At 34.2% G+C, this 144,179-nt stretch overlaps 4 protein-coding genes and 2 non-coding genes across 7 annotated transcripts; 3 read left to right on the top strand and 3 right to left on the bottom strand.

Annotated features, from left to right (window-relative positions):
* Positions 1-81,048: 81,048 nt before the first annotated feature.
* On the bottom strand, positions 81,049-82,806 carry LOC108455059 (uncharacterized). Its single transcript, XM_017753673.1, has 3 exons — positions 81,989-82,806; positions 81,775-81,907; positions 81,049-81,663 (listed from the first exon to the last, which is right to left on the bottom strand). The coding sequence occupies exons 1-3, from the start codon at positions 82,804-82,806 to the stop codon at positions 81,049-81,051; spliced, it is 1,566 nt and encodes a 521-aa protein (XP_017609162.1).
* A 17,620-nt stretch (positions 82,807-100,426) lies between these two features.
* LOC108454380 (histone deacetylase HDT1-like) lies at positions 100,427-102,928 on the top strand. Its single transcript, XM_017752824.2, has 10 exons — positions 100,427-100,587; positions 100,995-101,065; positions 101,144-101,355; positions 101,480-101,496; positions 101,578-101,631; positions 101,725-101,903; positions 102,099-102,149; positions 102,235-102,322; positions 102,455-102,566; positions 102,656-102,928. The coding sequence occupies exons 1-10, from the start codon at positions 100,575-100,577 to the stop codon at positions 102,714-102,716; spliced, it is 858 nt and encodes a 285-aa protein (XP_017608313.1). The 5' UTR covers positions 100,427-100,574; the 3' UTR covers positions 102,717-102,928.
* A 737-nt stretch (positions 102,929-103,665) lies between these two features.
* On the top strand, positions 103,666-103,748 carry TRNAL-UAA (transfer RNA leucine (anticodon UAA)). The gene has a single exon. It is a non-coding gene; the product is annotated as a tRNA-Leu (tRNA).
* Positions 103,749-103,828: 80 nt separating this feature from the next.
* On the top strand, positions 103,829-103,911 carry TRNAL-UAA (transfer RNA leucine (anticodon UAA)). Its single transcript has one exon. It is a non-coding gene; the product is annotated as a tRNA-Leu (tRNA).
* Positions 103,912-105,808: 1,897 nt separating this feature from the next.
* On the bottom strand, positions 105,809-109,888 carry LOC108457174 (splicing factor U2af small subunit B-like). 2 transcript variants are annotated; one of them, XM_017756075.2, is made up of 6 exons: positions 108,759-109,888; positions 108,524-108,610; positions 108,372-108,453; positions 107,541-107,667; positions 106,996-107,454; positions 105,809-106,195 (listed from the first exon to the last, which is right to left on the bottom strand). In XM_017756075.2, the coding sequence occupies exons 1-5, from the start codon at positions 108,993-108,995 to the stop codon at positions 107,043-107,045; spliced, it is 945 nt and encodes a 314-aa protein (XP_017611564.1). In that variant the 5' UTR covers positions 108,996-109,888; the 3' UTR covers positions 105,809-106,195; positions 106,996-107,042. The 2 variants fall into 2 exon arrangements, with proteins under 2 accessions (XP_017611564.1, XP_017611562.1); XM_017756073.2 differs by having other exon boundaries at positions 105,809-106,121.
* Positions 109,889-113,086: 3,198 nt separating this feature from the next.
* On the bottom strand, positions 113,087-117,526 carry LOC108457166 (glucomannan 4-beta-mannosyltransferase 2-like). The gene is made up of 8 exons (XM_017756062.2): positions 116,784-117,526; positions 116,603-116,701; positions 116,208-116,460; positions 114,927-115,037; positions 114,392-114,642; positions 114,099-114,298; positions 113,800-114,015; positions 113,087-113,702 (listed from the first exon to the last, which is right to left on the bottom strand). Exons 1-8 carry the CDS (start codon positions 117,111-117,113, stop codon positions 113,549-113,551), a joined length of 1,614 nt encoding a protein of 537 aa, XP_017611551.1. The 5' UTR covers positions 117,114-117,526; the 3' UTR covers positions 113,087-113,548.
* Positions 117,527-144,179: the final 26,653 nt, after the last annotated feature.

Below are 144,179 nucleotides of genomic sequence, written 5' to 3'. Positions count from 1 at the left end.
TTCAAAGTAAATTATCAAAAGAACAACAATGGCCATTAATTTGGGAATGTGTATCTTGAAAAATAAGGGATAATTCAAAGATAACCAATTTACTGAAAACGAAGACTAGGTACCCTTGTTATCGCAACCTGAGCTTCACTGTACTAACCTCTTGAAGACCATTTCAAACTCGATATGTGTTTAAGATATCAGAAGCACTTTTTTAACGCCCCAAGATGCAACATACCCCCTTCATGGTTAATTCAAGTATAGCGAGACCACTGCCTTCTCACTTTGGATCCTTATTTGAGCCACCCTTTTCGGGTTTTCAACTCAAATCCCCTTTGGTCACAAGGCGCCCTTTGCGGGTTTTCACCTTGGCCTCTCCTTTTTCTCTTTTTCTTTTTTTTTTTATTATTATTGAGTCTCAAAGTGCCCTTTGCGGGTTTTCACCTTGGCCCTTTTTATTTGGTCCTAAAGCGCCCTTTGCGGGTTTTCACTTTGGCCCCCTTTTTTTTGTTTTTTTTAAAGCCTCGAAGCGCCCTTTGCGGGTTTTCACCTTGGCTTCCTTCCCTTGTTAAGTGTAGTACTTTTTGACCTAATCTGAGTTTACCGGATTAGACAAATTTCTTCCATCCATTTTGGCCAGGATTAATGCACTACCGGAAAAAGCCTTCTTTACCACATAAGGCCCCTTCCAATTTGGCATTCATTTTCCTCTGAAATCTTTTTGTATGGAAAGAATCTTCTTCAAAACCAAATCTTCCTCATGAAACTCTCTTGGGCGAACCTTTTTGTCATAAGCCCGCATCATTCTTTTTTGATACATCTGTCCATGCTGAATAGCCTTTAGCCTCTTTTCCTCAATCAGATTCAACTGATCATATCGAGATTGTATCCATTCTGCTTCATCTAACTTCAATTTTGACAAAACTCGAAGAGAAGGTATCTCCACTTCAATGGGTAGAACTGCTTCCATTCCATATACCAATGAAAAAGGTGTTGCCCCAGTAGAAGTTTTGACAGATATTCGATAAGCATAGAGCGCAAATGGCAACTTTTCATGCCAATCTTTGTAAGTTTCGGTCATTTTCCCCACAATATTCTTAATATTTTTATTGGCTGCTTCCACTGCCTCATTCATCTTCGGGCGAGATGGTGATGAGTTATGATGTCTGATCTTAAACTGACTGCAGACCTCTGCTATTGTACTATTGCTCAAATTTAGCGCATTATCAGATATGATCCTCTCAGGCATTCCATACCGACATATAATTTCATTCTTTAAGAATCTGTTGACTGCCGATTTAGTTACATTAGCGTACGAAGCAGCTTCCACCCACTTGGTAAAAAATCAATAACCACAAAAATGAAACGATGCCCATTTGAATCCTTTGGTGAAATTGGCCCTATGACATCCATGCCCCACATGGAAATTGGCCATGGGGAAGTCATAACATGCAAAGGCGAGGGAGGCACGTGAATCTTATCACCATAAATTTGACATTTGTGATATTTCTTGGCATAATTGATGCAGTCTACTTCCATGGTTGACCAATAATATCCAAACCTCATAATTTGTCTGGCCATTGTAAACCCATTAGCATGTGTTCCACAAACACCTTCGTGCACCTCTTCCATGATTTTCTTATACTCCACGGCATCCACACATCTCAACAGTACCTGATCCTTCCTTCTTTTGTACAGGATCTCTCCATCTAAAACATAATCACAAGCGAGCCTTCTCAACGTTCTTTTGTCATTCTCCGTGGCTTGATCTGGATATTCACGATTTCTCACATATCGCAATATATCCTAATACCAAGGATGATCATCTCTTTTTTCCTCCTCTATATTATAACAATAGGACGGGGCCTCACAAATAGTCATCTAAATGGGCTTCACATCTTCTTGTCTGCTTACTTTGATCATGGAAGCCAAAGAAGCCAAAGTAGCCAAAGGATCTGCCATCTGGTTTTCATCACGAGGAAGATAATTGAAAGTAATATCATCAAACTCTTCAACTAACCCCAACACCAGCCTTCTATAATTGATTAGTTTAGCGTCTCTTGTCTCCCATTCACCTCGAAGCTGTTAAACTACTAGCGCAGAATCTCCATATACTTCCAATGCCTTGATCTTGCGCTCTATAACTTCCCTGAGCCCCATGATACATGCTTCATATTCTGCCATATTATTCGTACAATCAAAATCCAGTTTACATGTGAATGGATAATGATCTCCACCTGGGGATACTAGAACTGCCCCAACTCCATTACCCACAGCATTTGAGGCTCCATCAAAATTCAATTTCCAAAAGTGACCTTTTATAGTATCCTCTTCAACAGCTGCCACATATACTATCTCCTCATTGGGGAAGTCAAAATTCAAGGGTTCATAATATTCTAAAGCACGTCTGGCCAGAAAATCTGCTATTGCGCTTCCTTTCACAGCCTTCTGACTCATGTAAATTATGTCAAATTCAGAAAGAAAAATTTGCCACCTAGCCATCCTTCCATTCAAGGCATTTGACTCCATCATATACTTTAAAGGATCCAACTTTGAGATTAGCCAAGTTGTATGATACAACATATATTGCCTCAATCTTCGTGATGTCTAAACCAAAGCGCAACACAATTTTTCAATTGGCGAATATCTCAACTCACACTCAGTGAATTTTTTACTGAGGTAATATATCGCCCTTTCCTTTCTTCCTGATTCGTCATGTTGACCAAGCACACATCCCATTGAATTACCAAACATGGTTAAATTCAATATCAATGGCTTGTCTGAACTTGGGGGTGATAACACTGGAGGACTTGACAAATATTTTTTAACTTTATCAAAAGCCTTTTGACATTCCTCATCCCATTCTCTTGGGTTATGCTTTTTAAGAAGACGGAATATAGGGTCACACTTCTCTATTAATTGAGAAATAAACCGCGCAATGTAATTTAGTCTTCCAAGGAAACCCCAAACTTCTTTTTGAGTGCGCGGTGGAGACAACCCCTGTATAGCTCGGACTTTGTCTGAATCAATCTCAATTCCTTTCTCATTGACCACAAAGCCCAATAGCTTTCTGGATCTAGCGCCAAAGGTACATTTTGTTGGATTAAGCTTTAACTGAAACTTCCTTAGTCTCATGAATAGCTTTCTCAACACCTGGATGTGCTCCTTTTCTGTTCGAGTTTTGGCTATCATATCATCAACATACACTTCGATTAACTTGTGCATCATATCATGGAATAAAGTCACCATAGCTCTCTGATACGTTGCTCCAGCATTCTTCAATCCAAATGGCATCACCTTGTAACAGAATGTGCCCCACAAAGTTATAAAAGTAATCTTTCCCATGTATTTAGGATGCATCTTGATCTGATTATACCCTGAGAAGTCATCCATGAAAGAGAACAATGAGAATCCAGTCGTATTGTCCACTAGCGTATCAATATGAGGCAAAGGAAAATTGTCTTTTGGACTAGCCTTATTTAGATCTTTGTAATCCACACACATTCGCACCTTGCCATCTTTTTTGGGAACATGCACAACATTGGCTACCCATTCTGAGTATTTGATGACCTGAAAGAACCCCGCATCAAACTGTTTTTTGACTTCCTCCTTGATCTTTAAAACAATATCTAGCCTCATTCTTCAAAGTTTTTGCTGTACTGGCTTGCAATCTTCTCTTATGGGAAGGCAATATACCGCAATATCATGACTTAAACCAGGAATATCCTGGTATGACCATGCAAAAACATCTTTGAATTCCTAAAGTAACCCAAAAAGGTCTCGCTTTGTCTCTTCAGCTATGCATGTTCTAATTTTTACAACTTTCCCCTCTTCCAAAGTCACCATGTCTACGGTTTCTTTATGAGGCAGAATTTACTTTTCCTCTTATTCTACCATCCTTAACAAGTCCGGAGATAAATCATAATCTCTGTCATCTTCAAAGTCCTGAGATCCCTCTAAACACATGTCTTGCTCAAATAGTGATTCTGAGTTAGTAATAGCGTCGCTCATGACATTGATATCTAGGGACCTATTGTAGGTACAAAAATATACAAAGAATGAATGAATTTGGTAATTATTGTTTTGTATGATATGTTTATGAATAAAAGAATGATTGAAGAAAGAATCAAGATGATTATTTAGATAGAAAGAATAACACAAATGCTTGTGAAAAGAATAATATTTACTCAAAATGATAGCAAAAAAAAAAAGTACTTCATTGAAATAATGATGTTTGAACATGAGCCTATTTCACAAAGAAATCTTTATTGTTTCTAGGCTTAAAACAACAAGTTTTTTTTGAACATTACTCTGAGTAAGCTCTAAAAACTACAGGAAGATCTTCTATAGTCCAATTGTTTAGAACACTCCCAGGCTCATATGGACGAATATTTGATAAAATCCCCTCTTCAGTTGTCTCTTCAAAAATGGCATTGATGTACATATTTCCCAATGCTTCTCCTATGCTTTCTTTCTCTGGTACCCCTTGTCCAGGATAAATAATGCCCCCTAATACAAAAGACTTGAAGATATGAGGAATTATCATGGGCTCCCACTTGATTTCCCCACCACTCACTTGTGTTCTTCTTCTTTCTTGCCTTCTTTCTAATTTTTTTCCTTTGTCTTGAATCTGGCTTGAATCCCAAACCAAAGCGATCCTGTTTGTCTTTCAGCATTGGAACTTCAATCCTTCCTTGGAGACATCTTCTAAGTCCCTTTCCTGGTAAAGCTCCATGTCCTACCATCAATTCTAAACCCATCATCGGACATTTTTGGTTCTGGAATTCTACTTCCCTCAGTAATAAATGTTGCATTCACAAACTCCAAAGACCGAAAAGAACACTCAATGGCTTCCTCATCTGTCTCTACATACGGTGCATCACTGCTTACGACCGCAATAATATCTTCTTCAGCATTTATCGTTACCAACCGCCCTTCTGATACCAACTTCAGCTTTTGATGTAATGATGAAGGTACTGCCCCTGTAGAATGTATCCAAGGTCTTCCCAACAAACAATTGTAAGAAGGCTTGATATTCATTACTAAGAAATCTACCTCATACGTGGTTGGGCCAATTAACAAGGGCACTTCTATTCTCCCCATGACTCTCCTCTCTGTACCATCAAATGCTCATACTATGTTCTAACATCCTTTTATGTGGGAGCTATCCACAGGTAACTTGTTTAGTGTGGACAAAGGTAACACATTCAATGCCGAACCATTATCTACTAGAACCCCTTCTAAACACATAATTAACTATTCCTAAAAATTGTTGAAGTTGTTTTTGGTGTTTAATTTCTTTTGGAAATTCTTTTATTTTTACTATAATATGATCTTGTAGTTTAAGACCATCAGTAGATAGATTTAAACCTAAAAATTCTATTTCTGTTTTTTCTAATTCTATTTTCTTAGGGCTTAAAATAATTCCATGTTTTATGAATTCCTGAGAGATAATATTTAAATGTTTTCTATTAAATATATAATTTAATATATGAATTCCAAGTTTCCCACGTGTGCTTGATTTCTTCAATTATTTCTGAAGGGAAATCGTCTATTTCCATATCTGCTATTTTCTTTAGCAGTTGTATGGATTCTTCATCTCTTGATTTTTGAATCATGCTGTTTTTATCAGCTACTATTCTTCTTCCATCGGTAGATAGTTTGTATGTTTGATCTTGAAGTACATGTCGAGCTGTTGACATTAAATCAATTCCGGCTTGGATTTGAAAATATTTTGGATTATTGTAACACTTGTCAATGGTTTTGGTCAAGTGTTTTTATCTTCTTTATCACGATAAATAAGGACTATCAAACATTCGTTGAATAATCCATATTTGATATGGTTGATAGAATCGCTCTTTTTCAGCAATTCCAATAAGACTACTTATTTGGATATAAAAATAGTAATAAAAATCATCTTGATATACTAAAAGTGACAATATAGCTTTTATAATAGCAGGAAAATCTTTTAATAAGTGAAAAGAAAAGTTTTGTACTACAATTTCTCTAACGAAACCCCATTCAATACTGTTTATATCAAATGGTTCATGATCTAATCTGAATTTTATAGTAGGAATTTCTTCCCCTATATCATTTATATAAACATATGATTGTAAAAAGTATTCAGAAAAGACTTTTTTATATTGAGTCTGCTGGTTGCAGATAATTTTATTGATTTTTTCAAAAATTTCTGCTGGTAGTATTTTCCTAGCTTTATTATATAAACATATTCTAAACATTTTATTCATAATGGGACTATTTGTTCCTTTATGAATAAAGTATTGAAATATATCAATAAGATTATTTATCTCATTGATATTTGTATATTCTATTTCGAGTTCTTGCCAATCTCTGTATAAAACAACTTTTAATAATAATTCATGTGCTTCATTTTCTTTGGTTGTTTTTTCAACTAGAAATTGTGAAAACTTTGTAAGAGCTCATCTAAAATTTGCTCTTTGTTCTAAAATATGGGTTTTCCATATTTCATTAATATATTTATAAATTTCACTTGGTAATCCTGGATTATAAAAATCTTTTATTTCTGGAATTTGGTGTTGTTTCAACAAATTTTCTGCTCCTTTTATAACTTCAGAATAACTAGCTTGATATGCTGAATTCGGATCTTGAGACCAAGGAGATTGAATTATTCTTTTTGAAGGGTATTCGTTTACCATTCTTGATGCATATGATGAAGGAGATCCAGTTGGTTGTCTTACCATTGGATAAGGAACATAATATCCTTGATTAGGATAGAATCCTAATCAAACACATAAGTATACATGGGAGTAAATAATAGAAAAATATCTATTTTTAGAATATTACAGACCCTCTAATAGAAGATTTAAGAATTCACACAAAAAATTCTGAAATAAGTGATTTATTTCCTCTTCATAACAAATTTCTAAATCTTGTTCTTCAAGACTTTTAATCATCTTTTTAGCACTTTTTCCTTTATTAGGACAGTTTGGTGCTATATGGCCTTCTTCATCACAAATAAAACATTTACATATCTGTTTTTAGATTTTTAGAAGTTTTTTCTAACAAATTGTTTAAAATTCTAGAAAATAATTTTAGTGAAGAACCATTAAAATTATGGGAAAATAGTCCAAGATATTGTGAAATAAAATTAAAGAATCCTAATAAAATAATTAGAATCAAACCTATGATCTATACTAAACAAGATATAGATGAATTTGATATACCAATCAAAGAATTATTGGAAAAAGGATTAATAGAAAAAACTAATAGTCCACATTCAAGTCCAGCCTTTATGGTAAGAAACCATGCTGAAATAAAAAGAGGAAAAGCGAGGATGGTAATTAATTATAAAAGACTAAACCAAAACACTATTTTTGATGGATATTTTATTCCACGAAAAGATGTTTTGATTAATCAAGCTAAAAATGAAAAATACTTCAGTAAATTCGATTGTAAATCAGGATTTTGGCAAATAATGCTAACTGATGAATCTAAACCATTAACAGCCTTTAGTGCACCTAATGGTCATTATCAATGGAGAGTAATGCCATTTGGGTTATGTAATGCACCTCAAATCTTCCAAAGATGGATGGATTCTATATTTAATAAATATAAAAAATTTTGTGTAGTTTATATAGAGGATATATTAATATTTTCAGAAACACTGGAAAAATATAGAAAACATTTAAATATTATCTCTCAAGAATTCATAAAACATGGAATTATTTTAAGCCCTAAGAAAATAGAATTAGAAAAAACAGAAATAGAATTTTTAGGTTTAAATCTATCTGCTGATGGTCTTAAACTACAAGATCATATTATAGTAACTATATAGACATTAAATCAATTCCGGCTTGGATTTGAAAATATTTTGGATTATTGTAACACTTGTCAATGGTTTTGGTCAAGTGTTTTTTTATCTTCTTTGGCTGCTGATAAATAAGGACTATCAAACATTCGTTGAATAATCCATATTTGATATGGTTGATAGAATCGCTCTTTTTCAGCAATTCCAATAAGACTACTTATTTGGATATAAAAATAGTAATAAAAATTATCTTGATATACTAAAAGTGACAATATAGCTTTTACAATAGCAGGAAAATCTTTTAATAAGTGAAAAGAAAAGTTTTGTACTACAATTTCTCTAACGAAACCCCATTCAATACTGTTTATATCAAATGGTTCATAATCTAATCTGAATTTTATAGTAGGAATTTCTTCCCCTATATCATTTAGATAAACATATGATTGTAAAAGTATTCGAAAAAGACTTTTTATATTGAGTCTGCTTTGGTTGTAGATAATTTTATTGATTTTTCAAAAATTTCTCTGGTAATATTTTCCTAGCTTTATTATATAAACATATTCTAAACATTTTATTCATAATGAGACTATTTGTTCCTTTATGAATAAAGTATTGAAATATATCAATAAGATTATTTATCTCATTGATATTTGTATATTCTATTTCGAGTTCTTGCCAATCTCGTAAAACAAATATTCTTGGTACAAAGAATATAGTTATTATTATTCAGATTAGATCAAGATATATTTACAATAATCTTTAAGAGTGCTTCATTTTCTTTGGTTGTTTTTTCAACTAGAAATTGTGAAAACTTTGTAAGAGCTCGTCTAAAATTTGCTCTTTGTTCTAAAATATGGGTTTTCCATATTTCATTAATATATTTATAAATTTCACTTGGTAATCCTGGAATATAAAAATCTTTTATTTCTGGAATTTGTTGTTGTTTCAACAAATTTTCTGCTCCTTTTATAACTTCAGAATAACTGGCTTGATATGCTGAATTTGATCTTGAGACCAAGGAGATTGAATTATTCTTTTTGAAGGGTATTCGTTTACCATTCTTGATGCATATGATGAAGGAGATCCAGTTGATTGTCTTACCATTGGATAAGGAACATAATATCCTTGATTAGGATAGAATCCTGTTAATATAGGAGTAAATCCCTGATTGGGGGCCAATCCTTGATTGGGAGTAAATCCTTGATTAGGATTTATCTGCTTTCCTTTGTTGGGCTTTTTATGGACAGTAGTCCATTCCCCGACTTGTTCTAGAGGTTTTTTACCTCTTTCCATAAGGCCTGCTAAGATAATCAGCAATAATATTATTAGTACCTTTGACATATAAAACTTCAAAATTGAAACTACATAAATCATTGTACCATCTAATTCTTCTTGGTACACTTTCTAGACTATTATTAGTCGAATTGTTTGATTTGCTGGTTGGCGCTTTTATAATAAAATTTTCAGATGCTAAATATATGAGAAAGGTTTTTATTGCCTTTTTAATAGCTAATAATTCTTTTTCATATATAGCATAATTAACTTCATTTGATTTAAATTTTCCAGAACTATATCCACATATTAGTTCTTCGTTTTTTGTTGTTTTAGCTTTTAAAATAATCCCCAATATTTTTCTGATGCATCGATTTCTAAAATTAATCTATCACCTTGTTTTGGTAAATAGACTTTTGGGGTATAATTTATTTCTGATTTTATATTTTTAATAATTTCTGAGTCTTCTTTAGACTAGCTAAAAGTTTTATCCTTTTTTAGTTTTTCATATAAATCACCTATTTTTTGAGATAAGTTAGGAAAGAAGTTTCTTCCATAATTAACTATTCCTAAAAATTGTTGAAGTTGTTTTTGGTTTTTAATTTCTTCTGGAAATTCTTTTATTTTTACTATAATATGATCTTGTAGTTTAAGACCATCAGCAAATAGATTTAAACCTAAAAATTCTATTTCTGTTTTTTCTAATTCTATTTTCTTAGGGCTTAAAATAATTCCATGTTTTATGAATTTTGAGAGATAATATTTAAATGTTTTTTATGTTTTTCCAGTGTTTCTGAAAATATTAATATATCGCCTATATAGACTACACAAAATTTTTATATTTATTAAATATAGAATCCATCCATCTTTGGAAGATTTGAGGTGCATTACATAACCCAAATGGCATTACTCTCCATTGATAATGACCATTAGGTGCACCTTCAAAACCTGTAAGTACTATAGAATATATGTCATCTGGAGATAGACTATATTTTAAAAATAATGGTATAACAAATATAAATGATAATTTAGTTTTACCTTCTAATTCTCAAATAGAGGAAGAAGAAGATAATATTAGTACAAATTCGACAACACCAATAGGTATGAAAACAGTTCAAATACCTATTTTCCCTACTGAACCTAGTAGAAATTCTAGAAATACTAGAATGGAAGAAATACAATCTACTACTATTATTCAACAAATGAAAATAGGAAAAAATGATATTATTACATTTTCAAATTTCCAACCTAGGAAATATTATACATATATAGAAATTACACTTCAATTTAGAGACTATAAAACATATTCTTTGCATGCTTTATTAGATACTGGAGCTACCACAAGTAGTTGTAGAGAAAATGCCATTCCTGTAGAAAAATGGGAATTAATGAAAAACCCAATTAGAGCTATAGGAATTGATGGTAAAGAAACCATAATTCAATTTAAAGCTAGAAATATACCAATTTACATAAATAATGTAAGATTTGTAATTCCTAAAATATTGTGTTTTACTGAAATGCATGGAGACATATTATTAGGAAATAATTTTATATATCATCATCTACTGTTTTCTATAGATAGAAATTTAGTAATATTATCAACAGAAAAAACTTACGTAGAAATACCTTTAATAGAAAACCATAAAATTGTATGTGATAAAGGATTTAGACCAATAAGAAAAGAACAAATTAAACAACTAGAAACAAATCATTGGTTGTTTAAAATTCTAGAAAATAATTTTAGTGAAGAACCATTAAAATTATGAGAAAATAGTCCCAGATATTGTGAAATAAAATTAAAGAATCCTAATAAAATAATTAGAATCAAACCTATGATCTATACTAAACAAGATATAGATGAATTTGATATACAAATCAAAGATAGAAAAAACTAATAGTCCACACTCAAGTCCAGCCTTTATGGTAATAAACCATGCTGAAATAAAAAGAGAAAAAGCTAGGATGTTAATTAATTATAAAAGACTAAACCAAAACACTATTTTTGATGGATATTTTATTCCACGAAAAGATGTTTTGATTAATCAAGCTAAACATGCAAAATACTTTAGTAAATTCGATTGTAAATCAGGATTTTGGCAAATAATGCTAACTCTAATAAAGCATGCAAAGAATATGTTTTATAGTCTCTAAATTGAAGTGTAATTTCTATATATGTATAATATTTCCTAGGTTGGAAATTTGAAAATGTAATAATATCATTTTTCCTATTTTCATTTGTTGAATAATAGTAGTAGATTGTATTTATTCCATTCTAGTATTTCTAGAATTTCTACTAGGTTCAGTAGGGAAAATAGGTATTTGAACTGTTTTCATACCTATTGGTGTTGTCGAATTTGTACTAATATTATCTTCTTCTTCCTCTATTTGAGAATTAGAAGGTAAAACTAAATTATCATTTGTATTTGTTATAGCATTATTTTTAAAATATAGTCTATCTCCAGATGACATATATTCTATAGTACTTACAGGTTTTGAAGTACTAGTACCACTTATTCTATCAATCATCCAATCTTTTGGTATTGACAAATCTTTTAGATGTAGTAATTTTGGTTGTATCTCTATAGTAAATTTATTGGGTTCAAATAACTCAATTATTTTATTATTGATTTCTTTAATTTCTACTTCTGTCGTGTTGGTATATTCATTAATAGAAGTCCAACTTATTACTAGATCTTCTGCTAAATCACTTATTTCAGAATTTTTTGTCTGAATTCTTAAACATAAACACTCTTCTATTAGAGGGTCTGTAATAGATATAAAATAGTTTGGTTTAACCTTAAATCCTATTACACCAGTATGTAAATTAGACTGTATTCCTCCATTAAGTGCTTTTATTGGGTTTTCAAATCTTTTATCTAATAAAACTGCTATGATAGGTATATCATGTCCTTTTCTAAATAAAGCTCTAATTGTTATCATAATTATACCTAAATGTATATATCTAACTTGAGGGTATTTTTTTTTAATCCTCTTAATTTTTTCTTTAGTAAATAATGAAATTTCTGTTAATCCTCCTCTAGTATCCTTAGCGACTGTGTTACCATTAATCTTTTCTATATGTCTTTGACTCCATATTTTAAACTTAGATATTTTATATATTTCTTCTTTAGAAATGTGATTTTTATTTATTTTTTCTATCATTTCATCAGAAAAGTCTTTTTCTTCTCCAATCAAATTTCCTTGTGTATCCCTTACATCTAGTAGTTATGTGCAAAGCTTTGGTAGATCCCATTCCTCCTAAGGGTATCTTATCATCATTGAAAAAGATGAAATTGTTTGCACTTATGTTGTTAACCAATCGATCCAACTTATTGACAGAAATATCATTGGTTACATATGTCTCGTTTAGCACCTTCATCAATGCACTCTGATGCACCTCTGAACTCAAGAGTAAAGCTAATATAGATATACGGGCTGGCTGTTTACGCAATTGTTCCACCACACTATACTCACTATGTTTCAGAAATTTCAGGAATTACTTAACTTCTTCTTCTTTCACTGGTTCATTAACAGGCATATCAAATTCAACTATTTTTCCCTTCTCTTGCTCGACCAGCACATCTCTTCCTTTCATAGGCTCTATTCGGGTATCATATCATCTTCCACTGCGTGCGTGAGACACTGTGTCTTGGTCCGCCTTTAACGAGTTGATTGTACTCTCCTTTCCTGGGATCATCACTTTACAATCGTAGTTCCAGGGGACCCTTTTACTATCCTTGTAAGAAAAAACTGCCGACTTCTAAATTATGATCTTTGGCGTCACTTGAAGTCCTACTTTATTCTTAGGACACAAAATAATGACCATAGGATAGTTTACTTTCGGGACACTTGATATGGATTCTGATGCGCATATATACTCTTCTTCTGAAACCTCTTCATAAAATTCTATTTCTTTACTGTCCTTCAGGCTCTGAATAACAACTCTGAATCCTTCACAATCCTGAATTCTGTGTCTCTCTTTATGATGGAACTCACAATAATTCTCTATCCCATTATTATTTCCTTCCGTGTTTGAAGTAACTAATCCCCTTCTTGTCATCTCTTTCCAAACTCGTCTCAAAGGAGTCTTTACTTCTGAAACATCCTTCTTGGTCCTTTTTCCAATACCTCCATCTATTGTATTTACCCAGCTATCAGTATGATTAGGTAGCGGATTTTCAGTACTGGGCGCATTATCGAATTTCAAAATGCCCATCTAGATAAATCTCTTAACCAACTTCTTAAAAGTGGTGTAATTTTCTATCGACTGACCCACAATTCCTGTGTGATACTCACATGGAACATTAGCATCGTACCATTTAGGGAACGAAGGCTACAATGGCTTTAAGTAAAAAGGTGCCACCACATGTGCATCGAACAAACTTTGATATAACTCTTTGTATGTCATGGGAATTGGTGTAAATTGAATCTTCTCATTATTCTGCCTGGTTCCTGACTCTTGCCTTGATGATCCCTGACCGGTAGTTATCGCTTTTGCTTTACTTACAGTAACAGACTTTGAATATCCCACGTTCGTATTGTTCACCTCATTCACTTTTTTCTGTGACACAGACCTTTTAGCACTTTCTCCTGCGTCTATCCTTCCATTTCTTGTGGCATTCTCCATCATTTCTCCTGTCATGACCATGTCCGTAAAGCTCTTCGTGGCACTTCCTAGCATATGAGTTATAACGGAGCCTTTAAGGTGTTAATGAAGAGCATCGTAGTTTCGTTCTCCAAGAGCGGTGGTTGAACCTGAATGGCCATTTCCCTCCACCTCTGTGCATACTGCTTGAAACATTCATTTGGTTTCTTCTCCATATTCTGCAAAGTAATCCTATCAAGAGTTATATCTGTCACATGGCTATATTGCTTCATAAACGCCTGTGCTAAATCTCTCCATGAACTAATCCTATTTCGACTCAATTGATTGTACCATTTAGCAGCCACTCCTACCAAACTATCTTGGAAGCAATGAATCAACAATTGATTGTTATGAACATATCCCGTCATTCTTCTGCAAAACATAGTGACATGAGCTTTAGGACAGCTCGTTCCATTGTATTTCTCAATTTCTGGCATCCTGAACTTGTATGGCAGTACTAAGTCCGGGACCAAACTTAGATCTTTTGCATCAATTCTCGGGTGTCTATTAATACTCTTCATTGCTCTGACCTTTTCCTCCAGCCATTTACACCGTTCTTCTAATTGCTTTTGTGACTCCTCCTTTGCCCTTTCCTCTTTCGCAACCTCATCCAAATCAGGAACAATTGGATTATTAGAGTTGTTATCAGGATTATAACCTGAACCAGCTTGAAAATTCATTGGTACTGAAACCCTGGCCTGAAACTGTTGAGGCCTGATCGTAATAGATGGCTTCTGCAAATTAATCTCAGGTTGTGTCTGCACATGTATAGGAGTGAAGCCGGGAGGATATTGAGGGTCTTCATTATTTTCTCCCATATTATCCATAGGACCTTTTCCCTTATCCACTCTTCTCATCAACAATTGGGACAACTGACTCATCATCTCTCTTTGGGACTTCATCATCTGTTCTTTCATCTCTTGCTGAATGTTAACCAGCTGCTCTTGCATCTGTGACTGCATTTGCTCTTCCATATCCTTTTGCATTTGTTCTAACTTTTCCAGTCTTTTGTCCATTGACTTAGTCTTTTTCCTCGTACCATAGGGATACTTATTTGGTGTGTTTTTGTTGGTTTCCAGATTACTGAAATAAATTTTAATTAATTAGAATCTTATTATGAGCTTTAATGCATATGATGTAATGTAATGCAAATGCATGAATGCAAAGGAGGCATCAATTCTGATTCAATTCCTTTTATAAAACTTTACTAGAAAATAAAATTCTTTACATAAAACTGAGTTACAAATACGACTTCGCCCTAACACTCAGGGCTTTAATTTTCCTAAGCAATGAAGCTAGGTCTTGTCCCCTATCTGACTCCAACTCGTACTTCACGCTTAATACATCTGGTTGTACTACTAAAGATTGCAAATAATCAGCTACTTCTCAAATTTGCATTACAGCCTCGCCCATGAGGTAATCTCTGCTTCTAACCTGGTCTTGGGAGTGATGAAGCTGGCCCTTCCATTGTTCCTCATTTGCCTCCAAAAACTCCATCCTCATTTCACAACTTTGCAATGCCATTTCTAACTCTTCTATTTTCCCTTTCATCTCCTCGATCTTACCTAAGCTTACTTTAAACCTATCAAAGAATTGCGATTCCGGTATAAACACAGAGATCTCTCAAGTTTCGCTACTCTAGCTCTTAATTCATCTTTTTCATTCTTACTCTCCGACAGACTTCTTTCCAAGGCTTCATTCTGAGCTTGAGCTTCTTGGAACCTCTTTTCCCATTGATCTGCCTTAGCCCTTTCTTCTCGAACCTCTCGGCGCTATTGTTCTGAAGTCTTTCCTAATCCAGCAGTCATCATTGATAAGCGCAGCTTCTTATAATCTGTTTTCAAGCTTTCCAAATCTTCCTCAACTTCACTCTTCCTTTTCTGTAGCTTTTCTGCCTCTAACTTCTGAATCTCCACATCTAACTTTAAGTGCATCTTTTCCTCTTCCAACTACTCGATCTTCTTCCCAAACTCAGAACTCTTCTTCTCAAAATCTTGCTTTATAATTTCCAACTCTGACGGGGTAATTTGTAACTGTTCCTCTATTGGTCGGGCCCTTTCCAAACTTGGTCTAGGAATATTATCATTGACCCTTTTCCTAAACCATCTATTGTATTCGTGTGTTACCATGGAACCAACAGGCAGCCTCTTCATCCAGTGTGTTTGCCACCAGGCATCAGATAACTCCCGAACTTTCTTCCTATAGTGATCTCCTTTATATGGGAATTCACACTGAGCCAGCCTGTACGTCGTAAGTATGAACCACCTCGATTTATATTGCCTTAATGCAAGTAAAGGAGTATATCTAATAGCTCCCCAAATTTCTAACAATGGCACCCAATTATAGCTACCATATCAATACAAGATTTCATCAAGAACCATCCAGAAAGCTCTCCACTCTACATCATCCTCTTTGAGATTTTGGAGAATTTCCATCCATTTCTCTTCTGAATTATCATCTCTCCTTTGCATGGACATCTCTTCTTTTAATGGGGAGTAACCTTCGGAGAAGACCCGGTACGAAACCCTATTCACTTTCTAAAAATGCCCGTGAAACCATATCATCAACAACTGTACACATCCAATAAATCGACCTTCCCCTGTCCTTCGACACATGCTCAAAGATCTAAACGTCTCGGCTAGTATTGTAAGTACAGGTGTGACTCCCTTTTCGAGACAATCAAACAAATCAGTGACTGCCTCATCAACATGCCTTAAAGCCTTAGGAAAAATCACCAGTCTATAGATGCTTAAGGCAAAGATATCAACCCTTTTCTTTTCATCCAGATGCGTCAAAACCAAATCTCTCAAATTTTCCTAGGAAATACACTTACTATCCCCCTTCTATTGAATTCGAGTAGTAACCCAAGATTCACTCATCCCCGAAATATTCACCAACCTTTTTGCAAAAGTTTGACCATTAGAAACCTTAGCATAAATTTTTCTGACTTAAGCTTTTGGACTTCTCAACAAAGTAGTATATTCTTCCAAGGTATGAACCAAATCTACTTCCCCAAAAGTGAAACAATTATAAGCAGAATTCCAAAATTGAGCCATACCTTGTAACAAACGCTTATCCAACTTAACATCGAGCAAGTACGGTATATCACCATAACTCTGGTAGAACAACTGTTTAGTGCCCTCATCCTAATGAGACCATATGTCTTTCAACTCCTGCAGCTCATTCTGTGTTACATTGATGCGAGTAAAGTTTTGCAACTCTGATGTATATCCATCCGCCAGGCTATCCCCTTTCTCTGATTGTAACTTCTCTGACCTTGCGCGAACGGCCGCATTATCCTCAACTTTATTAAGAAATTCATTCTCCATGTTAAACTTTCTAACTTAGTAATCGAATACGAACCAACACCTCCTTTAGTATGCAATGTCATGTAAAACACAATCAAAACAAAACACAAGTTAGTATCAAATATAAGTGATAAAATAGAAGTATAACAACAAAGATAATCATAACACACATATGGGCAATGACTAAGGATTGACGCGGCTCTACCTAAGGATAGCTCTTAAGGTTCACTATATGTAGCTCGGTCCTAGAGTAAAGGTACCCGAACCAGCAGATTCCTCAATCCTCACCCATTATAGGCTCATATGAATCGAGTTCGGTTCAGGGGAACATATTTCCCTATGACCATGCCTAGATGAAAATCTCACGGAATCATAGGTACGGATGTATCCCGGAAGTAATCCACTAGCCCATACGGAGGTGAAAACCTCACGAAAGCATAGTTTCTTACTCCCACTTAATAGGTATAACCACAGCGGTCATGCAATGCAATGCCATATTATTCTACCAAACTCGTACCACTACAATCATGCCAACAAATGCAATTAAAAGAATCATAATTTTCAACACAAATTTTCAATTCTTTCACAAAAGGATAGCAAACAATCAAATTTATGGCCTGACTCTCTTTGTTCAATCCCCAGCGGAGTCGCCAAGCTGTCGAAACCCTTTTTTATTTGAAAACAATAGGGATCGACTTTTGAAAACAAAAATGTGGAGTCGCCACCAATCTTTTGATTTAGGTGTGATTGGGCCACCTACTAAATCGTTTTTTACAATAATTTTGGTTTACAGAAAATCAAAAATGGGTTCGGGAGTCGATTACGCATGAGGAAGGGTTAGCACCCTCATTACGCCTAAAAATTGGTACCAAATTGACTTGATGCTATCCTTATACTAGAAGGTTTTTTTTAAAAAAAGATTTTTCAAAGTATGATTCTTTTTTAAAATGTTTGAATAGTTCAAATTAGCGGCCAAAATTCTCTCGTTTCAAAGATATGCAGCATCATACCCAGCACGATTGGATACGATCCTTTATACCTTTAAAAATACGATTGATTTTTGACTTTTGAAAACTCGTACACTAAAATTATAAAAGGTTATCCAAATATTTAGTTCACCAAAAAAATCATACCCAGCACGATTGAGCACGATTTCCCGAATTCCCAAATATTGGATATTGCCTTATTTCAGAATTTTTGAATAATAAAGAAAATTGGAAATTCGCTCAAAACACGTTTAGTTGTTTTAAAATAGATGGAATACTTAATGCTTTGTATCGAAACATTTGCCTAGGAAAGGATTAATGAACATGAACTAATATGATACAACAAGTCACAATTAATAAATCCAACAATTATGTACAACTATTCTAAGTAAAATGTAACCAAATTCTTAACCATGGATGGTGAACAATCAATACAAAAATAACATACAACAATAACTAACATGACACCATATAAAACGATCCACAAAATATGTACAAAATAAAATGGAATTAGAAGTCAATATAGTATAGGACATTTTCAAAATAATGATGAATTAATGGACACATAATATAAGTTGACAAATTTGTATAAAAACTAGGGTTATATTATCATTTGAAATAAATATTGTAAAATACAGACCTTTGAATTGAATAATATGCATAATATTTTAAGTACAAATCCATTTGAAAAATTGACAACATGCATGATAGCTTAAATAACATATAAAATATAAAATAAAAATAAAACACATGATAAAATATAATGTACATAATAAATTCATAGAACATGTATATAAATAAATTTAGAAATAATTATTTGTAAAAAAATAGCATGAAATTAATAATGTATGAAAAAATTAAGTAAATATATAAATTATACATGTAACAAATTTTAGAAAATATAATCATATACACAAAAGATAAAAATTATATTTACAAAAATACATAAATTTAGTGGTGTATATTTATAAAACTATATTATAAAGGAATTTTAAAACAAATAATATATAACATAATTTTACATGTAACAAATTGGTTTGAATTGATGGCACATATAAATAATACATATATAAGGATAATAAAATATGAGAGTGTATACAATAAATAAATGGCATGACTTAAAATTATAGTTCTTAAAAGAACGCATTATACGCATGCATAATTTTAAAGAGAAAAATATATACATACAAGAAATATTAATATGAAATCAATAATGTAGACTATAGTAAAATAATTTAATATGGGTTACGTATAATAGTAATTAAGGAAAAAAACACAAAATATGTAGGATTTTCCTTTAAACAACATAGATATATAATAAGATATAGGAATAAATTTAAAATAAATTATGTGTATAAAATAATATAAGATTAATAATATACATGGAATAATTATATATATATAATAATGCATAAAACATTCATATAAAATATTATACACAAGTAAAAATGATATGATAAAATAAATTTACAAGATCTTGACTTTAAAACAAAACACAATCATCAAAGGAGCTCCAAATATAAAAAAAAAGAACCTAAAAAGAAAAATGAATGTGAAACGAATTTAAAAAATAATAAAAAACTAATTGAAATAAAATTATAAAATAAAGGGATAATTTATAAATAAAACAAACTACTACTATTCAAATAAGGACCCCATGCAATGCGTAAAGCGTATATGGGTTAAAATGAAATACTCGGATCTCCAAAACATTCAATGAAGCATGGATCCAATTGCAAATGCACTCAAATTACCAAGCCAAATTAAAAAAGAAATAAGCAAATAGCTTGTAATTGAATAGTAGCGCAAAAGAATAAGGATCAATTGCGCAATTATCCCTCTCCACGAAAATACGCGGATCCCAGGGGTAAAGGAATCGGATCGGGTCGGGCAAGCTTAAACGGCGTCATTTCAAGGCTACAAATCCATGCCTTAAACGTCGTCGTCTCACGGTGCCAATTAAAAGAAAAAAAAAACAGCTTCTAAGAGCTTATTTCAGCAGTGCAGATTGAAAAGGGGGGAAAAAAACCCTAAGTGTTTGCTCATATTCGGCTGCCGCTTTCAACATTACAATTGATGGATGGCGCCGTTTGATTCCCCTTTTAACACCAACGCCGATCTTCCCTTAAAAACAACAACCGACAAATGTGGCCTTTTGATGATATTTTCGACCTTAAGACCTCTTTTTCCACTTCAAGTCTGACGAAGCAAAGAGAGATCAATGGCCGATCCATAAGGTGAGATTTCTTCTCTCTTTCTTTCTATTATTTTTTTGATACAATAATGAAAGATAAAAATGAAGTCATTCAGCCGAAATTTAAAAGCAACTATTAAACAGAAAATCACCTCTAAAAAAATGCTTGTGAAATGCTCTATTTTTTATATTTGGTGTGCGTAGTATATTTGTAATCCCTTTTGCAGGTACAATCATTGGCTTTTATATCCAAATTTATAGAGTAAAATAAATAATAAATAAAAATACATTTTTATTGCTGTCATTTGTTGTATTCTGTTAGCTGGCCTCTTCTCGTGTATTCTAACGCAGGGATGGCCGTACGGAGGAGAAAGGAGGCGCGCAAAGGAGGCCATGCGAGGAGCCTCTCATTGGAGCCCAACTCTCTTACATTCCAGAAGCTTCTGGTACTCTCTACTGCTGTATTTCCTTTTGGGTGTATTGGGCCTCGGGTTTGGGCTGTTCGAACTAAGGATTGGGTTAAGTCTATATTAAAGGATTTTGGGTTTAAGTTATTTTTGGCCCTAATATTTGTAACCGGACATTGGACTTCTGAATTTGGATTCTTTATTTGTGTGTGTTCAATTTACCTGGACTTATTTGTTTGGCTTATTTTAATACTTTAAAAGGGCCCGGGCAAAATTAGTTGACTACAAAGATGATATTTTTTTTTTAATTTGTTTATTTAGTAATTTTATAGAGCTTGAGAGAAGGAAATATGATGGCTATTTCTAGAAATGGCTTTGACTATTATTTTAGCTTTTATTTTTATAGAGTTTTCCTATAGCTTTATTTAAGGTAGTGTTCATAATATATTTAGATAGTATTTAAAAAGTCACTTAATAATTGGATCTGTTTGTAATTAATTGTAATTACATAATAGTGGTATGTTTTGTTAACCATTGTGACCGGTGTATCTCACTAAATTAGGCGTATCTAATTATACTTTTCAATTCTTAAGTGACGAGGTGAGAATTGGAGTAATTATGAATGTAATTACAACCAAATCTAATTTTAAAATTCTTATATTATAAATCCTAAAATTTATATTATAAAAATAATGTGTATTTTATAAAATTCTAGCAATAAATTATATCATTTAAATCCTAAAAGTTTCTAAAATTATAGCAAAAATAATTATTGTAAAAAATAATTCCAATGTTGTAAAAATGTTATAATATATTTATTTATAAAAGTTATGACCAAGAAGTATGGATATAACTTATTTATTTGTCCATGCTATATATTATAAAGTTAATATATTTATATATATTTAAAAATGTTACAGTTTTTTCTTATCATAACTTATTTAAAAAGAAATTTTTTAAAGTTATGGAAAAAATTATATTATTTATAAGAAGTGTTATGAAATTTTGAACAATTTTTATAATTTTTTAAAATGTTATACATTATAAATTTTATATTATTTTTACTTAAGTTTTATTTAAAAGGGATATAATCTAACATAAGTCTTTCTCCAAATTAAGTTTACATAAGCTTTTATAATTAAAGCTACAAACTATTTGGATTATAAACCCAAATATTATAAGGTTGATGCTAATTATGCAAATAGAAAATATTTTTTTGCACCATATCGTGGTGTATGATACTATTTAAGAGAATTGTGACGGACACAATCATCATAGAAAACTTGCAAACTCTTTAATTTAAGACATTCAAGGGTTTAAAATATGGTTGAGAAGACATTTATTATTCTAAAAATATATTTTTCATATTAACAATATCACCTTAGTATAGCATAAAAAAAGGGGTTGGATCGTATTAGCATGTTACATATTTCATGGAATTGAGATGATTCATACTTCGAAGAATATATAGAAGAAGGAGATCTTAATAATCTTAATGATGCAGATTTGAATCCAGATGACGATGAACTCGATCAAGGATCAATGGATGATGATAAGGAGAATATATTAAATATTAAAGAGGAAATAATCTAACAAATATGCACTAGAACAATTAAATAAATTTGTATATATATGATCTTTATTTTTCTTACTATTTCTATTAGTAATCATATTACCAACTGCTTTTGTTTTAATTAACATAATACTTATGACGATTTGATTTTAATTTTTGTTGCTTGTTTAGAAACTATTTTGATCAGATTAATAATTTTTTATAATAATTAATATTTTAAAAATAAAAATATACGTAAATGTGTTATTACAATTTATACTATCAAACATGACATAGGTAATTACGTTGTAATTACACTTTGTCTACCAAACACGTCTAGAAAATTACAATTTTTGGGTAGTCACTATAATTAGTGAGCCTCATTCAATTGAATGTAACCCTCTTTAATTCTTAAGAGAATGATGAGAATTTAAGTAATTATGCCACTAATTACAAATAAATACACTCAAATTTTATTTTCTCTGACTTTCCAAATAGACTCCACATTATTTAAATTTAAAATATTAATTTTATACAATAATTATAGTATGTTAATTTATTTACATATATTTTATTTTAAAATATAATTATATATTTATTTTACCAATATCTTATTTTAAATAATCTAAAATTTTTATTGAAGAGTGATAAATATTTATATATTTTCACATACTAAATAATTAATTAAATTAATTAATATTTATCAGAAATTAATTCTACTAAATTTAACTAAATTACATATTATTTATTGTAAATTGATTTATACTTGGTCAATAATCAATGAGTGTATGTTTAATATTAGATAGTGAATAATGCAAAGAATGTTAGAATAATCGAGATAAAATTGCATAGGGTGTTTATTTTTTCTATTGTGGAATTCTTTCTATCACATATAATGGTTTGATTTCAAGTATCATTGATAATTTTAAAATAATTAAGATTTTTTAAATTTAAAATTATTTAATTATGTAATTACAATTTAACTATCAAATATGATGTAGGAAATGACGATATAATCACATTTTATCAATCAAACACTTCAAAAAGTATGTAATTACAAGAGTGTATAATTATTACCTTAATAATTTTACTTTTATCCAATTACTATTTAATCTTCAAAGAGGCCTTTAATGATTTTTTATTTAATTAAATTATAAAATGTGAAAATCTTATAATATCTTTTTAATTTTTTTCTCACATATATTGTTGCTTCACACAACAACACTATCTTTATTGTTGAATTTAAATTCTTTCCCAAAAATACATCATATTCTATTACTACACTCAACATATATTAAAAATATTTAATATTATTTTAAGCATAGACTTATCATATGATATGGTCCCAACCCAATTTAAATTTAATTATAAAATATTTCGAGTCACACCCAGCCGAGCCGACCATCAACATTTCTAATGGCTGTAAGGTGGAAACTATATATATATATATATATGTTTGTCGTTGGAAATGAAAGGCTGAAAGATTCGTAACCCCAAATGCCTCATCTTTGCCGACTGTAACCTCCACTGTATGACGTATCCTTCCATACCTTTTCTACAATAATTAATTAATTGCCTTACCAAATATCTTCCCAATTTTTATTCTTTTAAATTTTAGCCATATGCATGTGATCGGGCAATCATAATTGAAAAACAAAGATAATTATTCAAAACATGGCTCCTGACGTCTGGTTTTTGCCTCAATCCTATCTTCCCTGAATGCAAACCTTTTTAAGACGGAAACAACTCATCAATAGTTGAAGTCGCATTACAGCCTATAAGCTAGTGGGTGATAATCAATATGTAAGTTCAGTTTAGTGCAAATAGGAAAATATATCAAATTAAAGAAAATCAAAATAGAAATGATATTGGAAATCGTTGGTTCTTATAGTTCTAACAGTTTCATGATGTATTTATCATGAAAAATCTAATCGAAGAGAAATATAAATGAAAAACTGATAGTACTAAAAAAGTACTTATCGTGATCAATCACTAATAACATCATTCTAGTACTGCCACAATTAAGTTGTGCTATCAATTATAATGACAATATCAGAGGTCCCCAAAATTTTTTTAAAATCGGTGATACACCAAACTAGTCATAACTGAAAACAAAAAAACTAAAACTACAACTTCTAACACCGTCACGACTTTTACAAAAACAAAACAAACTATTTTTCTTATCACGACTTTTGGAGAAAACGAAATGAACTTTATTTATAAACATGCTTTTGCTCGATAGCACTTAGCAGAACTCATTTGCTAGAAAAATCACCTTGAAACCAAAAGAATTTGCTGGAGAGAACTGCTGTTTTCATGTCAAATATTTGGTAAAAAAACCTTTTCAGTCCCTCTCATTTTCGAATTGAGCAAAATGATCACTTTTAAAAAAATAAAGAAATTTAGTCCCTCTCAATTTCTAGAGTTAGCAACTAAGGATAATACTTCTTTCATCAATTTACCCTATTTTTGATTGATATAATCGCCCTTAATGTTTACACATTCTATCACTTTTGTTCTAATTCTAAAAAATTCAACAAATTTAGCCCTTAACATTTACACATTTTGTAAATTTGATCTTTATTTTAAATTTGTTGATATCCAATGAGGGCTAAATGTGTTGAATTTTGTCAAAACGAAACCGTTGCTAAGAAACAAGCCAAGTGCTAGGGGACAATGAGTGATAAGGAAGTGGGGACTCTTTCAAGCACTGCTGCCGAAACCTTTTCTTGAAATCGACCTTTTATTTTAAAATGGACATGGGAGTCGCCACTAATCATTTTTATGAGATGTATCGGATCACCTCGTAATTTGATTGTTTTAATAAAATGTTTGATTTATTAAAACGATGATATTTGGTCTATAAAATCAAAAAAATGGGTTCGGGAGTCGATTACGCACGAGGAAGGATTAGCACCCTCATGATGCCCAAAATTGGTACCTAGTTGATTACTTAATATCTTAGGGTCGAAAATTGAAAATTCGAAAGGAGTTTAAAACACAATCCCTTTTTTTGTATTGAGGCATTACCTAACTAAAGTAATTCTCATAAAAAGAGCTTATTTCAAGTTAATCAAGAAAAAGGATCATGTCCCGTAAGTTAGGACACAAATGCCTTAAATCCTCGAAATCAAGAATAAATGTCATTTGATCGTTATTTAAATCTCGTTTTTATATTTTTGAAATGAATATTCAATTATTTCGGTTTAAAAAAAAAAAAGAAGTCATATCCCGTAAGTTAGGGACACAATTTTTCTAATTCCAAAATAATGAATATTGCCACGATTTAAAAATTTTACATTTTTTTATGCATCGTGCCAAAAATAATAAAGGATTAATAAAATAACAAGAATAAAAATTAAGGATAAAATAATAATGAAAATAATAATAAATGAACAAAGAAATGTACAAATAAAAGGATATATACAATATGATTTTTTCTAAAAAATAAATAAATAAATAATTAAGAAATAGATAAATAAACGAACAAATAAATAAATAAAACAATTTGTAAAGAGGGTTGAAATTAAATAAGCAAAGGATAAAATTAAAATTTAAATGAAATACTAGGGTAAATCGAATAAAAGAAATAATAAATGGCTAACTTGTAATAAAATAAAAAAGATTAAGTTGAAATTTAAATGAAATTATAGGGCGTAAATTGTAAAAATAAAAAAACAGAATAGGGGATCAAAATGAAACACGCTAAAAGGGACAGGGACCAAGCAGGAAAATATCCCAAACTTCCCTATACGCCTAGTTTAAAAGACCCAAAATAAAATAAAATAAAATAAAATTAAACGGGATAAATTTAAAAAGAAGAAAAAATTAGAAATAATACTATATTGAAAATTGCTTAAAAAGCGAAAAGACCAAAAACGTAATTATCCCCCCCTTTTGAAAAACACGCGAATCATGATGTGGGTCGGGTCAGACCACGGGTCTCGTTAAAATGATGTCATTTTGGACGTCTGAGTTCACCCCAAAAATGACATCGTTTTGTAGGCCTATAAAAACAAAAAAATTTAGAAAAAAAATCATTTCCTCTCTGCCCTTAAAAAAACCCTCTCTGCTTTCCCTTTTCTCTAAAATAGACCCCATATTCGGCCAAGAGTACCGCCGAGCTCCGCCGCGACGGCCGTCGGTAACTGGCGAAAGCTTCGCCATCCATAGTGGCCAAAAAATGAAAAAAGTTTCCTTTTTTTTCCTTTTGACTTCCAAAGCTCGGATCTGAGGGCTAAAACCCTAAAAAGGTAAAAAAAAAGTTTCGATCTTTTTCGATTCGCCCCTCTTTTTTTATATATATATTTGATTTTTTTTTGCTTTCGAAAAAATAAATGAACACAAAAAAAACTTTGAAGTTTTTTTTTGTATTTTGATTGCTTTTTTTTAAATCCCCCCTTACAATCGGTTTTTGTAGGCTCTTTTATAGCCGAATTACAACATTTCTTTTTCTATTTTTCAACTGTTCTTTGGTGTTGCTTCTTCTTTGCAGGTGGTGGTTGAGTCAACAGTGGCAAAGGCATTAACGGTGGTAGACCTCGGGGCGTGAGCGTACTGATGTGGCACAAGGAACGGTGCAAGGAGCACTAGGGTTTTTGTTTTTTTTTAAAACAGTTTAGGTTATGGGCCACTAGGCTATTAGGTTTTTTTTGGGCCATTTGGGTTTGTAAGTTTAGGCCTGATTTGATTTTTTTTTTTTTTGTAAATGGTCTTGGACTCTTATTATTTGTTTTTTTTATATTTGGTTTGATTTTTTTTGTTGGGCTCGAGCAAAATTGGGCTTCTACAACTGCCCATCTTTGTTCGTTGTCGTGTAATGAGAATGGAGCAAAGACTTTAAAAAAGACCAATTTTGTCTGGTCTTGCCGAATCTTAACTTTTTTTGGTAATTCTCTTTTTCAAGTGGCCTAATCCTATCCCACCTCAACTTCAGGGGTATAGGAATTGTAGTTTCAATCTACTCCGTTGCAACTTCGGGGAGATAAGATTTGTAGCTTGTAGCTTGTAGCTTTGGTCTATTCCACTGCAACTTCAGGGCGATGAGACTCGTATCTTCAATCTACTCTACTGCAACTTCAAGGAGATAAGATTTGCTATCTTCAATCTACTCCACTACAACTTCAGGGAGATAAGACTTGCTATGGTAGATTTAATCCAACCTACTGCAACTTCAGAGGTATAGGACTTATCGTTTCAATCTGCTCCACTACAACTTTAGGGAGATAAGATTTGTAGCTTGTAACTTTAGTATATTCCACTGCAACTTCAGGGAGATAAGACGTTATGGTAGATTTAATCTGACTTACCATAACTTCAGAGGTATAGGACTTATTGTTTCAACCTGCTCCACTGCAACTTCAGGGAGATAAGATTTGTAACTTGTACCTTTAGTCTATTCCACTGCAACTTCAGGGAGATAAGACTTGCTATGGTAGATTTAATCTGACCTACTACAACCTCAGAGGTATAGGACTTATCGTTTCAATCTACTCCACTGCAAATTCAAGGAGATAAGATTTGTAATTTGTACCTTTAATCTATTCCACTGCAACTTCAGGGAAATAAAATTCGTATCTTCAATCTGCTCCACTGTAACTTTATGGAGACAAGATTTGTATCTTCAATCTACTCCACTGTAACTTTAGGGAGATGAGATTTGTGGTTTCATTGATCTGTTACACCATTTTCTAGGGAACGTGACCTGTAGAATCCATTTCATGGGCCTATATTTATACCAAGAAATTAGAATGTTATGATCAGAATGAATCAAATGCTCCTAACTAGATGTGTATGAATGATATTTGCATGAATGCAGAATGTCATTTTTTTGAGAATGATCCCCTTTTAATGCTTAGGTTGACGTTGCTCATTGTTCACCAAGGTTCTATCATTGACGTATTACCCTGCCCTCTTATTTAGCTAGTATCTTTGACAGAAAACCCGAAGAAATAATTACAATTTAGATTATTCTGTCCCAGATATTTCCAACTCTTAAATTTGGTTAGTTTTGACTAGTAGTCCTATTTCAGATCCTTATACAATTTAGAAAACCTTTCAGAGCAATATGCAGAACTCTTTTTACTTGAATATTATTAGTCCATTAATCATTATTTCAATGAAAAATGCTTGAAAAAGATTGTAACAATAGAAAAGGTTGAAATTTATTAGGAGCAAAGCTCGAAATGAATAGATTAATCAAAATAGCAAACATTACTAAAATACAAAATGAATAAGATGAAACCAGGTGCCCCAAATATCGTAGCATATGCTTCTTCGCACTAACTACTCGAGGACCCTTTTGAGCCTGATATATGTTTAGGAGATCCAGAGTACTTCATTGATACGCCAAGACGTAACGTTCTTCCTTTTGAGAAGACCCTACCATCACCTGGTCAATCTTCAATCAAAATTTGAGCTGCCTTTTTCTGAGTTTTCAACTCAAAACCTCTTCGGTTTCAAGGTGCCCTTTGTAGGTTTTCGCCTTAGCCTCTCCCTCTTTTTTTTTTTTAGGTGAAGTATTTCTTGACCGAATCTGAATTCACAAGATTAGGGAAGTTTTTGCCATCCATCTCGGTCAAAATCAAAGTTTTTTCCAGAAAAGGCCTTTTTTACCGCTTAAGGTCTCTCCCAGTTTGGCATCCACTTCCCTCTAAAGTCCTTTTATATGGGAAGGATCTTTTCAATACTAGGTCCCTCTCATGGAATTCTCTAGGGCGAACATTTTTGTCACAAGCTCACATCATTCGTTTTTAGTATATCTGACCATGACGGATAGCCTTTAGTCTCTTTTCTTTGATCAAGTTCAACTGATCATATCAAGACTGGATCCATTCTGCTTCATCTAACTTTAGTTCTAACAAAACTCGGAGGGAAGGAATCTCGACTTCAATGGGCAAAATCACTTCCATTCCATAAACCAAAGAGAAAGGCGTTGCCCTGGTGGAGGTTCTGACAGACGTTCGATAGGCATAGAAGGCAAATGGTAACTTCTCATGCCAATCTTTATAAGTCTTAGTCATTTTCCCCATGAACTTCTTAATGTTCTTATTGGCTGCTCCACCGCACCATTCATTTTTTGGCGATATGGTGACGAGTTGTGGTGTTTAATCTTGAATTGACTATAGATCTCTACTATCGTATTGTTGTTCAAGTTTAATGCATTGTTAGATATAATCCTTTCTGGCATCCTATACCGACATATGATCTCGTTCTTCAAGAATTTGCTGGCTGCCGACTTTGTGACATTGGCATATGAAGTGGCTTCTACGCACTTGGTGAAGTAATCGATGACCACGGAGATGAATCGATACCCACTAGAAGCTTTTGGTGATATCAGCCTAATAACATATATACCCCCTATAGAGAAAAGCCATGGAGAAGTCATGACATGAAGAGGTGAGGGAGGCACATGAATTTTGTCTCTAAAAATTTGGCACTTATGACATCTCTTGGCATAACTGATACAATCCCTTTCCATGGTAGACCAATAATATCTAAATTTCATGATTTTCCTGGCCATTGTAAAACCATTAGCATGTGTTCCGCAGACATCCTCATGAGCTTCTTCCAATATTTTTTTAGCCTCAACTGCGTCCACACATCTTAGTAGCATCTGATCTTTTCTTCTTTTGTATAAGATCTTTCCATCTAAGACATAGTCACTGGCCAGTCTTCTCAACGTCCTTTTATCATTCTCAGTTATTTGGTCATGGTATTCACGATTCTTCACATATCGCAGTATATCATGGTACCAAAGGTGATTGTCATTTTCTTCCTCCTCGATATTGTAACAATAGGCCTGAGCCTCATAAATACTCATCTGGATAAGCTTTACATCTTCTTGTTTGTTCACTCTGATCATGAAAGCTAAAGTGGCCAAGGCATCAACCATCTGATTTTCATCTCGCGGGAGGTAATAAAAGGTGATGTCATCAAACTCCTCAATTAACTCAAGTACCAGCCTTCGATAATTGATCAATTTGGGGTCTCTTGTCTCCCATTCACCTTTGAGTTGATAGATTACTAATGCAGAATCCCCATATACTTCTAGTAATTTGATCTTGTGTTCTATGGCTGCACGGATACCCATGATGCATGCTTCATATTCTGCCATATTGTTTGTGCAATCGAAATCCAATTTACTAGTAAAAGGATAATGATTTCTGTTTAGAGATACCAAGATTGCCCCGATTTCGTTACCCACGGTGTTTGAAGCTATGTCAAAATTTAACTTCCAAGGATGACCTTCTTGAGAGTCTTCTTCAGTGGTTGCAACATACATTAGATCTTCATTCGGAAAATCAAAGTTCAAAGGCTCATAATCTTCTAGAGCTCTACTAGCCAGAAAATCTACTATTGTACTCCCTTTTATAGCCTTCTGATTCACATAGACTATATCAAATTCAGAAAGTAGAATTTGCCACCGGGTCATCCTTCTATTCAAAGCAATTGACTCCATCATTTACTTTAAAGGGTCCAGTTTTGAGATGAGCCAAGTTATATGGTACAACATATACTGTCTCAATCTTCGAATTATCTAAATCAAAGCGCAACACAACTTCTCAATTGGCAAATATCTTGTATTATATTCAGTGAATTTCTTATTGAGATAGTATATTGCTCTTTCTTTTCTTCTTGACTTATCATATTGACCAAGCACGCATCCCATAAAATTCTCGAGTACTGCCAGATACAGTATCAGTGACTTATCTCCCTGGGGCATTGGATAAGTAATCTTTGTCAAAAGTTTTCTGGAACTCCTCATCTCATACACCTAGATTGTGTTTCTTAAGGAGACGGAATATGGGGTCACATTTCTCTGTTAGTTGTGAAATGAAACAAGCAATGTAATTTAATCTCCCTAAGAAACCTCGAACTTCTTTTTGGGTACGCGGCGGAGGTAGCTCCTGTATAGCCTTGACTTTATCTGAGTCGATCTCAATCCCCTTTTCACTGACCATGAATCCTAGTAATTTTCCCGACCTAGCCCCGAAGGTACATTTTGCTAGATTGAACTTTAGCTGGAGTTTTCTTGACCTTAAGAACAATTTCCTTAACCTTAAGAACAATTTCCTTAAGACTTGCACATGCTCCTTTTCCGTTCTGGATTTTGCAATCATGTCATCGACATAAATTTCAATTTCTTTGTACATCATGTCATGAAACAAGGTTACCATGGCTCTTTGATACGCTGCTCCGACATCTTTCAGTCCAAATGGTATCACTTTAGAGCAAAATGTTCCCTACATGGTTACGAATGTGGTCTTCTCTATGTCTTAAGGATGCATCTTTATCTGGCTGTATCCTGAGAAACCATCCATGAAGGAGAACAGTGAGTAACCTGTCGTGTTGTCCACTAAGGTGTCGATATAAAGCAATAGGAAATTATCTTTCGAGCTAGCTTTGTTCAAATCCTTGTAGCCTATGCACATTCGTACTTTTCCATCTTTTTTAGGGATGGGGGCGATATTGGTTACCCATTCTGAGTATTTAACCACTTGCAAGAAACAATCATCGAATTGCTTCTTGACCTCCTCTTTTATTTTCAGCAAAACATTGGGTCTCATCCTTTAGAGCTTTTGTTGAACTGGCTTACACTCTTCCTTTATAGGGAGTTGGTGTACCACAAAATCAGTACTTAACCTAGGCTTGTCTTGATATGACCATGTGAAGACATCCTTGAATTCTTGGAGTAACTCAATGAGGTCTCATTTTGTCTCTGCGACAATGCAAGCTCTAATCTTCACCTCTTTTTCCTCTCCTAAGCTCACAATTTCCACTAACTCTTTGCAATGTAGGATTTGTTTCTCATCTTGTTCTACCATCCTCAACAAATTAGGAGATAGATTACAATCTCGATCATCTTTAAAATCCTGCAGTTCCTCTAAACACCTACCTTACTCAAAAGGAGATTCTGATTCAGTAGCAGCATCGTTCATTTTGAAAGTTTCACATACATTATCAATTAGTTCAAATTTATTTCAATTAAGCCTATTCATATAATATATCATTACCAAGCTTAATTCTACTTATTTCATCATTATAATTATGGTACTAAATGATACATATAAACATCTTAGGTACATGCCATTACCAACAATTAACATATTTCACCTTATTGAGTTCGAGATCGGCCTGGGATACTAATTGACGATGCATCTTTAACCTAACTCATGACGGAAACAAATCATGCACTGAGTGTGAACTCAGTGGTATCTCTATAATCCGAACACTTAATAATATGAAAATACAACATTTACATAAAAATCATATATCCGTCACATTTATATAATTATTCAATACACAGATAAGTTCCTTGTAACTAATTCAATTCTTATTATCTATTAATCCGAAATAGCTTTTCACAATAAATTCTCAAACCATTGAACAATAATACTCTTCATTCATATTCAATTCAGAGATACTTAACTCATGTGTCTTTTTCATACTTCAGTTCACTGTTCAATATCAATAAATATTTTTCAATGATTTAATTATCAATCAATATTATGTGTTTATCTATTCTAGTAACGATCGAGTCTCAATTCGATGATGCTTAGTTATTCATGATCGATCAATTATTCAAGAATCGCAAGATCATTCAATTGTTCAGTACAGTAATTTACCCCCAATTAACATACTCGGACCTAGATGGATACACGAATCCAATCCACACACCGGGATAGCATATAGTGTTTCATCGGCCGGAGCTGGAATACACCGTAACGGTAACAGTAGCGTAACAGTAGCGGTACACAGAGTACCTCATCGGAATGAATCCGGAACAATAACAGTAGTCAACACTTATAGTGTCTCATTGGAACAAAGTTAGAATATCCCTTAACACTTCCAATCCTATTGCATGCCAACTATATCTAACTTAGCCCGATACTGTTAATAGAGTATTTAACCAATTTTCGGTTTTCAATCAATATGCATATATTTCAATTAATTACATAATTTAATAAATCAATACAATTCAATATAATTCAATTCACTTTTCATTAACATATAATCAAATTCCACAATTAACACATATTCATAATTATTTCACCACATTTTCAAGTCAATTCATTTCAATAATAAACACAATACCAATAATTCACACTTTAATTATTTACCATAACATTCATTCAAAATATAACAATTAATAATAAAATTCACTCTTTAATTCCAATCAATATTTATTCCTACTCAAATATTTACCTTTAAATACTTACTATACTTATCAAGTAATAAATTCAACATTTAAGTATTAAGTTCGGATTATAGAAATACAAACCGTAATTTCTGAGCTATCCCTCGTCAGTTTTGTCATTTCCTAGCCTAGCCTAGATTTTCCGGCACAACGCTAGCTACAGAAATCAATTAAATATTATTAATACATTACCATTCAATTTTCATATTAAATATTTCAATTTTTATTCAACTTTCGTCTAAATTCCAATATAGTCCCTAAACCGAGACTAACTTTTATTCTTCACATTTAACTCAATATTTCCATTCAATTACCACTTTAAACTAATTTCACCATAAAATCATAATTTCACAATTCTTTCAATTTAGTCCCTACTATTCAAAACTTATGATTTACTTTACAATTCAATCCTTATTTCACTTTTAACTTGAAATTCTATCAATTTAACCCCTAATTCTTCAATTTATTCAACATGAACAATATCTAGAAATCTAATAACTTTCAAAATATCAACTTAATTTCATCAAAACCTTATTCCAAAGCTTCTAAAACATCAAAATTAAGTAAAAATAGCTTGATTGACTTACCTATTAAAGTTTAAAGCTTCAAAATCCTAATTTTCCTTTTATTTTTCTTTCTTTCCTTCCTTTCCCCTGTTTAGTCACATATTTTGTTTCTTTTTCTTTGTTTCCTTCTTTTTCTTTCTTTTATTTACTTTAAATATATATAATATAATAATAACAATAATAAATATCTATAATAAAAATCTATTTAATAACAAATACTTATTTTACATTTGTACACACATATAATTTACATTTTCTATCATCATCACCACACACTTGTCCTTATTTTATTTATTTTCTTTATTTAATTAATAGACAAAATAGTATTTACTTAAATAATAGGTAAATACATACATGTATTACAAATGTATGTACAATATTTATTGCACATGTATTTTATTTTTATCACACACTTGGCATTCACTTTAGCTTATTTACTTATTTAGTCCCTTCAATTTTCTTTATTCTATAATTAAACTTTCACACTATATTCAATTTAATCCTTTTATCCAATTATCCTTAATTTAAGCTAATTCACTTCATTAGACTTTAACTAACCACTCATTTAACTTCATAAATATTTTTAATAAATAATTACGAATCCATTTTTCAGAAACGGAGACTCGAAAATGCACTTTTTCGATAACAGTAAAATTTGGGTCATTACATAAAAACTACAGGGATCCCCTCCACAGTCCAGTTGTTCAGAACACTTCCAGAGATGTAGGAACAAATTCTTGATAGGTTTTTTTAGTTTCTTCTTCAAAGGCACAAGCATCTTTCCCTTCCGAACCCTCGATATCTTTAAAGAAATTTAACCTTTATTATCCATCAGGCTCTGCACACGAGTTCTGAACTCGACGCATTTTTGGATTTTATGAAATTTATTGCATGCAATGAAATGTAATGTTAATGAATGGAAAAGATGCATGCAAAAAGGCGTTGATTCTAGTTCAATTCCATTAGAACAACTTTATTAGAAAACAAGTTTATTTACATAAAGCGAATACATATACGACTTCACTTTCATACTCAAAACCTTAACTTTTCCAAGAAACAAAGCTAATTCTAGGCTCCGATCCAACTCTGATTCAAATTTCAGACTTTGAACAGCTGGGGTTTGCAAGTGGTCAGCCACTTCTCGTACTCAGACCAAAGTTTCACTCATAACGTGGTCTATATCTTTGACCTGCCCCACTCACAGGCTGTCTCATTTCTCTTGTTGCCTTTTCTCGGACTATATCCGTGCAGCCGTGTTGTCTTTTAGTTTATCAATAAACCCATTTTCCATGACAAGCTTTCTATTTAGCAATCAAACGTGAATCAACACCCTTTCCTATAATGAAAATGCAATGCAATCACAGTAAAAAAAAAAACGAAACAAGTCAGCATACTTCATACATAGCTAGAATTTAAAGCAAGTAAGAATAATAAATAGAGTACCTATTTGGGTGACCACTTGGGGTTTGGTGCGGTTCTACCTAGGGTAGGTTCCTAGGACTTATTATATGCGGTTCGGCTCTAAAGTAAGGGTACTTGAACCGGCAGATTCCTCGATCCTCACCCATTATAGGCTTATACGGACTGAGTTCGGTTCAGGGGAATACATTTCCCTATGGCTATACGGAGATGAAGATCTCACGAAGACATAGGTACAGATGTATCCTGAAAGCGATTCACTATCCTATATGGAGGTGAAGACCTCACGAAGGAATAGTTTCTCACTCCTACTTAAGAAGGGAAAAATCGAATGATTATATGCAATATGCGGAAATATACCAAGTGACTCAAAATAAAAAAATAAACATATTATTATGTAACAAAATGATGAAGATCACAAAAACGAAGGATGAAATGCAATGAAGGAATCGTAAATTTAAACCAAATTATCAATTTTCGACAAAAAGACCAAAAGTAATCAACTCGCAGCTTGACTCTCTTATTTTTTCCCCAGTGGAGTTGCCAAGTTGTCAGAACCTTTTTTTGAAATCGACTTTTTATTTTAAAATGAACATGAAAGTCGCCACCAATCATTTTTATGAGGTGTATCGGATCACCTCGTAATTTGATCATTTTAATAAAAGGTTTGATTTATTAAAACAATGATATTTGGTCTATAAAATCCAGAAAATGGGTTCAGGAGTCGATTATGCATGAGGAAGGATTAGCACCCTCATGATGCCCAAAATTGGTACCTAATTGATTACTAATATCTTAGTGTTGAGAATTGAAAATTCGAAAGGAGTTTAAAACACAATCCCTTTTTTGTATTAAGGCACTACCTAATTAAAGTAATTCTCATAAAAAAGACTTATTTCAAGTTAATCGAGAAAAAAGGATCATGTCTCGTAAGTTAGAACACAAATGCCTTAAATCCTCGAAATCAAGAATAATTGCCATTTGATCGTTATTTAAATCTCGTTTTTATATTTTTGAAATAAATATTCAATTATTTCGGTTTTTAAAAAAAGAAGTCATATCCCGTAAGTTAGGGACACGACTTTTCTAATTCCGAAAATAGTGAATATTGCCACGATTTGAAAATTTTACATTTTTTATGCATCGTGCCAAAAATAATAAAGGAATATTAAAATAACAAGAATAAAAATTAAAGATAAAATAATAATGAAAATAATAATAAATGAACAAAGAAATGCACAAATAAAAGGATATATACAATATGATTTTTCTAAAAAATAAAAAATAAAGAAAGAAATAATAAATAAATAGATAAATAAACAAACAAACAAACAAACAAATAAAACAATTTGTAAGGAGGGTTGAAATTAAATAAGCAAAGGATAAAATTAAAATTTAAATGAAATATTAGGGTAAATCAAAATAAAATAAATAATAAAGGGATAACTTGTAATAAAATAAATAAGGATTAAATCAAAATTTAAATGAAATTATAGGGCGTAAATTGTAAAAACAAAAAAATAGAATAGAGGATCAAAATGAAACATGCTAAAAGGGACAGGACCAAACAGGAAAATATCCTAAACTTCCCTATGCGCCTAGTTTAAAAGAACCAAAATTAAAAAATTAAAATTAATCGGTATAAATTTAAAAAGAAAAAAATAGAAATAGGACTATATTAAAAATTGCTTAAAAAGTGGAAGGACCAAAAACATAATTATCCCCCTTTTGAAAAATACGCGGATCCTGAGACGGGTCGGGTCGAACCACGGGTCGTGTCAAAACGATATCGTTTTGGACGTCTGAGGTTACCCCCAAAACGGCGTCGTTTTAGAGGCCTATAAAAACAAAAAAAAATTATAAAAAAAATCATTTCCTCTCTGCCCTTAAGAAAAATCCTATCTTCTTTCCCTTTTCTCTGAAATAGACCCCAAATCAAGCCAAGGGAACCGCCGAGCTCTGGCGCGACGGCTGCCGATCACCAATGATGGCTCCGCCTTCCATAGTGGCAAGAAAAGGGAAAAAGTTCCCTTTTTTTCTGCCTTTTAGCTTCCAAAGCTCAGATCTGAGGGCTAAAAGCCTAAAAAGATTAAAAAAAAAAAGCTTCGATCTTTTTCAATTCGGACCCTCTTTTTATATATATATTTGATTTTTTTGGCTTTCGAAAAATAAATAAACACAAAAAAAACTTTGAAGTGTTTTTTTTTTTGTATTTCGATTGCTTTTTTTTTAAATCCCCCTTACAATCAGTTTTTGTAGGCTTTTTTATAGCCAAATTACAACATTTCGTTTTCTATTTTTCTACTGTTCTTTGCGTGTTGCTTCTTCTTTGCAAGTGGTGGTTGAGTCAACGGTGGCAGACCTAGGAGCGTAAGCGTGCTGATGTGGCACAAGGAGCGGCGTAAAGGGCACTAGGGTTTTTGTTTTTTTTTTAAAAAAACATTTTAGGTTGTGGGCCACTGGGCCAGTAGGGTTTTTTTTTTGCCCATTTGGGTTTGTAAGTTTGGGCCTGATTTGATTTTTTTTGTAAATGAATTTGGACTCTTATTATTTGTTTTTTTTATATTTAGTTTTATTTTTTTGTTGTGCTCGGGCAAAATTGCGCTTTTACAACTGCAATGCAAACAAAAAATAAATAGGAGGCACAAAGCTTGTTTACACAATTTGGTTTTCCTACTTTTTGGAAACCTAGTTTAGTGAGAAGTATCCACTATATTCAAACTCTTGCATAACGATCCTAAACATATCACACACCCCGTAATAATTTTCTCACTTGTATCTTTGAATACTAGAATCCTTACCACTAAATTCAGACAGTAAAACCACAATACAACAGGTTTTATAATCACAATGCACTTCACAAAAATATAGTTCCTTAGTGCTCTCAATTCTAGGTGTAGAAGGCCCAAATTGCCCAGGCCTATTTTACAAACCTAAACCAACTAAAACAAACCCAAATAGCCCAATAAAAAAAACTAAGCCCAATTTAAGCCCAAACTAACCCTAGCCCAAACAGAAAACAAAAAAAAAAAAAGGAAAAATCATATCTTTCAAACCCTAGGTGAGCCGCACCTAGGGCATTCGGCCAACTGCTCTCTGTCCCATCGCCCATACCACCTGCTTCACCACCACTGTGCCACCCCTCAAGTTGCACCTGCAAGAATTAAAAAGAAATGACAAGTAGTTGAACAAAAACACATTGTAAACGGCTATATAAAACCTTTTAATCTTCGTAGGTTTTTTTAGAGACATTGAATAAAAAAAATAGTGATTCAAAGCAAATAATAACAAATCAGGAGAAAAGCACTAAATCGGAAGAACCTAAAATACCAGAAATCAAACCCGAAAACCTAAGGTGATTTTATTTTATTTTTTTTATATTTTCGAATCTATTGACTCGCATGTATACATATATTAAAAACACATAAAAAAATACAAAAAAATAAAAAAAAGAGTACCTTTCGAAGTTCCAGCCACAACGCGCGGTTGCCGGCGGCGACCTTACGGCGGTCCGGCGACTTGAGACCTGGCCTAGTCCCGGATGCTTTGAGAGAGGGGAGGGGAACCTTTTTGTTTGTTTTTTTTTAAGAAGGGTGAAAATGAAGATTTATGAATTTTTTTTGGCTTTTATAGCCTAGTGAAACGGCGCCGTTTCACTCACCTCCCCCGACATCCAAAACGACGTCGTTTTGAGGGAGGAACCCGAAGACCCGACCAGCCTGTGCCTAGGATCCGCGTGTTTTTGGACTGAGGGTCCATTTGCGCCCTCAGTCCTTCCACTTTTGAGGCCGTTTTCAATCGGGTTCTTTTACCTTTTTTTACTCTCGTAGATTTGGCATTCCAATTTTATTTCATTTTTTTTAATCTAGTCCATAGCTGGCCAAACAAAATGCTACGTGTGAGGGCCAGGGTTAATTTTCAAGTCAATCCCCAGTCGTATTCGCGCGTTTCAATTCGGTCCCTCCCCCTTTCTATTATTCCCGATTTGCCCCAAAACTTCGTTTTTAGATTCAATTTAGTCCTTTTCGTTACTCTTGATTTTTATTATCAATTAAATATATTATTAATATTAGTATTATATTTGTATTTATATTTATTTTATTCAAACACTATTATTATTTCTATTATTGTCATTATTACTATTATTATTATTATTATTATTATTATTATTATTATTATTATTATTATTATTATTATTATTATTATTATTATTATTATTATTATTATTATTATTATTATCATCTTAGCATTAAACCCATAAATTTCATATCGTTATTATTATATTATATATATATAATTTTCTTTTATGTATATATTATTATTTACATCATTGTTATTATTATAATTTTTATTTTCTTTATTTTATTACTATTAACATTAGTACTATTTTTATTACTATTACTTTATTACTATTACTACTACTATTACTATATTGTTATTATTACTAACATATTATCATTATTATACTATTCTTACCTATTATTCTTTAACTACACTAATTTATTTTTATTCCTCACTCACAATATATGTTATTCACTTATATATACATATATACATACATTTTATATATCTTCCCAAACTTTAAGATATTTATTACGTATATTATTATCATTAATATTATTATTATCATTACTATCACTATCATTTTTTTAAAATAGTTTTACATGATGTTTATTTATTTACTTTTAATTTCAAATGTTTCTTAGCTTATTTATTGTTTCCTTTTATTTTAGCTTATTTGTTTTATTCATTTATTTTATTTTATTTTATTTTATTTTATTTTTGCTCTTATCATCATTATCAGTCACTTTTGCATCTATGTTCACTCTGCTATGCCTGTTAATATCGAAAATTGTATTCGTTTATGCATTCTTCATTATCTAGTTTTATTATGAACTTGTGTTTTACTCAACCCGAAATTAATTCTTTTATAAAGGCAATGTTCCGTATTTAGAAATTTGAGAAAATTGTGCACTAACTTATTGGGTTTCGATTTTTCTCATTTAACCCAAATTACGGGATATTCTTTTAAATTGTAATACGGGTTTTGAATAAAAGTGCTTATTCTCAGAGATACGAAGTGTTGTGCCCTAACTCACTGGATATGACATCTTGTTACCTCGAAATAAGTTTTTTTTTGTAAATAAAGGCAATGTTCGGTATTTGGAAGTTCGAGAAAACATGCCCTAACTTACCGAGTTTCGACTTTTCTCGTTTACCCAAGATAACCGAACATCCTTTTAAAAAGTTAAAATACATGAATTTTAAATAAAGGCAAGCTCATTCTCAAAGTTCGAGATGTCGTGTCCTCACTTACTGGATGTGACATTTTATTACTTTAAGACGAGAAGATCTTTAACATTCGAGTGTTTTTACAAAAAGAGGGATAGTATTTTAAAGTCTTTCAAGTTTTCAAATTTTTGACACTAAGACACCAATTAATCAACTAGGTACCAATTTTGGGCGTTACGAGAGTGCTAATCCTTCCTCATGCGTAACTGACTCCTGGACCCGTCTTTCTAAATTTCGTGGACCAAAATCGTGGTTTAAATAAATCAAATCATTTATTAAAAACAACCACTTTTACAAGGTGACCTGATCACACCTCATCAAAAAGGATTGGTGGCGACTCCCGTTTTTTCATTTTTGTTTCCAATATAAAGTCGACCAATTTTTTCAAAAAAAAAGGTTTCGACAGCTTGGCGACTCCACTAGGGACCCAAATAAGAGAGTCAAGCCACAAGTTGATTAACTTTTATCTTTTTGTCAAAAATTAAAATTTTGGTTTTGATATACGATCTTTTCATTGCATTTCATCCGTTTTGTATTACGATCTTTATCATTTTATTCATATTTTCTTTCTTTGCTTCGAGCTTTTTTGTATATCCCTGCACATTGCATTGCATGACCACACGGTTACACCCTTTTAAGTGGGAGTGAGAAACTATTCCTTCATGAGGTCTTCACCTCCGTGTAGGATAGTGGATCGCTTTCGGGATACATTCGTACCTATGTCTTCGTGAGATTTTCATCTCCGTACAGCCATAGGGAAATGTATTCCCTTGAACTGAACTAGGTCTGTATGAGCCTATAATGGGTGAAGATCGAGGAATCTGTTGGTTCAGGTACCTTTACTCTAGAACCGAGCCGCATATAGCAAACCATAGGAACCCGCTTTAGGTAGAGCTGCATCAAACCCTAGCGGTTACCTGAGCAAGTGTTATATTTATTATTCTTTGCTTGTTTTAAATTCTGTATGAAATACTGACTTGCTTCGTTTTACTTTGATTGTATTTGCATGGAATTTTCATCACAAAAGGTGTTGATTCGCATTCGGTTGCTAAATAGATAACTTATCATGGAAAAGGGGTTTTTTGATAAAGTAGAAGACAATGCAGCTGTCAGAATATGGGCTGAGACAACACAGCAAGAGAAAGGTGATAGTCTTACCGAATGGTACGTGTCAAAATTGTGGAATTTTACTCGGATCAGTGTAACCCAAAATAACCTTCAAGAGATGAAAGAAATTTGGGGTCAGTGGGATGACGAGATCAAACAGCTATTCTACTGTCATTATAGTGATTTACCCTATCTGCTCGATATCAAGGTAGACGAGCACCTATTTCGAGCCCTCGCCTAGAATCCTGCTTACAATTGCTTCACTTTCGGGAAGGTAGATTTGGTACCTACTATAGAAGAGTACATTGCTTTGCTCCATTGCCCGAAGATTCAGGTTGACAGAATTTATTCCAGAGTCACCAACATCCCAGCGTTCTCAAAAAGGTTGATGAACATCACAGGGATAAGCGAACAGTGGGTTACAACCCAGATCAAACAAAAAGGAGATTGTAAGTGCATTCCTTGGAGGAATTTGAGGGAATTAATCTTAGCGCATCCCGATGTGAAGAAGAGGGTAGATGTCTTCACTTTGAGCATTTATGGACTGGTTATCTTCCCTAAAGCTTTGAGGTATGTGGACGAGGCGATTTTTGATCTTTTTGACAGACTTAGTAAAGGGGCCACACCTGTACCCGCGATCTTGGCTGAAACTTTCAGATCATTAAATGCTTGTCGAAGAGCGGGTGAAGGGAGATTTATTGGATGTGCATAGCTCTTGCTATCTTGGTTTTACAGCCATTTTTGGAAAGTGGAAAAGGTCTCGTATCACATCTTCTCTGAAAACTACTCTCCACTGAAAGAGTTAATGGCTACGCCGAGATGAGATGATATTATAGAGGAAAATTGGATGACGGTTCTTCAGAATTTGCAAGAGGAAGATGTTGAATAGAGAGCCCCGTGAATGGTTCCTAACGAAATATTATATCGATGTGGAGATTTCGATTGGGTTCCCTTGTTAGGAATATGGGAAGTCGTCGGGTCTGCTTCTCTGCTTGCGTTAAGACAGTACAGAGCCAGACAGTTCACACCACCAATATACGGGTTAGCTCAGTGCGAGTTCATATGCATGGGGAATAATTACGAAAAGAAAGTTTGTGAGATATCGAATACCTGGAACTAGACTCGTAAAATAAAAAGGTTTGCAGCCAATCCTATGACTACTCCTGAGTATGACCGGTGGTGGGATCAGAGGATCAACGACAACATCCCTATGTCAGATCAAGAGAACACCCAATCAATGGAAGAACACTTGAAAGTGATCCCATCTGAGCCAGAGATCATCAGATAAAATTTCAAGAGAAAGAGCCTGGAACTAGAAAAAAGGATCGAGCAATTGGAAGAAGAAAAAATGCAGCTAGGGTTAGATGTCGATGTCCAGAAACTAGAAGCTGAATGACTCAAAAAAGGGAAAAACAAGGTTGAAGAGGATTTGGACAGTTTGAAAATAGACTACAAGAAGCTGCGAAGGTCAATGAGAACCGCTGGGTTAGGAAAAACGTCTGAACAGTGGCTGCAGAAAGTTAAAGAAGAGAAAAATAAAGCAAGCCAATAGGAAGAAAAATTTAGAGATGCTCAAGATTGAGAAGGTACTCTAAAAAAAGTTTGGTTGAAAGCCAAAACGAGAAGGAGGGATTAAAGATTCAGGTGTCAGAGTTAGAAAAGTCATTGTATCAGTATCGTACTTGTAACTCTTTAATCGAGTTGAAAGCTAGTCAGAGCAGAATTGAAGAGTTAAAATAGAAGATAGAAGAACTTAAAACAACACTACAAAATCATGAACTCCAGATTGAACTCTTTGAGGTAAATAACGAGCGATGGAATGAGCAACTTCATCAATCTCAAGATTAGGTCCGGAACAGGGATTACATCATGGGCGAAGCTTTGACTCAAGTGCGAGAAGTGGCTGATCACTTACAAACATTAGTAGTCCAGGCCGATGTGCTAATTTTAAAATACGAGTCAGAATCGGACCGAGGCCGAGAGCTGGCTTGGCTTCTTAGGCAAGTCAAGGCCTTAAGTATCAAGGCCAAGCCTTATATGTAACCTGTTTTATGTAAAGAAACTTGTTTTCTAGAAAAGTTACTCTAATGAAATCGAATCATAATCAATACCTTTTTACATTCGTTGCATTCATGCATCCACATTGCATCATACCACTAAAACTCACAAAAAACCCTAAAAATCATGACAGCTACCCTGGAACATCGTTACGGTACAAGAGGAAAAAAAAAAGCAATGGACCAAAGGTTAGAGAGATTGGAACAAATGTAAAAAGAGATGCAGGATCAATTACAAACACACATGCAAGAACAGCTGGCCAAAATCTATCAAGATATAAGAGACCAGATGCTGGAGTCCCAGAGAAGTATGATGGATCAATTGACACGGCTACTGGCAGGCAGATTAGAAAAAGGGAAAAGCCCCATGATCAATGCAAGAGAGGATAACGAAGATCCTATCTACCATCCGGGTTTTGCCCCAACGAATGTTCATCGGTCACAATTAGGCCCCAGCCGTTTCAGGCTAGTGTTTCAGTGCTGATAACCTATCAAGCCGGCTCGGGCTCCAATCTGGGGGATAACCAGACAACCCTGTTGTTTTTTATCTCGATGAAGTGATGGAAACAGAAAGACAATGGAGGAGGTCCCGAAAGAACTCGAAGAGCGGTGTAGATGGTTAGAAGAAAATTTTAAAGAAATAGAAAATGCTGGCTATCGTGGTGGAATCGATGCTAAGGAATTAAGTTTGCTTTCGGACTTGGTGCTTCCTCCCAAGTTCAAAACTCCGAAATTTGAAAAGTACAATAGGACTAGCTGTCCTGAAGCTCACATCACTATGTTCTGCAGACGAATGGCAGGCCATGTCAATAATGACCAACTATTGATTCACTGTTGTTGCGACGAAAAAAAATTTTACACTTGGTCGCTAATTATGGTGATTTATTAAACATTTGAAAACCAACTTCCGATTTTATTAACAAATGGAGTCGCCACCGATCCTTTTTATAGGTGTGATCGGACACCTAATAAAATTATTTTAAAACAAAAAGAAGGTCAAATTTAGGTATACGTGAAAGTTCAGAGAAAAATTGGGGTTCGGGAGTCAGTTACGCGCGAGGAAGGTATTAGCACCCTCACGACGCCCAAAATTGGTATCTCGTAAACATGTATTGACTTGATTTTCAAAAATACGAGTTCAATATAATATTTAATCGTGATCCGATTGAAAAATAGGAATTTTAGTTTTCGATTTTTTTTAGAAAGGGTGTCCTGCTTTAACAAGCCGATTTAATTTCACCCAACATAGCGATGAAATCGATAGCTTAATATTAAATCGGTACATTGCCTTATTTTTGAAATTAATTAAAACATGAGAAAAATATTCCTAAAGTGAGAAATTAAAATAGATAAAGAACGGAAAAAAAATGATATCATTAATGAAAAATATTAACATGGAATACTAGAATATTAAAATAACAATAATAATGATATTTACAAAATAGAAACAAGTCATGTACTAATAATAAAATAGGAAAAATGATATATTTGGTAATAATAATATAAAATAATAATATGTACATAAAAATACATATATATGTATATATATATAATAAAAGTATGTAATAATAATAATAATAATATCTACAATAAAAGAAAATATTGGGAAACGTACATAAAAATATATACATAAAAATTTACAACAATAATATAAAATAATGATATGTGCAAAATATATATATATATACATATGTATATAAAATATACACTAATATAATAATAGTTATAATAATACTAGCAATAGTAATAATTTGTAATAATAATATATACACAATATGGAATTTAAAATATACATATATATATATATATATATATATATATAATAGTATTTAAGAATATATACATAAGAAATATATAACTAATGGCATATATACATAATATATATATATAATACACATAATATATATATATATATACATATTAGAAATGATAAAAAATATTAACACACTACATAAGTGAATAAAATATAATAATAATACTAAAATAATTGATTTAAATAGTAAAATAACTAAAAAGGATTAAGTTGAGCTAAAAACAAAATATTTGGGGCAAATTTGAAATAAAATAAAAGGAAAGGACTATATTAAACACACGCGGAAACATCAGGGGACCAAAACAGCAAATATTCCTTCCCATAAAATGCAGCACATCATTGTGGACTAAATTGAAAATCGCGACAAATTTCGGGGCCAAATTAAAAAAACAAAAAATGACTTAATTGTAAAGTAATAAAAAGCGGAAGGGCTAAAAGCGCAATTTGCCCTTCCTTTAAAAAACTGCGGATCCTAGGCGGGTCGGGTCGGTCGAACCGGTCCAAGTCAAAACGACGTCGTTTGGGGTTAATGACAACCCCAAAACGATGTCGTTTGGAAGAACTATATAAGGCCAAAAATAACCCAAAAAATCATTTGGAGGAAGGAAAGAAAAAAAGGAAGAGAGAGGAAGAGAGAGGGAGAGAGAAGGAGGGGAAGGAAATTGATTGGGCGACCGGTCACTCGGAGGCTCATGGCGTGGCCGGCCACCGCATACACCTGCTGTTCTTAAAGGTAAAAAAAAATTTTGTTTTTATTTTATTTTATTTATATTTTATGTTTTAATATATATAGGTTAAAAACTTAAAATCGGATTAAAATAAAATATAAAAAAAATCACCTTAGATTTTTTTGTTTCTTCAATCTCTAATTTGAATTTGTTTTGGGTCGTTCTATTGTTTTTTTTTTGGTTTTTTTTTGCTGGAAATTTTTTTCTGGAAATTTTTTTTTGGTGCTGGAATTTTTTGCTGGATTTTTTTTTTGCTTCCCCTCTTTTATCTCTTCCTCCTTTCTTCAGTTAAGGTTTCAACACCCATCATCACCGCGATTCACCGTGTTAGAACGGAAAGGGAGCGCCCACGTGGTAGATCCGTAATACTCTTTTCTTCCTTGATTCTTTTTCGTTTTAAAGTAAGTTAAAGAAAAAAATAAAACAAAGCAAAGATAAACAAAAGATTGAGATAACAGAGAAAAATTGAAGTTCACCTTCCGAGCTTTCCTTTTTTGTGTTCTTGATACAAACTTTTTTTCCTTTTTCCCTTTTTTGTTGTTTGGGTGGCTTTATATAGCCTAATTTTTACATACTTTATTATTATTCTCTATTCTTGCTTCATTTTGCTTGTTTGCGGGGCATGGGCATGGACAATGGGGTGTGTGATGGTGTTGGTGGCGAGCAAAGATCGGAGAATGGGAATGGTCTTGGTGGCGAGAAAGATAGGAGAGTGGGAAGAGGCAAGTGGGAGTCTAGGGTTTTGGGATTGGGCTTGGATGTTGGGCTAGGTTAATTTTAGGTTTTGGGTTTGAGGATGGGTTAAATGGTTTAATGGGCACGGTATTTTGTAAGCGGGCCAAAATTGGCTCTAACAGTGCCCTCTTTGCTTATTGTCGTAACAGAAATAGAGCAAAGATACAAAGAAAGGCCAATTTTGCCCTGGTCTCGCTAAGTTTTGAATTCTTTTGGTGATCTTCTCATCCGGTGGTCTATTTTAGTTCCGTATCTTGTAGCTTTAGTTCAATCCATTGCATCTTCTGATATATGCTTTGTGGCTTCAATCCACTTTAATGTAACTTCAAGGATATAAGATTTGTAGCTTCGATCTGCTTTACTGTGACTTCAGAAATATAAGATTAACAGCTTCAATTTGCTCTTCTGTTGCTTTAGTCAGATAAGGCTTGTGGTCTTCTCTTCTGTAACTTTAGAAGGACATCATCTAATATCCTTGATCAGCTCCACTGCAACTTCAAGGAAACAAAATTTGGTGTCTTCAATCAGTCCCAATCTTATTCTTTACTCGATATGTGATCCTGAGCTCAACTCACTCAGCGTGTCCCAAAGCTCAACTCACTTCTCGCAATATGAGTTGATTTTGAACAACAAAAATAAAAAGGCTTAACTCACCTCTCGCAATGTAAATTGAAAAAATACCACAGTGTGTGATCTGAAGCTCAATTCACCTCTCGCAATATGAGTTGATTTTTTTTGAAAGACGAAATTGAGAATACCTCAAGATGTGAACCGAGGCTCCACTCACCTCTCGCAATATAAGTTGATTTTTGAAAGCAAATTGAAAATACCTCAACGTGTCTTGAGGCTCAACTCATTTCTCAATATGAGTTGAATTTTGAAAACAGAAATTGAAATTACCTCAACGTGTCTTGAGGCTCAACTCACCTCTCGCAATATGAGTTGATTTTGAAAGCAGAAATTGAAATTACCTCAACGTGTCTTGAGGCTCAACTCACCTCTCGCAATATGAGTTGATTTTGACGAATGAAATTGAAAAGCAGAATTGAAAATACCTCGGCGTGTGAGTGAGACTCAACTCACCTCTCGCAATATGAGTTGATTTTTTGATGAATGTAAATTGGAAAGTAGAGGCTGAAAATACCTCGGCGTGCCCGAGGCTCAACTCACCTATGAGTTGATTTTTGAAACATAAATTGAAATTACCTCAACGTGTCTTGAGGCTCAACTCACCTCTCGCCATATGAGTTGATTTTGAAACATAAATTGAAAATTGAATTTACCTCAACGTGTTTTGAGGCTCAACTCACCTCTCGCAATATGAGTTGATTTTGAAACATAAATTGAAATTACCTCAACGTGTCTTGAGGCTTAACTCACCTCTCGCAATATGAGTTGATTTTGAAACATAAATTGAAATTACCTCAACGTGTCTTGAGGCTCAACTCACCTCTCGCCATATAAGTTGATTTTGAAACATAAATTGAAAATTGAAATTACCTCAACGTGTTTTGAGGCTCAACTCACCTCTCGCAATATGAGTTGATTTTGAAACATAAATTGAAATTACCTCAACGTGTCTTGAGGCTTAACTCACCTCTCGCAATATGAGTTGATTTTGAAACATAAATTGAAATTACCTCAACGTGTCTCGAGGCTCAACTCACCTCTCATAATATGAGTTGATTTTGAAACATAAATTGAAATTACCTCAACGTGTCTTGAGGCTCAACTCACCTCTCGCAATGTGAGTTGATTTTCTGTCACTTGGTAGAACTCAGGTGTCTTTTCCTTTGATTCAGTGCAGCTATCATCACGTCCTCTTGCTTTACTGGATTACCTGTATATGCCATGCATGATGTCATTATAATATGCACATGTTTGTCTTAAATGCCTTTATGCCTACGTGATTATGCAGTGCTCTTTAAGCATATCTGTCGTATGTCATTTTTGCCCTGATTGTTGAGGATCTGCGTTCATTGCTTTGATTCTCGACTTCCTCTTCGAGCCTCGTGCCTTCTTGAGTGATCGGCGTTTCTCGATATCACTCTTCCGCCTCCGATTGAACTTTGTTCTTACTTTGAGACTCTTGTGCTTATCAAATTTTCATCCAGGTAATGTTTAACATTTCTTTTGTTTAGAGTATGTCATTTCACTATTTATCATGTAAATAAACACATAATGAGATGCATGAAAAGGTCAAGTAGGAACAAAAATAATGTCTCATATTCATTGACTTCAAATGTGGCAAACAAAACAAGTTAACCAACAAGAGTAAAAATGTCAAAAGAAAGAAAGGATCGTATTCAACAAATGCTCTAGATATTCAACACATGAACTCTTCCACGTTCCTCAATCAAGAATCTTTCGAGTATGGCTTCTTGCGTAGAAAATTTCGAGCTTTCAGAAGTGCTTCAAATACTGTAGTCTCATTGTTTGACCCATTGTTCGAAATGCCACGCTCTTGGGCGAGTTTACTTCATTAGGGCGCCTCTCGGTTTTCATCCTAATCTTTTGTGTTAATCAAGACGCCTTTTTCGGGTTTTCACCTTGATTTTTTTTTTAAGATGCCCTTTTTCGGGTTTTCATCTTGATTTTTTTAGGCATAATATTTCTTCACAGCATCTGAGTTCACTGGATTCGGTAACTCTTTCCCATCCATTTCAGTGAGAATCAAAGCTCCACCCGAGAATGCCTTCTTTACGATGTATGGTCCTTCCCAATTTGGTGTCCATTTCCCTCGCAAGTCTCTTTGTATTGGGAGAATATTTCTCAACACAAGTTCTCCTTCGTGGAATTCTCTTGGCCGTACCTTCTTATCATGAGCCGCGATCATTCTCTTCTGGTACATCTGCCTGTGACAAATTGCCCTTAGATGTTTTTCTTCAATGAGGTTCAGCTAATCGTATCGAGCTCGAACCCATTCTGTTTCTTCTAACTTTGATTCCATTAAGACTCTCAGCGAGGGGATTTCAACCTCAATAGGTAGCACAGCTTCCATTCCATAGACCAGAGAGAAAGGAGTTGCTCCCGTAGATGTTCGCACAAATGTGCGATATGCATACAAAGCAAGCGGTAGCTTCGTGCCAATCTTTATATGTCTCAGTCATTTTCCCAATGATCCTCTTGATATTTTTGTTGGCTGCTTCAATAGCCCCGTTCATCTTTGGGCGATAGGGCGAGGAGTTATGATGCTTTATTTGGAACTGCTCGCATACTTCTTTCATCATCTTATTGTTCAGATTCGTGGCGTTATCTGAAATGATTCTTTCAGGCAAACCATATCGGCAAATGATTTCCTTTTTCAAAAACTTGCAAACTGTAGTCCTCGTCACATTGGCAAACGAAGCGGCTTCTATCCATTTTGTAAAGTAATCGATAACCACAAAAATGAATCGATGTCCATTTGATGCTTTTGGAGAAATTGGCCCTATAACATCCATGCCCCACATAGAAAAAGGCCACGGAGAAGTCATGACATGAAGGGGTGAAGGGGCTACATGAATTTTATCGCCGTAGATTTGACATTTGTGGCATTTTACGCAAAATTGATGCGATCACTTTCCATTGTCGACCAATAATAACCGAGTCTCATGATCTTTCCGCCATATTGAAACCATTGGCATGCGTTCCGCAAATTCCCTCATGGACCTCTTCAAGTATTTTTACGCTTCAACATCATCCACACATCTCAAAAGCGTCGATCCTTTCCTCTTTTATACAGATATCCCCATCAAGAACAAATCCACCGCATTCTTCTAATTGTTCTTTTATCGTTCTCATTCGCTTGTTCGGGATACTTTTGATTCTTGATATATTCTAAGATATCATGGAACCAAGGCCGTCTGTCTACTTCTTTCTCAATGTTACAACAATTATGCGGGGACCTCGTATATGCTCATTTTGAGGGCATTATTTACGCTTCTCTACTTGCTTTGAACATTGAAGCCAAAGTGGCTGAGGCATCGACCATTGGTTCTCTTCTCGTGGGAAGTAATGAAAAGTTATTTCTTTGAATTCCTTGATCAATCCAACCACTAAATCGTTGTACTTAATCAATTTTGAGTCCTCACTTCCCACTCTCCACGGTTTGGTAAATCACTAGGGTTGAGTCCCGTACACCTCCAAGATTTCGATGTTTCATTTGATAGTCGCACGAAGCCCCATGATCTGAGCCTCATATTCTGCGATATTATTGGTGCGTAAGAAGTTCGGTCTTGCGGTGAATGGATAATGATTCCGTCTGGTGATACCGAGATTGCGCCAATTCCATGCCCTAAAGCATTTGGCGACCATCAAAGCACATCTTCCATGACTTCTCTTCGATGATTCGGACTCTATTTACGTGATGCACATTAAGTCTTCGTCGAGAAATCGAATCTTAAAGGCTCATATTCCTTTGTCGTTCGAGTTGCTAAGAAGTCGACTATTGCGCTCCCTTTTATCGACTTCGACTTACATAGGCAATGTCATATTCCGAAAGGAGGATCTGCCATCGCGCCATTCTTCCTGATAGTGCCGGCAATTCCATCATGTATTTTATCGGGTCCAGCTTTGAAATCAGCCATATCGTATGGTACAACATGTATTGTCTAAGTCTCCGAGCTACCCAACGAGAGCACAACATTATTTCTCAATGGACGAATATTTTGCCTCATATTCGATGAACTTTTTCTTTGAGGTAGTAGATCGCTTTTCTTTCTTTCTGACTCGTCGTGTTGCCCCAATATGCAACCCATTGAACTTTCGAACACGATCAAATACAATATCAATGGTATTCCAGAGTTGGCGGTACTAATCTTTGGAGGACTAGACAAATATTGTTTTATCTTATCAAAGGCCACCGGCATTCCTCATTCCATTCTCCGGGTTATGTTTTCAAGAAGTTTGAAAGATTGGGTCACATTGGTTGGTAAGTTGAAGCGATAAATCGGGCGATGTAGTTTAATCTCCTAAAAATCCTCTAACTTCCTTTTGCGTGCGCGGAGGTGGTAATTCTTGGATGGCTTTTATTTTATCTCGGATCGACTTGATACCTCTTTCATCGACAATGAAGCCTAGCGACTTTCCGAGGTAGCCCGAATGTACATTTGGTTGGATTAAGCTTTAGTGAAACTTTCTCGACCTCTCGAACAACTTCTTGAGGTTCACTACATGCTCTTCTTCCCTCGAGATTTAGCAATCATGTCGCCGACGTAGACCTCTATTTCTTTGTGCATCATGTCATGGAATAACGTTACCATAGCCCTCGATATGTTGCCCCAAAGATTCTTTAACCCGAATGGCATCACCTTGTAGCAGAACGTTCCCCACATTGTTATGAAGGTAGTTTTCTCCATATCCTCAGGGGCCATCTTGATCTGATTATACCCCGAGAATCCGTCCATGAAAGAAAACAATGAATGTTTTGCTGTGTTGTCCACCAACGTGTCAATATGTGGCAAGGGAAAATTATCTTTTGGGCTTGCTCGATTCAGGTCGCGGTAATCCACGCACATTCGTACTTTTCCATCTTTCTTTGGTACCGGGACTATGTTAGCCACCCATTCTGGATATTTGGAGGCTTGTAGGAAGCCAGCGTCAAACTGCTTCTTGACTTCCTCTTTTATTTTCAACAGCATTTCGGGTCTCATTCGTCTTAATTTTTGCTGGATGGGCTTGCATTCTGGCTTTAATGGGAGCTTATGGACCACTAAATCTTCATCTAGCCCTGGCATGTCCTGGTATGACCATGCGAAAACATCTTTGTATTCATGAGTAAAGTGATCAAACTATGCAGGTACTCTCAAATAGAAGTCCCAATCTTCACTTCTTGTTTCCTCTCTTCAGTGCCCAAATTTATTGTTTCCACAGATTCTTCATGAGGCAGAATCTGTTTATCCTCTTGTTCCACCATCTTTAACAATTCAGGAGGCGAGACATAATCTTGACATTTTCTTGACTTCAAATTCTCTAAGCAAATAGCCTTCTCAAAATCAATTTCAAGATTCAGAAGCGGGCTTATTCATGTCGTCAATATCGAGCACCGAAAGTTGAATGGAAAAGGAAGCTATAGGGGACATCCAAGTATTGGAAACAACAAACAAAATGTTATGTCATGGCAATGAGGCAAATGTAAGGATAGGCTATGAAATGAGAAAATGATTATGAAATTAGTGATAACGCGAAAAATCGTGACAACATGCATCTTCAATGATATTCATTTAAATGATAAAGAGCGAATGCAAGCTCTTACAAAAGAATTCTATTATATCTAAGGACACAATAGAAGGTTAATGTTTAGCATTACTCAAGACTTATGAACTACAAGAAGCTCCTCGGCGGTCAATTGTTCAACATAAAACCGGGAGGGCAAAGGCGTATCCTCGAGACATCTTTACTTGCACCAGCTTCTTTGTCAATGACACTTATCTTGACATTCGAAAACCCTTTCAATTAACTTGACATGTTTCGTGGATCATCTTGTCCAGGGTACAATATTCTCGCAGATGTAAATATTTTTGACAAATGAGGGTACTCTATCGGTCCCCATCTGGTTCTCGGCCCAAAGTTCTTGCAATTCTTCACTCTTGATCCTTCTTCCACTGTCTTCTTCTTTGACGCATGTCAGGCTGGAACCCCAAACCGTATTGGGCCTTGTGGTGCACTGGCTTTAAAGCCCTAACTATTCCTTGCAGATGTCTCCCTAAACCTCTTCTCGCACGAGCTCCTCTTCCTACAGTCAACTTGACACCCATTCTGGTATTTCTCGACAGTTTTGGCATTGGAATTCTGTTTCCCTCGGCGACGAAAGTGGCATTGGCGAATTCAAGGGATCGAAGGAACATTCCACTGCGTCCTTGCTTACTTCCGTATGGCGCGCCAGCGAGATAGATGCGACAATATCTTCTTCGCCTCGACCGTGACCAAACGACCATCCATGATAAATTTCACCTTTTGATGGAGGGATGATGGGACTGCTCCAGCAGAATGGATCCAAGGTCTTCCTAGAAGGCAATTATAAGAAGGTGTAATGTACATGACTTGGAACTCGACATCATAAATGTAAGGGCCCACTTCCAAAGGGATTTCGATCTTTCCCATGACTTCGCGCCTCGTCCCGTCGAATGCCCTTACCGTGGAATGACAGGGCCTTAAGTAGGACAAATCCATCGGTATTCTAGAAAGCGTGGCCAATGGCATAACATTTAACGCTGACCCATTATCGATGAGTACGTTTGGTATTATGTATCCCTTACAACGAGTCGTGATATGCAGCGCTTTCACCAAGCCTCTACCATTTGGCGGTATCTCATCGTCACTAAAAGAGATGAAATTGTCCGCATTCAGGTTGTTTACCCACCTATCAAGCTTCTCGACAGATATGTTGTTGGCCACATAAGCTTGATTTAACACCTTCAATAAAGCATTCCGATGTGGTTCTGAATTTAACAGTAGAGATAGAACTGAGATTCGTGCTGGCTGCTTACTCAATTGTTCCACCACACTATACTCACTGTGCTTAATAAATTTCAAGAATTCTTGAGCTTCTTCCTCATTCACAGGCTTTTTAGTTTCTTGCACGGGTGGAATTTCTTGCTCGACCTCGACTTCGTGCATCACTGCTTTCCCTTTTTGTTTTGAGTCGCTACTTTTCTTTGCCGGCTCAACTTCTTTAGAATAGCATCGTCTACTTCGAGTAAAATGCCCTACCTCCCCAACATCTTCAGTTATGGCTTTCGACTTTTCAACTTCCGGTGTAACGATATTAACATCATATCTCCATGGTACTGCTTTGTTGTCCTTATACGGGAAAGGAGACGGTACTTCAATTACCATCTGTGGTTTCAACGGCTCTCTCATCGCGTCGTAATAAATTATCAGCGATCGATCAAGACTATAAGGAGGCCACGATGATTGGCTATCGAGACGCATACTTCTCTTTCATTGGCATATTCCTCTTATTAAGGACCTTGATCTCCTTATTATCCATCCGATCTTGAAGTAACCTTTTAAAGTCCTCACATGGTGAATGTCATGTCCAACAATCCATGAAAATTGCAAAAACTTTGACCTTCTTCTCCAAAAATTCTATCGAGTGGTGAGCAATCCTTTCTTAACCAATACCTCCCAGATTTTACGTAGGCGTCCTTATTTCAAACACATCTCCGTCCTTCCATTCATCCTCTTTCCCCACTGTGTTCACATTCCTTTCGGTATGGTTAGGAAACGGGTTCCCCGTGGCGTTACTGACACTATTGAATCGTAGGATACCCGCGTCAATGAGTCCTTGAACTCTTCTTTTGAAAGCAAGACAGTTCTCAGTAGAGTGCCCCTGGTTTCCTGCGTGATATGCACAACTAGCGTTTGGATCGTACCATTTCGGGTATGGAGGTTTAAGGGGTGCCATGTAATAGGGTGATATTAATTGCTTCTCCAAAAGTTTTGGGTACAATTCCCCATATGATACAGGAATAGGGGTGAATTGCTGTCTCTCGGGATTGGGCCTTGTTGGTCTTGGTTCATTTCTGGGTTGGCTTTGAGTGGGTAGAGTGTTTTGTAGGAATGTGGTGACGAGTCTTTGGTTGTTGGTGGCGTATACGGGGTAGGACGGATGTGGTGCTTGGTAGTAAGGGGTTTGAGGGGGATAATAGAAATTTAGGGGTGGATAATTTCGAGGTCGGGGTTGGTTAGGATACGAATTGGGAATGTAACGACTCTCAGTTCCCACCATGTGGGCTTCAGTTCTTTCTTCCTTCTGATTCTTTGCTTTCTTTGAGCCTTGATCCTTCCATTCTACCACTTTTGATGGCATTCTCTATGAGTTCACCGGATATTACGATATCCGAAAAATCCTTCGTAGCACTTCCCACCACTTGTCATAGAATGGTGCTTTCGAGTATTTGATGAAAAGGACCGTTATCTCAGTCTTAGTCGATGGAGGCTCCAGTTGGGCCGAGATATCTCTCCATCTTTGCGCGTACTATCTAAAAGATTCTACTGGTTTCTTCTCCATCATCTGCAAGGTCATACGGTGCGGCACCATATCCGATACATGCTTGTCTTTGCCGCAAAATCTTGGCCAAGTCCTTCCAAGATCGAATCTTTTCTCTACTAAGTTGATTGTACCACCAAGAGTCGACCTGTTAGACTATCTTGAAAGCAATGTATGAGTAGTTTATCCTCATTCACATAACCACCATTTTTCGACAAAACATGACCAGATCGCCTTTGGACATCTTGTCCCATCATACTTCTCAAAATCGGGCACTTTGAACTTGGGGCAAAATCGGATCGGTACCAAAGCGAGTTCTTTGGCACCTAGTGCGGAGAAGACTTGATGCCTTCTATTGCTTTGAGTCTTTCCTCTAGACCCCTATATTTTGCGTCATGGTTATCCGATTTCAACTTGGCTACCTCTCTTTGGGTCATCCAGATCCGGGACTAGTGGATTAGCGGGACTAGCCCCGGTTTGACGCGAATATTCCTTGCCCCAAATTAGTGGGTGGAAGCGGTGGCATAGGTCGATGTTCCAATCCAAAGGGTTCCCTTGAGTATACCCTCTCGTGTTGTATATGCGAGCGGTGGAGTGAATCTTGGGGATAGAGTGGATCCCGATCGTGGTGAATTCTTGATCGAGACTCCTCGATGTCGTGGGCTCGCATGGGTCCTTTTCCTTTAACTAGAGTGACATCATCTCCATCATCTTGGCCATTTGATCTCTTTGCTCGAATGATTCCTCTCGAGATCTCACCATTAGGTCTCTCGTCTCTTGTTGTGATTTGGCGATTGCTCTTGCAATTCTCTTTGAGCCTTTTCCATCCTTTCAATTCTCTCATTGAATTCACTTCCATCACTCTAGCTTGTCGGTAGCGTTTTATCTTGATGACGTGGTTCCAGATCTTGTGGTATTACAACTGTGAATTATATATTTTGTCTTGACGACCGAGTATGGGATATGCAATGTATGGATGAATGCATGAATGAATGCACGAATGTCAAAATGTTAATATGTTAATTATGCAAGGAATGCAAAAATTGGTGTTAATTTCAAGGTAGCCCCATATTTAGGCATTTCATTTATCAACATAGTCTATTACACAAAGTTTCCATTTTTCCAACGGTTACACAAATTTCCTAGCCACATTGCCTTGTTTCTTCACTTGCTCTAAAAACTCGATATGCTCGATCTTGACTTGGAGGAATTGGCAACCGAGAGCTTGGCTTCATCGATAATTGAACAACTTGTATAGCCGCTTTGCAATTTCATTGATCAAGAAGTCGAGTTGCATTTCTTTTTCTTTGAGAGTTTCTTCATACGCGTGAATGTCCCTATCGTCTTGCTCACTCTTTTCTTCTAGAGTCTTGAGGAGGTTATCTAATTGTTGTTGACGAGATTGCGATATTTTCTAGATCTCGTGTTTTCCTTTTAATTCTTGATGTTGGATGACTATTCGCCAATTCTGCGATCACTATTTCATACTCGGCGTTTTCCTTCTTAACTCCATCACACGGCAGCATGCTTTTCTTCCTCTTTCTTTGCTTTTCCTTCCAAAACTCCATTCCTTCTTTGATATTGCTAATTTCTTCCTTCCATTCTCATTGTCGACTTGCCCAACCCGCTATTCTTTATAGTGCTTCTTAATTTCTTTTTTCCAAATGAAGGTCCTTAAGTCGTTTCTCACAATCTTGGCTTCTTTTGTACTTTTTCGATTCTGGACCTTTCAACTTTGAACTTCAATCTTGATTGATAGTTTTCTTCTTGAAGGGCACTAAGGTCCCGAGACATCTTGGCCTTTTCTTGTTCGAATTCTTGTCTTGCCACTTTTAGCTCGAACGGCGTTTCCTTGAGAAAGGATTACGGATGGGGTGGTTTGTTGACAAGATTTGTTGACTATTTACCGTTGCTTCCTCCATACGCCGTAATCTTGGGTAAGGGTATCAGATACAAAGCTAATTCCATGAAATGAATTTCCTTCCAAGACTTTGCGGTGTCTCGGACTCTCTTCATATATCCTTCACCCGCGAAAGCGAACTCGAACTGTGCTAATCCTCCAGTTGCGGGGAGGAATTGTCGTGAAGAAAATTGCCTTTGGACCAATAGCGGAGCATATCCAACTCCTCCCCATAACCCAAGTAAAGGTACCCAATCTTGGCTTCCACATTTGTATAGCAGAACTGAAGGACGAATCCAGGGTGCTCTCCATGTTATATCCTCGTGAAGATTACGAAGATCGATACCCAATGTTGCTCGGTGACTTCCTTGACCATTCTTTCTTGAGGAAAGCTTCTAGCGAGGAGAATGTTTTAGAAAACATATGGAATGGAGTGCGCTCTACCTTCCAGAAGTGACTCAAAATCCAAACATTGAGCAACTGCGCGCATCCGATAAATCGTCCCTCCCCTTTTCTTCGACAACTACTCAGGGACCTGAAGGTTTCTGCTAGGATGGTTGGGACAGGGTTGACTCCTTGTTTTAACCTTTCGAAGAAATCAACTCTCGCCACTTCGAGATGTCCGAGAACCTTTGGGAAAATAACCAAACCATAAATGGCCAGCGAATAGATTTACCCTTTTCAACATGTCGGGATGGTTCGAGTCAAATCTCGTAGGAGGACCATGGAATGCAAATGGTTTCGTTCTTCTTCTTTATCATCTTTTCAGCCCATGCATCGGTCATGTCATCGGTCTCACTAACTTTTCTTGAAGGTCATCGGCTTAGGCTCCTTCACATATATTTTGCCAATTGTACATTGTCGATGCGAGTAAAGCAGCATACTCTTCTATAGTTGGAGTCATGTCTTCTTGATTGAAGGTGAAACACTGATAAGCTGGGTCCCAAAACCGAACCATGGCTTGAATCAACTGTTCATCTACACAGATGGTGATCAGGTGAGCTATATCTCCATACCTCTCAGTGAAAATGTCTCTAATGTCTGAATCCCACTGATTCCAAATTTGAACCAAATCTTCGAGGTTATTTCGGCGAACATTCACAATTATTTGTTCGGGCAAATTGGTAGCACACCTTTCCACAAGACTATCCCCTTGTCCCTCCGAGTTTTTAGAGACCGATCCGAACCACGGCATTCTTCTCGATCATTTGTGTAATTGACTCCTCCATCGAAACCCGTTTTTTGGCAACCAACCTTTAATCAACACCTTCCTAATATGATGCCTACGATGCATGATGAAAATAAAAATAAAACAAACAAACTCGGTTAGTAAACACAACAATTATAATTTGAAAAACAAATTAAACTACCCAATCTAATTCTCTTGAAAGGTAAAAGGCATTTTCCCGTGTACTTATTTTGGTGACTATAAGCGACAGAGGTTCGTCATGGCTCTAATTGGATAGCTCGTATGGTTCATTATATGCGTCTCGATTCTAGGCAATTTTCGAATTGCTCGTACTATCATCTACTAAGATTAGCACGAAGCCTCGGTCATAACCCATCACAGCTCACGAGTTCAATTCGAGGATTACATTTACTTATGCGTATGCGGAGGAACAAGTTAACTCACGAAAGCATAAGTCATATGTAACCCAAAGTATTCACTAGCTTTGTCTTGGAGGGACGAGTTAACTCACGAAGGCATAGCGTTTACTTTCACTTAAGCAGACGAGCCGGGTAGAGAGCTTTATGTTATGCAAAATGCAAGTGCACGTGTGTGGGAGAAAACTCATAAACCTTTGTGTTTTACTTAAAGGAACTAAACCAAAACCATAAAAGTTGAAAACCGAAAAACAAACAAATAAGCAAGTTAGAAGAGATACAAATGCAGTGAATTTTGAAAGCGAGATTTTCGGATCACAACCAAATATTTACTTTGAACAAGGAAATTTGAAAATTTTAACAACACATGCTTAACTCGACTCGACTCTCAAAAACGCGTCCCCAAAGGAGTCGCCAAATGCTATGACGAAAAAAATTTTACGCTTGGTCGCTAATTATGATGATTTATTAAACATTTGAAAACCAACTTCCGATTTTATTAACAAAGGAGTCGCCATCGATCCTTTTTATAGGTGTGATCGGACACCTAATAAAATTATTTTAAAACAAAAAGAAGGCCAAATTTAGGTCTCGTGAAAGTTCGAGAGAAAAATTGGGGTTCGGAGTCGATTCTGTGAGGAAGGTATTAGCACCCTCACGACGCCCAAAATTGGTATCTCATAAACATGTATTGACTTGATTTTCAAAATACGAGTTCAATATAATATTTAATCGTGATCCGATTGAAAAATAGGAATTTTAGTTTTCGATTTTTTTTTAGAAAGGGTGTCCTGCTTCACAAGTTCTACTTAATTTCACCCAACATAGCGATGAAATCGATAGCTTAATATTAAATCGGTACATTGCCTTATTTTTGAAATTAATTAAAACATGAGAAAATATTCCTAAAGTGAGAAATTAAAATAGATAAAGAACGAAAAAAATGATATCATTAATGAAAAATATTAACATGGAATACTAGAATATTAAAATAACAATAATAATGATATTTACAAAATAGAAACAAGTCATGTACTAATAATAAAATAGGAAAAATGATATATTTGGTAATAATAATATAAAATAATAATATGTACATAAAATACATATATATGTATATATATATAATAAAAGTATGTAATAATAATAATAATATCTACAATAAAAGAAAATATTGGGAAACGCATACATAAAAAATATATACATAAAAATTTACAACAATAATATAAAATAATGATATGTGTAAATATATATATATATATATATATATATATATATACATATGTATATAAAATATACACTAATATAATAATAGTTATAATAATACTAGCAATAGTAATAATTTGTAATAATAATATATACACAATATGGAATTTAAAATATACATATATATATATATGTATATAATAGTATTAAGAATATATACATAAGAAATATATAACTAATGGCATATATACATAATATATATATATAATACACATAATATATATATATATATATATATACATATTAGAAATGATAAAAAATATTAACACACTATATAAGTGAATAAAATATAATAATAATACTAAAATAATTGATTTAAATAGTAAAATAACTAAAAGGATTAAGTTGAGCTAAAAACAAAATATTTGGGGCAAAATTGAAATAAAAATAAAAGGAAAGGACTATATTAAACACACGCGAAACATCAAGGGACCAAAACAGCAAATATTCCTTCCCATAAAATGCAAAGACATCATTGTGGACTAAATTGAAAATCGCGACAAATTCGGGCCAAATTAAAAAACAAAAATGACTTAATTGTAAAGTAATAAAAAGCGGAAGGGCTAAAAGCGCAATTTGCCCTTCCTTTAAAAAACACGCGATCCTAGGCGGGTCGGGTCGGTCGAACCGGTCCAAGTCAAAACGACGTCGTTTTGGGGTTAAATGACAACCCCAAAACGACGTTTTTTATGGGCTATATAAGGCCAAAATAACCCAAAAAATCATTTGGAGGAGGAAAGAAAAAAAAGGAAGAGAGAGGAAGAGAAGGGAGAGAGAAGGAGGGGAAGGAAACCTGGTCAGGGCGACCGGTCACGGAGGCTCGCGCGCCGGCAAGGCCAACCGTCTGCTTTTGGGAAAGGTAAAAAAAAAATCTTTTTTTTTTTTTATTTTATTTTATTTATATTTTATGTTTTAATATATATAGGTTAAAAACTTAAAATCGGATTAAAATAAAATATAAAAAAATCACGTTAGATTTTTTGTTTCTTCAATCTCTAATTTGAATTTGTTTTGGGTCGTTCTATTGTTTTTTTTTGGTTTTTTTTTGGAAATTTTTTCGAAATTTTTTTTGGTGCTGGAATTTTTTGCTGGATTTTTTTTTGCTTCCCTCTTTATCTCTTCCTCCTTTCTTGATTAAGGTTTCAACACCCATCATCATCAAGCGATTCACCGTGCTTAACGAAAAGGGAGCGCCACGTGGTAGATCCGTAATACTCTTTTCTTCCTTGATTCTTTTTCGTTTTAAAGTAAGTTAAAGAAAAAAATAAAACAAAGCAAAGATAAATGAAAGATTGAGATAACAGAGAAAAATTGAAGTTCACCTTCCGAGCTTTCCTTTTTTGTGTTCTTGATACAAACTTTTTTCCTTTTTCCTTTTTTTGTTGTTTGGGTGGCTTTATATAGCCTAATTTTTACATACTTTATTATTATTCTCTATTCTTGCTTCATTTTGCTTGTTTGCGGGGCATGGGCATGGACAATGGGGTGTGTGATGGTGTTGGTGGCGAGACGGCATGGGAGAATGGGAATGGTCTTTGGTGGCGAACAGCATGGGAGAGTGGGAAGAGGCAAGTGGGAGTCTAGGGTTTTGGGATTGGGCTTGGATGTTGGGCTAGGTTAATTTTAGGTTTTGGGTTTGAGGATGGGTTAAATGGTTTAATGGGCCTGGGTATTTTGTAAACGGGCCAAAATTGGCCTACAACAACTGTTTCCAAGAAAGTCTGGTTGGAGCAGCTTCTAAATGGTACAACCAACTGAGTCTTACCCAGATCAATTCATGGAAGGATCTAGCACAAGCTTTCATAAAGCAGTACAGTCATGTGGCGGACATAGCCCCTGATAGTATCACTTTACAGAACATAGAGAAAAAGCATAATGAAAGCTTTAGGCAAGAGAGAGGTGACCACACAAGTCCAACCACCTCTGCTAGAAAAGGAAACCACTATGCTCTTCATTAATACCCTGAAGGCACCTTTCATTAATCACATGCTGGGTAGGTCAACCAAGAGTTTTTCAGACATAGTGATGTCTGGAGAAATGATAGAAAATGCGATAAGGTGTGGGAAAATAGAGGCTAGAGAAAATGCCAAAAGGTCAGCACCGAGAAAGAAAGAGCATGAGGTAAATAAGGTGAGCACATATTCGAAATCGATCACCGTAAGCCAACCAAGGTCGACAACCACAGGTCAGCAGGGCCCACTCAACCAAGAGCCCAACACAAAGCAAAGTAGGGAGAAACTCCAATTTACGCCTATCCCAATGACGTATAAGGAGTTATATCAAAGTTTATTTGATGCACATGTCGTGTCCCCCTTCTTTCTAAAACCAATGCAACCCCCATATCCCAAATGGTATGAGGTAAACGCCCAATGCGAATACCATGCGGGAGCTACAGGACACTCAATAGAAAACTGCACCACTTTCAAGAAATTGGTCGAAAGACTCATTAACATGGGCATCGTAAAATTCGATGATACATCTAGTGCAGAGAATCTGTTACCTAACCATGGGGATAAGGGGATAAATACGATAATTGAGAATTCGGGGAAAGAAATTAATATGAATATCGCGGAAGTGGATACCCCGCTGAAAGAAGTATGGAAGAAAATAGTGGAAAGAGGGTTGACAACACAGAATTCAAGGGACAGACCCCGAGAAGCAAGGAATTATTGCGAATTCCATAATCAAGAGGATCATGAAATTAAAAAATGCAGCGAATTCAGGGCTCTAGTACAAAGATTGAGGGATAATAAGGAGATAGAATTCTTCAAGTATGTCGAGAGCCCAAAAGGAGCAGATGTGTGTGCCTCAGAAGGAGGGTTGACAAAGAATATTTACAAAGTCAACCACCCAGTGGTTATCATATCACATCCGAGAATTAATGAAGCCGGAGCATAAGTTGTACCGAAGTCGTAATCCAAAAGCCCGTTACTTTTCCTTATAAAGATAGCAAAAGGGTACTGTGGAACTATAATTGTAATGTGACGATCCCGGGAGAGGAAATCCCTGCTAATGCATCAGAGGAAGGTCAAGACGTAGGTTTCTATATGCGCAGCGAAAGGCGTTATGATACCCCAAATGCAAAAGTTGGGGATGTTAAAGGAAAATCATTGGCGATTGAGCAAAAGAAAGATAAGCTGGCGAGACTTGAACCGAATGTTAATGAATCAGTGACAGAAAAAAAAGCCAATGAATTCTTAAAATTTTTAAAACACAGCGTGTATAGTGTCGTGGAACAGTTGCACAAATAGCCAGCTCGTATATCGGTACTAGCCTTACTCTTAAGCTTAGAAACATATCGTCACACATTGATGAAGGTGCTGAATGAAACTTATGTCGCTAATGATATTTCGGTAAACAAGTTTGACCGCCTAGTCAACAATATAAGTGCCGACAACTTCATATTCTTCAATGATGATGAAGTACCGCCAGGAGGCAGGGGATCGACTAAGGCTTTGCACATCACGACTCGCTGTAAGAGGTATACATTACCGGGGATATTGATTGACAACGGATTGGCCTTAAATATTCTACCATTATCTATGTTGAATAGACTGCCAGTAGATAGTTTTCACATGAAAATCTGCCAAAACGTAATGAGGGCATTCGATGGAATAGAAAGGAAGGTAATGGGCAGAATCGAAATACCCCTTCTAATGGGGCCGAGAACGTACGAGCTAGATTTTCTAGTCATGGACATCAAGCCTTCGTATAATTTCCTATTGGGGAGGCCATGGATACACTCAGTAGGGGCAGTCCCTTCATCGCTACACCAAAAATTGAAATTAGTAACCGAAGGTCGGTTGGTAACGATAAATGCTGAAAAAGACATTATCGCAGTGGTGACCAGTGATGCGCCATATCTAGAGGCAAACGATAAAGCAATTGAATGTTCCTTTCGCTCTTTAGAGTTTGTGAATGAGATATTTATCATTGAAGGAAATAGGATTCCAATGCCCAGGTTATCTAAAACTACAAGAATGAGCCTACGGCTAACTGTTGGAAAAGGGTCCCTACCGGGAAGAGGACTCGGGAGATACCTCCAAGGAAGGATTAAGGCACCCATAATGAAGGACAAACAAGACTAATTCGACTTAAGATTTAAGCCAGATGAGAAACAAAGAAAGAAGGAACTAGAGAAGAAGCAAGAAAGAAGGAGAGCGCGATTGAGCAGGAATGAGATCGAATGGGAACCGATTATCTTTCCCCATATATCGAAGACTTTTGTGTCGATAGGAGTCATTCACCCTGAGCAGGGGACGTTAGGAAAAGAAATCGTAGAAGGAATTTTGGGAAATTTGGACATCAACGCCACATACGAAGAAGGAATTAGAGTAGAAGATTTGTCAGGCATTCACCCTTATGAGCCGAGAAGTGTTCTGAATAATTGGACTACGAAGGAGATTCCTGTAGTCTTTAGAACTAACACAGAGTAATGTTCAAGACACACTTATTGCTCTAGGCCTAGGAGTAATAAGAGTCCTTTTTGTGAAATAGGCTTGTGTTCAAAATCGTTATTTCAATGAAATGCATCCTTTTGTCTTATTCTGTGCAGATATTCTTTCGTTCTTTCATTCATAATCATACCATACATTTCATTATTCTTAGATTCTTTCATATTTTCCTTCATACCTACAACAGGTCTCCAGATATCAATGATATGAGCGACGATGCTACCAACTCAGAATTCCCTTTTGAGCGGGATATGTGTCTAGAGGGATTTGAGGACTTTGAAGATGACAGAGATTGTAACTTATCCCCTGACTTGTTAAGGATGGTAGAATAAGAGGAGAAACAGGTTTTACCTCACAAAGAGTCAGTAGAAAATGTGAACTTGGGAGATGAACAAGAAAAGAAAGAAGTAAATATCGGAGCTTGCATTACCAAAGACACCAAGCGAGACCTCATTGAGTTACTCCAAGAGTTCAAAGATGTATTTGCATGGTAATGTCAAGATATGCCTGGGCTAAGTACTGATATCGTGGTACACCGGCTCCCCATAAAAGAAGAGTGCAAGCCAGTTCAACAGAAGCTCCGAAGGATGAGGCCTGATGTTTTGTTGAAAATAAAAGAAGAGGTCAGGAAGCAATTCGATGCTGGTTTCTTGCAAGTAGTCAAGTACTCAGTATGGGTAGCTAATATCGTCCCCATCCCTAAAAAAGATGGAAAAGTACGGATATGTGTAGACTACAGGGATTTGAACAAAACCAACCCGAAGGATAATTTTTCACTGCCTCATATCGACACCTTAGTAGACAACACAGCAGGTTACTCACTGTTCTCCTTTATGGATGGTTTCTCAGGGTACAATCATATAAAGATGCATCCTAAAGACATGAATAAGACTACATTTGTAACTATGTGGGGAACCTTTTGCTATAAGGTGATGCCGTTTGGACTGAAAAATGTGGGAGAACATATTAGAGAGCCATGGTAACCCTGATTCATGATATGATACATAAAGAAATTGTAGTTTATGTCGACGACATGATCGCCAAATCCCAGACAGAAGAGGAGCATGTGCAAGTCTTAAGGAAATTATTTTTGAGATTGAGGAAATTCCAGCTGAAACTCAATCCAATAAAATGCACCTTCGGGGCCAGGTCAGGAAAATTGCTAGGATTCGTAGTCAGTGAAAAAGGGATTGAGATTGACCCAGATAAAGTCAAAGCCATACAAAAGTTACCTCCAACGCATACTCAAAAAGAAGTTTGAGGATTCCTAGGAAGACTAAATTACATCGCTCGGTTCATCTCACAACTAACCGAGAAGTGTGACCCCATATTTCGTCTCCTTAAGAAATATAACCTTGGTGTTTAAGACGAAGAATGCCAGATGACTTTTGACAAGGTTAAACAATATTTGTCTAATGCCCTAGTGTTGACACTACCTAGTCCAAATAAGCCGTTAATACTGTACTTAGCAGTATTTGAAAATTCTATGGGATGTATGCTGGGATAACACGATGAGTCAGAAAGGAAAGAAAAAGGGATATATTACCTCAGTAAGAAGTTCACTGAGTGTGAAACGAGATACTCGCCAATTGAAAAGTTGTGTTGTGCCCTAATCTGGACAACCCGAAGACAGAGACAATACATGTTGTACCACACAACTTGGATGATTTCTAAAATGGATCCTCTGAAGTACTTGATGGAGTCGATTGCTTTGAATGGGAGAATGGCCCGATGGCAAATTCTACTTTCCAAATTCGATATAGTCTATGTGAACCAAAAAGCTATAAAATGGAGTGCAATAGCAGATTTTCTAGCTAGTAGAGCTCTAGAAGACTACGAGCCTTTAAACTTTGATTTCCCAAATTAAGATCTAATGTACGTGGCAACTACTGAAGAAGACCCTCAAGAAGGTCATCCTTGAAAGCTAAACTTTGACGGAGCATCAAACGCTGTTGGTAACAGAATCGGGCCAATCCTGATATCCCCAAACAGAGATCATTATCCCTTCACTAGTAAATTGGATTTCGACTGCACGAACAATATGGCAGAATACGAAGCATGCTTCATGAGAATTCACGCAGCCATAGAATGTAAAATTAAGGTGTTAGAGGTATATGAAGATTTTGCACTAATGATTTATCAACTCAAAGGTGAATGGGAGACGAGAGAACCCAAGTTGATCAATTATTGGAGTTTGATCCTTGAATTAATTAAAGAGTTTGATGATATTGTCTTCTACTACCTCTCGTAAAAAAAAAAATCAGATTGCTGACGCCCTAACAACTTTAGCTTCCATGATCAGGGTGAACAAACAAGAGGATGTGAAACCGATCCAAATGAGTATTTACGAGGCTCCGGCTCATTGTTATAACATCAAAGAAGAAAAAGAAAAGGATGATCATCCCTGGTACCACGATATACTACGATATGTGAAGAATCGTGAGTACTCTGACCAAGCTACTGAGAATGAAAAAAGGACGTTGAGAAGACTGGCTAGTGATTACGTCTTAAATGGGGAGATCCTATACAAAAGTGGGAATGATCAAGTGCTATTAAGATGTGTAGATGTTATAAAGGCTAATAAGATCTTGGAAGAAGTCCATGGGGGCGTCTGCGAGACACACGCTAATGGCTTTACAATGGCCAGGAAAATTATGAGGTTTGGTTATTATTGGTCTACCATGAAAGGAGACTGTATTAACTACGCCAAAAGATGTCATAAGTGCCAAATCTATAGAGACAAGATTCATGTGCCTTATTCACCTCTGCATGTTATGACTTCTCCATTGCCTTTCTCGATGTAGGGCATAGATGTGATTGGACCAATTTCGCCAAAAGCTTCAAATGGGCATTGATTCATTTTTGTGGTCATTGATTACTTCACTAAGTGGGTAGAGGCTGCTTCATACGCCAACGTTACAAAATCGGTAGTTAGCAAGTTCTTGAAAAAAGAAATCAACTGTCGATATGGAATGCCAGAAAAGATCGTATCTGACAATGCATTGAATTTGAACAACAGTACGATAGCAGATGTCTGCAGTCAGTTCAAGATCAGACACCATAACTCGTCACCGTATCACCCAAAAATGAACGATGCAGTTGAGGCAGCCAATAAAAACATTAAGAAAATTTTGGGGAAGATGACTGAAACTTATAAAGATTGGCATGAAAAGTTGTCATTCGCTCTTTATGCTTATCAAACGTCTATCAAAACCTCTACCGAAGCAACGCCTTTCTCATTGGTTTATGGAATGGAGGTGGTCTTACCCATTGAGGTCGAAATTCCTTCCCTCAAAGTTTTGGCAGAAGTAAAGTTGGATGAAGTAGAATGGATCCAGTCCCGATACGATCAATTGAATTTGATTGAAGAAAAAAGGCTAAGGGCTATCCGTCATGGTCAAATGTACCAAAAACGGATGATGCGAGCTTACAACAAAAAGGTTCGTCCCAGAGAATTCCATGAAGGAGACCTAGTGTTAAAAAAGATCCTGCCTATACAAAAGGATTTCAGAGAAAAATGGATGCCGAATTGAGAAGGACCTTATGTGGTAAAGAAGGCCTTTTCTCGAGGAGCATTGATATTAACCGAAATGGATAGTAAAACTTTACCCAATCCTGTGAATTCAGATTCGGTTACGAAATACTTCGCCTAAAAAAAAAGAGAGGCCAAGATGAAAACTCACAAAGGGCACCTTGAGACCAAAGGGATTTTAAATTGAAAACTCGTAAAGGGTGATTCAAGCTTTGATCAAAAGTGGGGCATGCGGTACTCTTGTGATATCTGAATTAGAAAAGAGGAGAGATGTTACATCTTGGGGCATCAATAAGAATACTCTAGGTCCTCTAAACACATATTGGGCTCAAAAAGGGGGTCCTCAAGAAGTTCGTACAGAGAAGCTCATGCTGCAATATCTGGGGCACCTATTTTCCCTTTTATTCATTTTGTATTCCAGCAATGTTTGCTTTCTGTGATTAATCCATTCCTTTCAAATTTTGTTTCTGATAAATTTTAGTTCTGTCCATTGTTACGATCTTTCTCAAGTATTCTGCATTGAAATAATGATTAATGGACTAATGACACTTTCGTAAAAGGAGTTCTGCATATTACTCCGAAAGTTTCTAAATAGTACAGGAACCTGAAACAGGACATTATTTAGAACTAATCAAACCTAAGGGTTGGAAATATTTAAGAAATAAAAGTTTAAATTGTGGCTACCTTTTCGGGTTTTCTGTCCAAGATCTAAGCTGAACAAGAAGACAGGATATTGTTTCAGTGATAGAACCTTGATGAACAAAGAGCAATGGCAACCCAATATTAAAAAGGACCGTTCTCATGACATTTTACATTGCGTGCAAATATCATTCATACACACCTAGTTAGGAGCATTCTGATTCATTTTGATCATAGCATCCTAATTATTTGGCATAAGCATAGATACATGGAACCGATTCTATAGGTCATGTCCCTAGATCGGTGAATTCATAAGTCTTAACCCCCTGAGCAGTAGGGTAACAGGTTAGAAATTTACAGATCTTATCACCCTAAGTAGTAGGGGAATAGAGCGAAGATGATAAGCCTTAACCCCATGAGCAGTAGGGTAACATGCTAAAGATTATAGATCTTGTCTCCCTAAGCAGTAGCGGAGCAGATCGAAGATGATAAGCCTTAACCCCCTAAGTAGTAGGGTAACAGGCTGAAGATTATAGATCTTGTCTCCCTAAGCAGTAGTGGAGCAGATCCAAGACGATGAGCCTTAACCCCATAAGAAGTAGGGTAACAAGCTGAATTTACAGATCTTACCACCCTAAGCAGTAGGGGAATAGATCGAAGATGATAAGCCTTAACCCCCTAAGCAGTAGGGTAACAGGCTGAAGATTATAGACCTTGTCTCCCTAAGCAGTAGTGGAGCAGATCAAAGACGATGGGCCTTAACCCCCTAAACAGTAGGGTAACAGGCTGAATTTATAGATCTTATCACCCTAAGCAGTAGGGGAATAGATCGAAGATGATAAGCCTTAACCCCCTAAGCAGTAGGGTAACAGGCTGAAGATTATAGATCTTGTCTCCCTAAGCAGTAGTGGAGCAGATCAAAGACAGTGAGCCTTAACCCCCTAATCAATAGGGAAACAGGTTGGGGATTACAGATCTTATCTCTCTAAGCAGTAGTGGAGCATATCGAAGTTATAGACCTTATCTCCCTGAAGTCGTAGTGGAACAAGTTGAAGTTATAACTCTTATCCCCCTGAAGTTCAGTAGGAATAGACCGAAGACAATAAATCCCATCCCCCTGAAGTAGTAGTGGAGCAGATTGAAGTTGAAGATCTTATCTCCTTAAAGTGCAATAGATTGGAACGAGGCAACCTAAAGAAGAAGAGCGCTAAACAAGTCAAGACTCAATAAGACCGGGCAAAATTGGCCCTTCTTTATGTCTTTTCTCTATTCTCATTACATGACAACGAGTAAAGAGGGGCAGCTGTAGAAGGCCCAAATTACCCAAGCCCATTTTACAAACCTAAACCAACTAAAACAAACCCAAATGGCCCAATAAAAAAAACTAAGCCCAAAATAACCCTAGCCCAAACAGAAAACAAAAAAAAGGAAGAATCAGATCTTTCAAACCCTAGGTGCGGCATTCGGCCAACTGCTCTCTGTCCCATCGCCCATACCACCCGCTTCACCTCCACTGTGCCACCGCTCAAGTTACACCTGCAAGAATTAAAAAGAAATGACAAGTAGTTGAACAAAAATACTTTGTAAACGGTTATATAAAGCCTTTTAATCTTTGTCGAAACCACCCTTTGTGAAAATTTAAAAATTTAAATTGAATGGAAAATGGGGAATCGACTTTTGAAAAACTGAAATATGGAGTTGCCACCGATCTTTGGTTTTGCTGTGATCGGGTCACCTAAGAATTTGGTTATTTCAATAAAACATTTTGGTTTACTAAAATAACGATCCTGGTCTATGAAAATACGAGAGAACGGGCTCGGAAGTCGATTACGTATGAGGAAGGATTAGCACCCTTACTACGCCCAAAATTGGTACCAAATTGATTAGATACTGTCCTTATGTCTAAAATAAAAAATGTTTTTGAAATGTGGTTCTTTTTTAATAACATTTGAGTAACCCGAGTTGGTTGCCAAAATCTTCTTGTTTCGACGTCCGAAAGTTTATAACTTGAAAATTACAAAAGGATGCCCAACTATTTGGTCCAACAAAAAACCGAAACCCAGCACAGTAGGGCACGATTCCTTGAAGTTCCAAACATTGAACATTGCCTCACCTTAGGAAATACGAGTGAAATTCTGAAGAGATATTCGATTATTTTGAACAAACGGGAAATTGTAATCCAGCACGAGAGGGTACTATTCCCCAAATTGTCAAACATCGAACATTTCTTTCGTTTAAAGGGTTTTTAGAAAACGTGAATGAAATTCCGAAGGGATCTTCGATCGTTTAGAACAAATGAAAAAGCGCAACCCAGCACGATAGGGCACGATTCTCAAATCGCCAAACCTCAAACATCCTTTGTTTTGAAAGGTTTTTAACAAACATGAGTGAAAACCTAAAGGAATATTCTATTGTTTTGAGCAAACGAGAAATCACAACCCAGCGCGATAGGGCATGATTCTCGAATTGTCAAACACCGAATATTGCCTTCGTTTTAAAGGATTTTTAGAAGACATGAATGAAATTTTGAAGGGATATTTGATTATTTTAAGCAAATGAGAAATTGCAACCCAGCACGTTAGGGCACGATTCCATGCATTGCCAAATATCATATATCACCTTCGCTTAAGGGATTTTTAAAAGACATGGGCAAAATTCAAAAGGGACCTTCGATTACTTTGAGCAAATGAGAAATTGCAACCCAACACGTTAGGGCACGATTCCACGAATTACCAAGTATCGAATATCGCCTTCGTTTTAAAGAATTCTTAATAGTTGTGAAACTAGTTTAAAACGCATCAATTTGATTTGAAATAAGACGAAATTAATCATAAAATTTGGATTTTATAAAACCACATTTCAAAAATCAAGTGGAAAACGATGAATGGGGTAATATGTGTACGCATAAAAACACGACAATGGAAAAATGAAGATAATACAATTTATTTAATCAACTACAAGAACTTAAATGACTAAGCATAACTAGTTTGGAAATGTAACTGAATTTCAACCATGCATGGAGAATAATTAACATGACAATATGAAACAATGAATAAAATATGCAACGACAATACGCATGACATGATATGATATGACTACTATTAGATACACAAAACAGAATGCAAATTAAAGACGTAATAAGGTATAAAATTATTTTAAGGACGACGAATAAATGGGCACATGAAATGTAGGTTGACAAATTTGTAAATATATAAAAAAGAACTAAGGCTAGATATATAGTTTCTTGAAATAGACATTATAGAATGAAAGTTTGAATCGACTTGCATGTAAATTATTTTAAACACAAGTACATTTAAAAGTTGATACTACATGATGATTTAAATAATATATATAATATAAAAGAATAATAATGAAGATATATGACAAGACATAACACACAAAATAGATGCATAAAACATATGTACATGTAAGTTTATTGTAAAAAAATGTGAAATTAATAACAAGATATATATATAATTTCTTAAAATAGTCTAAAATTATGCATAGTCTTATATCAAAAGGTTTAAAATAATAGACTATATATACACAAAAGCAATATAATGTAACGATATACTCAAACAATACGAATTTTATAATTACAAAAAGAAACAATGACATTTCCAAAATTATTTCATATATATATAGAGAGAAAATACTTGATAAATCACAAAATAAAAAGTGTTTTAAATAAAAAATATTAAAGCAATAAGTGTATTAATATATATACATATAGGTGTAAAAACAAATGCATGTAAAATAACATAGATGTGATAATATATATAGGGCTAGATTAGTCTTATTATCTATTATATACTAATAGATTTAAAAACATGCTTATATATAAGAGAACTACATGTATAAAATACATGGATTTAGTAACATATATATATAAATTAAGAAATGAGTATCAATAAATATGTACATATGTATGATAATAATTTAAGAGATATATTACGTTGGACTACATAATAAAATATAAGAATAAACTTAGAAAAAATCATATGTATAAAAATATAAGGTTAATAATAATATATATGAAATAAAGAAAAAATAACTTTAATATAAAGTATATATGTATATACAGAGTGTATGTGAGAAACATTATAAAAGGGATTAAAAAAAACGAAATCAAATCATTAAAATATATAAAGAACAATAAGTAAACAAGGATAAAAACAATTGAATGCATCTAAAAAATTGATAATAAGCCAAAAAATGAATAAATAAAAAGAAGGGACTTAATTAAAAGGGAATTAAAATAAGGGGGACAAAGTATAAATGGAAACAAATGCCAAAATGAAAAAAGGGGAAGCATGTAACAAGTGCGAATGCGCAGGGACTAAATGTGAAAATGATCCGCACCTCAAGACGCCTTAATCATCATCTCGGACTAAAGTGCAAACAAATGCAAATTAATGAGCTAATTTAAGAAAACAAAATGGAACAGCCAAGGCGTGATTGAATATACACGCAAAAAAAAGGGGACTCAGCTCACAAATAACCCATTTGCTGCGTATAGGCACGGGTTCGGGTCCTGAAACGGGTCGACGCGCGGACCCTCCCCCTTGAAATGGCGCCGTTTCGTCTTTTCTTAAGACTTAAAGAAAATGAATGGCATTTGCCATTTTTCCCGATTCTGAGCCAAATACCCAATCATTAGGTTTTCAAGCAAACTTTCATCCCCTAGGGCCGACTCTTGGGTTTCACCAGCACATAATGTGCCTCCGCCACCGCCGAGACCTAAAGCCCCCTTTTTTGGTTCCGTTTCCATGCCCGAGGGACCCCGACGATGGAACCGAAGATGTAATTAGGTAAACTCTTCCCTTTTCTTATTTTCTTCTGTTAAAACACATGCAAACCTCGAAGAAAAGGATCTATTCGAAAAAGAAAAGGAAAATGGAACCCCAAATCACCTCTCGAAAATTCCGGCTTGATTTTTTTGTATTTTGTATTTCCGTGTGCTTAATATGCATTCGTTTGTACTGCTCGTGTCCAAAAAAAAGAGAGATTTACAGTCGAAAATCATCGGCTTTATAGCTGAATAATCAAAAAATAAAGAAAAATACAATTTTTTCTTTGCTTTCGTATTGGCTACTGCTCTGTTTGTCTTCTTGCAGGTATGGGTGTGCGTTGGTGTGTGTACGGGGGCATGGCGTGGCTGCTGAAATGTTGGGGCGTACGGAGGCATAGAGCTACTGTTCGGTTACTGTTGCGGCGCAGGAGAAAGGGGATGACTTAGGGTTTGCCGAAACTTGGCTCAATTTTCGGGTCGGTTGGGCCTGTTCCAGTTATTTGGCCTTTGTATTTGGGCTATGGAATATTGTAACGATTTGGACTGTAATAGGACATTAAATTTTTATTTGGGTTTTGTACTTATTTTTTTTGTTTATTTTGTTTATTTTGTTTTGTTTTGTGTTTGCAATGGGTCGGGCAAATTGGCCTGCTTACAGCTGCCCCTCTTTGCTCATTGTCGTGTAACGAGAATAGAGCAAATACTTCAAAGAGGGCCAATTTTGCCCTGTTTCACTGAATCATGACTTTTTCGGTGCTTCTTTTCTTCAAGTAACTTCAATATGTCCCACTGCAACTTCAGGGAGACCCGGTTCACGTGTTTTTATCCTGCTCTACTGCAACTTCAGAGAGATAAGGATTGTGACTTCAATTTTGCTCCACTGCAACTTCAGGGAGACAAGATCTTGTAATCTTTGGCTTGTTGCCCTGCTACTTAGGGGGTTCAGGCTCGTTTTCTTCGATCTGCTCCACTGGAGACGAGATCTGCAATCTTCAGCCTACTCCGTTACAACTTTAGAGAGCTAGGTTGGTGGTGCAAGTCTGCTTCACTGCAACTTCAGGAAGTCAAGATTTGTCGTTGTCGATCCGCTCCACTGCAACTTCAGGGAAACGAGATCTACAATCCTCAGCCTACTCCACTACAGCTTTAGGGAGCTAGGTTGGTAGCTTAAATCTGCTTCACTGCAACTTCAGGAAGACTAGATTCACCGTCTTTGATCTGCTCCACTGCAACTTCAGGGAAACAAGATCTGTAGGATTCGCCAATGTCACTACACTGTCTTCTAAAGACATGATTTGTAGAATTGGTTTCCTGTATCTGTGTATGTCAAATAATTAGGATGTCATGATCTAGATTAATCAAATGTCCCTAACTAGATGTGGTGTTTATGTCAAATAATTAGAATGCTATGATCAAAATGAATCAGGTGCTCCTAACTAAATGAATAATTATGAATGTAGAAATGTCATGAGAGTAATTCTTTTTTAAACGCTTAAGGTATCATTGCTCATAGTTCGTCCGGGTTCTATCATTGATGTGCTATCACGTCTTCTTGTTTAGTCGTTATCTTCAATAGAAAATTTGAAGAAATGGTCACAATTAGGACTATTATTTTTTGAATGTTTCCAACTTTTGAACCTGGTTAGTCCTGACTAGTGGCCCTGTTTTAGGTCCTTGTACTATTTAGAGACTTTCCAGAGTAATATGCATAACATCTTTTGTGTGAATATTACATGCCCAAAAATTACGATTTCAACAAAAATGCTCAAAGAGATTATCATAATGGACAAAATGGAATTTTATTAAGTAAAACTCGAAGTGAATACATTAAACAGGATAGCAAATCTGTTTAGGCACCAAAATAAAATGAGAAAAGAGGTGCCCCAGATATCGCAGCACGAGTTCCACTATTCCGATTTCTCAAAGACTCTTTCGAACTAAATGTGTGTTCAGGAGATCCATCGTATTTTGTTGATGTTCCAAGATGTACCGTTCTTCTCTCCTGTTAATTTTGGGAGGACAAGACTACCGCATGCCCTATGCTCAAAATTTGAGCTGCCCATTTTTTCGGGTTTTCAACTCAAAACTCCCTTTGGTCTCAAAGTGCCCTTTGCGGGTTTTCACCTTAGCCTCTCCATCTTCTTCTTCTTCTTCTTCTTCTTCTTCTTCTTCTTCTTCTTCTTCTTCTTCTTCTTCTTCTTCTTCTTCTTCTTCTTCTTCTTCTTCTTCTTCTTCTTCTTCTTCTTCTTCTTCTTCTTCTTCTTCTTCTTCTTCTTCTTCTTCAGATTTCAGAGCGCCCTTTGCGGGTTTTCACTCTGGCCTCTCTTTCTTCAGGTAAAATACTTCTTGGCCGAATCCGAGTTTACAGGATTGGGCAAGTTTCTACCATCCATTTCGACTAGAATCAATGCTCCTCCGGAGAAAGCTTCCTTCACCACGTAAGGCCCCTCCCAATTAGGCATCCATTTTCCTCGAAAATCCTACTGTATAGGAATGATCTTTTTCAAAACTAGGTCTCCCTCGTGGAATTCTCTAGGACGAACCTTTTTTTCATATGCTCGCATCATTCGTTTTTGGTATATTTGACCATGACAAATAACTCTTAGCCTCTTTTCTTCAATCAAGTTCAATTGATCATATCGAGACTGGATCCATTCTGCTTCATCCAACTTTATCTGCGACAACACTCAAAGAGACGGGATCTCGACTTCAATCGGCAAAACCACCTCTATTCCGTAGACCAAAAAGAAAGGCGTTGCCCCAGTTGAGGATCTGACTGATGTTTGATAAGCAAATAGGGCAAATGGTAACTTCTCATGCCAGTCTCTGTAGGTTTCGGTCATCTTCCCCACAATCTTCTTGATGTTTTTATTGGCCGTTTCTACTGCTCCATTCATTTTCGGACGGTATGGTGACGAGTTGTGGTGTCTGATCTTAAATTGACTGCAGACTTCCGCTATAGTACTATTGTTCAAGTTTAATGCATTGTCAGATATGATCCTGTCCGACATTCCATATCGACATATGATCTCCTTTTTCAAAAATTTGCTCACTACCGACTTTATAACACTAGCATACGAAGTGGCTTCTACCCATTTGGTGAAGTAGTCGATAACCACGAAGATGAACCGATGCCCATTGGAAGCCTTAGGCGATATCGATCCAATCACATCCATACCCCACATAGAGAAAGGCCATGGAGAAGTCATGGCATGCAGCGGTGAAAGAGGCACATGAATTTTGTCTCTATAAATTTGGCATTTATGACATCTCTTGGCGTAATTGACACAGTCTCCTTCCATAGTGGACCAATAATACCCGAATCTCATAATTTGCCTGGCCATTGTAAAGCCATTAGCGTGTGTCCCACAGACGCCTTCATGGACTTCTTCCTAGATTTTTTTAGCCTCTACAGCGTCTACGTATCTTAGTAACACTTGATCTTTCCTTCTTTTGTATAGGATCTCCCCATCTAAGACATAGTCGATGACCAACCTTCTTAGCATCTTTTGTCATTCTCGCTTGCCTAGTCCAGGTATTCACGATTCTTCACGTATTGCAGTATATCGTGATACCAAGGGTGGTCATCTTTTTCTTCGTCTTCTTCAATATTGTAACAGTGGGCCGGAGTTTCATAAATGCTCATCCGGATGGGTTTGACATCTTCTTGTTTGTTCACCTTGATCATGGAGGCTAAGGTAGCCAAAGTATCGGCCATCTGATTTTCCTCCCGTGGAAGGTAGTAGAAAGTAATGTCATCGAACTCTTTAATCAATTCATGGATCAGCTTTTGATATTCGATCAACTTGGGGTCCCTGGTCTCCCATTCTCCCTTGAGTTGATAAATCACTAGCGCAGAATCCCCATACACCTCTAGCACTTTAATCTTGCGGTCTATGGCCGCGCAGATACCCATGATGCACGCTTCGTATTCCGCCATGTTATTCGTACAATCAAAATTCAATTTACTAGTGAATGGATAATGATCTCCATTTGGGGATACCAAGACTGCCCCGATTCCATTACCCACAGCATTTGATGCCCCATCGAAGTTAGTTTCCAGGGAAGTTCTTCCGGATCACTTTTTTCAACGGTCGCAACACACATCAGGTCTTCATTCGGGAAATTGAAGTTCAAAGGCTCGTAGTCTTCCCAAGCTCTACTGGCCAGGAAATCTGCTATTGCACTCCCTTTTATTGTTTTCTGGTTCACATAAACTATGTCGAATTCAGAGAGCAGAATCTGCCATCTGGCCATCCTTCCATTTAAAGCTGTTGACTCCATCATGTACTTTAAAGGGTCCAGTTTCAAGATGAGCCAAGTAGTATGATACAACATGTACTGCCTTAGCTTTCGGGTTGTCCAAATTAGGGCACAACACAACTTTTCTATCGACGAGTACCTTGTCTCACATTCCGTGAACTTTTTACTAAGATAGTAAATAGTCTTTTCTTTCCTTCCTGACTCATCATGCTGACCCAGTACACATCCCATAGAATTCTCAAATACTGCCAGATACAGTATCAATGATTTATCGGGGTTAAGTGGCATCAGCATCGGAGCGTTGGACAAGTACTGTTTGACCTTGTTGAAAGTCCTTTGGCGTTCTTCATTCCATTCACCTAGATTATGTTTCTTGAGGAGGCGAAAGACAGGGTCACATTTCTCGGTCAGTTGTGAAATGAATCGAGCAATGTAATTTAATCTTCTTAAAAAGCCTCGAACCTCTTTCTGGGTACGCGGCGGAGATAGCTCTTGTATGGCTTTGACTTTGTCTGGATCAACCTTAATCCCCTTTTCGCTAACCACGAATCCGACAATCTTTCCAGACTTGGTTCCGAAGGTACATTTAGCTGGGTTGAGTTTTAGCTGAAACTTCCTCAACCTCAAGAACAATTTTCTCAGGACTTGTATGTGCTCCTTCTCTGTTCGAGACTTTGCGATCATATCATCAACATAAACCTCGATTTTTTTATACATTATGTCGTGAAATAGGGTTACCATGGCTCTTTGATAAGTTACCCCCGCATTCTTCAGTCCAAACGGCATCACCTTGTAGCAGAACGTCCCCCACATGGTTACAAATGTGGTCTTCTCCATGTCTTCTGATGCACTTTGATCTGGTAATATCCAGAGAAACCGTCCATAAATGAAAATAGTGAGTGTCCTGCCGTGTTGTCCACTAGGGTGTCAATATGAGGCAGTGGGAAATTATCCTTCGGGCTAGTTTTGTTCAAATCCCTGTAGTCCACACACATTCTCACCTTTCCATCTTTTATTTTTAGCAAGACGTCGGGCCTCATTCTTCGGAGTTTTTGCTGAATTGGCTTACATTCTTCCTTTATGGGGAGCCGGTGCACCACGATATCAGTGTCCAAACCAGGCATATCTTGGTACGACCATGCGAAGACATCTTTAAATTCTTGAAATAATTTGACAAGGTCTCGCTTCATCTCCATGATGATACAAGTTCCGATCTTTACCTCTTGTGCTTCTCCTAAGCTCACAATTTCTACTAATTCTTTGTAAGGCAGGATTTGTTTCTCGTCTTGTTCTACCATTCTCAACAAATCAGGAGATATGTTACAGCCTTGGTCATCCTCAAAATCCTAAGAATCCTCCATACACACATCTCGCTCAAAAGGAAATTCTAAGTCACTAGCAGTGTCACTCGTATCATTGATATCTGGGGACCTGTTATGAAGATGAAGGCAGATACAAAGAATCAAAAGAATTCAAAACATTTATCTGTATGGTATGATTATGAATGACGAATGAAAGAATATTTAGAATGTTTAATAAATAAAAGAATCCGAAAGTAAACGTTTGTATAATATGAATGAAATTGAAAGAATGAGAGAACATTTGCTCAAAAACGATAATAACCCTGCATTTCATTAAAATAACGTTTTTAAACATCAGTCTATTTCAAAAAAGATTCTTATTACTCCTAGGCCTAGAGCAATAAGTGTGTTTTGGACATTACTTTGAATCAGTTCTAAAAACTACAGGAATCTCTTCCACAGTCCAGTTATCCAGAACACTTCCAGGTGTGTAGGGGCAAATGCCCGACAAATTTTCTCCTCCAGCCTCTTCGTCATATGTGGCATTGATATCCAAGCTTTTTAGCCTTTCTTCTATGGCTCCCTTCATTGTCGTACCTCTCTCAGGATGAATGATTCCTCCGGACACAAAGGTTTTCGATATGTGGGGGAATATCATTGGTTCCCATTTGATTTCCTCCCCCGTTAACCGTACTCTCCTTCTCTCTTGCTTTTTTTCCAGCTCTTTTCTCCATTGCCTTGCATCTGGCTTAAATCCTAAGCCGAAGTGGTCTCTCTTCTCCTTCAACGCTGGCGTTTCAACCCTTCCTTGTAGATGTCTCTCAAGTCCTTTTCCGAGTAGGGCCCCATTTCCAACTGTCAACTGTAGGCTCATCCTCGTGGTTTTGGACAATTTTGGCACCAAAATCTTACTTCCTTCGGTGATGAATGTTGTATTAACAAATTTCAAAGATCGAAATGAGCATTCGATTGCTTCGTCATCTGTCTCCAAATAGGGCGCATTATTGCTCACAGTTGCAATGATATCCTCTTCAGCATTGATCGTTATCAGCCACCCCTCTGATACCAACTTCAACTTTTGGTACAACGACGAAGGCAGTGCTCCGGCTGAATGTATCCAGGGCCTCCCCAATAAGTAATTATATGAGGGCTTGATATCCATTACTAGGAAATCCACCTCATATGTGTGTGGCCCGATCTAAAGAGGTACCTCGATTCTGCCAATCACCTTTCTCTCCGTGCCGTCAAATGCTTTCACTATAATCTAGTACTCCTTCATGTGAGAGCTGTCTACAGGTAATCTGTTAAGTGTAGTCAAGGGCAAGACGTTCAAGGCCGAACCATTGTCAATTAGTACACCTGGCAGCGTATACCCTTTACAACGCGTGGTGATATGCAAAGCTTTAGTCGACCCCATGCCCCTGGGTGGTATCTCATCATCATTGAAGAAAATATAATTGTCAGCACTGATGTTACTAACTAAATAGTCTAGTTTGTTAACGGAGATATCGTTGGCAACGTATGTTTCATTCAAGACCTTCATCAATTCGCTGCGATGAACTTCCGAGCTTAGAAGTAAGGCTAGCATCGAGATACGAGCCGACTGTTTACATAGCTGTTCCACCATACTGTATTCACTATGCTTTAGGAATTTTAAAAACTCCTTGGCCTCCTCTTCGTTAACTGGCTCGTTAACAGATTTGGTTACTTTTTCCTTTATTTTTTCGACCACTGGGGCTTTTCCTTTTACGGGTTGTACCTCCTCATTTGTTGTATCGTAACGTCTCCCGCTACGTGTATAGGAGCCCCTGTCTTGACCCTCTTTTAAAGCATCCACCAGGCTTTCTTTTCCCGGAATCGTCACGTTACAATCATAATTCTATGGGACCTTTTTGCTGTCTTTATAGGGGAAGACTGCAGGTCTTTGGATTATGACCCTCGGTGGCATTTGTACTCTAGCTTCATTATTTTTAGGTCTCGATATGATAACCACGGGATAGTTAGCTGTTTGATTCTGTGTCGTCGATTCTCCCTCCGACGCACATATATCTCCCTCTACGGGGTCTTCGATCTCTTCATAGAATTCCATTTCCTTATTATCCATCATGTTCTGTACTAGGGCCCTGAATCCCACACACTCTTGGATTTCATGCCCCACCTCATTGTGAAACTCGCAGTAGTTACTCTCTTCTTTAGATTCTTACCTCGAATCCAACGCGATAAATCCTCGCTTGGCCATCTCCTTCCACACCCGTCTCAATGGGGTCCTGACTTCTCTAACCTCACTTTTGACCTTCTTGTTCTTGCCTTCGCTTATCCCATTCACTCCTTGGTCGGTATGATTGGGGAGTGGGTTTCCTGCTACGTTGGATACTGCTGGTTTGTCAAACCTTATGATCCCCATCTTAATGAGTCTTTCGACTACTTTCTTGAACGCAGTGCAGTTTTTGATTGAGTACCCGGTGATTCCCGCGTGGTATTCACATTGGGAGTTTGTGTCATACCATTTGGGATACGGGGGCTGTAGAAGCTTTAGGTAAAAAGGGGACACTACACGAGCGTTGAACAGGTTCTGGTACAACTCCCTATACGTCATGGGTATAGGGGTGAACTGTGGCCTCTCTGTGTTCTCTCTCGTGTTGGATTCTTGTCTTACAGAGCTTTGCTGATTGGTGGTCACCATCTTGGGTTGATTTACGGTGAATGACTTGGATTGACCCTTGTTGAATGTGCTCGTGTTGTTCACTTTGTTATCTCTTTTCCTCGAGGCCGACTTCCTAACACTCTCTCCCGATTCTATCTTACCACTCCTCACAGCATTTTCGATCATTTCCCCCATCATCACTATGTCAGAGAAGCTTTTGGTGGCGCTTCCCAACATATGAGTGATAAAAGGGGCCTTCAATGTGTTGATAAAGAGCATCGTTGTCTCCTTTTCTAGAAGTGGCGGCTGAACTTGTATGGCCACCTCTCTCCACCTTTGTGCATACTGTCTGAAACTTTCATTGGATTTCTTTTCCATGTTCTAGAGAGTGATTCTGTCTGGGGTCATGTCCGTCACATAATTGTATTGTTTCATAAAGGCCTGAGCCAGGTCCTTTCACGAGTTAATTTTAGAGCGGCTTAATTGGTTATACCACTTAGATGCAGCCCCGACCAGACTATCTTGAAAGCAGTGGATTAATAGCTAGTCATTGTTAACGTATCCCATCATTCGCCTGCAGAACATAGTGATGTGGGCTTCAGGGCAGCTTGTTCCATTGTATTTCTCGAATTCAGGCATTTTGAATTTAGGGGGAATGACTAAATCTGGGACCAACTCAGGTCCTTGGCATCAATCCTTTAATGATGATCCGTGCTTTCCATGGCTTTGAATTTTTCCTCAAGCTATCTACACCTTTCTTCCAATTGTTTTTGCAAATCTATCCTCGCCTTTTCTTCATCAGCAACTTCATCCAAATCGAGAACGGGTGGATGGTTCGGGTTGGTTCAAGTTGTTGACAAAGTTAGAGCCTGAGCCGGTTTGGAAGTTCATTGGTATTGAAGGTCCGGCCTGAACCGACTGAGGCATGATCGTGACAGATGGTTTTAGTAGATTAATCTCGGGCTTCATCGGTACATGTGTCAGAGTGAAGCCAAGGGGTACTGAAGATCTTCTTTAGTTTCCTCAACTTTGTCCATGGGGCCCCTTCCCTTATCCGTTTCTCCCAATAGAAATTGGGATAACTGGGTCATCATTTCTTTCTGGGACTCCATCATTTGCTCCTTCATCTCTCGTTGAATCTTGGCTAGCTACTCTTGCATCTGAGACTGCATTTGTTCCTGCATGTCCTTTTGCATTTGCTCCAATTTCTCAAGTCTTTTATCCATTGACTTTTTTCTTGTACCGTAGGGGTGCGTGTTTGGTTGGTTTTCGTTGGTTTCTAGGTTACTGAAATGATTTTTAATTAATTAATTAGAAACCTCTTATGACCTTTAATACATAATGATATGATGTAATGCAAATGCATGAATGCAAAAGAGGTATCAATTTTGATTCAATTGCCTTTAGAAAATTTCACTTGAAAATAAAATCTTTTACATAAAGTTGAGTTACAGATAAAATTTCGCTCTAACACTCAAAGTCTTAACTTTTCTAAGCAACGAGGCCAGCTCCTGTCCGCGATCCGATTCCAACTCATACTTCACGCTCAGTGTGTCTGCCTGTACCGCTAAAGCTTGCAAGTAGTCAGCTACCTCCCGAATCTAAGTTATGGCTTCTTCCATAAGGTAATATCTGTTTCTGACCTGGTCTTACGCATGGTGAAGCTGCTCTTTCCAATGGTCCTCATTTGCCTCGAAAAACTAGATCCGCATCTCACAGTTTTACAGTGACGCCTCTAATTCTTCTATTCTTCCTTTCATTTCTTCTATCTTGCTCAAGCTTGCCCTCAATTCCATTGCGGTGTTGCAGTTTCAGTACTGATGTAGAGACTTCTCGAGTTCTGCCACTCTAGCCCTTAATTCATCTCGCTCATTTCTACTTTCCGACAGACTCTTCTTTAAATCTTCGTTTCGTGCCTAAGCTTCTCGATATTTCCTTTCCCACTAGTCGGCATTGGTCTTTTCTTCTCGAATTTCATGGCGCCATTGTTCGGAAGTCTTACCTAACCCGCAGTCCTCAAAGACAGACGTAATTTCTTATAGTCAGTCTTCAAGCTGTCTAGATCTTCTTCGGCCTTAGTTTTCCCTTTTCTCCACTTTTCAGCCTCTGACCTCTGGACATCAGCGTCTAATCTTAGGTGCATCTTCTCTTCCTCCAATTGTTCGATCTTCTTCCCAAGCTCCGAACTCTTCTTCTCGAAATCTTACCTTATAATTTCCAATTCTGATGGGGCGACTTGTAATTGTTCTCCCATAGGTCAAGCATTCTCTAAACTTGGCCTAGGAACGTTATCATTAACCCTATTCTTAAACCATCCGTCATACTCGGGTGTTACCATGGAACCGACAACCAACCTCTTCATCCAACAAGTTTGCTTCCAAGCATCTGATAGCTCCTGAACTTTCTTCTTATAGTGAGCACCTTTAAAAGAGAATTCACTCTGAGCAAGTCCGTAAGTCGTGGGTACAAACTACCTCGACTTATATTGCCTCAACGCAAGTACTGGAGTATACCTGGTAGCTCCCCAAATTCCTAACAAAGGAACCCAATCAAAGTTACCACATTGGTACATGATCTCATCAGGAACCATCCAATAAGCTCTCCACTCGATATCCCCCTCCTTGAGGTTTTGAAGAATTTTCATCCACTTCTCCTCCGAGATATCCTCTCTTCTTTGTATAGCTGCCTCCTTTTTCAGCGGGGAGTAACCTTCGAAAAAGACCCGATAAGAAACCTTGTCTACCTTCTAAAAGTTCCCATGAAACCATACCATCAATAATTGTACACAACCAATAAACTGCCCCTCGCCTGTCTTCCGGCATGAGCTCAAAGATCTGAACGTTTCGGCCAATATCGTCGGTACCGGTGTGATTCCCTTCTCAAGGCGATTGAATAAGTCAATGACTGCCTCGTCCATGTGCCTCAAAGCCTTAGGAAAAATTACCAATCCGTAGATGCTTAAGGTGAAGATGTCGACCCTCTTTCTTTCGTCTGGATGCGTCAAGATCAAATCTCGCAAATTCTCCTAAGGGATACATTTACTATCTCTTTTTTGTTGAATTCGAGCAGTGACCCAAGGCTCGTTCATCCCGGAAATACTCATCAATTTCTTCACAAAAGTCTGACCACTAAAAGCCCGGGCATAAGTTTTTCTGACTTGAATTTTCGGACACTTGAGCAGAGTAGTGTATTCCTCCATGGTAGGTACTAAATCCACTTCTCCAAAAGTGAAACACTTGTAAGCAGAATTCCAAAACTGCGCCATAACTCAGAACAGATGTTTATCCACTCTAATGTCTAGCAAGTAGGATATATCACCGTAGCTTTGATAAAACAACTGCTTGGTCCCTTCATCCCAACTAGTCCAAATATCCCTCAACTCTTGCAGCTCATTCTGTGCTACATTGACGCGAGTGAAATCTTGCAACTCTGATATATATCCTTCTGCCAATCTATCCCCTTTTTCTGATTGTAGCTTCTCTGACCATGCATGAACGACCGCGTTATCCTCGACTTTACTAAGAAATTCATTCTCCATGCCAAACTTTCTAATTTAGTAATTGAATACGAATCAACACCTCCTTTAGTATACAATGTCATGCAAAAAAAATAATCAAAACAAGACACTGGTTAGTATCACATAATAATGATAAAATGCAAGCACATAAACGATAATTACAACGGGTAAGTACTAAGGCTCGACGCGGTTCCACCCATGGATAGCTCCTAAGGTTCATTATATGTGGTTCGGTTCTAGAGATAAGGTACCCAAACCAGCAGATTCCTCAATCCTCACCCATTATAGGCTCATATAGATCGAGTTCGATTCGGGGGATACATTTCCCTATGACCATGCGGAGATGAAAATCTCACGAAATCATAGGTACGAATGTACCCCGAAAGCAATCCACTAGCCCATGTGGAGGTGAAAATCTCACGAAAGCGTAGTTTCTTACTCCCACCTAGAAGGCGTGACCACAGCGGTCACGCAATGAAATGCAATACTATTCTACGAGATCCGAACCATAACACTCATACAAACGAATGCAATCATGGTTTTCAAAACAAGTTTTTGATTTTTGACAGAAGGACAGCAAATAATCGATTTTATGGCTAGACTCTCTTAAAGGTCCCCAGCGGAGTCGCCATGCTGTCGAAACCACCCTTTGTGAAAATTTAAAAATTTAAATTTAATGGAAAATGGGGAATCGACTTTTGAAAAACTGAAATATGGTGTCGCCACCGATCTTTTGTTTGTGTGCTCGGGTCACCTAAGAATTTGGTTATTGCAATAAAACATTTTGGTTTACTAAAATAACGATCCTGGTCTATGAAAATACGAGAGAACGGGCTCGGGATTCGGTTACGTATGAGGAAGGATTAGCACCCTCACTACGCCCAAAATTGGTACCAAATTGATTAGATACTGTCCTTATGTCTAAAATAAAAAATGTTTTTGAAATGTGGTTCTTTTTTAAGAACATTTAAGTAACCCGAGTTGGTTGCCAAAATCTTCTTGCTTCGACGTCCGAAAGTTTATAACTTGAAAATTACAAAAGGATGTCCAACTATTTGGTCCAACAAAAAACCGAAACCCAACACAGTAGGGCACGATTCCTCGAATTTCCAAACATTGAACATTGCCTCACCTTAGGAAATATGAGTGAAATTCTGAAGAGATATTCGATTATTTTGAACAAACGGGAAATTGTAACCCAGTACGATAGGGTACTATTCCCCGAATTGTCAAACATCGAACATTTCTTTCGTTTTAAAGGGTTTTTAGAAAACGTGAGTGAAATTCCAAAGGGATCTTCGATCGTTTAGAACAAATAAAAAAGCGCAACCTAGCATGATAGGGCACGATTCTCAAATCACTAAACCTCGAACATCCTTTATTTTGGAAGGTTTTTAACAAACATGAGTGAAAACCTAAAGGAATATTCGATTGTTTTGAGCAAACGAGAAATCACAACCCAGCGCGATAGGGCATGATTCTCGAATTGTCAAACACCGAATATTGCCTTCGTTTTAATGGATTTTTAGAAGACATGAATGAAATTTTGAAGGGATATTTGATTATTTTAAGCAAATGAGAAATTGCAACCCAGCACGTTAGGGCACGATTCCATGAATTGCCAAATATCATATATCACATTCGCTTAAGGGATTTTTAAAAGACATGGGCAAAATTCAAAAGGGACCTTCGATTACTTTGAGAAAACGAGAAATTGCTACCCAACATGTTAGGGCACGATTCCACGAATTACCAAGTATCGAATATCGCCTTCGTTTTAAAGAATTCTTAATAGTTGTGAAACTAGTTTAAAACGCATCAATTTGATTTGAAACAAGACGAAATTAATCATAAAATTTGGATTTTATAAAACCACATTTCAAAAATCAAGTGAAAAACGATGAATGGGGTAATATGTGTACGCATAAAAATACGACAATAGAAAAATGAAGATAATACAATTTATTTAATCAACTACAAGAACTTAAATGACTAAGCATAACTAGTTTGGAAATGTAACTGAATTTCAACCATGCATGGAGAATAATTAACATGACAATATGAAACAATGAATAAAATATGCAACGACAATATGCATGACATGATATGATATGACTACTATTAGATACACAAAACAAAATGCAAATTAAAGATGTAATAAGGTATAAAATTATTTTAAGGACGACGAATAAATGGGCACATGAAATGTAGGTTGACAAATTTGTAAATATATAAAAAAGAACTAAGGCTAGATATATAGTTTCTTGAAATAGACATTATAGAATGAAAGTTTGAATCGACTTGCATGTAAAGTATTTTAAACACAAGTACATTTAAAAAGTTGATACTACATGATGATTTAAATAATATATATAATATAAAAGAATAATAATAAAGATATATGACAAGACATAACACACAAAATAGATTTATAAAACATATGTACATATAAGTTTATTGTAAAAAAACGTGAAATTAATAACAAGATATATATATAATTTCTTAAAATAGTCTAAAAATTATGCATAGTCTTATATCAAAACGTTTAAAATAATAGACTATATATACACAAAAGCAATATAATGTAATGATATACTCAAACAATACAATTTTATAATTACAAAAGAAACAATAACTTTTCAAAATTATTTCATATATATATAGAGAGAAAATACTTGATAAATCACAAAGCAAAAAGTGTTTTAAATAAAAACTATTAAAGCAATAAGTGTATTAATATATATACATATAGGTGTAAAAAACAAATGCATGTAAAATAACATAGATGTGATAATATATATAGGGCTAGATTAGTCTTATTATATATTATATACATAATAGATTTAAAAAACATGCTTATATATAAGAAGAACTACATGTATAAATACATGGATTTAGTAACATATGTATGATAATAATTTAAGAGATATATTACATTGGACTACATAATAAAATATAAGAATAAACTTAAAAAACCATCTCATATAAAAAATATAAGGTTAATAATAATATATATGAAATAAAGAAAAAATCACTTTAATATAAAGTATATATGTATATACAGTAGTGTATGTAAGAAGCATTATAAAAGGGATTAAAAAACGAAATCAAATCATTAAAATATATAAAGAATAATAAGTAAACAAGGATAAAAACAATTGAATGCGTCTAAAAAATTGATAATAAGCCATAAAATGAATAAATAAAGAGAAGGGACTTAATTAAAAGGGAATTAAAATAAGGGGGACAAAGTATAAATGGAAACAAATGTCAAAATGACAAAGGGGGAAGCATGTAACAAGTGCGAATGCGCAGGGACTAAATGTGAAAATGATCCAGACCCTCAATACGCAATACTGTACTGCGGACTAAAGTGCAAACGCATGCAAATTAATGAGCTAATTTAAGAAAACAAAACGGAACAGCCAAGGCGTGATTGAATATACACGCAAAAAAAAGGAGCGACTCAGCTCGTAAATAACCCATTTGCTGCGTATAGGCACGAGTTCGGTTCCTGGAGCGGGTCGACCCTCGGACCCTCCCCTTGAAACGGCGCCGTTTCGTCTTTTGCTTAAGACTTAAAGAAAATGAATGGCATTTTGCCATTTTTCCCAGTTGCAGGGCAAATACCCAATCATTAGGGTTTCAGCGCTGCAACTTTCATCCCCTAGGGCCGACTCTTGGGTTTCACCAGCACATAATGTGCCTCCGCCACCGTCGAGACCCAAAGCCCCCTTTTTTGGTTCCGTTTCCATGCCCAAGGGACCCCGATGACGGAACCGAAGATGTAATCAGGTAAACTCTTCCCTTTTCTTATTTTCTTCTGCTAAAACACATTCAAACCTCGAAGAAGAGGATCTATTCAAAAAAAGAAAAGGAAAATGGAACTCGAAATCACCTCTCGAAAATTTCGGCTTGATTTTTTTGTATTTTGTATTTCCGTGTGCTTAATATGCATTCGTTTGTATTGCTTGTGTCCAAAAAAAGAGAGATTTACAGTCGAAAATCATCAGCTTTATAGCCGAATAATCAAAAAATAAAGAAAAATATAATTTTTTCTTTGCTTTCAGATTAGCTCTTGCTCTGTTTGTCTTCTTGCAGGTACGGGTGTGTGTTGGTGTGTGTACGGGGGCGTGGTGTGGCTGCTGAAACGTAGGGGCGTACGGAGGCATAAAGCTACTGTCCGGCTGCTGTTGCGACGCAAGAGAAAGAGGGTGACTTTGGGTTTGCCGAAACTTGGCTCAATTTTCGAGCCGTTTGGGCCTGTTCCAGTTATTGGGCCCTTGTATTTGGGCTACGGAATATTGTAACGATTTCGACTGTAATAGGACATTAAATTTTTATTTGGGTTTTATACTTTTTTTTTTTTGTTTTTTTTGTTCATTTTGTTTTGTTTTCTGTTTGCAATGGGCCGGGCAAATTGGCCTGCTTACAATCTTTGTAGGTTTTTTTAGAGACATTGAATAAAAAAAACAGTGATTCAAAGCAAATAATAACAAATCAGGAGAAAAGCACCAAATCGGAAGAACTCAAAATACCAGAAATCAAACCCGAAAACCTAAGGTGATTTTATTTTATTTTTTTATTTTTTATTTTCTATTTTCGAATCTATTTACTCGCATGTATACATATATTACAAACACATAAAAAATACAAAAAAATAAAAGAAAGAGTACCTTTCGAGTTTCCACCACCACTTCGGTGGTGCCAACGACTAGTCGAGGCAACCTTATGGCGGTCCGGCGACCTAAGACATGGCCTGGCCCCGGATGCTTTGAGAGAGGGGAGGGGAACCTTTTTTTTTTTGTTTTTGAAGAAAAAGAAGAGTGAAAATGAAAATTTTTGAAATTTTTTTAGCTTTTATAGCCTAGTGGTCAAGGAGAGGGCACTCCATCAGGCTATCAATCATCTTTTTATTTATATATATATATATATATATATATATATATATATTTTCAATAATTTTTTAGAATCAAGGCTGAAATGATAGAATATATAATAATTAAAGGTTAAATTTGTTATATATCAATCAAAAATAGGATAATTTGGTGAAAAAGTAAATGTTGAGATTAATTTGCTCAACATCAAAATTGAGAGGAACCAAAGAGAATTTTTAACCCAAATATTTTTATATGTTAGATCAACTATAAAGTTAGAAATTTTGTGTTAAACGGCTTAAATGGAATATCGATGGGGGAATTATAAATTTTCATGTAATCAAAAGACTAAAAAAAACTTAGAATTGAATTATCAATTTTTAAAAAGAGCTAAATAACAATTTTCGATCTAGGGGCTAAAAGGGCATAAATTCAATTGTCTTTTGTTTAAAGTGACTAAACTGGAAATTTTCTATAGATTAAGAGGTGCCAAAACCTCCTGCGTCAAATGTATATGTGCAGAATATAAATAATAATAATAAAATTATCATCTTCGTCTACCAGACTAAATTTTGATGATCTCTTTTAGTATTATAAATTTAATAGTTAAATTTTGTTTTTAGTTTTATATTTTGTAAAAGTTTTGATTTAATTCTTGCATTTTAATTTGGTCATTTTAGTTTTTACTTTTCAAATTTTAAATTTTAATTCTCTCCAAATGATAACTGTTAAATTAATTAAATTAAGCTCTGCTATTTTTAAAATTTGATGTGCCAAACATATTATCGTATGTGTAATGCTATGTTGCTTGTTTTTTTCCACATATTACTTATTAAAAATCTAGTTAATGGGTTAATGACTGTCATTTACGTGAAGACAAAAAATTTAAAATTAGAAAAATATAGGGACTTAGAATGATTTAATTGGAGAATATGAATCAAATCTACAATTGTACTCATAATACATGATTGGTAATTGAATTTAACCAAATATTTTTAAATGTTACCGTTTGGGCCAGGACTAAAATTGACCAACTCAAAAGTATAGTAACTACAATTAAATTGATCAAATTGAGTATAAAGACTAAATCCACAACTTCTACAACATATAGGGACTAATAGCAAAATTTAACCTAAATTTAATTAATAATCTTTTCTGATATTATAAACTTAACTTTAGTTTTGCCTCTCTTATCGGACAATCCTCGTCTATTTAACTCAAATATTCAATTTCGCATATGATGAAGTAATAAGCAATTTAAAGATGTTCCTGACTCAGCGGAAAAAAACACTCCTTCCAATTTTGGTTAATATATTGTTTGTTGATTCAAAATTATTTAGTTGATAATTAAACTTTTTTTTAGTTAATCCTTGAATTTGTATTTCGCTACTCATGTTAATATCTCCACACTAATATCATTAGTTTATGGTAGTGGTGATGCGTGATAGTTTCTCAAGATGTCACATAATAAACATAAATTAAAAATCTTTAAAAATACATAAATTAATTTTTATATTATTTATTTACTCATATATTTATTTATTTTTTAATTCTATATATTTTAATTTCAAAATGACAATGATAACATGATATTTTATAGAAATAAAAATAAAAATATATAAACTTACTAAAAATATATCTAATTAAGATAACAATTTGTCGATTCATTTCGATGCGAAACTTATAATTTTTTTATTAATTTATATATTTTAAAAGATTTTTATTTTTAATTTATGTTTATCACATGTCACCATCAGATTAGCTATTAGTGTCACGACAACACAAATTAATGGTGTTAGTGCGAAGGTATTAACCTTAGTGACAGAATATAAGTTCATGTACAAAATATGTCCAAAAAACAAATTTAAATACTAATTAAATACTTTTAGATAAATTGGGGCAAACTAAATATGTAACGCCCCAATTTTCGGGAATTCTGTGAATGTTGGCAAAATTTCATGCTTTAATTTTGTCATTTGTGAGTGAAATTATGAAATAGGACCTATGTGAAAATGTTTGAAAATGCTATAGGCTAAATTGAAGTGGCCAAATAAATAGGAGTGCAAAATAGGAGGATTTGCATGACAAACCTCCCATTTTACATGAAGTGGCCAGCCATCATGTTGTTGTAGACAAAATGTGCACTTGATATCCATAATTTATGGTACAAATTGATACAAATTGATAATGGGTTAGGTAAATATTCCATGATAATGGATTAGGTAAATGTTTCATGATAATGGGTTAGGTAAATGTTCCATAATTGGAATTTCATGTCTTTTGTATTAAAGAATTAAATGGACGAAATATGAAATTTTATTAAAAGAAAAAGGGGTGAAAAGAACAAAGTTTTGTCCATCTTTGTTCATCATAGCCTAAAGTTAGAGAAGAGAAAGGAGAGGAGAAAGCTCTTGAATTTTCGGTCACTTGGGGAAGAAAATTGAAGGTAAGTTCATGGTAGTTTGCTTCTATCTTGATGTTCATGAGTTCTTCTTGATTCTACCTTAACTCTTGAAGCATATTTTGGTTTTTGGTTGTGTTGTGAGCATTTGGTCATGAATTAAAATGAAGGAAATGGTTGTTGTTTCATGTTCTTTTGATGAAAAATGGAAGATATGTGAAGTTGAGCCAAACAAATGAGCATGCATGTGCTTAGATGCTAAGGGGAAAAATTGGCTAATATGTTGTGCTTTAAAATGATGAAATGGAGATTATACTTAAGTAAAATCATAGATATGTGATGATTGATTGGTGATATACATGTTTAAAAAAAAACATGCATGCAAGTTATGTGTGAAAGAGTGATTTGGTAATAAATCTGCTTGGAACAGCAGCAGTAACGTGACTTTGGAAAATCACCATAAATTGTGGGAGATGAGTTAGAAGCTGCATAAATTATGTAATTAAAGCTTAATGAGTCTAGTTTCAAATGGAATAAACGAGAACATATTTTGAATTCTATACAATGAGAAATTTGATTCGTAATGAAGAGTGGTCAGATTAGTCAAACAGTGAAACATGCGAAATTTTGAAAAAAATCTGGTATTGATTGGCCAAACCAAAAATTCTGAAAATTTTATGGATATAAGATATATGAGTCTATTTTCAGGGAAAATTAACGGCACTTGATTTGGTGTTTCGTAGCTCCAGTTATAAATGATTTAGTGAATGTTGCTCAGGAAGACAGCTAGCAGTGAAATTATGATTATGTGGTAAACATTGACAAAAATTTGTTAATGAGTTGCTTATTGATTTCTTATAAGCTTACTATGATCTGTAGGTGTGGTTGGCCGAATATTGTAAGGGGTTAATACGTAGTTTGTATTTGAATAGTTAGATTAACGTGTTAGTAATCCAATTGTAGGCGGTTCGTGTGTGGATCTCGTCAAGATATCGTCATAAATGATGTGTAACTAACACCCTCTTTCTTAGTCTGGATCGGCAAAAGTCGAAATGCCGAAATGCCGAAAATCGGTATTTTGTAGATTTGCGAGTGTGCGAATGCTCGTGAGGTAAATCGATTAATGTTTTTGGTAAACTGCAAAATTTGGACTGCAAAGTGCATGATTTCTATGCCCTCGATATTTTTGGGCTTAATGGGCCAAAATTGGAATGATGGGCCAACGGGCCCAATTCGGTAAGAACCCTCGGTACGTGATTCTGTTAGTACGTGAAAAGTAGGAATATGCATGAAAAACCCTAAAATAGATAAATTACTGAAATACCTTTAAAAGTTGAAAATTTACAGTTTTACCCCTAGTAGATAAATTACTGAAATACCCCTAGGGTTAAATTGACCTAAATGCATGTTTGATTGTTGTTATTTACTGCATGCCATATTGTTATTATCTGATGCATGGGATTGGGATATTGACGGAGGAAGTACTGAAAGTGGCTTGTCCACGTACTGGAGGCTTTGCCTCAATTTATCGATAATCGAGCAAGCAAGGTCAAGAATCTGTGAGTGTTAAATGGGTGGGTTGAGCTATTCCTCACATGGAGTGTATGTCTGGTACGAGTGGAGTGTAGTGGTTGGTGGGTTGAGTAGTCTCCCCAAATGGGCTTGCATATGTTTATTGATGTTGCATGTATTTTGAAATGGGCCTATGGGCCATATTGTTATCTGAATAAGGGCTAAGGCCCGTTTATTGTAATCTGAAAAGGGCTCTGGCCCAGTATCACTGTTACCTGAATGGCCTTAGGCCCAATGGGCTTGAGCTAACTTGGGCTTTGAATGGGTTTTCCTTACACACTGAGTTTCCCCAAATTCACCCCTTTTATTTTCATCCACGCAGTAATCCCCAACCACAGTGGGCTTGGAGTCATGAAGGAATTGAGTGTCCACCGCTTCGAAAGTTTGATTTTCTTCCGTGAACTGGACATCCTTTTATTTACGTTTGAAGTTTTGGGTTTTTAAATGTAATAAGGCTGCTTAATTATTTTTGATGGTTTTAATATGTATTACTAAGATAGGTATTATTTATTTTAACTGTTGAAATTGGATAGCTTTAAGGCGCGTTTTCAAAAACAACAATTGATTTCAAAATAACATGACAACAAACAAAGCTTCCGCAATGAAAGTATTTTCCAAAATTAATCACTTTTCCTAAAAATGACTTAATCAAAATCGGTTTCCTAGAAATATCCATGACGTTAAGGTGTGGCAATGGCGGTATGCATGTCTAGGATTGGATCCAAAGAGAGCTTGGTACCTAAGCAGTCCGATGGACTCACCACCTCTTTTCCGGTTTCCTACCTGGTGCACAGCTTCCATTCACTTTAACCTATAATGAAATTATCTTTTAAAACACTAAGTAAGTTTTTTCTGGATCAACAATATAAAATGTTTTGAACGCTTCGATGTGGCATGTCGGATCCGGTCATAACGTCTGGACCGGATTTGGGGTGCTACAAAATATTAACCTTTCAAATTTCGAAAGATCCTTCTACGGTAGAAAATTCTTTCTTTTTGTCATACTTTTAATAAATTAAGGGTAAATTAAGGAAATGATCACTTATATTTTGTTAGGTTTACGTTTTAGTCCTACAGAAAATTCTTTTGTTTTGTCGTACTTTTATAAATTAAGAAAATGATCTTGGTTAAATTTATATTTTAATCGTTAAACTTTAATTTGTTACAAACGACCACTAACATTATGGATATGAAACATTTTGGTTACTGTGTTGTTACCTGAGATTAGAAGTGTGATAGAAATCACATTTGGCTATTAAATGCTAACATGGATTCCGTTTCATTATCGCATAATTTAGATTTTTTTTTTTAAAAATTAACATTTTCTTTCTCTTTCTTTACTTTGTTTTTCTAACTCTCTTTCTCTCTCTCCTTTCACAACCCTAGTCGCTGCCATCAGAGCTTTAATCAGAGGCCACCAAAATGGAGATCTCTTTCTCATATACTATTCTCTCAATTTAAAGCTTTCGAAAATGTCTAAAAAATCCCCTAAATGACACCAAAGCTTTGAAGTTTTCTTTATTTCGATCTTTGTAACTAACCGACATCTCATCTTCAATTTCTGATATGTAACTCTTTTCACTGTCAACTAACCTTTGACCATTAGGATCGATGAACAAAGAACCCAAACCCCTTGAACCGGTCGAACCTGAAATGGTTTCTACTTCCTTTTTTTTTTTTCCTTTTTTTGAAGCTCTATTGTTTATGCAGGAGTCTCTCTCTATCTCTCTAGGTAATGGAGTGGTGATGATGAGTGGGTCTGCTGGTTTAAAGAGTGGTAGTGATAGACGGATGATGTGAGGAGGGGTGCTCAATGGTGGAGATGGCCTAAGGTAGATAGTCAGGTGAGGGAAGTGGGGGTAGTAGAGATGGTGGAAATGGTGATGATGATGGTGAATAGGAGAGACGAGAGAGGAGTGAAAATAAATCAAACTAATAAGAAAAAAAAAAGAGAGAGAAAAGAAATAAAAAATAAAGGAAAAAGATCAAAAAAATGTATTTAAATTACGTGACAAATACATGGAAGTGATGCTAGTGTTTAATGAGTGACGTGTGATTTCCATTCAATCCTACCACTAGTTAACAACACAGGAACCAAAATGTTACAAATTGATAACAATAGTGAGTGTTTCGAAATAAATTAAAATTTAACAACTAAAACGTAAACTTAACCAAACACAAATGACTTTTATGATATTTAAATTTTATAATATCTATTCTATTTAATTTCTTTATTTAAGTATGATTATTTACTTTAATTTTATTGTGTTTGTTTTATATTTTGTGGTATGTAGCAATGGATGATAATGCAACAAACAACTCATTTCATCCAATATAAAAAACATGCTAGAGAAGAAGCATAATGATAAATTTAATTCTCAATGTTTAAATATTTTGTTAATTTGACTCTTATTTTTTCTTGAGCTAAATTTGATTATTAACATTTCAAAAACAGTTAAATCATTTTTTAATGGAAATATTAACAAAAACATTAATTTTTTAATAATATTAGTGTGGCAATCTGCACAACAGTTCACATGTAGCTCATGCTAATATGACAATATTTGTCTGATATGCCACGTTGACAAAGAAATTTAAAATTTATAAAAATATTCAAAAAAAATTAAATTAAAAAAAGTTAGCATGAAGTACACAAGAGTTAGCATGTTTAAAAGTTCAATGTTTAGTCAATATTTCCTTAAAAAAAGGTAACTTGACTCTTTTTGGAAGGTTGATGATCAAATTTGACTCTTTTTAAAAGGTTGAGAAAAGCTAAAGTGACAAAATAAAAATTATTATGAGTATTATTGCTGCAATTTCTACAAAGTTTAAAAAAATAGTTAACCATCGCATGATTGAGGATTCAAAAGCAGTGTTATTTGTGAGCAATGTTATCTTCACATCCATTTGAAGGACAGGATAAAATCTCGTGGTGTCACACTTCGACCGAAGCTTTTTCCGTTAAAAGTGCTTACAAGATCTTGAAGTAAGATGAGTGGCATTCTAGTTATGAGAAATGGAAATGCGCATGGAAGCTTCCAGGTCCACAGAGAGTCCGTTTTTTTATTTGGATTGTCTTACAGCAAAGATTTCTCAATAATGCAGAAAGAGTCAAATGAGGACTAGCGATTGATCCTTCTTGCTCTATCTATGGTCATGAATCGGAAGACATTTTGCATATTCTCAGAGATTGCACAACAGCTAAAGATGTTTGGAATCAGATTATCTCAGGTAACCACTTATTGGAATTTTTCTCTAATAGTTTATATGATTAGATTCTTTCTAATGTGCAAGACAATACTATGATTCATGAGGGAAGAGTCAATTGGGCTTGCCTTTTTGGAATACTTACTCGGCACATTTGGAAAAACTGAAATTATTTTTCAAGAAAAACTTGGAGACCACGTGAGATAGTCAAAGCTTCGTACAGTTGGGTCAAACAGTTTTTTTCAGTCTCTAGTGATGAAATGATGGGTTACGATAACTTGTCCATTGATGATCGGCCTTTTGGATAGCAGATCTTCTTTAACACCGATGATGCTATACAATTGGACTAACGAAACGCAACATTTGTCGGAGTAATTCGTGATGATAATGAAGAGTTGATCTCTGGGCATAACCGATATATCGGGAAGTGCTCGATTTTTTATACCGAACTTTGGACCATTTTGGAGGGCCTCTAGTTTATCTAACGCAGAGGTCATGACAAGGTCATAATCTAATATGACAGCTTGGAGGTCATTAAAACTATCTAAGGAAGTGTTTCCATCACGTCGAACTCAGCTTTGATTAGAAGAATTCAAAACATCTTGGCACAAGGAAAACAATGGCTCTTACATTACATGCTTAGAGAGCAAAATCAAACTACGAATTGCTTAGCCAAACTAGCTTTGGTAAAAAAAAAGAAAAATTGTAAAATTTTGACCTCCTTTCTACGATAGTACTAGATCTCTTACAAACAGATAAGGCAAAGGGTTTTCTTTTCAAAATACTTCTATGTAATTAGTTAGATAATGTTTTACTTTCACAAAAAAAAAAAAAAGAAAGAAGGGAATTTGAATAGCACGATTGGTTATTTAAATTGGAATAGAACAAGAATTGAATAGTCTATTAGGTGGGAATGGAATACAATAATAACATAATATTATATTGTTTGGTTTGATAGAGTAATGATAAGGAATATACAAGGAATAGATTGCAAATGAAAATTTTACTCTTAGATAAAAATTGTTTATTTATATTATTAAAACTAATTAAATTATATTTTATAATAAAATAAAAATTAAAAATATAATTATTTGTGGAATAGTTTACTATTTAATTTTAAAAATTATATTTAAAATAATAGGTAAAATAACACAAAACATGATTAGCAATATAATAATTACTAATCTATAGAATTTTAATTTTAATATAATAGTCCCTAATACTTTTAAAATTTAAAATTTAATTCCTTTACTTAGATCAAATCCTAAAATAATACTAATGTTTGTACACACGAACCTTAAATATATCATTCCTATTATAAATTCTTGTAAATATATTACTACGTATTGAAATTTCTTGTAATTAAAAATATAATTCTTACGTAAGAATTGCTTTCATGTAATAAATGCAATTTCAGTTCACTTAGAAATATTATTACGAAATTTATATTTTCTAAATCAGCAAGTTTGGTATATTGGCCGTGAAGTATTTAACTCCCTTTGAAATTTTATCACATATTTTATTTTTATTTTTAAATTTCGAGATAAATTTTAAGATTATATATTAACTTTGATTCAATGTGTGACTTGATATATGAATTTTAATTTAATATAATTATATACATGTAACTTCGATTGTGGTTCAAATACATACATGAAACTTTAATTTTGATTCAGTCATACACATTTAAAGAAATAAATAATCAAATTTATTTTTATATTAGATAAATATAATTATATGTGTATGCAATATATAAACATAAAATAATGCTATATCAATAATTGTATTAATGATTTGTGAGAATTTGATCAAATCAAAATTTCGTGTATAAATTTGCACATTAAATTATAGTTTATGTATAGTTTTGAAATTTATCCCTTAAATTTTTAAATGCAATTTAAGGTCACATATCAAAATCTTAACTTTACTTGTGGAGTGAAAATTTGCTGAGGTGTCGGTCATTGAACGCGGCCAATTTTTTTACCCAAATATTTTTTTGAACAATTTCATTATAAGTTCTAATCATATCTTTTTTTTTTTACACAATGCCTAAAACCCATAACTCCTCCCAACCTATAAATAAGAGGATAATGTGTTTTAGTACATTTGAACCCACATCCTTCTGTATTGACAACAATACTCATACTAATCAAGTTAAAACTCAATTAATTTTTTTAAAACCCGAATTTTAAGTGCCAAACAACCTAGATAAAAGAGTGATATTGATATGGAGATATGAGGCCTAGTCTTTAGGTATTTGTAGATAGTTTTAGTGATGGGCTTATTATGGGCTTTACGAAACATATGGGTTGATCATAATTGGGTCAGTCCGAAAAGGAAGCCTTCACAAACAAATCCTTGAATATTGAAAAGAAATAATTATTTTTTTTTTAAAAAACCCTAGAAATAAAATAAGCGGCAACTATCTTATAAATTCATTTCGATTGCCATTCAATTCTCTTCTTTGGAAGGCGTGTTTTTACTCTCACCTTCTCCCACTCCTCGTAAAACCCTAGTTCTCAGACGCCACTAAAACCTTAGTCCTCTCACTCGTCTTTCATCATCCTCATAAATGGAGTTCTGGGGTAACCCATTCTTTCTTTTACTTATCTCTCTTCGATTTTATGTTTATGTTTCTTTTACTTTTTGAAGCTTTGATTTTTTTTAAAAAAAATTCTAATGAAATGATGCTAGCTTTCCCTTGGGTTTTATTTGAACTTCTCTCTTTCAATGGGAAGCTTGTTTTTGTGGCCGTGTTTGATTGGGTTTTGGTTTACTGTTGTCAACGCTAATAGCATTAGTTGCTGGTTTCATTATTTGAGATTTATCAGTATGATTTGACACATGGTAATTATTTTGTCATTGGATGGTAGCTTGTTGAAAATGATTATATGCAAATTATATTTTTCAGGATTATACTTAAGACATGGACATATTGTTTTTATTTCAAATTGGGTTAATCAAATTGGATCATCTTTTATGCTACTATTAGGTATTGAAGTTAAAGCTGGACAGCCTATTAAAACGGACCCTGGTGCCAGTCATGTCATCCATCTTTCCCAGGTTGGAAACTGTCTAACTTGATGTTGTTATCTATTGTTGTTTGTCTAAAATCATCTGCTTTGTTGCCTTATGTTTTAGGCAACACTTGGTGAGTCAAAGAACAAAGCAGAGTCGGTTCCTCTCTATGTGAATGTTAATGGGAAGAAACTCGTTCTCGGAACACTTTCCCACCAGAATTGCCCGCAATTGTGTTTTGATTTAGTATTTGAGCAAGGCTTTGAGCTCTCTCACAACTGGAAAAATGGGAGCGTCTATTTCCTTGGTTACAGAACTTTTGTCCCAGAGGAAGGATATCCTTTTATCAATAGCAATTATTTTGTTTTTCTTTTTTGTAATAACCAAACTTATTTTTTTAATGTGAATTTTGCCTGTGAAATCTTGTGCTTCCTTGACTTCTATGCTGTTTTCTGTCACCTCTGATGATGAATTTGGTGAGTAATGGAATATATCTTTTGCCTAATTGCAAATTGCTTTAATCAAGTTTTTCTCATGCATATTATTCTTATATACAGATAGTGAGGAAGAAAGTAGCGAGGATGAGGAACTTCCTGTGGCTGCTGAAAACGGTTAGTTCTCTTTGTGTACTGGAATTTAGTATCAATAATTGAAGATTCTACTAATTTGCACTTTCAACCTGCAAACATTTTCTTCCATTACAGGAAAAGCTAAGACAGATGCAAAAACGGCTAATGCTGGGAAACCTGATGCTGTAAAACAAGCTGTCAAGATAACTGAACCAAGTGATAACAAGAAAAATGAGGACGATGATGATGATAGTGATTCCGAGGATGGAAGTGGTTCTGATGATGAAGATGATTCCGAGGATGAAGATGCAGAGGTCCTTTTCTCAAAACTAAGCAAAACCATAATTTCATATTGAATGTTTTTCCTTTGTTCTGAGTGGTGTTTTGTTTGATATGACTTTAATTTTATTGTCAATGACTTCAGTTTGATAATTTTTAAGGATTTGTTTTTCTCTAGTTGAAGTAGTGATTGAGAAATTTGGATTGAATTTTTCTGTTCTTCTGGACAGATGTCTGTGGATGAAAGTTCAGATGATGAGGATGAGGAGACACCTAAGAAGGTACGTTTTGTGGGTTCTAACTGGTACTCGATTGTTCAATCTGACCTGATTCAGTTGATGTAAATTTATGTCTCTGGATTTCAAGGTTGAGTCGAGCAAAAAGAGACCGGCAGAAGCTGCAACACCTGTTTCTGCAAAGAAGGCTAAACCTGCAGCGACACCTCAGAAAACAGGTCTTTTCTCATAGTTCACATGAAACTCTGCCGTTTCATATATGTTTTTGACATGTTTTTGGCAATGGTTTACCTTGATCTGGCATCCATTTCTTTAAGATCTTATGATTTCATTATTCCTTGCTCTTGCAGATGGTAAGAAGGGTGGTCACACTGCAACCCCACACCCATCAAAGCAAGCTGGGAAAACTTCTGGAAAGAGTCCAAAGTCTGGTGGTCAATTCTCTTGTGGATCTTGTAGCAAGTACTTGCCTATAACTTTTAGAACTGCTTCCAATTTTGTTTTGAATCGGTTTGGTTTCTTAACTAACTTCCTCCATTCACCATGAACAGGTCCTTTGGTTCCGAGGGTGGTCTAGAGTCCCACAAGAAGGCCAAGCATGGTGGCAAATGAGATGATATTACATGCTCTTATGTGCATGTTTAATTTTTGAGAGATTATGCTTTTCTTAGTAAACTGGTAGTTTATTGTCTAAAAAAGGCAATTGAGTCCCCTTGCTTCTGATTGAAAGCTTATCGTTTTGGCAAATTATATATTTAGGGTGTAATGTTGCGTATCTCAAATCGTTTACTATTTTAGTCGTGTTTTTTTTTTCTGGCATTAAATTTGATGTTTATGTTTTTGGAGCCTATAGAAGTTAAAACTTTTGTATTTTTTTTTTTGGATAACGAAATGTTGAATGGCAATGCTTATTCATCATATAGTTAACCATTAACTATTTCAACTGGTAAAATGATAATAATTTCATGTGGTAATGCAAAATGTGCTATCATTTTTTGGAATGCACAGCAAGCTTTAATGCATTCATTTTACTAAATGACTATAGGATAAATATAATTGAAAGAACAAAGTAGTAGAAGAAAATCCGTATTCCAGGGCTTATATTGTATGAAGATAAATACATAATAGTAGGCGTATAAAATTGTAATATCCGCCGCAACAATAACACATGAGAAAAGTGGCAAGCTATTGTCTTTGAAATGATTAATGCAAGTTACGGGAAATTAAGCTGCACTCCAAAGAAAAGGACATACCAAAAATTGAGTTATACTAAAATTTCTGACTGAAGAGTTAGAATTTTTGCATATAGAAAAAGGTCCATCCATGAATTACAAGCATCTATTTTAGTTCCGATGGAAGACTGAGCAACAGTTATGATAGTAGTAATAGAACAATGGGTATGAACTCTTTGTACCTATTACAAACATTGCTCTGCCTGCCTGTCTGTCTGTTCTCCAAGGACTTTGTAATACTTGGGTAGAGAAAAATGGATATAAGATGATAGAAAAACCAATATACGTAAGACTTTATATCTGGGTTAAATGTTAAGTACGAACTGTCAGCTGGTTTGCCCGAGAGGTTAAGGGGGCAGACTTAAGATCTGCTGCACATAAGTGCGCGTGAGTTCGAACCTCGCAGCCAGCAAATTTTTAATTTTTATTTTATAACTTTCTTGCTTTACATATTAGAATAAAAATATAATTATGAAACGATCACTGAAATCAGCTGGTTTGCCCGAGAGGTTAAGGGGGCAGACTTAAGATCTGCTGCACATAAGTGCGCGTGAGTTCGAACCTCACAGCCAGCAATTTTAATTTTTATTTTATGACTTATTTGCTATATATTTTAGAGTGGCTCAACCAGCTAGCTGGTTTGCCCGAGAGGTTAAGGGGTCAGACTTAAGATCTGCTGCACGTAACTGCCCGTGAGTTCGAACCTCACAGCCAGCACTAATTTTGATTGGCTTGTTTGAAGGACAGGGTAATTTTTTTTCAAGGCTACAAATTTTTTCCTAATAATTGTTTCTGTTTCGATAAGTTAATACTAACTAATTCATTTTGAATTTAACTTTTTGAAAATTTTGCATGAAGGGTGGATATCGGAGAAAAAGTAGTTTGTGGCAAATTTTTATAGTTTGTACTTTTAATATTATGCAATTTTAGTATTTTGATGATTTTGAATTATAGACTTTTATTTTGAGTTCATAATTTATTGATTTGAAAGGAATTGGAAGATTTAATAAAAGTTATTTCACGACTCAAGTATTAAAATGTCAGGAAGATATCTAAAAATGATCTGAAAGTTTGATGCAAAAATTGTCGAAAAACCTAAAAAAATTTCGCTCTATGTATTCAACGGCACTTTTGTATTTTCTCCATCATATTTTTTCCCTATAAATAGACATTATTAGGTTGAGAGAGGGATATAACCATTATTGGTTTTATTTTGGTTTTGTATTTTATTTTCTTTATGGGTTTTTATCCCTCTTTTTTGGTTGAAGTTTGATTATCTAAAGTTTGTTAGATTTAATTATTTTTAATCTTGTCTTTACTCTTTAGTATTTGCATATCTTTTGGATTAATTACAATTATTCAAATTTGTTAAATATTTGGTTGGTATTTGATAGCTTAGAACGGTTGCTTTGTTAATTAGAGATTTAGTTGATTGATTGATTTCTAATAGTTATGGCGACTGCGTGATTATTTGTGTAGAGTAGGCTGTGATCTAACTTAAATAAACTCTTATTGTGTGTTTATTGGTTAGAATTGAGTCTCTTTCATTCTTAATGTTATTGATAGTTTAAATTCTTAAGCAATTGTTATAGGATTGTTTAACAATAAGGGTAGTAATTAATGATGATTGACTTGATTGTTGAGAAGGTAACAAGATATTAAGTTGCTAAGCGATTGTTGACAACTATAACCAATTAATTAAAGAACATTTAAAATTATATTTGTATCGATGATCAAATTCTTCAATCAAACAACTGCTAGAGTTTATCATATTGGTTTTCTTATATTTTATTTTACTATTTCTTTTTACTTTGTTTTAATTTTAATTTTAATTTCATATTTTATTTTTATTTTACTTGTTTATTAAAGAAATAAAATTATTATTGATATTTATGGACATGACCATACTTGTTGCTATCTACTAATTTATATTTTGAAATAGATTTTAATTTTTTATGACATCGACAACCGTAAAATATTTAAAATTTATATTTAATGTATCATTATATTAAATTATTTAACTATCATGTAATTTTACTAACTTTTACTTTCTACTATTATGACTAAATTTTTTTTTAAATAGCAACCATTTTTTAACCATTTTTTAAAATACTTTTCTACCACACTTTTTTCTAAAACCAATTTTGAAAATAACTTTTCAACCTAACCCTAACTGTAATTTTTAATCTTGTGATGAGCCCCGGATTACTTAATTTTTCCTCTCAAAAAAAATTGTCAAGTCGTTAATAACCCATATGAGAATAATACATTAGAAGCAGAAGAGCTAAATTTTACTAAAATTAAAGTGCAACTAATTTCACTAGCACAGGGACTGCTTATACAATTTGACCTAATTACTAATAAATGAAAAAACTAAATAGATTAGAAGCCCAGTAGCAGTTTTTAGGTATTAAGTGTGGCAGAGAAGAGGAGAAAGAACGAAGAAACGAAAAGTTAGAAGGGAAACACAGATTTTAATAACTACCAATGACCAAATGTTTCTTCAATCAAAAAACAAACAGGTCCTTCAATGTCTTAACACAAAACATGATTCTGGGGGTCCAACAAAAACCAAACTTGTCAGGTTAACAACTAAATATAACAAATAACGTCTAGCAAATTAAGTAGAGCCTTTGCTAATACCACTATTACTCCTTGCTTGTGGTTAGGACCCAATGCAACAGAGTTGAGGGAGTAGTAGTTGCAGCTACTTCTTGTTTTCTTCTTTAAGTTAAACCCAAAAGATACTTTAAACCACCAGTTTATTTGGCATCCAATGGACTACCTGTATACACAAATTCCATGATAAAGTTGCAATTAAAATGATTGCTCAGTCCCGAGGAGCAGGAATACCTGAACCTGCAAAACTAGATTAACATTGATAAGTATACCGATTTCCTACAGAAAAATTGTGACTTAAAAAAGAGTTTTGAGGTAGAGATGGTTTAAGGAAATTAGAACCATGAACTTTGATCATTCAGTAGCCTGGACGTGCCATGGTCAGAGTACCTGACTGTAGATTTATGCGCACACACAGTATAAATGCACAAACAAAGCTTTAATCCACATATTTTCCTAATGCTAAAGGCTAAGCTAAATATTGAAGGCAGAAAGGTAGAAGGGTTCCACAGAGGAGATCAAGGCCACTAGAAGAGCTTCAAGGGAGTTGTGTAAAAGAAAGTAAATGTATGCTGATTAGCTTAAAACCTCATTTCTCTTGGTATTTTGACTTTTCTTTCTTAATCGTCTTGTTCTAGAAACTTCGATAAAACCAAGTTAATAGAAGAGAAGATATCGAGGAAAAATATGATAAAACCGGTAAACAAAGAGAGAGGAATTAAACAAACAATTCTAGAAAGAAACTGACTGGAGAGCTGAAGACAAAAAGGGCATGTGTTTGAAACTTCTCAAAGTAAAAGCACACAATCAAGCATCATGATGACAGTTGCAAAAGGCATGGACCTAAATGGAAAAGGCAAAACAAATTTCAAATTCCATATCATAGAATTGTGAACCTGCACTACCTGCACAGTGGAAAATGTGCTTAGTAGAAAGATTTACTGAATGGTTCGTCTTAGCAGAAATATTTCTAACTTCTACTGACTACAGAGAGGGGTTGAAATATAAAAATGATGAAGGAAAAACATTGAGAGACAAACCAGGCAGGGTGATATAATCAGGATTAATGGACTTCTGGAAGTGAAGCCTACTCCTGTTGCTGATAGTTCTTATCATCATTCCGCAAATATTCATTGCTACCATTCTCGTTGTTATTATTGGCAGCGTCTTTCTCAAAATTATTTGCATTTTCCTGTTGCTCCCTTTCACGATTCCATTGCTCAATTTTAGCACGTCTCTCCTCACTGCCTTCACGGATTGGGCTATGATTCCTCTTTCCCCCAGGGCTTCTGCTCCGACCTCTCCGATGACCAGGACTTGTGCTTCTGCGTCTTCTGCTCCGGCTTTCGTGATAATTATCCCTATCATTGTACCGTCTACTATGGTCACGTGAACCATGAGGGCGCTCATCATGGCTACTACGACGCCGGTTAGGGCTTCTGCTTCGGCTATGACTTCGCCTCCTTTTTGACCTTCCAAATAACTGGCGCCTCAACTCCCTAATAAAGATTAACACAATGAAAAGTTTTAGACATACAAAACAATGACCATATAAAACTAAAGCTGATTTAGAGAAACATCCTGCCTGCTTATTCTTTTAAGGTGCATAAAATTGCAGTATCCACCACGACTGCAAGTATTCTCATCATACTGCCTACAGGTGGCCTCTCGGAAGTCCGTCACAGGTGAGAAGTCAACAATGATAGGACGGGCTGTAGAAAAGTAGCAAAAAGCTAAGGCAAATTAGTGATACAAGCATTTGTGAAGATGAACTTCCAAAATAACCAATAAATCAAAGCTAATACAAAGGACAACTTAACAACACAAGCATCTATTACATATTATGAAAATGCCAAATAATAGAAGCTCATACAAAAGGACAACTCAACAACACAAGAAACTGTTACATATTATGAAAAGAAAGAAACTAATACAAAAGGGTAAGGTAACAACACATTCATCTATTGGAATACCAAAATTACAAATGGATGGAAACTAATACCAAAGAATAATATAACATAGCCAGGACTTGACATTTTGGAAATGACACAAAGTTGAGTTGGTTCGAGGTTTGAATAATCATGTTTATGTCATAATTGTGCCATCTTAAATTTGACACAAAATAATCGTGTTTCAAAGTATGTTGACTCATCTAACTTGTACATGAACTGTTTCTACACGTTTAATTAATTGTGCTAACAGGTTAACCTACATTACTGAACACATCTAACCTGTTTAAACTCATTTATAGAGATATATTTGAAATACATAAAATAACTTATCATCCATGTTCAAATACGTTTATCATGTATATAAGGCTAAACTTTGTTGTATTTAATCATATTTAAAAGCATTATCCTATAACCTGTATATATATATATATATCATGTAATACAAAGGATAGAAGAAGCCAAACCAGCATAAAATCTTCCGCTAAGATTCTTTACTGCATTTGCAGCGTGTTCTTCCTCTCTAAACTGAACATACACATTGCCTACCTGTTCAGAAAATTAAGTTATCAAACAAATAGAATCCAAACGAAAAATTTTCCGGGAAAAAAAGATTTACCATATGGTCAGCCAAGTTATCACATATGTTCAAACTCTCAATTTGACCGTACTTGCTCAACTCCTCAAACAAATCCTCATAAAAAGCCTGCAAATTCAACATTAAAACACTAAGACTCCGGTTGCCAAGCTACTTTTAAACAATATCCTAACTAAAAATTACTCTACACCAAATCACAGAATCCAAATAGAAAAACAGTAAAACTTTGAGATTTGAAAAGCTTAAGGAGAAATACCTCAAAATGTTGTTGGATCTTGCGGGGATCGATGGGGTTACCCTGGGCGTCGACGCCCGGGGTGATCATGTCCGGCCGTTGGTACATGTTGGAGAGAAGGATAGTAGGGCTGATGCTGGGCTTGGTGTGGAGACGCGAGCAGCGATCCCCATGACGGCACGCGCCTATCTTGAAATAGAAGGGGCAGTTCACTCTGTCCTTTTCAGTCCCAAATATCGACGCCAAATGCTCCGCCATTTTTCTTCCTCTTCCAAGGATCTGTTCCCTTTTTTCTGTTCTTTTCCGTCGTGGGTTTGATTTGAAGATCAATAATATAGGTGAAAAGTGTTTTCGGTTTTTGGGTATTTGGATAATAACATTACGTTACATCCAGACTTTCAAGGCCCAGCTTTGACATCATTCAGATTTAAACAGGGCTCATATACGTACCTTTGGGCTATGGCTATGGTCACATCATTCCAAGGCTAATCATAATCCAATACCATCCTTCTGCAAATCTCCTAATTAGATTTGTTGTCGAGAAATATGATCCCTCAACTCTAACTACATAAATATTTTCAAAACAAAAACGCTTTTTCCATATAAAAACACTCAACCCCATAAGGATTCTTTGAATTTGAAGAAAAATGATACTCACATTATTATTCCATCCATTCATAAATTTATATCACCAGTAATTCACAATAATTTAACTTGAAAATTTTAATCTAAAAAAATTGAATACAAAATAATCTAAACGTACACCCATATTAACTCAAACAAAAAATATTCAAAAATTTTAAAACTTTGATTAAATCAATTATTTTTTGTTTATCTCATCAGTAACTTCTTGCATATTATTATAAGATAGTGAAACTCCAAGCTGTGGCAGGCACGAATGACACAATAGATGAGATCCTTACCATATACACATCATACATGATAAACAGCACCCAGTAGAATGGGTTTAATATGTATGCAGTTTTCGAAATCGTTCAATTTTATCTTTTAATTGCAACCAGTTTATTATTCCAAAACAAACTTTACTTTTACAACTCTAGGATTCCTCTTTCAAAATAACTTCACCAATATCCCCCACCTACTCTCACAAGCCTGGAAATGGACAAACTGGATTCTAAATTATTTCAATTTCAGCATAGTAGATAGTAGATGCTGCGGTATATATAAGGATGAATGAGGGTGACCCCATGTCTCAGAAAAATGGACCTAATATGTCCCCCGAATGATGGGGTTGCATAACCAAAAAAAAAAAAACCAAAAGGATCCCTATGTATATGTCTTTGTTATAAAATTGAAACATCAAACACCACTCCTAAAAGGCCAAAATACAAGACAGCAAGTTTGAGATGACTTCTCAGCTAAGCATTATTGTATTTCATCTTATACTTAAACACCAACCAACTACAACAAATCAATTTTAACTAAATTCTCACATTTAATCACTTCATCTTATCAGTCCTTTTCTTCATTCATTGCAATACCAGCGGGTCAAATTTTTGGTTTCTTCTGTTTTTTGAAATGAATAACTGGGAAGAAAGCTACAAGTGTTGGCTATGTGGTCCTTGGAGACGAAGTGTGGTTAAATGAGTGTCTCAAAGCCACTCTTTACAATTCTCCCCATCATAATTGACAAAAGATATATACTTTAATGCAATCTGACACATCTTGGCTGTTACACTATAATGCAATATATATATATATAATATATGGTATGGAGTACCTTGTGCTTTGCAATAATAATACCATTTTGCCTATGGGTGATACTATTCACTTACACTATAGTTGGCAAAAGTTAAGGTTGATAATACTGCAACATCAAGTGGTAAAAATATTGTAGAGAATTTTATATATCATCTGAGATATACGTGATACGTCGTGTTGCATCGCGTGTCATTATCTGATTATTTCATTAGTCATGTTAATCTTTAATAACTTAATAAATAATTTATTTATTTTTTCTAATAAAATTCCATAATATTTTTAGCTTAAAAATATATATGACCATGAAAGATTTGATGTTCTTCACTAGTTACCACCACTTTAAATCCTGTGATTTTTTCTCATCAAATTAAAATGAGACTTTACCTCATTGACACAAAAGGTTCAAAAATTCAAATACTACATCTTGTTTCTGAAAACTAATTTTATTTTCTTTTCTTTAAAATAAATTGTCAGAAAACTTAATTTGGAAGTTTCCCTAAATCTATGACCTGCAATTAAATATTGAATTACTTTCAGTTTTTGAACAATGAATTTAAAGAAGAAAAAAACAGTAATTTGCAGGCCTCACTGCACTCAATTAAAACCTTTCAACCTACTCTCTTATATTATATAAACCAATGCCAGATATATTATTGCTTTTACCTTTTGGCTAATATAAAATAAAGCCTGTTTTGTTTATATGTCTCCCTCTCTATCTCTCCCCACTTGTTAACAAAAAGCTAATGAGGCTTCTACATAAAGTAACATACATTTAGCTTCATTTTAAGTTTAATGTTCCAATATGTTGGGTTTTCTTTTTCCACTCAATGAATATAGCTAGATTCCTAACTTGAAAAATAAGTAATTAGAAATTTATTTATATATATATATATATTAGAGTAAACTGTAATATTAATTAATCACTAAATTATGAGTAGATTTTTATTTTAATCACTTAATTGAAAAGTTATAATTCAATCAATGATCTATTTAAAAGTTTTCATTTAAGTCACAGAGCTATTAAAATCGATGTTATATAACATTTTTTTGTTTGCACTGCCTACATCAGTCGTAAGTTCTTTTTCTCCTCTTCTACAGCTTAGTTTTTTTTTTTCATGAAATAATTTTAGATGTTACGAATTTGCAAACCAAAATTCAAATAACTTTCTCCGATCTTCGACACTAATTGTCAGATCAACTTAGATTTAAGGTATGTTATTCTACTCATTGATGGGTACTAATTCACTGAACCGATTGTTGAATTGTCGCTTGAAGCTCGCTAGCAGAAATTTTTTTTTAACTTAATAGCCCAATGAGTTAAATAAAAACTTTTGAATAGTTAAATGACTTAAATGAAAACTTTCAAATAGTTCAGTGACTAAATTGTAACTTTTTTAATTAAATGATCAAAACGAAAATTTATCCATAATTTAGTGGCTAATGGTGTAGTTTACCTTTTAAAAAATAAAAAGCAATAAAAATCGACAATACATATTAGTCGTATATAAAATATATGTTTTATTACGAAGTTGGGAGATATTATATTAAAATGATTATAATAAATAGAGATATCAATTGTTACAATAAACCGAGGAAATTTTGCTTTGAAAATATTTTATTAAAAGATTATAATAAATAGGTATGTCAATGTTTTATTATAAAATTTTGTATTAACAAATAAATTAATTTATGAAAAATAATTATAATCAATATAAACAAAAAAATTACATTAAGTATATTATATTATATGACATTAAGTATAGGTTTGGATTGATAACAAAGCTAATTGCTATTGTTAAGTGATATTATGATTTTTTTCTTTTACTGTTATTCAATTATACAGTTAATTATATTCAATCAATAAAAAATTACATGTCAACTGAATATTTAAAGTTGTTTTAAAAAAAATTCCATGTTATTACTTTGCCAACAACTAACGGTGTTATAAACATTATACCAAATTAAAGTAATGGATTAAATCTTATATTTCAGCAAAATAGAGGGACTAAAACCAGAAATACTTTAATTCAGAAATCATAATTCATCCCACAAGCTGCAAATGATTGGGACAAGACATGAAAGGTAAGAATGAACCTGTCTCTTGTAAACTTACCTAGTAATAAAGTGTCTGAAAATTACAGATCTAGAAATGATTTTGGACAATATTAATATCTGGAAAACATAGAAAAGCTTAACCTGATATTACGATGGGTTACCAGATTATATAATTTATTCTAAATAATCTATTCTAAGAGAAAGGAGAAAACGTAGGCCAATGCTTAAAGTCTAAGACAAATTATGTATGGCATCATGTTACTTTTGCATAAAGTTTTTTTTTTTTTCTGTACTTTGATATATATAGCTGTATTTGCATGAATGGGATCAATGATTTCAGGATCTGTAAATAGTTTACCAGTTGCATTAATGATGCAAAAATTAGAAAAATCCAGGGAATGTATGCATGCACAAAACAAAGGTTGGTGAGTGAAATCAAGGCTTGGTCGACTAATGAGAAAGTTGATAATTCTAGTTTTTTTATTCTATGAATGATGCAGCAATTATTGCCACAGTTTTGATCTTGGAAAGCAATCTAATTATTTTAAAATATTCTTATATCAAATACAAAATTATTAAAAAGCATGCAAATACTTGAATTTGATAAATTAACTGTGATTACAAGTTCACCCTACTATTTATCACTTTATTCCCTTGAAAAAAGAAAAAGCTTCAGTAAAACTAACAAATGGAAACTCAAAAATAAAGAAAACCAAAAGAGAAGAAAAAAATCTCACAATTACATGCAAATTGTCCAAAGCAAACTATCTCAAGGCCCTGACTCTGTATAAATATATATTGGCAATAACACCACTTTTTTTTTTTTTTGTTCTTTTCTGGTGAATTCTCCATTTAACAGCAATGATCTTTGAGGGAGACATGGCAACGGACCGACCGATGACGCCTTTTTTTTTTTTTTTGGTACTGAATATATTGAATGAACTATTTCTGTTTAACTAAAAATAAGTGATGGGACTGATATTTGCAGTCAAATGGTAGCAGCAGCAGACAAGTTTGTATCTCACTTTGCTTACTTAAATGATGGTGCCAACATATCCAATTCCTGTGATAAAGAAGGTAATGGTTTGCAGGAAGAGGTATACGAAGTAGTTATTCTTCCCGTGGACGAAATCGTAGCATCCGCATAGGAAAAGGAATGCTGCGAATCCAAGCTCCAACGTATTCAGCCTGTTGATTCAACATGATTACACACACACTGTTGGATTCTTTTTGTGTCAATTTTTATTAAAGAGTGATATTGATGATGATTTTTTATGTTGTTTACCTATCAGTGAATTTGAATTTCAACTTCCTTGGTGCTTTGGCATTGTTCTTGTTCTTAGCAGCATCGGCTGCTTTCTTTACAGCATCACCGAGTTTCTCGGTCACGACCCATTCATTGGCTCTCCCTGCCTCTAGGAGACCGATAAACGTTGCCTTTGTCCGGTGCAACGACATCACGTTCTCGAACAGGATCCAGTAAAACAATAGGTGGATTGATCTGCAAGAAACCACGCAAAAATTTTAGTTTTTGCCAATTGCAATAAACAGGCAGGGGAACAAAGTATGCTACCATTGTCATACCTTGGAGTTCCTACAGAGTTTAGAATGGTAATGACTGACGGAATATAAACAGCTCCCCAAATAGGAACCCAAACTTCGGGGATCAAAATCGTGAGCGGAAGAACAACGCAGTAAAAGCAAAAGGTGACCATATGAGCAATGATCTTCCGGACGAAGAAGAAGCTGTAAATTACATATACTTTCTTCCAGAATTTCACTTTCTGTAACACGTATTTCGAAACAAATCGATCAAAATTATCAAGATGTAAAAGGAGAAGTGAATTTGTAGCATGATTTACTGCAGAAGTTCTAACCTTGTTTTGAATGATTTCCCACACCATTTTCCTGAAGAGATTAGCAGGGCCACAAGACCATCGATGCTGCTGGAATCGAAATGCCTTGAAAGTACTAGGAAGTTCACTTTTCACCTGAAGGTCACCCAGGTAAACGAATTTCCATCCCCGGAGACTCGCTCGGACCGCCAGGTCCATGTCCTCCACGGTGGTCCGATCCTTCCACCCACCTGCCTCATTAATGGCCGCAATTCTCCATATACCAGCCGTCCCTGCATACATTTTTTTATGTGATTCATTACACTCGTTTATGAATAAATAAAATATTGGTATGAATTTTCAACTGAAGCACCTTTCATTATTTATTACCAAAATCCTACTTAGTAACGACATCTTAACCGACACTAATTCTGAGTTTGTCCAAGTCAGTGCTGCATATATTTTCTTAGTTTGCACTCACTTTCAAACACCAACTACACCTCTCTTTTTTTAATACATGGCAAAGTCACTATCAGTAGATAGACCAAATTAATGCATCATATATATATATATATACCATTAAAACCAAAGAAAGCATGTGTTGCTGATCCAACTTCCTGTTCCACTGTGAAATGGTAATCCAATGACATCTCTTGCATTCTTGTTAACAAACATTCGTCAGCATTCACTGCAAAAACAATGTAACCATCGATGAATATCATGGAATTGAATTTAAATGTCTTAAAAATTATTAGATTTGTAATTAACATAATTGGCATACAAACTTAATGCATAATGTGGGGTACAAACAAAATATAAAGCCGTCTAGACTTTTTTTGTCCTCTTTTGGCTCATATGATAATGTGACAACACGAGGGGAGCATACAAAATCTATGCATCTGACTCTCATATTTTATAATAATTTTATTAATTCCTTTGCATCCAAACCCATAAACAAAAAACAATTACTACTATTTTTTTAATTTCAAAGAGAAAATGGAAAATATCTGACTTTAAAAAAATATCCAAGTGTCGGCAAAATGGAGTAAGGTCCACCGCATATGGATATAGTACTGCCCGCATCTTAGACTTTACTCTGGGACCCAATTTTTTACTTGAAAAAGTTAAAAAGGCACGTGGAAAGTGGAGTGGCTGTTATTTGGTTCTAAATGACAATTTTAACCTCCAGGCCACTAGGGGACCTTTGCTCTTGACCACGTGACCCGTACAATCTGGTTCGTTGATCAAAAGAGCAAAATCCCACCGTTTTTTGTTCTTTGTTATTTGAAAATGACGAAACAACCCTCGCAAGTCACATGCTATTGAAAATTAAAAGAAATGTACCTTTTAACTCTCTGTTTTCTCCCCACAAATGAAAATTAATAATCTCTAACCAATACAAAAACGGAATTGTGAAATTGATAATTACTAAACTAACTAAATATTTATATGCTTACTAGTACTACCATTAATATAATTGATTAGGTGTTATGATACTATTTCATATTCTCAAAGATGGGTCCCATGAACAATGATGAAGAAAGGGTGGCTTAGGGCAAAGAGGGTCCACACCCCCGTGATTGGTGGGTTCTTCTTGTGGACCCATCCCTTTAGCCAGCCTCCCATGCAGTCTGCAACCAATTCCGCCGACAAAAAACCAAAAACCCAATTGCAAAGATAAAAAAGACCTAAACAAAACAACCAAGACAATATGCCCACCGACAGTCTGAGAAATTTAAGCACAAAAGCTAATCCAAAATTATAAATGGTAATTAAATTTAATGTATTAATTTTGGTTGTCTTCTGTTATTAGGCGGTTATGGATATGGTTGTGTTACGGTTTAGAGTTTGTACTTACCAAATCTCCACCGGGCTTGAACCAGAGCAATGTCAGGGTTGTTGACCAGAAACGGGATGCTGCGTCTAAGGAAATCGGGTTCAGGCCTGAAATCAGCATCGAAAATGGCCACGTATTCGCAGTGTTTAACGTAGCTTCGTTTTAACCCTTCTTTCAAAGCTCCGGCTTTGTAACCCGTTCTATTTTCCCTGATTTGGTACGTTATGTTGATGCCTTTGCTCGCCCATCTTTGGCACTCTTGCTCTACCATCAACTGCAATCATAGGGGGGAGGGGTAATTATGGCGATTCAATTGCATTATCATTTTGGGCGAGGAAATTAAGGACACAAAAATGGCATCGGGAACTGTTTTAAAAGTGATTGGTTTTGACTTTAGGTAAGATATTGGTTTTTACCTTGATTGCAGGGTCAGTTGAATCATCAAGTACTTGGATCACGAGACGATCCGACGGCCATGAAAGTCCACAAGCTGCTCCAATGGAGATCTTGTAAACCTGTTCTAATACCCAACGTCAACAACAAAAATCCCAGAAATGAAAAACACCAAAAATGAACAACAGAGGAGAAAAAACAGACTTCTTTTTCGTTGAACATTGGGATTTGGATTAAAACGACGGGGAAATTAGAGCTACCGAGTTCCACATCATCTTGAATGAGCTCAAAATTGTAACGCTTCTCTGGTTTTTTCCAGAAAAGCTTAACCAGGATAATGACTATGCCCATGTAAACCCGCTCCATGAAGAGCATGAGGGACATGGCTAAGCAAATGTAGACGCCCAGTTGCAGCAAGGGAACTATCAATGGCGTTTTGATTAGCTCCCAAATCAAACCCAGTTGGCCCGTGATGTCATCTCTCGACACTTGAAACGACTCCGGGATCAGCAGCTTCGGTGAAATTTGAGCCATCGCCTCCCTCTCTCCCACTCACTAGTAGAACAAAAAAAAGAGAAACCAAGAAAACGGGTGTCGGCAATGGCGTTTTTTTTCTCTTTTTTTATAACATGGAAAACTAAGAGACCCTAATCAAATTTGCCACTGCTCTCCTCTTTACTCTCTCGCAAAACATGTGCCACCCAATGTAGCTTCCGTTTTGTTTGAAACAAAAAAGGAGAGAGAGGCTGGCTCTGTGAGGAAGAAAACCGGGCAATAGATGGATAGGTAGATAATGGGAGAGAGAAATAGAAAGAGTGATTTTATAGTCACATTTGGTCCTTTTTTTTGGACTCTTAATTTTTACTCTCTTCCCCCTATTAATTTTCTTTTGGAGTTACATACATTTTTTTTTAGGGGGATCACCATAAAAGTTCAGTACATTAACTGTTCCAACTAGACGAGTGAATGGAGACCTTTATTAGTTCAGACAACCTAACAACTTTGTAAAACCAAGTTTTAATTCTCTGTACTTATTCCTACGTCTGAATTTTATCTACTTCCAATTCCAAAAATTTCTGAAATTTAAAGAAGTCCAAAGAGTGTAGGGACTAAGGACAAAATTAGACCATAGCAATATCTAAAAATTCATTACAAGCTAAAAAAAGCATGGTGTTGATGACTATTGAGAGGACATTTTTGGCATACTGAGTTACTGAAATAACCTTCCAAGAATGTGAACACACTGTTCACTTTTTAAACATATGATGTGGCATTTAGTAATTGAGTGGGGTGGCAGAAGCCAAAAACATTAAACACTTTCACCTTGGGAAATTGGCATTAACTGCCTTGACCTAAAAGTTAAAAAACCAAAAAGTACCAATAAGAGAAGGTTGGAGGAGGAAGGTTTAAACTCCCTCTTCAGGCAAGATTATTAGTTAAATACCTGGATTTGTTTGTTTCCCCCTTTCCCTCTTTTGGAATCTTGATTTTACTTCCTCTATCATTGCTAATCTTTACAATTTCATCCTTCTATTTTAATTTCACATAGTTTTATAACTAAATTATTTCAAATTGAGTAGACTTAAGGGACTAAAAACCATAATTAGACCTAATCAAATTGTTCCTTATCACCCATTTTTAACGAGTCACCATCCCCAAAATCATTCTCCAGTTTTCACTTTTTTTTGTTATGATTGGAAAGAGATTTAATTTTTTTTCCTTAGTGCTTTAAAAAGAAGAAATCATAACATAAATATTATATAAATTAAGAGGTTGCCAAATAGAATCATCTTTAATTAGTTACTTACTAAGTATATGGTATGATTTTACTCATTATAAATGCTATTTTAGAATAAGACGTAAAACATTTACTTCATGAGGCAAATATTAACTTATTTACTTAAACCAATTCTTACCTTCTCACTTACCCTTTCAGTGGATTATTATTATTATTAGGCAATCATGGTTGAATCAAATCTTTTTTGCCTCGTATATTTCATAAAATCTCATTTGGGACCCAAATTCTATATATATGCCTGTCTGTACCTTCTATTTCTTATGAATGAATTTTAACAATTTTGATCCATTCTTATTCACTTTAATCCACCTTCATTAAACTAAAATGAATAAAATTATAGTAGTTGTGCTTGAGATGAATAGTATGATTGTAATTCAATTGATTCAAGTTGAGTTAGTTGAGTTCCACCATCCAGCCGTGTTACAAGCTATTAAAGAAATTATTCAACATCCTTAGATGATTAAGGTGACACATGTATTCAAAGAGAGTAACCAAATAGCTAATGAACTGACAATAATGACATTTTCAAAGTATTTGGGCATGTATAGCTATATGCAACTCTCGAATGAAAGTTTTCAAAAACTATATGATGATTATTTTGAAATAACTTGGCCCCACTTAATCTAGTTATGATTTTATCCTTATTAATGATTAAGAATAATCTAATAAAATATAATTAAGGTAATTTATAACCGAATAATAAAATTTTACGTCTAATCAAATGAAATAGTATAACATAATCAATAATATACTGAATAAATTTACCCTCCAATAGTCTATTATCAAAAAGAATTTTATCTCCTGAAAACCAAATTCCCTTCTGAGGTTTTGAAGTACCATGAATGAATGCTTATTCTGCCTCTAAAAGAAGTACATTGTCTTCAAGAAAGCTTAAAAGGCTATGATTTCATGTTATATTGATTAAATTAAGGAAATTAATATCAATGCCCAAAACTTGAAAAACAACAAAGTTTTAAGATAATAGCAAGATTTTATAAATTTGGTGTTTATTTTTTCCTTGAGTATATATATAAAAAATAACAGCAAGATATAAAAATATTATCTTAAAAAATTGTTTATAATTTGGGCATAAGAGCGTATAGAGTAGAATAAGTTGGAGTATGTGTATCAAGTGTCTTGGAACATTTTTGATATCTTTATTTATAGAAAATTTATTTAAAAGTTGCAATTCTTATTTATTTTCAATTTTTTTATCAAATTGTGTTTTCATTAAACTCAAATTTTGAGATTGAATAAATTATGATTTGCAGTATTTTATAACTTTAATTTTTCTTTTGAAAAATAGAAACTTTAAACGAGTTTGATATAAATTGTATTTTATATTTTGTATTTTTGTTTCTTAAAAGTATCTGTTTTATATTCAGAGAGAAGATCAAACCTTTAAACACTAATTAAAATAGGAGAAACCTTTTATTATCTCACTTAACTCTTGTGGTTGTATTTTATATATTTATTACAAAATAATTATTTAAGACACCGCATTCAATTGTCATTAATGGGACATCCAAGTGTGAAGTGCCTTTAGTGTAAAATCTTCCAAAGGTTGTTTTCATTTAAAACATATAAAATCGAAATATTATGTACAAGTGTGTGAATATTTCACACAATAACCTTTTGGAATTGATTGTTTAACACTTAAAATTTATTCTTTTCTTTAAAATTGTGAAAACACTAAACTTTCATTCACTTTATTAAAATATCAATTAACATTCATTCTTTAAATATATTTTAAAAAACATTTTACCAAAAAAAATCAAATGTATTAATCTGACATTTATAGAATATAGTATAAAATATGATTAGATTTGTTACCATCCGATTTTAAAACTTTTAATCCCAAATTTGAATTTAGCCCAACATGACTTAACTTGATGCCCCATTTTATTTATTAATAAAATATTAAATTATATTTTATATTAATATTTACATATTCTTATAATTAATTTAAATATAAAAATATCTTTATTATTTAAATTGAATTTCAGCTTAGTCAAATCGAAATAAAAAAAAAACTCAATTTAGACTAAGTTAAGTCAAGTTAGCCACTTAACCCGTTAAGAGACATAGATACATCCAACTATTACATAAAATTGCATAAATGAGTTCAACTCTATGAGAAAAAAAATTTAATTCAACTTTAAATCAATTTGATTTTTTTACTCAACTATGCTGATTGATTTATAAGTGGAGTGACAAAAAAATTGTTTTTAAATTTTTAGTTGATACTGATCTCGAATTTGATCTCTAGACAATTCTTACCTCTACTCTTAGGATTATCTTATTGTAAAGAAGAAAAGAAAGATGAAAATGATCATTGGATGCATTTTTTTATCAAATAAATTATTTCATAAAGAAACGGGGAATTGCAACAAAATAGGAATAAAATCCCATATAAATAGAGGCCAACGAAGACACAGATGCAACCACACAAGACGGAGAAAGTTTGAGGACCTCGGACCCGCACAAGACAATCCTGAAAGGCTAATAAAACCTATCACTTTATGAAGGAGAAAGCACGCATCCATTGCTTGAATTAAGCTTTCTTGTCAATCAATGGGAGCAAAGAGAGACCTCGAGACAATACTTTGGCATTCTTAGCCATTAAGGTGAACAAAATATTGGTGCAATGAATCCCTATTCAAATCCCTTGTCGTCCTGGTAGTGGAAACATCTATGAACCTAAAAGCTAAAACAACAACTGTAGTAGACAACCAACAAAAATGAGTCCCCATGAACTTGTGCAATAAAGTTTCACCAAGTGCTTGAAAAACCATGAGTCACTTCCATGTAGGACCAGGTCAAAATTGAACCTATTGTTTTTTAAATTAAGCTAGATCAGTCGATTAGAGTGACAATCAATTAAGATATAGATTCAAAGAAAGAGTTAAATTAATTTATTTGTAAATAAATATGAACTAATTAAACTAAATTATCAGTTGAACCAATTTTTCTAATTTTTATTTTTCATAAAATTCTATAATTTAATTAATCAAGAAACAATAACTTGACCGATTTAATAATGAATCTGATAACCTTAGTAGTACTCATGGCCAAAACTTATTAATCCGAAAGATCATTGGATGTGGTATTAGACCCATATAAAAATGATAGGAAAATTAGTCTAACAGGCTTCTTGCCTTGATTACGTGACTGTTGTGCAGTGTCCAAAATGATGCAGTTTCCCATCATATATATATATATATGAAAGCATATGAGTGGGTTAATTTACGCTTTCGTACACAATTTCTCCGCACATAATGCCACCCAACCTGGTGGTATAAGTTCCATCAATTTCCAAACCTAATTTAAGAGACAAGCTTTAGTTTTATTCTATATTCTATACACATATATGGCTAAATTATTTGATACATTATCAATAGAGATTTAGACTCCACAAGTAAAATTAGAGGTTGACAAGTGTTTTATAAAATATAATAAAATATTTTAAAATAAATATTTATAAAAAATAAACATATAACAATTTTTAGTACTATTTGTGAAATAAAAATAATATATTATCAATGTACCAAAGAGTGGCCATATCTATTTGCCCAACCCTCTATATAAATTGTCTTCTTCATCACTTTCTATTGCGCTAATTTGCAAGGGTATCAAATTGACGGCAAAATAGTATGCTGAGTATTGACCATTCCAAAATTAAAGGTATACTTAACACACACATTCACCTAAACCGTGGGCTATGCTTATTTTCTTAAACGTTGTTATCATGTTATCAAAATCTGTCTCCAACATAAGTGCATGAATTTGTGCTTGTAGAGTTTGTTTACACATCAAATCCAAATCATACTATATTTTATTTCCAATGACCCAATAAAAATTTCAATTAATTCCAAAAATTTTGTTCCACTATTTTGAGTAGGAGATTTATATTCTATAAATCGAAGTGCAAAATTTGGGAGGTTAAGTGTGATCGTCCCATCATGTACAAAAACTAGTTTTGAGATGTATGTGCTTATATTATATTTTAATTTAGACGAAACCTTTTTAATATAAGAGTGAAGTCAGAATTTGTTAAAATTTGAACCTTCAAGCCAATTGAAAAATGAAAAAGATGGGTAAAGAAGAGGAATTGGATGGCGCAGGTGTTGAGTCTAGAGCGGTGTGAGACAAGGTTTGTCTCCTCTCCTCTCACCAAAATATATTAACAATATGAAAAGAAAAGAAGAAAAAAGAAGGATAAGGCTCTCACTTTACTCAATTTCTGCATTAACTTTGACTAGTGTTTCTCTTTTCTGAAGTCCAAAATGTACAACCATGTGAAGCTACAATAATTCCGGACTTGTGCATCAAAATTAAGAAACTAATTATTATTAATGATTCCTATTAGGTTTTATTTATTTATTTATTTATTTAAAATAACTCAATTAATATATATTTCAAAAATACGTTGAAAACATTTGTTGAGCCCTTACTAATTTGATGTTTATAAAATTGTTGCCAATCAATCATGTGGATCATTAATGACATGAAAGTAAGGGTGATGGAGTAATGCCTAATCCTCGTGAATTAACTGCTTTAATTAAGCCAATACCATGGTCCTTGACATAAGGCTCATTATGTTTGTCTTTTATGTTCAATTTTGGGGGAATTTGTTCTCTAAAATCTAGAATTAGTAGCTCTAATTAATGAGTCAAACATTAAAAGAAAAAGGAAAACATGCTGTGAATTCAGCAAGGCATGTGCAACTATCTGACTTTTGTGTCCCCATTTTCTAATGTCACTCCATGCCTTTACCTTCTTCTCCAAATCAAACCAACAATCAATTTTTTGTTATTTTAATAATTCCAAGTTTTTTTTTCCATAAAATTTTAGTTTGTTTATTTTTGCTATCAACATTAGGATGTTTACTTATTTGGGGTGAAATAATTATCCTTTTTACTTTGTGAAAATTGAAACCTTAGTTTAATTGGATAATATTATTAAACCTTGTCATTAAATTGTTGGCTTGAAGAATTAACAAAATCAACAAATCATCATTTTGTATGTAACAAATTATAATAATAATAAAAATAACATTAGTTTAAATTCTTGTGTTTACCAATAAATGCACTGGTTTTTCAATTTTTATAAAGTAGAGGGACTCAATTCTAACAAATTAAAGTAGAGTGATTAACTTCTCAATTTTTATAAAGTAGGTGGATGAAATTCAAAATTAGACCAACAAGAAACTATCTGAAGTTCAATTTTTGAATTAATATCGATAACACAACATTATTTTGTTACTAAAGATATAAGATTGGAATTTTTTAAGGGTTTGTTCTTGGGTTGATAAGGAGGCGAGGTAAGAATTGTTTAGGATTTTAACTTGAAATTAGGTGTAAATAGAAACTTCAATATTAGTGCATCTCCTAGACGTTGCTTGATAATGGATTTAATTTTAATTATATTTACTTTTTTTTTTTCGAATTTTGAAATTTCAATATTGATCAAATGATAACAGTTAAATTTATTAAGTTATGCAATTTAAAATTTTATACGACAAACGTATTATCGCATGAGTAATATCATGTCAACTTGTTATTTTCACATATTGCACCCAAACAAGTCATTTAATGGATTTAATGGCTATTATTTACATCAAGGCTGAAATTTCAATTTTAGAAAACTATAGAAACTAAGAAAGATCAACTTGGCGAACAAGGACCTTTTTTTTGAAAGTTTACAAGTACAAAACAATCAAAGTAGAAGTACAAATACATGTCCAAGTAACCACCAAATGTAGAATCAAACTATTACAACACAAATAAACTGTGATATGGAACAATCCGGACTATGAACTAACTAATTTGAACTAAATCTCACACTTGGCAACAACATATGGTGGGACTTGGAGACCTACGCATTAATTGCACATGGTGGGTCTTGAACCTAGGTACTCAAGATCTAGGACTAAATCTTCAATTGTGCCAAGGCTTCATTAGCTATTGGAGAACAAGGACTAAATCTTCAACTTTAAACATAATTGATGACTAATTGAAAAAAATAACCAAATGAATTTAACTGCTACTATAGGGTCTATATTGAAAATTTGAAATTATAAAAACTAAAATCAAACAATTTGAAAAGTACAAGAACTAAAAATGATCTAATTAAATATAGGAACTAAATCCACAACTTACACATAGTACATGAAATAATAGTAGAATTAGATCATATTAAATCAACTAAAAATTAAGACCCGTTTAGTACCTAAAATATTTTTATTTTTATTTTTTAAAATAATTTCATAAATAAAAATTAAAAAATTATTTTCAATAACGAAAATATGAAAACATGTAGGGTACTTATTCTCCTATAATAGAAACATTAGAAATAAAATAAAATAATTTCTAGATTTATATGGATTTAATCTACATTAAGAAATTTATATTTAAAATTATTGAAATAAAAATAGTTTTGGATTTATAAATATTTGAACCACGGTCAATTTTTTAAGGTTAAAAATGTTTGTTTTAACATTTTCAATTTTACAAAGCAATATCAATAAAAACAATGAAAACAATTTTTTTTAAATTTTCACATATTCTTATTTTTCAAAATTTCTATCAAACACGTTTTTTAGTTTTTTTTATCCAAAAGAAAGTAGAAGAAAATGACATTTATTTAATTTTTTACACACATTTGATAAACAGTAATAAAAACCACTTAATATATTTTTCTATAAAAAGTGTAAAAATGATAATAACATAAGGAGGTATTTGAGAATATTTTTATTTTATTTCTTTTCACATTACATTATATTTTAAAGACTTTTTTTTTAATTTTGGCTTTGTTTAAAATAAAGTGAAAAGTTTTGAAAATTAAAATAAATTTCACAATTTAATTATTTAAATTTAACATTTAAATTTTTAATTTCTCAAATATCATCTAATTGATCAAACATTCGAAATTTATTTGTTAACCAACATCATAAGTAGAAGAGATGCATATATATATATATATATATATATATATATATATATATATATATAATAATTCAAATGTAAGTGATTAATATTATTTTTTAAAAGAAAATATTGAGATGATAGGGTTAGATAGGAAAGATAGAGCAGGTATGAGAATTTAGGGCAAACCGACTAAACCCAAACTTTGTGGCGTATAGTGACGCACATCTTCATGCTTAGCCTTTGTAAAGGTGAGTGAGTGAGGGCTTTATCACCAATATAATGTGCCATAAAGGCAGACATAGCTGACCTACCTTTCTATGAATCTCTGCCAGGAATACTCTTTACCATAAATCATGCCTATTATAACAAAAGGGATTTCATAGGATAAAGTAATTAATTAAAATTATCTATGGTGGTTAGTTAATAATATTTATATTGCTTTCTCGGTTTTATTTATCTACTTTGTTTTATTCCCTAATTAATTAAGATTGTATTTTTATTTATACATTTTCTTAAAATATTTACAATTAAATATGAAAAAAATTCAAACAAAACCCATTAATATCAAGGGGACAAGATTCTACATTGTCCAATGTGTTTATTGTACATTAAATGAAAAAAAAAGCCCTACCAAGATTTAGAAAATAAGCTTAAAAAGTGTAGCTTAAAAGAAAAAGTTTATTTTACCTTAAAACTTATTAATAAGTTAGTAAACTTTCATTTTAAGTTTTTATCGCCTCAAATTATATACTATTAGTCCTTTTATAACAATATTTTACTATAATAATTAAGATTCTAGCAGAATTGATTTTTCTATTTTTTAACTATATATAACAAAATTTTACTTGTAACAATAATAACTATAGCTATGAAGTACGTTATTTATTAATTTGATTAAATTAAAATATGCATAAAAATAACAATGCTTGCACTTATTGTACATCTTTTAATTTTATTGATTTGATGCTTGCTTTTTATTTGATGAAAATTGTAATATAAATTTTATTATAAGTCTACAACAATTATCTTTTATAACAATATATTATAAGTGTATAAAAATCACATATCTATAATAAACAAAATTTTAATAAACAAATAAAGCTGATATAAAAAAGCACAAATTGTATTTGCATGATTGTTTAAGCATTTCCAAAATAAACACTACCAAAGTTCAATACTGAAATTTGAACCAATAGTCAAAAGGAAAAAAAAAAAAAAAACACCCAAGACAAACCACATCTTCAATACTAACACCATCCTAAAATTAAAGCTAGAAAGTCAAAATGCAACCACAACACTTACAATGGCGGGCATAACACAACACTTGTACAATAAACTCTCTTTATAACAACTAATTTATTTTTCTGATAAGATTTTGTTTGTCTCAAAGAGATGATTTTATACATCTATAACGACATGTTGTTTTAAAGAGAATTGTTGTAAGCTCACCAAGAAATTTATATAGTAGATTTTCATCAAATAAAAAAATATAATTATAAAGAAAAAAAGTGAAAATTAAATCAACAAAATTAAAATATATATAATAAGTGCATGCATTATTGTTTTTATAATGTATTTTATTTTACATTCTTTCGCATTATTAATTATGAAGTTCATAAATCTAACAAGTTCAATTAATCAATATGAGTTATTAAATTCAAGTAATCAATTTATAAGTTTATAATGTTTCAAACTCGAATATTTAATTAGAGAACTTAATAATTTATTGAATTGATGTAACACCCCCTAATCCTTTTTCGGTATCGGAACAGGATTACTGAGTATTACTGGTCATTTCAGTTCATTATACAAATAATACAGAAATATTAATTCTAACAATTTATAAATAATATATTGTCTCTTATATGGTTGTTGTGACCCAAAATAGAATTTAAAATCACTTTGGAACCCATTCGGAAACTCATATGATTTCTCGTTGAATTCTAAAAATTTTCACTTGAGAAATAGTACCACACGCCCATGTGATTTGGGGACACGCCCATGTGTCTCCATGACACGCCCCTGTTGTCACCCCGTGTGACTCACAAGGCTTGGGCATGCCCGTGTCCTTTACCCGTGAACTCCTCTGACTTATTGATCATGAACAAATTAGTTTCACACGGCCAAGTCACATTCCCGTGTACTTGGGTCGTGTACCTCACACGGCTGAAACGCATGGCCGTGTCTCTGCCCATGTGGTCATACCTGAGCATTCTATTTTACAACATTTTAGGTGTAGGGGACACACGGCCTAACAACATGACGGTGTGCAAGCCGTGTGTCTCACACAGTCTAATCACACGCCCGTGTGCCAAGCCGTGTGGACTCAAAATGAACCTTATAATTCAAGTTTACCAACCCTGCAACCCTTGAATAACAAGCAATTTAAAATCCAATCTTTCAACCAGTCCAAAACATATTCAAATGGCTAATTTAAACATCCAACCAATATACATTCATTGTTACTACCATTTATATCAACAAAACTTTATATTATTATGCTAATTAAACTTATATATATATATATATAGAAATACTCAAAATATGCATGTTCCATACTATCATCAGTATTTTATGGCAACATTTTCACTAACATACAAAAATGATCATATTGACAACCTAGGTACATGCCATTTCTCAAAATAAGATACATCACCAAGTATTTAAGTTCGGGAGTTGGTTTGGATGCTGAGACGTTAGTCATTTCTGTACCTAACCTGCGCACGAAAATAAACCATACGCTGAGTATACACTTAGCGGTATTTCTATAAACCAATACTTAAATGATATATCTATACTTAATTCATATATTTTAACAAATAAGTACATCATGAATTTTCAACCATTTGTCTTCATTTCATATTAACATTTATTAATAAAATCAAAACTAGTAAGATTTTCAGTTTAGTCAATATCATTCAGTCTTTGGTACAGTAATTTACCCCATTAACATAACTCGAACCTGAACAGATACACGGATCCAACCCACACACCAATATAACACATAGTGCTTTATCGGCTTAAGCCAGAATAAACAGTAACAGTACGGTATAGAGTACCTCATCGAAATTAATCCAGAATAGTAACAGTAACAGTACGACACACGAGGTGCTTTATCGACTTAAGGTCGATTATCCCTGAACATTTCCAATCCTATTGCATGCCAATTATATCCGATTAGCCCGATACTGTTAATAAGGTTTTTTAGTTATTTTTCAATTTAAACATTAACATTTCAAATCAGTACAGTAAGATAACGATACTTACCTTATCTTTATTTTCCATACAATTTAAATAATAAATACAATAAATAACTATTAAGTTCGATTTATAGAAATACAAACCGTAATTCTTGAATTACTCTTTGCCCACCTTCTCTTTTCCTTTCTTTGTCGATGTTTCCGGTACTACGTTAGCTACGAAAAAATAAACAATTAAAAATTATCAATGTACTATTTAACATTATACATTTCAATTTCCACATAGCTTTTACCTGAATTCCAATTTAGTCTTTAAAACATAACTACTATTTTTCTTCAAAACAAATCCCATATTTTCATTCTAATCCATCTTTTACAAGTTTTAACACTTAACTTTCTCTATAAAATATCAATTCTACAATCTTTTCAGTTTAGTCCCTACTATAACAAAACTTGTATCTCTTTTTACAATTCAATCCTTCTCCCACTTCTAACTTGAATTTTTATCACTTTATCTCATAATTCATTCAATTGTTCAACTTAATCATCATCTAAAAATTTCAACATAATTCAAGTAGGGCTTTGTTCTAGGATTCCAAAAACATGAAAATCACAAGAGACTAAATTGAGTTACCAATTAAGCTTTAAATTTTAAAACCCTAATTTTCCCTTTTCTTTTTCTTTCCCTTTCTTTCTTTCTTATTCCGTTTTCATTATCTGTTCCTTTTTTATTTTGTTTCTTTATTTTCTTTTATTTACTTTAACTATTATATTATATTATTATTATATTTTAGGAATTATTATTATTTACTTAAATAATAAGTAAAACATACATATATTACAAATGTATGTATAATACTTTTTACACTTGTATTTAGTTTTTACCATACATTTGTCACTTAAGGTTTAATTACTAATTTAGTCTTTTGACTTTTCTTTATTCTACAATTCAACTTTTATCCTTTATTCAATATAGTCCTTTCACTAAATTAGCTTTAATTCAAGCTAGTTCACTTAACCAAAGTCTAATTAACCACACTACTACTTTCGTAAATATTTCTAATAAATATTTACAATTTATTTTACTGAAATATTAACCCAAAAATATAATTTTCCAATACTCTTAAACTTTGGGTCGTTACAATTGACATATTTAATTCCACTCATTTACAATTATTTTCATTTAATAAAATATTATTAATAGATTTTTTCATGTGAAATATAAATATTTTATTAAAATAGTATTTTAATTAAGATTATTTTTATTTAATAAATTATAATTACTAGGCTTGCTTATATGAAATAACTATAATTTTACTTAAAATTTTAGACAATATGTTGTCATAGAGAACTAATTTTATACTATAGATGTTGTTATAAGTGAAAAGATGTTATAGAAGGTTAAAAAAAAAATCAATTCTACAAAAAGTTTGATTATCATAATGGTTGAATGTTATAGAGAAAGTTAACTGTATAAGTAAAAAATTACCATCATGCTTTAAACATCGAAAATTAAAGAACTCCAAACCTTTGCTAGAGCATCAACCATACAATTAACCTCACACTTCACGTTAATAAACACCACATCCTTGATCATCTTCCATTTCAAATCAATGGCCTTGAAGGTTTCTCACACATGCAAAGGTCATTTTGCTTACCAAGTACCTAAGAAATAACAGTCACAAAGTTAAACTCGATGACGAATTTTCTTGCCAATGTAACCAGATTCAACAAAAATGTCTAAGACAAATTTGATAATGATTACTTCAGCAGTAATGGCATCTGTGTGATTAAAAGGGATAGAGAAAAGGGTTGATACTTTTAACTTTTACATTATGCAAAACTCATCCACACCTTACAAAACCCGGAAAACCTTTAACTGGTGGACACCATGGATGGTAGACCGCACCCATAATAGGCAACCCAAGTTCTTTTAAACCTTACACTATCGTTCCTTTAAGGCAGTTAAACTAAGGATTTAACTATTAAATCCTAATAGAAACAACTTTTGGCAATTTTGTAACCAAAAAACAATATATATGTATATGTATATGTATATGTATATGTATATGTATATATAATACTAATAAAAGAAAGGTAGTAAAATATTTTCTTCACGTGCATTCTTCCACCACTCACATAAAACAAAATTAACAAGGAATGGAATAGTGTGTTTTTGTGTTTACATATTTGTAACACCCTAAACCTGGTCTAGATGTCCAGACCAAATCTAGAGAGTTACATTATCCACACAAGAACATACTATCATAACATAGTTAAACGAAAACATTCCCATATAAATATCATTCCAGATAACAACAATTTAAAGCATATGATCCTCATAAATTCATAAAGTGCCAGTCCCTAATAGTAACACTTAAAATAACTGGTAAAAAGATTGACCGAGCTTCTACGACACCGACCCGATCAAGCTTGGGGTTTACCTAAAATCCAACAATAAACAGAATGAGTTGTGAACTCAATACGTAACCGTAGTCAAATTATTCAGTTAATATTCATTTGTAAAGTAATACAACTAGATATTTGGTTTGGTACAGAACTATTTAAAATTCAGATTCAAAATAGATCAGTTGTGCACAAATAAATATTTATATATATATATATATATGCAATTACATATATATACATATCACATAATAGATTCAGATGTAGATAACCTAACCCCCATCCACTGCACACCGTCTTGAACCATCCCAACACACCATTTAAGGCATTCAATGCCCTACCATCCCTACACACCGCGAAGTGTCTGTTTGACTCGTTTACAGAACACAGCTTAGCTGTTGAATCATATTGCGTCAAAGCCCAGAATCAGAATTAATCACATAATGGCTATGCCACCTGTTTAGAGTAGATTACTTCTTCCTTCACCACAAACCAACCCATACATATGCAGAGTACAGATATTCAAAGTGCACTTACAGTTATAACATACATATGTCAGTTACAGAGTAAGAGAGAGCTCCCAACCAATCAAGTTCAGACTATTCATACAATAGGGAAAATCACTATCAGTCATAGTCAACATTTACGACCTTAAAAATGGTTTTGGCCTATATTTTATTGCCACACGACCTGGACACACAGTCGTGTCCTTGCCCATGTGCTCACACAGCATGACACACGCCCATTTCTTCAGTCCGTGTGGTTCTATCCTGTAAACAGTGAGTTACACAGCTTAGACACGCGGTCGTGTCCCTACTCATATGACTCACACGGCCTAGACACACCTCTGTGTGGTCTTAAGTCACAAACAATGAGTTGCACGGCCTCGACACACACCCGTGTCCTAGCCCGTGTGGCTCCAATTTGATGAACAGTGAGTTACACGGCCGTTCACACGGCCTGCCTCACACCCGTGTGACGTTGACAGCCACTATTTTCGGTAACCCAAAACTTGCAAAACTAGAGTTTTCGGTACACACCTAATATCGTTTTGACGGAGAAACAATACGGAGACTACTCAGAACCTAATTAACCATTTCACAACCAATTACCTAGTCAATTCAACATTTTACGAAACCAACCTATCACAAAGAAAACATGTCGAAAGATTCGACACTAATCTCTTCCAATTCGCACACTCACCTCATACGAGAAAAAAGAAATCAAGCTAATATGGTGGATTAACGTCTTCTGTACTATCCTTGCCTAACAAAGTAACCAAACGAAGATTTAACAAGGTTTAAATAAACGAGCAAAAATCCGTTTAAACATAGAATGTTAACAAAATGGAATTCACATACGCAAGGAAATTGTAGTTAAACTTACATAAAATCGACCTCATAGGCAACCCGACTTCACAATGCAGATAACAATCAATTGCCGGAAAAAGAGAAAAAAATAAGGAAGGAAGAAGAAGAAAAAAACTAAGGTTTTTTTTATAAACAAAATGAAAAGAACGATAGCATTCTTTAAGTTAACCACCCCCTCTTCCGACATTTACAAAAAAAATTACTAACGCATACAATGGGATTCGAACTCAAGACCAGACAGAATACAAACAGATGCTTAACCAGTGAACTAGCAGGCTCATTCTTGTCACTGACTTACCCAGAATCGCACTTAATAACCTAACTCGTGGATAGGGGTTGTTTTAAACAAACAAAACTTTAATTTTAACAGACAAAACTTAACAACGCAGTTCGAACTTCAGACTCTAAACACAAAGCAGAACACAAAACCACAGATACAGAAATCCAATCACTGTAGATTTCGACAATTAGACTCTTAATTTTTGGGCGTTACAATATTCATAATTTTGATTTTTCTCTTGAGATTAGGTTTTAGTATTGTGGAATAAAAATGATTTATAGGTATGTGATTTCATTTCAGATCAGTACATTCAACCTTTTGTTGGAAAATTTGGTTCATAAAACGATTTTACAGTTATAGTGGAAGATTAAAATTTTTCAAAACCAAGCAGATTTGTGATATTCATAGCAATAAAATTTTACCGAAAAGTACTCGTGTTTTGTGCGAGATGGATTTGAGTCAATCATGGCTTTCAACCAAATTACCTTCTCTACTATCCTCATATCATGAATGTCGAAACCTTTTTGGAAATCGACTTTTTATTTAAAAAAGAAAAGAAAATGATGTTGCCACCATTCCTTTTTATTAGGTGTGATTGGATCACCTCGTAATTTGAATATTTTAACAAAAGGTTAGATTTACATAAATGATGATTTTCAGTCTACAAAATCCAAGAAATGAGTTATGTAGTCAGTTACGCATGAGGAAGGATTAGCACCCTTGTAACACCCAAAATTGGTACCTAGTTGATTACTTGATGTCTTAGTGTCGAGAATTGAGAATTCAAAAAAAATTTAAAATATGATCCCCTTTTTTTTTGCATGATGTTATTTGAGTAAAATATCACTAACTAAATTAAATTTTATAGAAAAAGCCTTCTTATTTCGAGTTAATCGAGAAGAAAATCATGCCCCGTAAGTTAGGGCACGATGTCTCGAATCCTCAAAAACAAGAATAATCGCCATTTGATTATTACCTAAGTCCTTTGTGTCTTGAATTTAAAAGGATGTTCATTACTCTGGTTCAAGAAGAAAGTCTTACCCCGTAAGTTAGGGTACGATTTCTCGAATCCCTTAATTAAAGAACATCATTTTGGTTCTAATTATTTCCTACGTGTTGGGTAAAAATGAATATAACATTTAATACGATGTGTAATTAATTTATTTGGGCATAGTATAAAAATGAATAAACATATTTAAACATGATACATAGTATGGTGATAGTAAAATAAAATAAAATAGCTATGTGGTACAAAAAGAAATGAAATGATGATATTAGAATAATAAATAAATAAATAATAAAATAAAATAACCATGCTAGTAGATAATAATGAGAATAAAAAATAATCATGCTAATAAATCATAATAATACATCTATAATAGTAATAATAATATTAATCAATGATGGTAACAATAAATAATTATGATATGATTAATATCGTATTTAATGAAAATAAAATGAAAATGAAAATGAAAGTATAAAAAAATGTAAATTAAAGGGAAAATGTAAATGACATAAATTAGAAATACTGAAAAATAAAAGATATAAAAAAGGAGGGCTGAATTAAATAAATAAAGGACTAAATTGAGATTTAAACAAACTTTAAAGCATGAATTGTGAAATAAATAAAGAAAGGGAAAATAAGGGACTAAATTGAAAATATAAAAAATTTAAAGCCTAAATTATGAGAAAACAGAACATAAATGATTAAATTAAAATAGAATAGAAAAGTTTAAGGACCCAAAGGGAAATTATCCCAACCCCATGTTATTTCCTTAGTTCAACAGTGAGTTAAATGACTGATTTGTAAGGAAATTAAAATTATGGGGTAAAAATAAAAAAATAAAAAAAGAGTAGGACGAATATAAAAAAAAGCAAAAAAGCAGAAGGACCAAAATAGAAATTACCCCCTCCATGCGAAAACACACGGATCCTAGGGAGGTCAGGTCGGATTATTAGGGTCGGCTTTGAAACAACATCGTTTTGGGCGTCTGAAGCCAAGCCCAAAACGATACCGTTTTGGGGCTCATAAAATTCATTTTGAATCAGTTTTAAAAATAAAACTTCTTTTCCTTTCATTTTTCTCTCTGAAGCTGTCCTTCTCTCCGGTCAAGGGGCCAACGAGTCTTCGCCGTTGCCACCGGTCATTGGCGACAGAGACCACCGCCTCTGGTGGCTGAAAATCAGAAAAGACTTCTTTTCGAGTCTTCTTTTCATGTAGAATACGGATCTGGGCCAAAATCCCCAAAAAAGATTTAAAGTTCAAAAAAAAATGAAACCTTTCGGTTTCTTGGTTTTTTTTTTTAAGAAAAAGAAAGAAAAAAAAAAGAAGAGATGGCCCCTACGACGGCCAGAGACAAAGCGGTGCAGGTAAAAGTCGAGCCTTTTATAGTTTGTTGATATTTTTCTATTTTAGATGAAATTAAAAAAAAAAACTACCTTTGTTAATTCTTTTGCTTTTTTGTATTCAATTTTCTTCTTTTTTTGAATCTATTCGATTGCTTCTTAAAAAACTACATGTGTTTGTTGTGGCTTTTATAGCCAAATATATTACAGAATATGTTTTTTTTCTCTTTTCTGCTTCTTCTGTTTCTACTTTCTGCCTTTTGCTTTTTGTTTATTCTTATTTACAGGTGTTCGTGGCAAGGTCAACGGCGTTGGGGAGTCGAGCCTTGCCACTTCGGTGAAAGGAGAGGGGATACACCTACTAATTTGGCAAGGGAGCGGCGCTGGAAGGATTAAAGGTGGCTAGGGTTTCTTGTTTAGTTTTTAGGTTTTGGGCTTTGGGCTTTTAGGATTTTTAGGTTAGCAGATTGGGTATTCAAGGTTTTAGGATTTTTAGGTTAGCAAATTAGGTATTCAGGGTTTTGGGCTTATAATTTGAGTATATTTTTTGTAAATGAACTTTTTTTTTGTTTATTGGGCCGGACAGATTTGGGCCCTTACAATGAATTGTGCCAAGTGTAAGCTCGAGCAATAGGAACCAAAACATAGAAAAAACGACGTAATTACTTTCAGTAGGAAAGTAATTTCTCTTAGTCTTAGATACTAAATTCCCTTTATTTTCTGGAAAAATATTGGTGTACGAAACTTATAATTTTAGGTTAATCGGTGCCATTTGGGGAGAGATATAAGAATCCTGGTTGACCAAGCCTTTGTAAAATAATATTATTTAAATAGAAAACACATTCTTACTCTAACTAGAGTAGGGGTAGGCAGCACACCCTAGTAAATACTACTAGGTTTTTCATCCCTCTCTTCTTTTAGGAGGGGAATTGTGTCTCTCATGCATTGGGTCCAATTATATGTGCTTCCTACATTTTTGACCCAACGCTTTATGCTTACTTTAAGATAGTCATTTAGGAATGTCTTTTTGACATTCATTTGCTAGATCTTGCAATCAAAAGTTGTCGCAATCGATAGTAATATGCGGATCGACTTTAGTATGACAACCGGAGGGAAGGTTTCTTCGTAATCAATACCTTTTTTTTTCTAAGTATACCCCTTTGCTACAAGTTTCACCTTATAAGTTGTCACACCTAAAATCTGTTTTAAAACTGAAAATTAAGAACTTTAAGAGTTAAATTGAAAAAGACCAAAAGTTGGTGGTCTCCACTAAAAAGCCAGGAAAAGTTGAAAATGAAACTAGGCAAGGTTGAAATCCAATGTGGTTCGATTGGATTAAAACTAGTCGGTCTCTTTGTGGGAGACATAATGATTTTAAATGGATTGCCCCTAAACTATTGAATACCATAAGAGGATGGCTATAAATAGCTAAGAGATGACTTCTAAGAGAGGATTCATCTCAATTTTTTTTATTTTCTTCTTTTTACCCATATTTTCCATTTCTTTAAAGACGGGATGATTTCAGGAAGCTCTGCATAAAGCAATGATCATGAGGTTTGAGTTGGAGGAATGAAATGAATGAAACGGGAAGAGTGAATACCATGATGTGCGAAGCTTTGGGCCTTGCAGAGGGGACACTACGGTGTTCGAGAATTAAGATATGGGATGGTGAAATGGAGGAATGGAAGGAATGAAATGGGAAGAGTGAAGATCGCGGTGAGGCCATAGAACCGATTAGAGGCTATACACCTGACTTGGAAATGAATTTATGTTTTTCAAATTAAATAAAGTTTGAAAATGAAAATAAATCATTTGTTCATAGTGAATCGTGGAATGCAGAAATATTAAATATATTTTCTTATAGATTCTTTTATGGTAAATTCGTCATGATTTTAACAGATTAGAATGGGGTTGAGAAGATTATTTAATTCGAAAAATATTATGATGTTTATTTTGGGAGATAGAAAAACATATATCATGCTGGATCTAATTATAAAGTACTAGGTCAAAAGTTTTGGAAGTACTTGTAATTGGACTCGATATGAGAAAGACCCAATGTAACAGCCCATTTTCAGTGGTGTCAAAAATAGTGGTTTCGGGACCACAATTTCGACCAGCGAGTTAGTAAATATTTTTTATTTAATATTTACATGGTTATTAGAGTGTCGTATTAAAATTTGGTTAGGTAAATTTAATGTTTAGATAGTTAATTAAGTAAAAAGGACTAAATTGTAGAAACTAAAAAAGTTAATTGCTATTGATTTATATATGTGTAATGTTTATAAAAACATGAATTGAGGGCTTTAACCTTAATTAATCCTAGTGGCCGGTTAATGGTTAGAAATATGTGTTTTTATGTGTTTAAAATATGTCTAAATAAAAGTATTTTATATTAATAATAATAAAAGATTAAAACAAAACCAACTAGCATCATCTTCTTCCTTTTCTTAGTTTATTAATGAAAACACCATTATTAAAGCTTCTTAAGTTCGGCCAACAAGACTCTTTGCATGTTAGTTGATTTCACTCTCGTTTTTAGTTTTTTTTTTATGTTTTTGAGATTATTATAGCTTAATCTAACTAATCCAGGGACTAAATTGTAAATTTTTATAAGGTTTTGAAATGTTCCATTGATGATTTTTTATGTTCTTGAAGCTAATTGATCGGTTTATAAGCTTAGTTGTTAAATAGGACTATTTTGTAAAAAAAAATTGGTTAGTTTTAAGTTTAAGGACAAAAATGATAAAATAAAAAATTTAACATGAAATTCTTGTGAAATTTCAATAATCATGGGGTGTAAATGTATAAGAGAGAATTTGGCTAGCATGGTTTTGGTTTAATTGTGATAAATGTGAAAGTTTCAATTTAGGGACTAAATTGAATAAGAGGTAAAAGTTTAGGGTAATAATGTAAAATGTCATTAAAGGTTCAAATACATGAATTTAGATATTTTAAGGTACTAAATTGGTTAATTGAGCTAAATGATTATATAAAGATCAAGAAACAGATCAATTGACCGATAACTGTAGGAAAGGAAAAGTTGTCGACTAGTCCTCATTATAGTGTTGGTAGTTGTTTCATTTATGTAAGTTCATATTAGATTTATTATGCTTATTAATGATTTGAATTCAAATTTCATATGTGTATGGTTAACATGGTTAACTGTGGAAAGTTTGAAAGTGGAAATAAAAGTTTGAATTGCAAGTATGGCAATTGTACATGTTTGAGTTGAATCATGTTATTCTATGGAATGTATGTGATCAAGTTGATCAATGTATAATGTTATGAACATGACAAGATTATGGATTATGAGTTAAAGCCCATGTGAGCTTAGAGAATGATTAGGATACAAATGTCATGGCATTAGAGTGTTCTAGGCATTAGGTCTCTGTGATTACAATTTTCAAGTACTATATACCGGTGTTACAGTTTCTAGGCACTCTATGTCGGTGATATATTTTCAAGTACTAGGTAGGTGGTGGATACCATACCGATAGCTGGAATCTAGCATTTGTTGTAGATTCTCTTCAGCTTGTATGAGCAGTATCATGTAATGGTTAATGTCCCGGTCGTCAGCTTGTATGAGCATTATTTTCCCATGTATCCGAAGTTAATTTACTATAGTTCTCTAGGAAAAATTGTTAATGAATTGTTTAGAAAACAGAATTCATGTCATGAATGGTTATATACTTTGGTTGTGAATTGGCATGTAAAACATGTATCTTTGGATCTTGTTATGTTATATGTACATGTCTAACCATTTGGTATGTTAGGAAATGTGAAACAAGGCATGAAATTCTAGTTATATGTTAAGTTCAAATTGTATGCTTAAAATGACAGGTATGTGATTTTTAATTTCTACAAACTTACTAAGTTTTAAGGAAGCTTACCTTGTTTCGTTTTCTTCCTTATAGATTGTCAGATTTGAGCTGCCGATTGGATTTCTTTTGGAAATCACACTATCCGTCAACACTTTTGGTGGCTATTTACTAATTTGGTCAATTATAAGTGGTATGTATATAGGGTTTTGGCAATGTACGTTTATATGTAATTTGGTTATGTTTGGTACTATTTGGTATTTGAACTAAGTGTATAAACTTGCAAGTTATAATGGTTGTTATTGGTTGTGACTTTTGTTGGTAAGCATGGTTAGTGCCTATAATGTTATTTTGCTTGAAGAAATGATGCTTATGAATGTGGTCATTTGGTGATCTTCATTTGTGAATATGTAATTGATAGATGATGTTAATTTGGTATTGTATAACCATGAAATGTTAGGTTTGTTTAGGCTTGAATGGTTAATGTTTTATGTTTGAATTGTGGTGCCAATGATTACATATTGGTTAAACACTTAGGTTGTATGCTATGCAATGTATTTTGGTAGGTTTTTGGATGCATTTGAATAGGTTAAATGGTTGGTATATTGCATAGCTTGTGGTATAAGTGAACTAGGGTGAGATTGCTTAATTTAAAAGGCATTTTAGGCACACACGGTTCTGTGCCATACAAGGCTATAGGGCATGGCCATGTGGTTTGTTAAATTTAAGTGCAGGTTGGATCACATGACATTAGTCTGTTACACGGCCTTACGACACGGCCGTATGACCCAAGATTACACAACATCAGTTTGTTACACGGTTAGGCAACACAACCATGTCATAGGACCACACGGTCACAGTATTGTCACACGGTCTAACCACACGGCCGTATGACTCCTGTTTTCACTTTTTACCTATTTTTTTGTAAAAGTTTCAGATTAGTCATGATTTATTCTCAAGTTATTTTAATAGCTTCCTAGGCTCGATTAAAGTTTGGTTTTATTTGAATATCAATGGATAATTGTATTTATATTGTAATATGGAATGGTTGACTATTTATGTCGAATTACTGATTGATATGGATGTTTAACAGTTGTAATACCTTATAGCTCAGGTCAGGTGACTGGACTAGGTATAGGGTGTTACACCCAAAACCCCCTTATATTAATGAGAGGGATGAAAAACCCTAGTATTATTAACTAGGGCTGTCGCCCTCTATACTTCTAGTTAGACTAAGAGTTCGTTTTTCTAGTTGAAATAAACTTCTACAATTCAACAATGATTCCACTTCCTCTTTTTATAAATAGATGGTACCTTTAGGAAAAATTATACAACTTTAAGATATTGTTCCTCTGCCCAAAATAGTGAGACTTTTATTCTCTAAGTATTAAATTTATTTTCCGAAATAACAATTCTGTTAGTTTCTTTTGAGAAAAGATTTTTGTTTTCACACTAAAACAAAGAAAACCATTTCTAGTTCTATGTTTGATTTGAATCATTCGAGCACCCACTCGAAGTAGATTATGGTACGAGAATAGTGGAAACGACCGTTTGGTTGAAAGCTAAGAACAACAGAAAACACATATACGATTTTAGTAAAGGGTTTATTGCTATAAATATCACAAACTGACTTGATTTTCAAAATTTTATTTTTTGCTATGCAAGAAAACCGTTTTTGAATTGGATTTTTTCCAACAAATTAGTCCTATGCTACCTTGATTCAACTCTTTGTAAAATGTTATATATAGATAGGAGTAAGGCGAACTACAATTTTTGTCATGAGTTCCACTACTCATAAAAGGAATCACAACATGCTTATCAATCCATGGAATTTTAAGTTAGATATCAAAGTATCATGAGACTTTATGACATCCATCTTGATTCTATGAAAAGTGATTGATGATTTTCAAGAGATTGATGGTGATGAAAATATCAAGTACAAAGAGCTCAATGATTAAACATATTTAATTTTAGTAAGTGTTTGTGTATTTTTATATTTATATTTTGTATGCTCTTTTTCACTTATTATTAGGTTGAAATGTTATGACATTTTTTTATTAACTTATATTATCCTTTATGTTCTTATAATTCCATTAACCATTTTACCTTTAGTATGTTATACTTACACAATTACAAACAGTGAGAGTTCTAAAACTACAATAAGATAAATTAGTGACTATTAGAATATTCATATTGAATTTGACTATTAAGCTTGGTATACAATTGGTTCTTTACAATATGATAATTATCACCATTTTTCTTTATAAATGGAAATTATGTACGCTAGACATTAACATGTGCACGTTTTCATATAGAACATTTTTATTTTGATATGACATTTCGCTTCTAAAAATATTGTTTTTGAGCTTAACAAAGGTTAAAAGCTTAATGAAGAAAACTTTAAAATCTGGAGTACAAAAATCTAGTATTTACTAGAGGAGTAACAAGTTTACAAAGTCTTGAATAATGTTTAGGAATAACCTAAAGAAAGAAATACAACCCAAAGTAGAAGGGGCTGAGAGGTTTATGCTATTTGTTAAAGGAAAAATTCCATAGCTTCCATAATATTGTTGAGTAGTATGGACAATGATATCAAGCATGAGTTTAAAAAGCATGAGGTCACAAAAAAAAATGTGGATTGCACTTAAGGTGAAAATTGATGGCACATCGATTACTAAGCTTAGATATCAAGTTTGACACTTATAAGAAGCAATCCAATCATAATATGAGATAACGTATAAAAGAAATGTCAAATATGATAAGTGAGATGAATGATGTAAGTCACACTTTGCTTGATAAACAATAAGTTTAAGCACTTATTTGGTCCTTACCTTATAATGGAAACACATGAAAGTGCACCTTATCCATAATATGAACATCGAAACTTTGGAGGATGCTTCTCGATGTAACGCCCCAAAACCCAACCTAGAAGTTTAGACCGAATTTTGGAAGTTACATTGATCACCGAAGTGATAGTGGGAAATTTTAGTTTAACAACCCAAAAAACATTACAGTATTAATAACAGAACTTACAGTCCAAAAACGTTTACATAAAACTCAGAATTACAGAAAACACTTTATTAACCAATTAAAAAAATGACGTTTCCGAGATCTCCGCATACCAAGTCCAACTTCAGAACACATAAATGTACCTGAAAGGGGAAAACACTAAAGGGGGTGAGCTACACGAGCTCAATGCGAGTTCGATACATGACGAATAACAGAATTACAGCACTCAATTTAATAGCGAAACAGACTTACAAATATACATAGAGTTAGAAAGTAAACTTGAAACCAACGTCCCAACAGAACCTAACAACTCAAGCACACCAATCACACACAAACATTCAGAATACTTGTATTATTCAGTTAGACAGAATACAGTTAGAAAATCTTACACCTAAAACACTCAAACAAATGCGTATGAATGCAGTCAAGTAATAAGAACCCACCCATCCAACCAAAACACCTCACCGTCCCCCGGTCACACTCCAAAAGAGCTGTTTAAGTTTATCCAACCAAACACACCACATAGACCTCGAAAGTCCTATCCAACCCTACATACCATGTATGTAGACTAAGCCACTCAAATATTAATACGCAACAGAGCTGGCGTATATGCAGTACAGTGCAATGCCATAATTTGTTATACAGACATGTTACAGTTAAAACTGCCAAATCAGAATATAGTACGTAGCAAAGTTGATGTGTGTACGGTACAGTGCGATAAATCGCTGTACGAATAAGTTGCAGTAAACTACCAGGTCAGATCAGAATCAATCTTCCTTCTCTTCACAACCAACCCCAAATTAGCTTTATGTAAGTGCATGTATGCTTACAACCTTATAGGAATAATGATCACATCGACAGACAGTCAGGCAGAAACAAATATGCACACACACCCTGCTAACAAAGTCCAGGATCACTCATCTCACACAACAGTCACAAATAACACATAAGCCGAAGCCTAGATCAGAGTATTAACCACATTTACTAAAGCCTAGCCAAGGTTTGGAACATATAGACATATTTTCAGATCACATACACAAAACTAGAGTTGATGACTTAGGAACACACGGCCATGTACTCTGGCCGTGTGAAAATGCATAGACCAAGAAGAGGTTAACACACCCGTGTGGATGAGGCACACGCCCGTGTGGGCCAGGGATATGGCCTTGTGAACAAGCCATGTAACTCTTTGACCATTTGTGCTAAAATAGAGTGCAGGGCAGACACGACCCTTTGAGGGTCTCACACGCCCGTGTGCCCACCAGACATGGTCGTGCGTGCAAAATATACGCCCGTGTGGGATCCCTACATCCCCAAATTAGCCACACGGCCATGTGGCACCAAATCACTAAATCCCTAATTCCCAAACACACATGCTCGTGTAGCCACCCGTGTGGTTACGAAACCACATTGAAACTGGCTGAAATTTCAGTTTTGCGACCTCAGAGTAAACCCTAGTCGTTAACCACTCTTTAAACTACAGAATCTTATAGAAATCTTTTAGATTCAACAATAATTTCATGCTGAAAATAAGCAGTTTAGAACACACACAAAAGATGCCAAATTTCAAAGCAATTCGGTACCACACACTCGAAACTATCAAATACCACAAAATCAAATTAACAAATCAAAAATAAAAAAGAAGAGACTTAAAACCCACACCTTAACTTGCGATAAAAATGCCCCAACAATCAGTGAACCACAAAGCCTTCACTCGTTGCGCAATTATATCTCCCTCAAGAACTCGAAACCAATTCAAAACAACGAAACCACAATGACAGAAGAGAAAGAATTTAGTGAGAAAAAATGGAGAGAGGAGAAAAGAGAAATGTACCTACCAACATTAGGAAACCCCAAAAAAGAACGTGAAAAGAAAACTCTAGTTTTTTTTTTCCTTTTTTTTCCATATTACAAAATAAAAAAAATAAAAATAAAATCTGTCCTTTTAAAACCAACAAAGCTAAATCAAAATAATTCCCTCAAAGCACACCTGATGACTCAAACCCAAGACCCCTAGGCTAAACTAGCACACAACCAACCACCAGACCAGCAGACCCATTCTGACGCTTGAACGCGAAAACAAACTCAAATGCCCGATCTAGCCACTGACCCTACCTACAAATTCCAAAACTTCTAACCCTAAAAATCAGAGCGTTACACTCGACATCTTCAACTAGAAGAAAATCGTATTGAGGCAACTAAGCCTAGTACTACTGTGCATATGGTGGGAATGAGTTCCAAAACAACTTTGAGTTTCAAGAAGCATAGAGCATATTCGCCTCCAAAACATGTACCTATCATCTTTGCTCAAGAGGATGCATGCTGGCTGTAGAAGCCCAAATTGCCCGGGCCCAATTATATGAAAACCCAACCAAACCTCTAAACCCACTAAAACCCTTAACCCATGACCCATTTACATCTACCCAAACCCAATTCAAAAGCCC

Source organism: Gossypium arboreum, chromosome 9 (genome assembly GCF_025698485.1).
Source record: "Gossypium arboreum isolate Shixiya-1 chromosome 9, ASM2569848v2, whole genome shotgun sequence".
Taxonomy (NCBI): domain Eukaryota; kingdom Viridiplantae; phylum Streptophyta; class Magnoliopsida; order Malvales; family Malvaceae; genus Gossypium; species Gossypium arboreum.
Note: the sequence above shows the minus strand (reverse complement) of the source record. Positions and strands in the feature narration are given on the sequence as shown.

Coding starts and splice junctions, on each gene's coding strand:
- LOC108454380 (XM_017752824.2), top strand. Junction 101,632..101,724: donor TCCTGTGGCTGCTGAAAACG/GTTAGTTCTCTT, acceptor CTTCCATTACAG/GAAAAGCTAAGACAGATGCA. Junction 102,323..102,454: donor AGCGACACCTCAGAAAACAG/GTCTTTTCTCAT, acceptor TTGCTCTTGCAG/ATGGTAAGAAGGGTGGTCAC.
- LOC108457174 (XM_017756075.2), bottom strand. CDS start 108,995: ATGGCGGAGCATTTGGCGTCGATATTTGGGACTGAAAAGGACAGAGTG. Junction 108,454..108,523: donor ATAACTTGGCTGACCATATG/GTAAATCTTTTT, acceptor TTTTCTGAACAG/GTAGGCAATGTGTATGTTCA. Junction 107,455..107,540: donor CACCTTAAAAGAATAAGCAG/GCAGGATGTTTC, acceptor AATCTTTATTAG/GGAGTTGAGGCGCCAGTTAT.
- LOC108457166 (XM_017756062.2), bottom strand. CDS start 117,113: ATGGCTCAAATTTCACCGAAGCTGCTGATCCCGGAGTCGTTTCAAGTG. Junction 116,461..116,602: donor CAACTGACCCTGCAATCAAG/GTAAAAACCAAT, acceptor CTATGATTGCAG/TTGATGGTAGAGCAAGAGTG. Junction 115,038..116,207: donor TCAAGCCCGGTGGAGATTTG/GTAAGTACAAAC, acceptor TTGTTTTTGCAG/TGAATGCTGACGAATGTTTG.
- LOC108455059 (XM_017753673.1), bottom strand. CDS start 82,806: ATGGAAAAGAAATCCAATGAAAGTTTCAGACAGTATGCACAAAGGTGG. Junction 81,908..81,988: donor TTTATCGCGTTGGATTCGAG/GTAAGAATCTAA, acceptor TGTGGGATTCAG/GGCCCTAGTACAGAACATGA. Junction 81,664..81,774: donor AAACAGCTAACTATCCCGTG/GTTATCATATCG, acceptor AAGGTCCCATAG/AATTATGATTGTAACGTGAC.